Consider the following 144179-nt stretch of genomic DNA (forward strand, 5'->3'; position numbering starts at 1 on the left):
CTGGTCATTTGGGTTGTTCTCTTTGTGAATTATGAATTATCGGCTTGAGAGTTTTTGCCTATTTTTCTTTTGGATTGTCTGTCTTGTAAATAAATTTGTACAAGTTTGTTTAAAAAATAGATTCTGAATGGCCATTATTATTTTTTAGAATAAAATAACAGAGAATACATGAATAAGTCTGATGAGAATATTTTGAGGTAATATTAAGAAATTTTAAAACTAAGAGGTGATTTTAAAAAGTACATAGGATTAAAAAAACAAATGGAGAAATTAGAAGTTGAAAAATATTCTGAAGTTATGGTGGTCCTGGTAATTTAGGGTCTTAGGTATGTGAAGATTGGATATAGCTGTATTCTTAGAATCCTGTGACAATAAGCATTAATTTTCAATGTGTTTGAGGCACTATGCTAAGTGCTTCAAATTCATCTTATTTAATTATTTCAATCCTGTAGGAACACTTTTATTAAGTCCATTCTAAAGGAGGAAATTGAGGCAAATTTGCCCATGGTCAGACAATGTGACTAAAGACTGTTGACTCGATAATCTGACTCATTAAAATCACATGATAGAAAAAGACCAACTGATCTTCCATTCACACAGACCTGGTGAACAAGAGAGATTTGAGAGAGAGAAAAATAGGTCCTAAAAGAAAACATTAAATAAAATTAGTGTTTCTCATCTCGAAGAAGAAAGTTTTGTCTAAATGCCTTTCAGTGCAAAAAGAGTTTTTTGGGAATAAAATATCTTTGAAAACTATAATAAGATATGAAAATGGACGCATATTGAAGTATGGAAAATTTAAATTATTAACAATAATAATTTCCTTGGTAATTGTTGCCAGCAATTCAAAAATTACTGAGCATAACATTGAAAGTCCAATCTCATTACTTTTTTATTTAATATTCCTTTCAGCCTCTTGCTGGCCCAACAAATTGCTGGTCCCCAAATACACCTTTGTGCTCTTTGACCTCTATATACACAGAATGTCTTATATCACCTTCTTTATTTTACAAGTCTTATTCTGCTGCACTATCTTATTTAAATATCATCTCCTCTGTGAAACTCTCCCCAGTTTTCCCTCTGTATCCAGGAAAAAGTCTCATATCTCTCCAAACGTGCTTTAATTGAAACACATGTATGCTGTAGCTGAATTAATGATGTATGTATTTCTCTCTCCTACAGGACTGAGAGCTTTGATGGGGGGAACAAGGGTTTTTCCATCATTATCTGTAGCTGGTATACAGTAAGTCATTAATAAACATTATTGAAGAAATGTCAGTGCTACAAATTTTCAAGAATTTGGTTATACTGGAAGACAAAAAAAGCATGATAGTACCATGATATATGGTAGCTGACACTTGGCTCAATGCCAAGGAACAAAGAGGTGATGAAGACTCTGATGAAAGAGAACATTCACCCAGGTTAACATGGAACCCATTCCCATGTTCTGGTGAATTGTTGCTAAGCTAGAATGCAGATTCCCTTATTAATAAACATTTACATTTAATCAAAAGACGCTGAAATCCAAATCCAAATCCATCCATCCATCCCCCTTCCCTAAATCCATTCATCCATATATGTATGTGTGCATGTGTGAAACTCCAGATGTTTATATCCTGCTGATTGATATTTAAAGATCACTCTGCTAGCCAAATAACAACAATAATAACAACAACAATAATATATTTTTAGGTCAGATTTTCCTGGTATGTCTCTGATTTGTAATTCCTGGCACAAAAATATTTCTGAGTATCTAGCAATAAAATATTCCACTATCTCTGTTTCCCTCAAGCTTAGGAAAACATTTGGAAGACTCCACTAAAAACAAGGAAACTACAGCCTGGAATGGCCAGGAGAGGGCTCCTTGTCAATCACTCTTGGAGAATCTGGTCATTAGCTGTAAGTCATCTTGAGAGACATGATCTTGTAGGATCCCACTTTGGGACCTGACAGTAATTCATGTAGGAAAGAATTCAACTAGGAAACTATGGCCCTACATTTGCACCTTCAGTTTTATAAAGCATATCAGAGTCTCCACAGGCCTTACATAAGCGCTGCATGTTCACAGGAGACTTTTGGAGGGGCTGGGGGTTGATACAGCATGAAAGTGAAGTCGCTTACTGAGTACACAGTAGGTTTTGCCAGACAAAACAAACAGCAAACTAACAAATAACAGCAATCAAACAATGTCCTTCTTGTGAGCCTCTCTCATGACTGCTGATCAGGAACTTAGTTCAACTAAGCTGTCAGTGACTGAAGCAAAGAGTTTCCATCTTCTGCCTAAATATGTCAATAAAACAAAAACAAAGAGACCAACTCTCGTCATCAGAGTAAACCTATAATTTGTAATGTCACAAGATTCGTTCATTAGCTAGCTTTTACAAAAACCAGGAGTTTTATGAAGATCAAATGGGATTTCTATAAAGAAAGAACATTTCACCTGAGAACAGGGTATTGACTTAACTATTGCTGATACCTTTTGCTATTAGTCAAGATAGTCAGACATGGAAACATATTAATGTTTTAAACATAAATGGTTATTATATATTTATTTTAAAGGATGATTGTGGCAAGTTTCTTATGCCAAAGTGGATAGAACACCATTTGAGGGTGGTCAATTAGGAGCCAGCAGAAATAAGAGAGTGGGTGCCAGGGAGGGGCAGGTGCACCTGGAGCTGAGGTGCACCAGCAAAGGTAAGTCCAGTCCTTCTCACACCACACATCACAGTATCACACTGACCTCCACTTCCATTTGCTTTCTCTACTTTTAAGAACCCTGGTGATTACATTGAGTCCACTTAAATAACCCATGGAAAACTCCTTATCACCTGAGTAGCATTCTAACTCTATATGTACTGTTCCCAGAAGTATTACAATACCAGGTCAATGCGTGGAGGTGATGGAGCAAGCTCCTATTCCACCTCCCAACTCCAAAAATCCATTTAATATATTGTCCTTGAATAAGGGATGTATTAGATATTGAACTGATAAGAACAGATAGTACATTTTATCTTGGCCAAAAGGCCAAAAAGTGATCATCATAGCTTTTCCTAGTCTAGCTCTAATATTTTGTACTTATTGCTTGGCTTCTCCCATTTAATTTAATGAGAGAAAACACTTGACATTACACATTTCTAAAATAAAGCAACAAAGGAGAAGAAATAATAATAAAATATTAAGTTTAAGCCAAGTAGTCTTTCATGGGAAGATTATTTCATTTTAAAAAATTGTCAAAGGAAAAGTAACATTTTTGACATGGAATTTGTGCCCAAAACAACTGTTCAGGAGAACAACAACCTAGAACACTGAGTAATACTTCAACTGATTTCTTCTTTTACCAATTCATGGACTTCTCCACATGTTCACTTCTTTGAGACAACAGTAGTAACAACAATTAGCTGAGTGCCTGCATTGTGCCAAGCTCAATTGTGTTTTAATGCATGATTCACTGAAGCTTGCCTAGCAATTGGAAGAGGTGATACTGTCTTCTTACAGGACCACAGAATAGAGGCTTAGATTGACTTGTTTGCCATGATGAGAGACAGGGTGGGCATTTGAAATGAAGTCGAAAAGACTGAGAGGTTTAAATGACTTTCTGTGGGGATTCCAGAAAGACAGTAGCAGAAACACCTGTGGAATTCTCAAATCTCAAATTCAATCCAGTCATTTTGTCATTAACCAGGCAAAAGTCAAGATTATGGTAATTAGGCTTTTTTTTTTAAAGACATCTTCTGCCTGGGAGAACCTTCCTTCTTTAGAAACAAGCAGTTTGGGAAAAGCCAATTTCCAGTGCTCATGTTTACTATGATCTTTATTTGGGGAGAGCATCCAGGAATATTTTTGCCATCAATAACCTCACTTCAACCTAAAGAGTTACAGAGGATTATCTTAGATGACTGCAGAGCATGAGTGACAAGCCAAGAAGCCATTCATTACTCTCACTGATGATTAGACACAAAATGCTGACTCCGGAAGATCATGCTCCAACAATGCAATTACTGGCCAGAAATCTTAATAAAATGCACATTTATTCCCTTCATGCTTCTCAGAGGCAAACCACTTTAATAATCCTAACCAAAGACAAATGCACAGGTTCAGAATGCTTGAGGTTTTGGTTACATACCTCCTCTCTGATCTTATGCTGAAAAGATGAATATAAACAATGCTGTCAGGGCCAAAACACTGCTAAATGTGACACCATAAATCATCTCCATTAGTAAATGTAGTGTCAGGTATATTTCAGACTATTTTAAACCCACACTCCATTATTTCACGACATGCCTGAATGAATCCTGGTGCCTTGATATGGCAAGTGAGCCAGCCATCAAATCAACTTTGTCTTGCCTGGCTGACTCCTAGAGGGTCCTGTAGGCTAGACTCCCAGTTTCAGATGGCATCACCTTGCCCGTTTCCCTAGATGCTGGGCTGATTGTATCCCCTCTCTTCTCTTCTCTTCCTTTTTTAAAAATTCTCACCTGAGGATGTGTTTGTTGATATAAGAAAGAGGGGAAGGAAAGGAAGGAGATATATCTATATCTATATCTATATCTATATCTATATCTATATCTATATCTATATCTATATCTATATCTATATCTATATCTATATCTATATCTATATCTATATCTATATCTAATCTATATCTAATCTATATCTATATCTCTATATCTATCCATCCATCTATCTATCTATCTATCTATCTATCTATCTATCTATCTATCTATAGAGAGAGAGAGAGAGAGAGAGAAACACTGATCAGTTCTCTTCCTACTCATCCCAACCAGGGATTGAACCCACAACCTAGGTGTGTGCTGACCTGGGACCAAACCCACAGCCTTTTGGTGTACAGGACAATGCTCCAACCAACTGAGCAACCTAGCCAGGGCCTTCTCTTCCTTATATCTTTTCTTCCACTGAAGGATGTGAGGAAAGGCTAAGTACATGTTTACATAATTGGTTCTACCACTGAGGTAAGGGCTGGGTGTTCATCTCTTTTCCTAAACTAGAATGACAGATGACCTTCTACTCTAAAAGTCTATTCCTTCTTTAAAAACCTTGATTTTCAAAGCCAAGCTTCCTTGCCTTTCATACTTAAAGGCTGAGATCTATCAGGGGATCTTAAACATAAGCAGTTTTGCAGGTCATAAATCCCTAGAAATTGCATGCCAAATTTTATGTGTATAAGGGGAAAATATGCATTTTTCAGGGAGAAGAATTCATCAGATTTAAAACAAACAAGAAGGTCCCATGCATGACCCATAATATTTTAAACATTCTAGAAAAGAGGATTGATAAAGGGTTTTCATCTAAAATAAAAATGCTAATTATCAATGTGCTGATGTTGCAGTTCTGATCTGACAGGCATGATGGGTACTGATGCTTATCTCATGTCAGAGAGGACTTAGAACAGGGCTACATAGAAGTAAATACACAAATAAATTAACAGAAGAGCAAACAAGTGGATAACTTAGATGCTTGCGATAGACAGTTAAAGGAAAGAATCCTCTAATTCACAAAGAGGGTTAAAAGGAGAGCTGTGCAACCAGCCTGATGGGCCTTCTGTGCTTTCAGAAGTGATGGAAAAACACTACCCCCAAAGTTTACTGTGCTTAATCATGGCAGATTTCCTTCCTCTCTATTATTCCCTGTCATGAATGAATATCATTGAAAATACGGTAAGATGGGAGCTACCATGAGGCACAGAGTGCTCCAAGCAACGATGAGGAGCACCTGACCCAGCTTCTTAGAGGAGTTGAAATCTACATTAAATATTCAACTGTAAGGCGAGAATGAGCTAGGTGCAGACCTGATGTTAGAGCTATGGAGAAAGAGCATTCCTTGGCAGAAAGAATAGGATATTGGGTTTTTAACATGTTCTTATTGACAAACTGAAAGAAGTTCCAAGGGATTGGAAACTCGAATGGGAGGTTTCAAGCCTTCTATGGTTATACTATCCAAGTCACCTGCACTCAGTCACTAGTGGATTTCCATATGTCAGACTCTGCAATAGTACATATTACCATCAGAAATTATCTTAATTTGGTCATTCATTAAACAAGCATTGATGGAGCCCCTTTGGTTATGAATATTCCAGTCTTCTTGTTAGGGGTACAGCAGGGAACAAAACACATCATACTCCTGCTCCCATAGAGCTTAGTTAGCACCTACTTCAGTCAATCACTTATTTACCTTTTATCTATTTTCCCCACAGCCTCTGAAATGTCCTTTCCACAAAGACAGAAACCTTGTGTATATTACACATTACTTCTCATGCCTCATGTTTAGAACACTGCTATTTTAAGGAAGAATATAATATGATTAGACCTTTGCTTAAAGGAGCGTTCTGGCTATATTCTAAAAAATGGGTTGGTGTGGGAAGACTGAAGACAGAATAACTGCAGTTTCATGAGGCCATCAGAGAAACTGATGCTGGAGAAACACTGTCCTAATATGAAGCTCTCTCAGAAAAAGATGTTTTTCCAAGTTCTTTAGAAGAGGATTCTCTAATGTTCATAATACTTTTTTATTCACTCAAATCACTACAGGTAGATAGGTGCCATCACTCACACCAGCAGGCCAAGGATGCCACTGAGAATCACAGCCAGGGACTCTGCAAGTCCACGTGGTTTGGATGGTAGGGGGCGAGCAGGAGACTTATTCCATTGCCAAGGACCCAAGCTCATCTTTATGAATTTGTAGCAGAATACTTTCAAAACATATATATAGCCAGAGTGGTAAACCTAAGAGTAGAGTATAAAAAGAAGAAATTTAAAAGTTGCTAATAGTGTAAAATGAAGAAATTTAAAAGTTGCTAATAGTGAGCCTTTACTTTGTGTCTGGCGCTATTGTAATTGTGTGTGTGTTTGTGCTAGTATATATGTAACGATTCACACCTGACTACACCCCTAAGAGGCTGGTATTATTATCACTGGTAGCCTTACAGAGATCATAATTTTCATAGAATCCATCAAGGGGGGAAAGGAATGAAGAGTTAAAAGAAAAACACTACATTATATGACTTTTGGACAAATAGTTTAGAATGCAAAAAAGGCCTAACTATAAATACAGTAGAACCCAAACCACAAAACTTCCTTAAAAGAAAGGGAATTTGTCTTACAGTTGAATGGATTTAGAGGTAGAAATTGCTGAGTGAGTTCTGATTACCTTGCTGATTGATGCCAGAAATTGGCAACAATCATGCCGATTACAGGCCATTTAAGTAACCTCAATTAAATTAGCAGTAATTCTAAACTATGTCTTGCATCAAGATTGCTTTAATTTTTATGTAAATTTAAATTCTGGTTGTGCAACTAATTGTCTCACAGCATACTAAGCTAGATTATTTTCATTTATCTTTGTGGAAATCTCAAAGCTGCATTCAAAACACAGGTAGTTGTACGCAGAGACCAAACTCACCCTGCAAGGTAGTCTTGCACAAAGGACTCAAAGGTCAGGCCCATTTTGCTGGCTTTACTCAGTCTATATAGGTGGACTCAGGTATGAAATAAGGATAAAATGACAGATTGAAGATCACCAGGGTTTAAGAACAGGATAGTGGAGAGAATACCCTGGACCAGAGGTCTAAATCCCTGACTTAATTCTGATTCTGTGATCTACTTTGTATCCACAATTGTGTGAAGACTTACCGAGAAGGTGTCCATCAGTTTGCTGCTATTACTGTGTGATAAAAAACCACACACTTTCGATGGATTAAGATAAGCATTTATGTCTTAAGAACCTGCACATGCACATTGGTTCAGGTTTTGGCTGACCTTGGTTGACCTCACTCAGGCTAGGCTCCAAGCTTCTATGTGAGTCTGGGTCTTCTACACACGTCTCTCATCCCCCTCAGGCCAGCACTGCCTAAGGCACATTCTGTGTCCCAAAACAGGAATGCTGAAGGGCAAGCTCCTGTCAAGTGCTGGTGTCATGTCTGTCTACCAAATAACTGGCCAAAGCAAAACATGAGCCACTTCTAAATGGAAGGGGGAGGAAAAGCCCGCTTTGTCCCCGTAAGGCCATGACATGGATGTGGACGACCATTAATTTCAAGTTATCCTACTCTACCCTTTCTTTTTAGCTTCCGTAGCCATAAACCAAGGTGGGTAGATTGCATAACTATCAGGACACTTTCAGTTCTTACATCATTCTGCAGATGTAGGAGAAATTCCATGCAATTCTATAGCACTATTTATAAACTATTGCCCTGCAGGCAGGATTTAATCATGTTTCAGTTTGTCCGTAGAGAATTTTAAAATAACCTTAATTAGTTGAAAATATTTTTAAATGGAGAGTGTTTCACACAAGAATCCAGAACTGAGATTTTTCTGGAAGGCTCAGAGTATTTATTTGGCCATGATGATTTTGACAAGTAGGGTATAGCATTCAGACACCATAGCTCCCCACCCACACCCAGCCTACTTCACTTACTTACATTACTCACCTAAGCCCTGTGGGCACTTTTTGGGTTCCATCCTAGGATTTCAGGCTTCAGCTCCTGCTCTTCTGTCACCAGCTACTTACATGCCTAGCTAAGTCATTTAACATAACTGGGTTATACTTTCCTCATTTGCTAATGGAGAAGGGGAAGCCTGGAAGTCATTAAGGGGCATTCTTGCTCTTCTATCCCATAATTCCAGAGATGTTAGATCAGAGAGCATGATAGGTTTCAAGACATCTCATGGAGAAGGGGAAGTGGTTTATTTCAAGAGATGACAGATGATTCTTCAGACTGACATCTGGGGAAGATGAAGACTTGCAGACTTAGCGCTGGGGACCGAATGCCAGCAGGATAGTTGTGAGTGGCACTCGCTCTGTGGGTCCCAATGGAGCCCAAGACAGAGGAGGAGCAATTAGAGGAGAAGAGAAATTGTTGAGTTAGGCTGAGTATCAGCAAACTTTTTCTAATAGGCAAGTCTTTAAACTAGAATGCTTTCCCAAGAGAAGTGGCCAACAGTTATTTAAAATAGGGCCGAGCAAAGCAATTCAATAACCTGCTATAAACAGAATTCTCACTTAAATCAGGGCTATAGACTCAAGGATAAGTTGTTGGTCTTCATTTTAGAAGTTGATTTAGGCTCCAATTCAATAAATATTGGGGAAGATCAAATCCTGGGTTTGGGGCCAGGAGACAGGCAAATCCCTGCTACACATTTGCATTCTTCAGGCCCATTAATTTCAAGCAGATATTAAAGGTAGCTCAGAAATGATGATCTATTTTGCACCTGCCATCGGGGTTCAATAAGCACATACAAAGCATGAATGTGGATACATTGTTTGGCACATTGTCTAAGTGTGAAGTTGCAGACTGTCACCCAGTTTGCCCCACAGGAGGCAAAGATTTTTGTTTTCCTCCTTCTCTGCTGCACATCTTTTTGGGGAAATATTTTGGGATAATAGTGCTTGTTATTCAATTATTTAAGACAGAGTGTTTGCTGACAACTTGGTATTCTATTTTTTCCTCTTTTCATGTTGAGTAGCACAGTGCAAAATGGGTAAAGGAAAAAAATTGGCTTGGCTTGGGAATGGAGGGGGCAAAAAACAAACTAACAGCAAGCAAGCAAAGCCCCGCCCACCCCATTTCATCAGCCAAAGCATTAAGGATGACCAAGGAAAAGCTTACCAAAACACTTTGAAGTGCCACATCAAATACACAATCTCCTGGAGGATTAACATAATGAAAGCAAGCAAGCCCTTGGAATCAACTCATTGGCATAAAGGGCAAATTTGATTAGAGGCATACAAGAATGTGAACTGATTACATTTGTCATAATCTCTTATCCAAAGCTCTACCGTGTTCATTTATTGAACAAACATTTACTGTGAGAGTTATTTTAGAAATTGAAAGGATAGCAAAGGTTGTTTCCTATATACTCCCATTCTCTTGTTCTGTTCCTAGCCCCCATCCCCGACTTCAGTAACTCCTTCTTTGGCATTGAAAGTCATCTGGTAAGCATGTTAAGGATTTAACAAATTCTACCTTGTGAATTTGGAGAAGGAACTGGTTAAAAACAAGAACATGAATCATCAATAAGGACCACAGTGGGGAAGATGGAGGTGGGAGCAAGGGGAATATTTCAGAGGAGGAGAGCATTTCAAAAAATAGAATTCTCCTCTTCCACAGAAAGGCTGTCAAAGAATCAGTTCAGGGAATAAATAAAAAAGGAGACACAAATTACCAAAAAGTATAAGAAAACAAGTACACCTCACAGTTCCCCAAGAAAGTATTGAGACAACATAATAACAAAATACAATGTTAATGTATTAAACTGGAGACAACATTATGAAGCATAAGAAGAGTTGGGAGGAAAGTGGTTCTTCCACATGTGTGAGGAAGACTGCAAGTTAGTTCAAGTGCCTTGGAGAGCAATTTGGTCACATCTGCTGAACGGTGAAGTGCCTATCCCCCATGATCCGACAGTTTCACATCACAGAATCTGCCCCGAGACACTCATTGGTCTTCATAGAAGGCACTTTCAGTGTGGAGATGGCCAGCGAGAAGGAGGAAATGGGGATGTCTATAATGGTGTCAACAATAAAAATAAATAAAATAAAATAAAAAATTAAAAAAGGACAAACCTAAATATCCATCAATAATGAAATAGCTCAGGAATCCTCTGATTTAAAATATTGGAAACTAATCTAGATTTATAAAAACAAATAAACAAGCATGTATACAATAAGCAAATTACCGTACAGAACAAAGAACATGTGGCTGTAGGAAAAATTCAGCCCAAGGGCCCTCAATACACAGCCTCTGTTTCAATAATCTTTCAGATCCTCTATATGCTTTAATTTAAAATAGAACTTTTTAAAGTGAATAATACTAATGATTAACTGTACATTTTTAAAATATCTACTGGGAGTCAGTTACTATTGCTAGTGTTTTGCATATATTTTTCCTTGTCCTTGCAAGCACCATGCTCAATGTTACAGGTGGGGACTGTTTGGAAATTTCCATCCCTGGGGGACAGGCTGCCTTTGTCACAAGTCCAATCTTGAAAGAGAGTCTGAGCCAGAGTGGAGTTGCATTTATGTTGCCAGAGAATGGGGTCTAGTTTCAATACCTTTATTACTGTGAGAATCCATAAAGATACTAGAGCCATTTTTTTGTGGCCACTTGAGCGGAGCACACAGACAGTGGTTGGAGAGCACGTTTTGGACTGTGTGACCTATACACCTTTAACATCTCCTTTGGCTCTGCTAAACACAGACAGGCTTTGTCTTGACTCTAGGCTCTGACCCCTTTTTCTTAAAACATTTTCTTTAGGAAACTTGTAATTATAAGTTCTTACTCTCTTCCTCCAAGATACAAATCTTAAAAGCCCCTGGCCCCTTAGGACTGTCTTTTTCAAGGAACTGGGGGTCTGGAAAGGGAACCATTAAGGGAAATAGAACCCCTATCTCCTAGTCTCTAAGGAAGAGTAGGGAGCCTAACTTTGGTGGTCCTTTGATCCAACTTGAAAAACCACCTCCTGTCACAGAGCTACAAAAAGGTATACTTTTCCTCTGGTAAGGCCAATTAGCAAAACAGAGGGCCTCTGACCACCCCCTTCCCCTTCCCAGATCTTGAACACTCTCCTTTTTGTGTCTTCAGCTGACTTGATTTCAGTCTCAGTTTTGGCCTCTACTCTATTGCCATCACCTAGAATAAACCTTCTGTTACCTGTTGAATGGTGGTGCAAATTTTGCTTTGATATAATCTCCCTTACAATTTTCAGGTGATCAGGGGTCAGCTGGGGGAATCAAGGGAAATTGATGGGAAAGGATAGGGAGTTCCATTAACATGTAGAAAGCAGTGGCCCAGTCATATCACTGTTAAGAAAAGACAAAAACTCTCAAACTCATATATTTAAAGTCTAGTCTGGCAGGTATATAAAGGGTCATCTTACAATTGTTTAGCAGTTAGTATTATTTAAGTATTTTTGATATCTTCCTTAATCTTTGTCCAAATATCATCCATCTTTTAAAACTTCTCTTCCCATCAACACTTGTTTTTTGAGTGTCAGAAGAGCTCACTTGAATGGCCTTAAATATCAAAGTAATTTATTGCACCCATAGTTTAAAAGTTCAGGGGCACTTAGGCAAGCTGGGATCTTACTGCTCAGCAATGTCCTCAATGGTTGTTCTCTGCCTTTAGCCCCAAACTCTCCTTTCCTGCTTCCATGTTTAAGGTGGAGGTCTTCTGAGGCCATCAAGTACAACAGTTGCCAACTCCAGGGTTATGGTGTATCCACTGGAAAATGAGTGCTTCTCACAAACAGTTTCATCCGAAGATCTGGCTTATGAGTAAACAAATGTGTATCCTATGATGTCTCAGTTTGTCGCAAGGCATGGAGATATTTGAAACAGCCAGCCCTGAGTTAGATGCTATCTCACTAAAGGCACGAGGGTTGATCATGAGTGAGCAAGTGGGTTCCTCCAGAGAAAAGCAGGGTATGTGACCCAACACATAGACATAGAACTATCCCCATCAGGCTACAACAACAAATAAATGTTTTCATGCCACTCCATGGACAAACAGTACATTCTGCACCCATTCAACACCTTCAGTATTTAGCTACACTTCCTTCAAGGCATGTGGATCCTTTGTCTTCATGTTACAATTCATTGTGGTTTTTCTTTTTAGACTTCTTTCCTTCATTTTATTTTATATCATTGTGGTTTCTTCAAAGCCAAGGAAGGTTTATCTTTGGATCCCCACCCCTTACAACATGTTTGCAGTAGGCAAAGGGTGAATGAACCTAGTACATTAGTTAATCAATCTTCTTATGCTCCAAATTTTTATATTCCCTGACCTGAGAACAATCACATTCATTCTATTCAAACATTCATTCATTCATTCAAAAGTTATGACTTCTAATAACTAAAACCACAACCATGGCAACACTAGCAACTAGCATTTATTAAGTTCTTACTATGTGTCTGTCAGGATATTGAGTACCTTCTGCCTCCCCTCCATTTTATTGCTTATAATTTCCCTCTTGCTTATTGGACTCTGGCCACCCTGCCTTCCCTTCTGCCCCCAGGCACCCAGAGCTCATTTCTATGCCCAAGGCTCACTGAACCCTCTGAGGACAATGGCCTTCCCTCAGTGACTGACTGACTAGTTCCTTTAATGCCACTCAAATCTCAGTTGAATGTTAGATCTACAGAGAAATCCTCCTTGAACAGTGTCCACTATCCACATATAAACTTCACATATGAACCCTTTTCTTCTTTCTCCCACTCCTCTTTTTCTTCTCTTAATTTTATGTATTACTTCTTAACATATTGTGGGTTTTGGGTGTTTTGGTTTTTTTCCCCTCTGTTGACTCTTCCCTTGGAATATAAATCTGAGAGCAAGGACTCATCTGTCTCGTTTACTGCCATATCCCTAGTACCTAAGCATATGCTTGGCACAGAGATGTCAACACTGTGTTTATAAATGCATCTATTTCAACCCTCATAATGATCCTATAAGGTAGATTCTATTAACTGTCCCAACATTACAGATAAGAAAACCAATGCTAGAAAAGCTAATTGCCTTGTACAAAGTCACACAGCTGGGAATTGGCACAGCCCAGATCTGAACTAAGGAATTCTGACTTTGGTGCTCAGCTTTAAGCCCAGGACACTAAGCTTCTATGGCTAGATTCTGTGCAGAGTGCTTAGCACAGAGAGGTGAACACAATAGACATTGCCTCATCATTCATGAGCTTATAGTCCGAAGGCAGCAGGACTTCAATAAGTAATCAAAGAAATAACTGTAGAATTACATTTGTACAATAAATGATAGAAGGAACAAGCACAGAATGCTATGAGAAATGCATAAAACCAAGACCTAACTTATGAAGCAGTCAGCAAATTTAAGACTTTAAGGATGTGTGGCTTTTATCCAAGGGAAGGAGAGGGGGCAGGGAGACTACAGATGAATGGACTGACACTGGCAAATCCCTGAGACATTTACCTAGTGTCAGGCACTCCAAACAAGTGTATGAAGTATGGTATTAAAAGGGAACTTTAAAAGGCTCTTCCATTTTAAAATATCAAAGAGGCTATAAATAAATTTGGAAGTGGAGAAATAACACAATTAATTAGGTTGATTTATAGCTAGATATTGAATTTCTCTACCTTACAAACTGAGACTAGACCCTCTTTTAAGGATCCATGAACATTTGCAAAACTGCCTTATATTGTTCTAGAAGCATAATTTCAATCAACAATCAAGAAAAGTAATGTTACGGTTCACTATCTCCATAGTCAATGCCATAAAGCTACAAATTAATAACACCAGCAAAAGCAAATCAATTAAAAACAACTTGGAAATTAGAATAATAATAGCTAACACTTACTGGATTTTACTACATACTTTCAGCGTGCTAAGATTTTTGTCTTAATTGGCTCATTGAATCCCCGCAAAGTCTTTAAGTAGATTCTGTTATTATTACCATTTTGCAGGTTGATAAGTTTATGACAAGAGAGAGATTATGCTTATAAGATGTGCCCAGTTACTCAGATAATAACTTATAGATGTGATTTTATACCAAGCAGTCTAATTACTGTGTGTGGGTTTAACCACTTTGTTATTGTGCCTCTCCTAAGTAGTTCTGGGGTCAAAGAAGTAATCAAGAGCATAATAGCATTTAGAGGAGAAAATGATAATACAAACAAACCTGAAAGGCAAGAGTTAGCCCTGGCTGGTGTGGCACAGTGGATTTGCTGGCTTGCACACCAAAAAGTTGCTGGTTTGATTCCCAATCAAGGCATATTTCTTGGGTTGCAGACCAGGTCCCCAGTTGTGAGAGGCAACTAATTGATGTTTTTCTCAAACATTGATGTTTCTCTTCCTCTTTTTTTCTCTCCCTTCCTCTCTCTCTAAAATTAAATAAATAAAATCTTTAGGAAAAAAGCAAGAATTATGAGCAAAACATGTTGATAATTGTTAAAGTATATAATTGGTACATGAGGGTTTATTGTACCATTTGTCTGTTTATGTGCATGTCTGAAGTTTTCCATGATGTACAGTTATAAATAACATAAAAACAGAAGTTGATGAATCAAAAATAGTTGCTCTGAGCTCCAACACCATTTCAAGCACACCTTTCTTGCAGGGCTCACTCTTCTCTCCTTTCATACTGTAATATTTATATATAAGTCTCTGGTGTAAATGGTTACCCTTTACTAAATATTTACTATTAATAATTCCATATATTATTGTATTGAATTCTCACAACAATACTATGCAATAAACACTATTATTTTCATTTCACAGATGATGAAAGGGAGTTTTAAAAGTTTCAGTAAGTTGCCCCAAAGGCCTCAGTTGGAAAAACAGAAATTTGAGATTGAATCTTTTTTATTATGAAGTCCTTACCTGTATACCAACCACATCACATGGCAACCATTGTATAATTACAAACCTTTTGGTGGCAGGGTACTTTTAAGCTCATCTTTAAAAAACATATCCTCGGGCACCTGCCACAGAGCTGGCTCTTACTAATGACTTTGTGGAAACAGTGAGGACGAGAGTAAATGAAATGAAGACCAGTAGTCTCTTACTTTATCTTCACATACACATATCAGTGGGAACTTAATCTTTTTAAAAAAACTATTAATTGACTCACCCAAGACCGAACAGTGTCTTTGTGATGGTTCTTGAAATGTGGTCTAGCTATTTCAAGTTTGCTGCCCTTCCCTGGAGGGGGGCTGTTTCTTTCACTGAGTGTGACCACAAAATGAGGCTGGCCATGACAGAACTCTGCAAGAGTTCGAGTTTACGATTTTTAAAATTTCTATTAATGTTTCACATCGCTCTGAAAAACATTTGCCTTTCTGTGCCCACTTGTACTCCCTAGCGTTTCCTACTTGTACTCCTCTGTGTTTTCCTGGTCATCTGGAAAACAGAGTTCATCTTCAGCTTCATCCCAATGACTGGTGAAGACTTTTGCTTATTTTTTTTTGGCTGATTTCTCTGTCAACTGTGTTGATGAAATTCATATCATTTTCAAGATTAGAAAGGGAGCTTAAAGATTAGACTGTTAATAAGCTATGACTTGTGACTTGTCTGCAATGGACCCCACAGCAGGCACTGCTTTTCTTGGCATGCATAGACCTAGGAGTGAATAAGCTGATTGGGACTTCTTGTGTGTGATCAGATTCAGGCTTGTTGGTTTGTAGTTTTTGAAATCAATTTTAAAAATGCATTTTACTATTAGTGAGAATTAATGAAAAACAAAGCCATTTATCAAAATGGAATTCAGTTTTAGTTGCAACTCTCTCATACCATATTCTTCTTATGAGTATTATCAAGACTGGCTAGCATTGCTTTTTTACCTTAAACCTCCCAAAATATATTCCTTGAGTGCCTCTTCTCCTCCATTCGCTGGAATGTCGACTTCATCTGATGGTAAATGTCATCTGAAATAACTTCATTTTTATCTCATTTTGACACATTTATCTCTTTCAAGATATGTCCTGCAAATATGTGCTTAAACTTTTCCTGTGGTGTGAGCAAATAACACTCTGGCCTTTAAAACATGTACTAGCATTTAAGTGGCTTTAAAATGTTAAAAAATGCTATCTTGTTTATTATTAATATAAAAAGATTTATAATATCAATCCAGCTAAAAACCCTTTATTAATTTTGTGACAAGATTTGAAAAAATTGGCAACTGATCTCTAGCATGTACCTTTTATTTTTTATCATAATTTGCAATTGCTACAACTTTGAAACAATCTTAATGTCCAATGCCATGTTTAAAATGATAATTTGTTAAATTAATGGAAGACTATATAGAATTTAAGAATAATGTGTAGCTCTATGTGATGACATAGAGAAATCTTTAGGCCATATTGTTGAGCCAGACCGAATCAGCTGTAGAAGAGTACATAGTATATATTTACATAATTATACATATTTGTGAATATACATTTAAATCAGTTTGAAAGAATGAACCCAAATCTTGGAGATGCAAAATTATGAGAGAGGTTTACTTTTTGTCATCTAAACTTATTGAAAAGAAAGCTGAGTGTTAGTGGACAAAGGAATGAAGCCTCCATAGCAGTTATCCTCCAAACTCTCCATGTTCATTCATCTTTTCGTAGCTGAATATACTTCTAACTAGGCCACTTGGAGGATTTCTTCAACCAGTCTCTATTTTAACTCATCATTTTTGGGATATAGTCAATTAAATAGCTAAAGGATATTTACAAAGAGACCAATAAAGTTTGGCTTTGAAGCTAACTGGTGGATGGGGACTCCGGTTACACAAAGAATGGTATATTGTGCTAACAAAGATACTAAATATTTCAAAGAGAAAAACCAAAAGCAACCCGTTACAAGAGTTTACCATTCTGATGGAAAGCATTATAGGATAGTGAATTTCTCATTTCTCAGTCTGCTGACAGCCTTTAGAAGAGTAGAAAGGAATGTGGTTTTCAGGAAATATGCAGGGGGTTGGGTTTATTTTTTGGGGGGGGCTACCCTGTGTCTCATGATAATCATAAGAAGAATAGGGTATTAGAGACTTGCAAGTAAAAATGAATTCCACTTTGATAAAAGGTTTTGTTTTCTTTTAATGCTTATAAATACTGAAATACATTTCAGAGTACATGAGAAATCTTATAAAACAGACAAGTTATCAAATAAATATTGTGCCATTTTTAAATTGATTTAAAAAACTGCAAATTGACAGGCCGGATTCCACTCACAAAAAAATAGTCCCAAGAAGTTGTTTTTATTCCTAGGCTTGTGAGTGCACAGTAAGTGGTGCTCACATTCAGAATTACATTTTTGAGAGTTTTAACATGAAGATTTTTCCTGTACTAGACAACTAACTATGAATGCAGGTATGAAAAGTATTTGTATTTTGTTTTTTAGCATCTGAGACTTGCTTATTTCTGCAGGCAAGGGTTGGCTTTGATATATACATGACATTCCCTGAATCCCATGAAGAGCTAGTAATAAAGAAATGACCCTCTCTGTTTATCATCCTACCCTCTAAAACAGGGTGTTACACTCCTTTTCACTGGGGGCCACATTAGACTCACAGTTGCCTTCAAAGGGCTGGATGTAATTTTAGGACTGTATAAATGTAACTACTCCCTAACAGTTAAGCAAGAGCTCGGCCAGGTAGAAACAAGATGCCAAGCTGGATAAAACAAGGTGGAAGGTGGGATTCAGCCCTCAGGCCTTGTGTTTACCACCTGTGCTCTGAGACAAGTGAAAATTAAGGCAACTAGAGGTGGATGATTTGGCCAGTCATCAGACTTCCACCACAGATGGCTCACCACTCAGGTGAGTTATATATTAGTAAGATGACCCAGACCTGTGTTTGGTTCTGGCTGGGGCAGTAAAGAGGGTAGCACTTTGATGAGCCATCAAATTGAAGTGCTTAAAGGCCTTCTCTCTACATCTTCGCATTTTCTCAGAGGAAAATTCTCAGCTTCCAGCTGTCAACCACGAAATTACTTGCCACTTCCAGTCCTCCGCTTCCAGAACTCCCTCCCATCAATGCCTCTGTGGCCCCTGAGGTCTGAGCTGGTCTCCTGACCCGACTGTGGGAAGAAAGAGTCAAGGTCAGGTCTGTTAGTGTCTTAAAAGACTTCCAGAGGAAGAGACTTTTCAAAGAGAAGTTTCCAGACAGAAAACTTACAAAAGAAGCCTTTTCCATCTTGCACATAAGATTTCTCTGCATGCTCTGTGTTCATTTCCTTTGAACTTTGAGGATGAATATATCTGTTTAACAGCAGGAAGACATTTAGTGCCGACTGCATGCTAGGCATTTAGAGAACATTTACTGGGTGGTTCTGGTTATGTACTGCGACATAACAAACCACCCTAAATGGGGTGTCTTGAGCCAACAATTCATTACCACCTCTCAGACCTGAGGGTCAACTAAGTTCCACCGGGCAGCTCTCACCCAGGGCAGCTCGGGCTGGAGTCACTGGGTCGCTCAGTGAGTCTGGGATCCAAGACACCTTCTCCTCTCCACACCCAGCTCCCAGGGCTCCTCGTCATCCTCTTTGCTTGTATGTACATGCTGTCTCATCTTCCATGAGACTCTCTACATGGCTTGATCTTCTGACAGCATGGTGGTCTCAGGAGAGTCATACTTCTCTACATGGTGATTGGCTTTCAGGAGAAAGAATACATACAAACTGTTGGGCCCATTGTAGGCTATTCTCAAAACTGGCACAGTGTCACTTGGGCTGTATTCCATGGTTCAAAGCCTTCACAAGACCCCCTCAGATTTGACGGCGGGGGTAATGGGCTCATCTCCTGACGGAGGATTGATAGAACCACATTGCAGAAGAGCATTGGACAGGAGATGTCACTGCAGCTGTGTCTGGAAAATGCAGCATGTGACACGTGCTGCCTCAGGCACAGAGAGCAGCAGGGCTTCTCTCTGCCTATATTCCTCGCTGTGTTTTAAAATCCTTGAGTGTGGGGGTGACTTTGCCCTCAAGTCCCTCCCCATCTGCCACAGATGAAAGTAATCACTACCAAGACAGGATCTGCTTGGGGAGGAGAGGTGGCCAGTTTCTCAGAGGAAAAAGGCCTGGAGCCCCTTCCTCCAGGGGCTTTTATTGGGTTGTAACACACAGGAATACAGGGTGGCAAGGATCAAACAGTAGATAACATTTCAAAGAACTCTGAGGGCTTAGTCTGAGTCAGAGTCTGTCAGGTAAGGGGTTTGCAGAAACTTTGGGAGACATACTCATTTCCTGCTCAGACCCTTGACATATGAATGAAAGCACTCTTAGCAAAGCAGGTTTTACAGGACTTTTAGGAATTCTTTCTTATGCCAGATTTACCTGGATCCATTCTAGCAAGACAAGGAGCTGCACTGCCTCCCCATCACAGGTTTTCAAGCTTAAGTGGATTAAAGCCAGAAAGTGCTTCTCCCAGAGGACATGGGGACTCAGGCTATGTCACACAGCCAAGGGGTGAGGGTCTCTTGTTCCCTCCTTGTTGCAGCCCCCTGAGTCCTTCCATGATGGCCTCCCAAGTGATCAAGTCTGGCTTAGGTTGCTCCTCTGTCTGTGAGGAGTTTTACCCATCATTAACTTTTGACCGTGCTTTGGGGGCAGTGAGAGGAAACTGAAGCAGCATTCACTACCAGAGACAAGCTTTGTCTCCTGTGGATCCCATTCCAGAGGTCACTCACTCATCTTTAGCAATGGGGGGCAGTTACAATTCCTGAAACAAGGCAGAGCAGTCCCCAACAATTGAGTTCACTGGCAATCGTGTTTCTTCCCTGTCTCTGCCTTTCCCCTTCCTTATTTCCCTTCCATAAAAATTTACTGCATTTCCCACAAAGGGAAAACCTCCATGTTACACATCATTGAATTCAGGGAATGGTCTTAGTGATAGGTTATTTGTACTAAAAAAAATTCTCTTATCATGTATCCCTACTCTCTTTTTTTAAGTCAAAAGTTTGTGGTTAAGATGGTTGAGAAAAAAATAACACAGAAATAATCCTGTCATGTTAAGGAGCAAATTCCTGTCCCTGGTAATGTTGGCCACCCATTAAGAAGCATCATTCACCTATTTATTAACTCATGGCTCTGACATTGCTTAGCACTGGGGACAGGGATAAAGTGGACATGGTCCCTGGTGTGGGTTGGGTTGTATCCCCAAATTTGTATGTTGAAGTCCTAATTCCTAGTACAACAAAATGTGACTTTATTTGAAAATAGGGTCATTAAATATGAAATTAATTAAGATGAGGTCACTAGAGTGGGCATTAATCCAATATGACTGATGCCACAAAAAAGAGAAATTTGGACACAGTGACAGAGATGCATAGAGAGAAGGTGATGTGAAATGACAAAAGGAGCAGGTGGATCTACACACCTAGCAGAGAGGTGAGGCACAGATCCTTCCTCACGGCCCTCAGGAAAAACACCCCTGCCGGCACACTGAGTTCCAATTCCTAGGCTCCAGAACTGTGAGACAAAAGTTTTCTGTTGTCTAGGGTACTCGTTTTTGTGGTACATTGTCACAGCACCCCTAGTTAAATACTATAGTCCCCATTCTTATAGATCCTATCAACCAGGCATTAATCAAACAATTCCAAATAATGGGTATAATTGCAAATTTGAGCTAAGTCACATGGAGAAAAGAAATACAATTCTATAAGAGTAGAGAACAGAGGAGACCTTCCCTCAGCTCAGAGAAAGTTTCCATAAGGAAGTGATGTTTGATGTGAGAGCAAGAATAACAAGGTACAATAACTAACCATGTTCCAGGTGGCAGTGAGGTTGGGAGGGAGCTGCAAAGTCCTCTGTCAGGTGACAGTCTGATGCAATTGGGAAGCCAAAGCAAGGGTAGTGTGGTTTTAGCACAATAAATTGTTGGGAACTGCCCTGCCTGGTTTCAGAAATTGTAACTGCCCCCCATGGCTAAGTGAGCGACCTCCGGAATGCAGGCCACAGGAGACAAAGCTTATCCTGGCAGCAAGCGCTGCTTCTGATTCTTCCCCTGCCCCCAGGGCATGGTCAATGTCCATGGCAGGTATGACCCCTCAGAGAGGGGCAACCTAGGCCAGAAACGATCACTTGGGAGGCCATCATGGAAGGACTCGGGGGGCTGCAACAAAGAGGGAGAGATGGACCCTCGTCCCCCCCTGGCTATTGTGACATAGCCTGAGTCCCCATTTCTGTCTGGGAGAAGCACTTTCTGGCTTTAATCTATTTAAGCCTGAAAACCTATGATGGGGAAGGCAGTGTAGCCCTGTGCTGGAAAGGGTGGGTATCAGGGTAAATCAGGCATAAGAAAGAATAGGTAAAATCCTTTGAAACCTGCTTTGTTTAGAATGCTCTCATTTAAATGATAAGGATCCAAGCAAAAAGTTTGTTTCTCAAAGTTTTATGACTCATTAGCTATCTGACCCTGACTGAGAATAAGCCCTCATAGTTCTTTGAATGCTATCTATTGTTTGATCCTTACCTGTATTCTTGGCAAGTGAACCCAATAAAAGCCCCATTGAGCAGGGAGCTCTGGGCCCTTCCCCTTTGAGGGATCAGCCACCTTTCCTCCCCAAGCAGATCATGTCTTGGTAGTGTTTACTTTCATCTGTGCCAGACTTTGCGGACAAAGTTGCCCCCACAATGAATGAGAGGGGGAGAGATGCAAAACAGGCAGAAAACCATGCCCTCTTAGGCCTTGTTAAAGAGAGTTTTCAGTTTCCTAGATAATGAGAACCCTTTTTTAAAAAAATATTTATTTATTTATTTATTTATAGAGAGAGGGGGAGGGAAAAAGAGAGGGAGAGAAACATCAATGTGCCAGAGATATATCAATCACTTACCTCTTGCGTGACCCTAACTGGAAACCTGGCCTACAACCCAGGCATGTGCCCTGACTGAGAATGGAAATGGCAGCCCTGTGGTTTGCAGGCTGGCACTCAGTCCACTGAGCTAAACCAGCCAGGATGAGAACCCCTTTTAATGGGTTTTCAGTTGAGAGTGACACAAGCATATTGGAGTTGTAAAAAAGGCTACTCCCACCATTCGTGGGAGAACATGTTGGAAAGGCCTGGGGATGGGTGTGGGAGGAAGACCTGTATTCAAGGAAATAAAATTGTAGGTAGAAGGCTCCTGTAGGTGGAGGGAAGGCTGCTGTAATCCACAAAGGGGCCAGGGAAATAAAAATGAAAACCTTTGAGACACGTTTAGGGGAAGAAAAGAATAAGATGCGTTGATGGGGGAGGTCAGAAATGACTGACTATTTCTTTCTGCCTTCACTTGGGAAACTAGAAAAAGACCCACTTTTAGAAAAAAGCTCATGGCTTTCAGACAGTTTGTGTTGTATGGCTGCACATTGAGAAGTCAGGAAGGCAGCTTGATATACACGGAGCTCAAAAACGAAGTTCTGGCCCTGGCTGGTGTAGCTCAGTAGATTGAACGCAGGCCTGTGAACCATGTGATCAAGGTTTGATTCCCAGTCAGGGCACATGCCTGGGTTGCAGGCCAGTTCCCAGTGGGGGACACATGAGAGGTGGCCACACATTGATGTTTCTCTCCCTCTCTTTCTCCTTCCCTTCCCCTCTCTCTGTAAATAAATAAATAACATATTTTTAAAAAAAAACCCAAAGTTCTGCTTTGGAGAAATGAATCAAAGGGCCATTATCAAATAGATGGTGACTGGAGCTTAGCAAGCTAGTTGAGACTGCTAAGAAAGAGTAAAAGTAGGAAGAGAAAGGCCTAGAATGGAGAGATAAGTTGCTCCAACATTTGATTTTTCTCTTAGTTTGCCTTTATCTTACAAGGAAATGAGAGTACATATTCTATCCAATGATTGATGTCAGATCACTTCTAAAAAAATTGAAGCCTCTTAAACAAACCTACTATCTCCAACTTACAGTACAACCTTGGGCAATTGTTAATTGTTGTGTTTTTATTTTTATTTTTTAAAGCCATGTAGTTGTTTTTTTACACTTTGGATTATAGGAGGGGAAGCTGCTTTCATAAGTATTTTAGATAAAAATAAAACAAGAGTTTATTTTGTTTTTCATAGCTCAAAAAAAAAAAAGGTATCTTTAAAAACACCCTACTGCCCGCAGGGAGAAAGAAGCCTTATCTGATTGAAATGGTGATTGGATTTTTTGGTATGTACTGACTTTTGGGGCAGGTCCTATCTTTGAATCATTTCATTTCTAGCAACACTATGACATTGTTTGTAAGAGTTTTATTGCCTCTGTTAAACTAGAAGGACACAGACATGGCAAACCTGCTGGAGTTCTGTGTAACTTAAAAACCTCAAAAGCTCTTAAATTATGTTCTTGTTAGTATGAAAATTTGGAACTATAAGCTGGCTTACATCACCAAACCAGGAGAAGGGCTCTGACCAAGCCTGTAGATGTTCACAGCTGTTCAGTCTAGCTGTGAGACAGGCATAGCTGGGAACAAAACAGGGGAGTAGAGGAGGCAATGAACTCCATCCTTAGGATAGGCTGGTCATATGACTGGGTGAAATGTGTGCTGGGTCCACTTCATTCTTTTTAAATAATGATAACTGGGGACAGTGAGAGTAGAAGTGCTGATTCTCTTCATCTTTCATAATATGTTGCTCTATTTAAAAACTTGTGTATCATTTGACCCAGCAATTTTACTTCTAGAACTTTAAGAGGTTTATCATGAAATTCTGAAAGGTGTAATCTACAAGAATGTTCATCTCTATTTAGCTCTTAGAAGCCAGAATTTAGGAACAATGACCTCTCCAGCCATACAACATGGATTAAAATGGTAAGGTCCGGCTCTGACTTGTAGCTCTTAAAATTATGAGGTGGAAATATAATGAAATGGAAATAGTAAATATGTAAGAGCAGTTTACAAGTAAGTATATGGAAGTTCATTTTTGTGCATGTGTGTGAAGTGGCTATTTATAAAGAAAGGTTTGAAAATGTATGAACTATGTTTTTGATCACTCACATCTGAATGTTAAATTATATAGGTGACATATTTTTATTTTCATGTTTTTTGGGGGGTTGGGATATTCCAAATTTTTCTCAATGAATGTGACTTTTAGATAGATGTAGCAAACAAATTATTTTAAAATATGATTACCTTGTCCAAAAAGATGCATATCTCCTCATCTACTTGCTAATGTCTGACAACCTAAAACTAGAGATTTGTTTTTCATTCCTATAAAAACCCATTTCCTTGAGAAGAGGATTTATAAATCTGTATCAGTCACTTACACCTCAGTTTGAATACATTCATTAGCTCCTTCCAGAAAGCAAAGTGTGATGGGTCCAAAGGAGGATGAGGAATAGGACAACAGGACACTTGAAAGGATGCTGAAGCTCACTCATGAAGGTCCACTTTGTCCATGGCAATCTCTGACATTTTTATATTTCCCCAACCTAGGACAAAACTGACAGCAATTTAGTAACCTAAGAACTCTGCTTGAGGTCTTTGTATTGAATCATCTCATCACTGGATAAAAATGTTTGAAATTTATTTTATTTTTATTTTTTTAATATTAAATTTTATTTAGTTACTTTTCAAGTACATTTTTTTTAATCTATTTCTCCCATCCCACCCGCCCCCCACCCGGTCTCCCTGCTCTCTCCCATCCCCCCCCCCAGTCCTCATCTCTGTGTCTTTCATACTTGTTCTTCAAAATCCGTCCCCCTTTTTCCCCTTAAGTTCCCTTCCCTCTCCCCTCTGGTCACTGCCCACTTGTTCTCTATTTCAGTGTCTTTGTTTTTATTCTGTTTGCTTGTTTGTTTTATTCTTTAGCTTCCTGTCAAAGGTGAGATCATATGGTATTTGTCCTTCAATGCCTGGCCTATTTCACTCAGCATAATGCTTTCCAGTTCCATCCATGTTGTTGCAAAAGGTAGTAGCTCCTTCTTTCTCTCTGCTGCATAGAATTCCATTGTGTATATGTACCACAATTTTTTATCCATTCATTTACTGATGAGCACCTAGGTTGCTTCCAACTCTTGGCTATTGTAAATTGTGCTGCTATGAACATTGTGGTGCATAGGTTCTTTGAAATTGATGTTTTAGGATTCTTGGGGTATAATACTAGCAGTGGAATTGCTGGGTCAAAAGGCAGGTCAATTTTTATTTTTCTGAGAAAATTCCATACTGTTTTCCATAATGGTTGTACCAGTCTGCAATCCCACCAACAGTGAACTAAGGACCCCTTTTCTCCACACCCTCTCCAACATTTGTTGTTTGTTATGTTGTCTATTATAGCCATCCTGACTGGTGTAAAGTGGTATCTAATTGTGGTTTTAATTTGCATCTCTCTGATGGCTAACGATATTGAGCATCTCTTCATGTGTCTCTGGATATTCTGTATGTCCTCTTTAGAGAAGTGTCTGTTCAAGTCCTTTTCCCATTTTTTAATTGGGTTCAATGTCTTCCTAGAGTGGAGTCATGTAAGTTCTTTGTATATTTTGGAGATTAAACCTTTGTCTGAGGTATCATTGGCAAATATGTTTTCCCATACAGTTGGTTGTCTTTTTAATTTAATACTGTTTTCTTTAGCCATGCAGAAGCTTTTTATTTTGATGAGATCCCATTTGTTTATTCTTTCCTTTATATTCCTTGCTCTAGGGGACATATCCGTAAAAATGTTGCTGCGTGGAATATCTGAGATTTTCTTGCCAATGTTCTCCTCTAGGACTTTAATGGTGTCATGGCTTATATTTAAGTCTTTTATCCACCTTGAATTTATTTTGGTGTATGGTGTAAGTTGGTGCTCAAGTTTCATTTTTTTGCACGTAGCTGTCCAGTTCTCCCAACACCATTTGCTGAAGAGGCTATCTTTACTCCATTTTATGTTATTGCCCCCTTTGTCGAATATTAATTGACTGTAGAGGTTTGGGTTGATTTCTGGGCTCTCTGTTCTGTTCCATTGGTCTATGTGCCTGTTTTTATGCCAGTACCAGGCTGTTTTGATTACAGTGGCTTTGTAATACAGTTTGATATCAGGTATTGTGATCCCTCCTACTTTGTTCTTCTTTCTCAAAAGAGCAGCTGCTATTCGGGCTCGTTTATGATTCCATATAAATTTTTGAAGTATTTGTTCTATGTCTGTGAAATATGCCGTTGGTACTTTAATAGGTATTGCATTGAATCTGTATATTGCTTTGGGTAGTATGGACATTTTGATGATGTTAATTCTTCCAATCCATGAACACTGTATATGTTTCCATTTGTTTGTGTCTTCCCTGATTTCTTTCTTCAGTGCTGTGTAGTTTTCTGCATACAGGTCTTTTACCTCTTTGGTTAGGTTTATTCCCAGATATTTTATTTCTGTTTTTGCTATATCGAATGGGATTTTTTCCTTGATTTCTGCTTCTGCTGATTCATTGTTTGTATACAAAAATGCCTTTGATTTCTGGATATTTTCTTTGTATCCTGCTGTTTTGCTAATTTATTAATTAGTTTGAGCAGTTTTAGGGTAGAGTCTATAGGATTTTCCATGTACACTATCATGTCATCTGCAAACAGTGACAGTTTTGTTTCCTCCTTTCCTATTTGGATGCCTTTTATTTCCTTTTCCTGCCTGATCGCTGTGGCCAAAACTTCTAATACTATATTGAATAGAAGTGGTGAAAGTGGACATCCTTGTCTTGTTCCTGATCTTAGTGGAAAAGCTTTTAGTTTTTTCCCGTTGAGTATGATATTGGCTGTAGGTCTCTCATAAATGGCCTTTATTATATTGAGTAATGTTCCCTCTATTCCCATTTTGCTGTTTTTATCATAAATGGGAGTTGTACCTTATCGAAAGCGTTTTCTGCGTCTATTGATATGATCATGTGGTTTTTGTATTTGCTTTTGTTTATGTGATGAATTACATTTACTGTTTTGCGAATGTTGAACCATCCTTGCATCCCTGGGATGAATCCCACTTGGTCATGGTGTATAATCTTTTGGATATATTGTTGGATGCGATTTGCCAATATTTTGTTGAGGATTTTAGCGTCTATGTTCATCAGCGATATTGGCCTGAAGTTTTCTTTCTTTGTTGTATCTCTATCTGGTTTTGGAATTAGGATGATGCTGGCTTCATAAAAGGAGTTTGGGAGTTTTCCATCCTTTTGGATTTTTTGGAATAGTCTGTGAAGAATGGGGGTTAGCTCTTCCTTAAATGCTTTGTAGAATTCTCCTGTGAATCCATCTGGTCTGGGGCTTTTGTGTGATGGGAGTTTTTTGATTACTGCTTCAATTTCTTTTGCTGTTATTGGTCTACTCAGGTGTTCTACTTCTTTTTCATTGAGTTTTTGGAGATTATATTTTTCTAGAAATGTGTCCATTTCCCCTAGGTTTTCAAATTTCTTGGCATACAGTTCTTCATAGTAATTTCTTACAATCCTTTCTATTTCTGTGGTATCAGTTGTAATCTCTCCTCTTTCATTTCTGATTGTGTTTAATTGTGTCCGTTCCCTTCTTTTCTTGATGAGCCTACTTAAAGGCTTGTCTATTTTGTTTATTTTTTCAAAGAACCATCTCCTGGATTCATTGATCTTTAGAATTGTACTTTTAGTTTCTATGTCATTTAGTTCTGCTCTGATCTTAGTTATTTCCTTCCTTCTACTTGCTTTGGGCTGTTTTTGTTGTTGTTCCTCGAGTTCTTGCAGGCGTAGAGTAAGGTCATTTGTTTGAAATGCTTCTGTTTTTTTTTAGGTAGGCCTGTTTTGCTATAAACTTTCCTCTCAGGACTGCCTTGGCTGTATCCCATAATTTTGGGTTGTTGTGAGATCATTTTCATTTGTTTCCAGAAACTTTTTGATTTCTTCCCTAATTTCATTCTTGACCCATTCATTGTTTAATAGCACACCATTCCGTCTCCATGATTTGGGGTGCTTTGGGTTTTTTCCTTTAGGGTTGGTTTCCAGTTTCAGTCCCTTATGGTCAGAGAAAATGCTTGGTATGATTTCAATATTCTTGAATTTGTTGAGGCTTGTTTTGTGCCCTATCATGTGGTCTATCTTTGAGAATGTTCCATGTGCATTTGAAAAGAATGTGTATTTAGCCTCTTTGGGGTGAAGAGCTCTGTATATATCAGTTAGGTCCATTTCATCAAGGGTGTTGTTTAATGCCGCAATGTCTTTGTTGATATTTTGTTTGGAAGATCTGTCCATTTTTGATAGTGGGGTGTTAAAATCCCCCACTATAATTGTGTTGCTGTCTATATCTTTCTTGAATTCCTCTAAGATTTTCCTTATATATTTTTGTGCTCCTATGTTGGGTGAGTATATATTTATGATGTTAATGTCTTCTTGGTGGATTCTTCTTTTGAGTATTATGAAGTGACCTTCTGGGTCACTCTTTATGGCTCTTTTTTTGAAGTCTATTTTGTCTGATATGAGAATTGCTACCCCAGCTTTTTTTTTTCTTGTCCATTTGCTTGGAAAATTTGTTTCCAGCCTTTCACTTTTAGTCTGTGATGGTCTTTTGTCCTGAGGTGGGTCTCTTGTAGGCAGCATATGTGTGGGTCATACTTTCTTATCCATGACGCTATTCTGTGTCTTTTGATTGGAGCATTTAATCCATTTACATTTAAGGTTATTATTGATAGGTACTTATTGATTGCCATTTTTGTACCTGTGTTCCTCTCTGTCTGTCTCTTTTCCTTCCTTTCCTTAAAGCAGCCCTTTTAGTATTTCTTGTAGAGCTGGCTTGGTGGTAGCAAATTCTTTTAGACTTCTTTTGTCTTGGAAGCTCTTTATTTGGCCTTCTATCTTGATTGAGAGCCTTGCTGGGTAAATTAACCTTGTTTGTAGGCCTTTGTTTCTCATTACTTGGAATATTTCTTGCCAATCTCTTCTTGCTTGGAGTGTTTCCATTGAGAAGTCAGTGGCTAACCTTATTGGGACGCCCTTTTATGTTATTTCTTTTTTGTCCCTTGCTGCCTTTAAGATTCTCTCTTTGTCTTGGAATTTTGCCATTTTAATGATGATGTGTCTTGAAGTGGGCCTCTTTGGGTTCCTCTTGAATGGGACTCCGTGTGATTCCTGGATTTGTGTGACTTTTTCTTTTGTCAAATTAGAGAAATTTTCTCTCATTACTCTTTCAAATATGTTTTCTATCCCTTGTTCTTCTTCTTCTCCTTCTGGTATTCCTATTATTCGGATATTATTACGTTTCATATTGTCTTGCATTTCTCTTAATCTCTCTTCATTCTTTCTGAGCCTCTTTTCCCTTTCCTGTTCTTTCTGTGAGATGCTTTCTACTTTGTCCTCCAATTCACTAATCCGATCTTCTGTTTCATCCACCCTGTTTTTAATGCTTTCCACTGTGTTTTTTAATTCAGAAATTGTATTCTTCATTTCCTCTTGTCCCTTGCTAATAATTTCCATTTCCTTTTTCATGTTGATATAGTTCACAGTGAGATTATTGTAGCTTCCCTGTAGGTTCTGGTAGCTGATTGTGAGCTCTTTGAACTTCCTGATCATCAGTGCTTTGAATTCAGTATCTGATAGTTGACTTGCCTCTGTTTCATCTAACATTCTTTCTGAGGATTCCTCCTTTCCTTTCATTTGGGGATTGTTTCTTTGTCTTCCCATTGTTTGTGAGACTCTTCTTGTTAGCCTCAGCTTCTTAGATTAATCTGTTTTGACACCCTGGGTTTATGGTATGAACTTTTGTGGTGGAATGCCTGTGAATTTCAATGGTGCAGCCTCTTTTGGTTATCCTGTTGTTCTCTGCTTCCACCTACTCAAATATGCAGCAACTTGTGGCTTCTCTCCTACTACAATGTGCAATTTGTCTCTCTGACTCTACTATTGGGAGGCCTCTTCTATGGGTCCAGCTCTGGTCTTTTCATATTTTCAAGTTGATTGTGACTCTTGTGGGTAAAAGAAAGAAATGATAAGGAAAGAAATAAAAGGAAGAAAGAAAAAAATGGTAGGGGAATGAAAGAAAGAGCAATAAGTTTACAAAGAAAAGAAAAAGAAAAAAAAACAGAAAATCCGGGAAAAGAGGACAAAAGTATGGAAAGATGAAACAGTAATAAAGTTTAAAAGAAATAACAGATTACTTTAAAAAAGCAAAAAGATAAAGAAAAGGAATGGAGAAGGAAGAAAGGTAAATAAAAAAAAGAAAGAATAAAAATAAAATAAAGTAAAAAAACAAAGAACAAAAAACGCACAAACAAAAATAATCTCTCAAAAGCAACCTCAGAAAAGGAAATGTCACTTGTTGGCTTCAAACTAGCCGAACTGGTTTTTCTGGTTGCAGTTGGCTGAGGGTCGATTGTTGTGATTTTTTCAGCCAGCCCCTCTCAGGATCCAGACACTTGGCGCCTCTCCCCCAGCTCCCTACAATGGGGAACTAGGACTTTCTCACAGCGCTCCCCTCCCAGGGGTTACTGCCATAGTCTGGTTTACTGTGTTTGCAGGCACCTGCACCGGCCTAGTTGCCTGGTTCCCTCGGGATTGAGCTCAGGCCTGCCCCTGTTCCGTTGGGAAGCCCCAGACCCTCTGCCCAATCCTGGGTTTGCTGCCAAGCTGGGTGTGAAGCAGACCAGGCTGCCATGTCTACTGGATTCAGAGCCCCAGGCTGCACCTCTGAGCTCTCCTGGGCTGGCAACCACAGAGTCTTTGGTTGGGGCCCTTTGTCCTCCGCACCCTCTCTGTAAACTCTATCAAACAAGTCTCTCCTGGCCCCCCACCTTGCTTGGCCAGAAAGGGAGGGCGTTGAGGGTCTCAGCTCTTTTCCCAGGACCCCTCAGCGCCCTGGGCTTCCAGATAGTCTGAGAGGGGTAGACTGGAAGCTGGGAGCCGATCTGAGGACTGGGCGCCGACCTAGAAACTCTGTGTGCTTGTCATGGCACGCTGCATGGTGTGTATCCCTTCTGCTCCTGTGTTTGTCTGGGTCCCCTGGCCAACCTCTGCCCCCCAAAAAAACCCTAGGGATGTAGCAGCACCGCGCCGGGTGCTGGACCCAGAACTGTGTGCAAGCTGAAATCTCCTCTGCTCCCCTCTGGTTGGGTCTCTTGGCCGGTCCGGGCCCAAAAATCTTAGGGAGGGAGCTTTCCAGGCGCTGAACCTTGGCCTAGGCGCCCTCAGGCACTTGCCCAGACACACTGCGTGTGGAACGACTAGTTCCCCAACTTGCGCGCAGGCTGAAATTTCTTCCACACCTCTTTGCCTGGGCCACTCGGCCTGCCCTGCAGAAAAATCCCAGGGAGGGAGCCGTCCGGGTGCTGAAGGCTGCCCCAGGAGCCGTTTGGCTCTGGCCACAGGGCGCTGGTTCCCCTACCCTGCACCGGCTGTTTCTCCCTGCTCTGTCCCAGAGACTACTGTACCACTGCTGTCTCCCTACTGTCTGGTTCCTCTGTGACCGATGAGGTTTCTGGTCTCTTATTTTCATATATGCTTGGCAACTGCTGGCTTGCTGGCCTCACCTCCTCTGATCGGATAGGTTTCTGTCTCTTTTGTACTAGGAACTGGTATCTGCTCCGTCCTAGTCCACCGCCATCTTGAAACCCTCCTGAAATTTATTATTTGTTTTTATGTGGATTCAGATGGGGACCCCCCACCTCCTATTGCCCCAGTGTGCAGTAATAAATACAGATCTGAGACACGGGTAGATAATGCAGAGGCTCCAGGATGCCAATCTGTTGGTCTCCACGTGGTTAAAGCAACCCAGACTGTCCTGAATCTCTTCCTTGTCTCAAGACATTTTCATCAGTTATTCATTCCCATTGGGAAAATGCATTTTTGAGTAGGATAGAATTCAAACAACCCAAATATTAAGTTTACGCAGCAGATTAACGTAATATTAGGCTACATCTAAAAAGAAAAAACCCTACTACTGCTAACATTTTCATTGCCACTAACACTATTATGAAGGAGAAAGCACTTATTGATCATCTATGACTCAGGTACTTTCTATAATGAAATTACTTATATATTTACATATAATTTATATATACATATAGAAATTAATTTAATTATATAAGCAACCCTTAGAGGTTGGTAATTTATTCTTGTTGTACAAATGAGAAGAATGAAATTTAGAGATTCCAAACAACTTGCCCATCTTCACATAGTGAAGAAGTACCAAACTGGATTCAAACCTTGGTCTTCCTCAACTCCATGGTCCCACTGTTGTGTGGAGTGCTCCACTATCTATCTAGATTTTTATAAGAAAAAAACAGAGTGACCTTACCACACCACTACTAACATTGGAGTTACCACTGCTATTACCACCAATTAGAATGTGTTGTTTAGGGCCATTTTCAATCATACAATGCATCAATGTAGCCAAGCAAACTTATGGCCCCTCTCGATACTTTTTAATGACAGCAACTTGAAGTCAATCATAGAGTGTCCCATTCCTAGGTGACCTGAGCTTTCTAAAGCACTCAACCCCAAAGGCACTCAGAATTCTCTGACATTCATCTCCATTTTGCTTGATATAGCTGTCACTTCACACATGAGTTTATTTCCATCACTATCCTCAGAATCTTTGTGATCAAGCTATTTTAGACAACTGATGATAAAGGAGCACTCGAGTCATCATTTTGGATGATTTGAGGCCCTATTTTATCTCTTGGTAGCCTTTACAGTATTCCGTAATCTTTTACATATCAATGACAGCCTAGGTTGAGTATATTTCTACTGCACTTGACGAGCTCACTGGACTGAAAGACCTCTAGCCCAGATGGGAATGCACATGCTGAAATGTCAAAATTACTTAAACATATATCCTCTCAATCAGAAATGTGGTTCTTACCAGGCTTGTTGAATGCAATTGGTCATTTTAGTGAAGGCCTCTTGGAAAGAAAGAGAAAATAACATTTTAAAGAACAGACGAATAATCTCATTGATATCTGATCTCAAGCACTTTCTGTTGTAGATGTGGTTACAACTGGGGGAGAAAAAATAGGAAGACTGAGGGACATCCAAAGAGAAAATATACTCACATTTTATATATGTATATTGTAAGTTAAATACATACTTATGTGTACAACATCCAAAGAGAAAATATACTCACATTTTATATATGTATATTGTATGTTAAATATGTACATGTGTGATGTGTTTATGTGTATGCTCACATGTGGGAATTTGGGAAATAACTTAGTGACTCTTAAAATAGCAATGATATCACACTACTTAAGGAATATTTAAAAATACAATTCAAGTACAAGATATATACAAGCACTTTATCAATTACAACAATAGCTAACATTCATTTAGCACTTCCTCTGTACACACAGGCCCACACAATTGTCAATGATAGAGTGACAATCATAGAATCACAGGCTCACAATTGTGTGTGTGAACCTGCATGTGCCTGTAAGACACATAATTCTCTCAACAGCTCAGTGAGTTCTCTTTTACAGGTAAGATAACTGAGACTCAGAGAATCTGAATAATGAATTCACTCCGATGTCCCTGATTAGCAAGTGGCAAAGCAAAATTATAAACACAGGTGTCTGGGCTTCTCAGGGGGATACAAATCTGTATGTTCTGTGTCCTCTGTAATGGTACCCTGCCAGGTACCAGAATTTCCCAAGTTATAACCTGATGCCATCCACATCAGATTTGCCTGGGGTACATGTTAAAGTACAATTTCTACATTCTATCACTGACTTTCCAAATTAGAGTATCTGGGAGCCAGGCCCTGAGGATTTACTTTTTAAATTTGCACCTCAGGTGACTTTTAACATGAATATTTGTGAGCCAGAGTGGCTAACAAGTAGGCCCACGACTATGAGAGTAATAGAGTGGCAAGACCATGGTATCAGAAATCAGGTGACATGGCTTTTAATCCCATCCTGCTAGTAACTAGTGCTATGACTTTGGGCACATCACTTCATCTCTCTGGGACTGCACTATCCCATTTGTAAAGGGATGATGTTAGATTGTATGCCTACTCTAACATTTTGCAAATATTTTCAATAAATTCTCACCATATGAGAAATACTAGTTCTGCCACTCTCCATAGTGGTCAGTATACTCACAAGTCCTGTTTGCATGGACAGCCACTGTATTTCAGAGACTTTCAGTGTCTTGAGTGGAGTCCAGGCTGCCAGGACCACAGCCAGGGCAAAACTGTGACCTGGGAGCATGTGGCTTCTTCCCTGGCATCCAATACCCTTCTAGGTGTAATTAGAGAAAGATGAGTGAGAGCTGCCCTTCCAAATGGGCCAGGGTTGATGCACAGAGGCAGTTTTCTCTGACCAGCAGCATATTTTCACAGGGAGAAAAAGCAATATTTTCTGTTTGAGAAAGCAGGGAATTTTACAACCCACAGCAACAGTTCTCTGATCTATTTCAGCCAAGAGAAATCATGTCCAGTCTCTGAAACTATCCCAGCAAATCCAACAGCATGCATTTCATTTGTGGCCCACCCAACTATACTGGCCAACTATACTGGCCTTTGCAAAGGAAGGAAATATGTCCTCAATGGCTGTTTTGTGTTTGCAATTAACTGATCTGTTGGCAGAATCTGGCATTGGCCTATGCAAATGCAGGTTCAGTAGTACACTGCAGAATGTAGGATTCAGGGACTACACATAGGTAGCGGATATATTTTGGGGGCCTGGAAGAAAAATGTGGGCTTGTCTGGTGTTTTCCATACCAACATGTTTACTAAATAAGTGTTTGATATTTAGGTCCCAAAATAAATAGCTAATGAATATTCATTGCTGTCAAATGCAGTTGGGGCAGAAAAAGCCAAGAATAGAACTCAGAGTGCATACTCCCACTCCCCATCTGTAACCATTAGAATAATAGGACTACATTGCCAGTAGCTAGGCATGGAGTCATTCATTCAACAAACATCTCTTCATTGCACAATATGCATTTTTTAAAATTTCAAGGAGCAGAAATTACCTGAAAGTACAGAATAATAGTTCAAAGTATTCATTCAACATGCCTTTAGTTCATACTTCATGTGAAACACTGATTATAGGCACTGGAGCTTCAACTAATAAATTTTTTTAAAAGTGATAAAAATCATTTTCCCTACAGGGTTTATATTTAGTCTGAGGACAATAGACAAAGAATAAATGAATAAAAATTATACAATATGACAGATGGTGGTATGTACTATGCAAAAATAAACAAACAAAATAAAGAGGAGACTAGGGGGAACTGGTGAAAGGAGATTGATTTAAATAAGGAACTCAGGGAAGTCTTACCAAGAAGATAAAATCTGAATTCACGTTTGATGGAGATAAGCCATGGAAGTATCAGTAGGAAGAATGTTCTAGAGAGAGAAAATTCTAAGTGCCATGTGGCTGAAGGAGGTGAGTGCCCAGTAAGTTGGAAAAACACAAGGGTGTGGATAATATAGAAAGAATACATTTTGTGAAAGAAGTCAGAGAGATAGGAGGATGTTAGATCATGTAAGGCTTTGTAAGCTATAAAAAGTCTTTCACTTGGACTCTGAATAAGATAAGCAGTCACTGGGATTTCAGCAAAGTAATAATATGATTGAACTTTTATTTTAAATAATGACATTAGCATATGAGCTGAAAGACTATACAGTGCTTGGGCAGAAGGAAGTCCACTGGGGTAGATTTGCTATTAACAAGTTATTGAATCATGGAGGCTTGAATTGGGGTAGGAATGGTTCAGGTGGTGGGAAGTGACTGCATTTTTGATATTTTAAATGTCGAGCTAATATAAGCCATCTAACTTTTTGTGTTGAAACATAATACACATGCAGAAAAATTTACAAGATTATGTAAAGCAAACACCATGTGTCTGCCACCCAAATTCAGAAACCACTGTCAACCCTCTAGATGCTCCATATACTCCACACACTGTGAAAGGAAATTGAATATGGTAAGTAGAGCCATGAGAGATGTAAGAGATACCCAAAGCAAACTTAGAGAGATGAGGATGACCCTATCCTTAATTTAAAAATTCACTAAAGAGGGTGAACAGAAGAGACATGGAATTTGAGAACAATGGATGAGTGAACTTTCCAAGACGATGTCTTTAATGAATAGGATGGAACTACATTCTTGAAAAATACAATGAACATCTCCCAAGAGAAGTAAATGTTGTTCCTGAGAGCTCCAGCATTCCCCAAGGAAGTGTGTTCTTCACAGTACAAAGCTCAGGTTCCCCACATTACTGGCTTACTGATTGGACTGAAACTATTATTGTTCAGTCCTGGTCTCCAGTCACAGTTGCCACAAGTTCTAGAGGGCAGAAGTAAGTATTGGCTAAATATTTATTAGAAACTTCCAACTACTTATGGAAACTTCCAACTTCCAATCTATGGTATACAAGTTACATGATTTTGGCTACAGAGACTCTGCCTCTCTTTCCAGAGTGTCTTCTCATTTGGTTAACTTCAAAGAAATAGACACAACAGAAGGAATTGCTTTGGTTAAAAAGTACTACAGAACAAAAATGCTGTGACAGGCTATTCTGTCCAGTGGTGGAATACAGCATCATAACAACTCGAGGGAAAGACCATTAAAAAAACTGCTTTTGAATACACAGTAACAGCATCAGGGCCAGCCCCTGTTGTCAGGGATAGTTATAGCATTTATAACATATATGAGAAAATGGGTAAAGATCTATGACATTTAACTGTCATATCTAACTGTATCTAATTGTACAGAGGCACCACTAATGATTTGACCTGATTGTTGAAGTTCTTAACACTGTATGAAAGTTTGGGGATATTTTAGGTAAGAAGTTCCCTGTGACTGATAATAAAAAGGCCCACAAGTTGCTGCTCTCTCCTCTTAGGGTTACTTGAGAGGATGGTATAGACATGATACCTTACAAAAGATTGCAGAAGGGGGGAAATAAAAAACAATAATGGAATAATAAGAATGCTTCCTTCCGTCTGGGTGTACCCTTGCTCCAAAAGTTAATCAGCTAGTTCTTCAATTTCTTCTTCAAGTGTCATTATGTTGTTAACTAATGATTTTGGGATTAACATCTTCAAGGACCCAGTTGCTGATACCAACAAAAGAACCAAAAAGAGGTGACTATCAGGACGCCAGTAGGAAATTGTGTTGCACTTGAGGAGACAAAGGGATATCTTGAAGAATTTGGGCATGGTCTTCTCCAAACTATCTTCAAACATGGGAAGATGGCAAAGCTATTCATTCGATGGTATAAGAAAAAGGGCAAAGCTGAGCACTGAACTGGAAGCTACACCTCATTAGACTTTGTTTTGTGTGTGTGTGTATGTGTACATGTATACCCACCTGTGTGACTGCACAATACATAATGTTTATTGTACAGATATACAGGGTTTGTGTTTTATGATACAGTTCAGCCAAATCAATTTTTGGCTCATAAACATTCTGCCTATTCATTTTTCTTTGTTTTGCAATGTTGAAGTGATTTCCAATTAGGAAGTGCATATAACCATGTGAAAGATAAATGCCAAATTAAGCTTTTTAGGGCCCCGTGCCAATAGATAGTAATTTTATCTGGTATTGATCTTTTTACAAATAACAGAACTGAGAAACTTTTACATATAATGGAAGCTTAGACAAAACCAATTTGAATAAAATCATCATGATTCTTTATGTTTATATTTAACTTGTATTTCTATACAAACAAGACTGTGTAGGGTATACTAAAGTTTCAGTGATTTCTGAGTCTTTCCAACTTTCTATGAGTTTCAGAAGTGCAAGTTTTTAAGAAAATACTTGAAAATAAATTACATTGCCTTTTCTTTATTGACCAGCAAATAAAATACAGCCTTAACAAAATTGTTTGTATTATTTGAAAATGATCTTGGAGTATGCACTATAGATCCAATGTAAGGTATGCATTAATCATTCTACATTAAACAAAATGATGGTCCTTGTAGTGCAATGCAAGTAGTGGAATGCTTAGGCACTACACAGTGATTATATATACCTTGGTCATTGTATTGCACCAGTGAAATGCCAAATTTGAAAGGCCTGAACTGCAATTTTATATGTCATATATTACTTATGGCTCTAATATGTACCTCAGAGTTTAAAGAGATAATAGTTTTAGAGAAAATTTCTGCTTCCATTATAAAATATATACATAAATTTAAAAATTGACAAAAGTGGATATACTGAGTGTATTTATTTGAAATATTTTGGTCCTGTTATATTTTTCTTTAGATATTTAAAATAAGTTGGATAATAAAACATAAAAGAGATTTGTGAATTTGAAGATATAGCAATAGACATTATTCAGAATAAAAGAGAGAAAAAAATGAAAAGTAACAGTGATCTGTGGGACAGTTTCACATGCCTTAATATTTAAGCATTTGGGACTATTTTTCCAAAGGAGAAAAGAGAAGGCAAAAAGAAACATATATTTGAAAAAAAGGCTGAAAAATTTGCAAAGCTGATGACAAGTACAAACATACAGATCAAAAAACTCACCAAAACCCAAGCACAAGAAATATGAAAGAATCTATGTTCCTCTATGTAATTTTTGTATTTATTTGCATTGGCCAATTTTAAGATTTCTTCACTGGTTTCAAGCAATTTGATTACAAAGTGACTTGCTTTAGGTTCTTTCATGTTTCTTATTTGTTATGAGTATTCACCATTAATTTTTATAGTGGTGACTATAGGTTGAATTTTGTCTCCCCCAAATAGATTATGTTAAAGTCCTAGGCTCCCAGTAACTCAGAAGGTGACCTCTTTGGACATGAGGTCTTTACAGAGGTAATCAAGCTCAAATGATGTCAGCAGAGTGGGTCCTACTCCAATATGACTGATCCTTATAAGAAAGAGAAATATGAACCCAGAGATGGATACACACAGAGAAAAGGCAAAATAAGAGCACATGGAGAGAACACCATGTGAATACAGAGGATTAGAATGATGCATGCACAAGTCAAGGAATGGCAGAGATTGCCAGGAACCACCAGAAGGTAAGAAGAGGCCAGGAAGGATTCTCCCACCTCTTTCAGGGGTCATATGGCCTGATGAAAACTCTATTCTTAATACCTCCAGGCATTTGGAGTATCCCAGGTCTTGTCCATGCTCAGAGACAGTGGAGACTGAAGCTGGTTCCTCGGGCAGCCCTCACGCAAGTCAGATCACTGACCAGTCTGTCCACCTCTTCCTGGTGCAGGGAGAGGCTGGGAGCCAGGGTTTTTAATGCCCTCACTCTGCTCTGAACCAGGCAGAAGGGCATGAAGATTGCCCACCTAAGGCACCATCTTTGTTTCCCCCTGTGCAGCAATAACATTCCAGGTCCAATAAGCTCTAGGTGACTCACAGAATAGAAGCTCATCCTTCATCAAGGTTCTGGAAATGTTGGGGCCTTGGACATGCTGTGCAACTCTTCCCTCAGTGAAAAGACAGGAGCTGGAGAGTTTCCTCCTAATTGCTGGCACTGTGCCAGAGGTGAGGATCCTGGCAGGAAGGCATCTTGACTTTTCCTACTGGCATCCATGGCCTACCTGGCCACAGTGCAGCAGCCTCTCAACTAGCTTCTGGATTTCTCATTGAGAGAATTTTTGTGTACTGTCAAATCGGTGTGTTTGTGGGTGGAAGGAGAGTCCAGGACTTATTCTGTCATCTTGCTGTCACCCTCTAGGAGCCGCCAAGTACCTGAGCAGGTCAAAGTCACCACATAGGACACCGTGTAATGTCCTAAGGAAGCATTAACAAGACTCTGGGAGTCTGGATCATTATTGACAGTTGATTCCATTTCCTATCCTGTGGGAGCTGGGATAAAGTCAGCTTCCAAACATGAGGGAAATGTTGGGAAAGGGATTTTTTTCTTTTTTTAAAAAAATTTATTTACTTATTTTTCAAGTACAGTTTTCTGTCTATTTCTCCCATCCCAGCCCACCCTGCCCTGTGCTCCCCACCTCCCTCCCATTTCCAACCCCCCTTAGTTCTTGTCTCTGTGTCCTTTGTACTTGTTCCTACAAATCCCTCCCCTTTTTTTCCCCTTAAATTCCCTTCCTTCTCCCCTCTGGTCACTGTCCTCTTGTTCTCCATTTCAGTGTCTTTGTTTTTATTCTGCTTGCTTGTTTGTTTTGTTGTTTAGCTTCCTGTTAAAGGTGAGATCATATGGTATTTGTTTTTCAACACCTGACCTATTTCATATTACTCGGGAAAGGTATTAACAGGGCCAACTCACTGATTAAGTTCTAGTTATGTAACATTTTTTAAAAGTTTTTTGTTTTCTTTTAAAGGTTTTGCTTATTTATTTTTAGACAGAGGGGAAGTGTAGGAGAAAGAGAAGGAAAGGAACATGAATGCGTGGTTGCCTCTCATGTGCCCCCTACTGGGGACCTGCCTGCAACCCAGGCATGTGCCCTGACTGAGAATGGAACCAGTGACCTTTTGATTCACAGGCCAGCTCTCAATCCACTGAGCCACATTAGCCAGGGCTGTAGAATTTTTTAAAGTACTCTAGTTGGCAAATATTTTTTACAAAAAGGGATTTCTTCTCCCAAAGGAGGAGCAAGGGCTATGGTGGGACCAGCTACACCAATTCCCCAGAACCGTCTGTGAATATCTTTTCCCAACTACTCTTTCAGTGACATTACATTGACAACTTGAAATCAGCCATGATGGAAGCACTATACCATGGAAACATGCTTTCTACAGATGGGGACTTTTTCCTGCCATTGGAAAAACTGGTTATTAAACACTTACCAGTACAACCTTTGGAGGACTCTGCACCCCGGAGACTATGCATTATGGTTACTGAGACAGAAGACATCTTCGGTCTGCCTCCCAGGGAGACAGATCCTGAAAGGAAAACTTCTGTGTAGGAAGTGGTATTAACCATGTCTTTTATTTCTTATATGTGCATGGTTTGACATAAGGAGCCTTGCTGCCACTGGACAGCCCAATTCCTAGAGACCCTGAACAACCTGCCCACAAGGGTACTTTCCAAATGCAAACCAAACAATGCAGAATCCATGCCCAACCACCCATCCTAACAACACAAAGTCAAGGTACCAGACCATAAGAGCAGCCCCTCTGCTCCCAGAGTCCCTTGAAGTGATCATTAACCAGCCATATCCTGAACACACACATGTACATTTGACCCTTTTTGGAAATTATGCTCAGGGCTCCTGCTCTCAGTGCCTTCCTCCCCATCCTATTTCCAACCATGGTGCTTCCCAGCCTTGCCCTAGAGTGTGGTGTGCTCCCTGCTCTTAAGAACTGTAACTATTTCTCCACTGGCAACTCTCTCCTGGTTGCTGACTTTACTATACCTAACTATTAGTAAAACCTGCATTGAAACAGAAGTTCTTTAAAAAATGCTCTCAATATGTACATATCTGAGGAAAAACATGAAAATAGGGTTGGTAAGAAAGAGTATTTTCTTGTGAATTTGTCTCAAGAAAGGCCTGAGAAATGTCAATCTCCCAGAAACAGGGTGGAATTTCCAAGTGGTTCCCTTTGAGGCAAGGGGCTCAGCTTTCACAACCCTGTGTTGATCAGGGTAGGATGTGTCCTGACCCTAGATGGAGACTTGATCTTAGGCCTTGAAGAAGCTCTTTGGCTGAAAGCATTGCCCAAATGGGCTCTGCGAAAGTGCTCAGAGCCACCGGTGTTTTCACATTCTCAGCAGTGCAGGGGAGCTCCTCAGTTTTTGACGAGGGCTGAGAGGGTCCCCTCTGGGTGTCCTGAGTGGCAGGAAGATAAAATCAACTGCCAAGTATTGTCCAGTGCATATGACTCGTGGGCTTTCTGATGCAGTCCACATCGCTAACAAGTGCAAATGCTGTAGTGAAAAGGTATTAAAAGTTCATGCCAAAGACACTCAGACAGTCTCCTCAACCCTGGCAGGAAAATAAATGTAAAATAAATGAGCCATTTAAAACTTTGCAAAACCCAACATACTGTGAAGATTTGTCAGCTGGACCATGAAAAAAAAATGACTCTCTTTGACAAAGCAATTAAAAATAAAAATTGGTACAACTGAAGCCCAAATAAAATAAGCTTCAAGATTAGAAGAAAAAAAAGGGAAAAGGAGTTTGTTGGATTTCTCTCTCTTCTTTATTTGCCTTTAGAATTTTATGTCATTTTGTTAAGGTGGAATTGGTTGAATAGGATAGGGCAACTGACAAAGGCTGATTAAGCTCTTCCTAATACAAGTAACAGTGAGCACAGGGCATGTAGCCACATGTGTTGTGAATAGTAGCAGGGTGATTCTAAGAAATTTGGTTTGTTCCTAGATGTTTTCTTTCCTGTAATGAGAGAATAAAGGCTGTGTAACCTACACTTACCATTCTTTCATTATTCTAATAAGCCATGATAAAAATGAAGTAAAAAAATGTAAAGATATGGTTGAACCACAAAGTCCCATGGATTATTCTGCCATATGGATGGGAAATAAAAGAGAATGGATTTTATTCAAAGAAAGTTAGCAAGTTTATACAGGAAAAGCAAATACCCAGAGATGTGCTAAAAATGTAAAGAAACACTGTTGAGGAAAAGAGGGAACACTCAAGGGAGCAGCAAGAAATAAACACCTCCTCACGGCTTTTTGTATTTCCTGGACCTATATTCTACAAATTGGTAAGTCTCCCTAGTTTTGGGTCTCAGCTAAAATGAACCTTCCTCTTCTAGATCAGGTATCCCTGCCACAATCAATCATTGTAGCCTACACTTTTTTTTCCAGAGGCCATATCATAGTTTGTGCTTTGACATACACATAGATGTAATTGTTTTTTTTTAATTTTTTTATTTAATTATTTTTCAAGTACAGTTTTCTGTCTATTTCTCCCATCCCAGCCCACCCTGCCCCGTGCTCCCCACCTCCCTCCCATTTCCACCCCCCTTAGTTATTGTCACTGTGTCCTTTATACTTGTTCCTCTAAGTCCCTCCCCTAGCCCCTCTGGTCGCTGTCCCCCTGTAATTGTTTAATGCCTTGCATATCCCACTAAAGTATGCTTATCAAGGGTGGGAACTTTATCACTGGGTCTCCAATGCCTAGCACAGTGCTGGACATGTACTAGACCTTAAGTAAATGGTTTGTTTTTCAATGAAATGATTACACATTCTTTATTTGGACCTCTAGGAAGTGGCTGGATTCAGAGCCATGTGAATATGAACTAGGGCTTTGATAGCAATTGAGGGAGTTCTTTTACATACACACTGAGCATGCAGTGTCATCTTTTGTGTATTTCTACTTGCATCCTCATTTCTGACTTGCAGAGCTCTGGAAGGGGCTGTTGGGGTGGAATGGTACAGCTACCAACCCCTGAGCCCTGCTTTTGGCCATTGTTTTATGAACCTCACATGTGTGCTCAAGGTAAATTAATTATTCTTCTCCTGTCTCTCCAAGTGCTTTTGAGAAACAACAGCTGCAAAGCCTGATGAGTTCTGGAAGATCAAAAGCAGCCTGGACACTGTGGTGGGCTTGCCAGGCCCCACTGCCTGGCTCCCTAAGTGTTGGAAGCCTTAGCATTTGCTAAGTCTCTGCACAGCCCCAAGGAGCCATCATCTTACCTGTCCTTTCAAAAACAAATTCTTTTTCAATGAGACTTGCTAAATGAAGCCCCTCTCTTTCTCTTCTTCCATGTATGTGAATAAACCCATTCAGACTGCAGTCAGCCCACCCTTCACTGTCTTGATCAAATTGCACAATTCATTCCATTGAGAATTACTCTTAAATGCTGTTACTGACAGGCAAGTGAGAAGAGAAACTGCCCCTTTTCCTCTTCTTTCCTCTGGAGCAATAAATCATATACTCATCCTAGGTGATTTCTACAGACAGTCCGCTTAAAGCAGAATATCATGATTTAACAGTTGGAAAGTTTCTTCAACAGACCATTCCTAACCATTCTCCCTGTGTTCAATGGGCAACCAATTTTTTTTCATTTTCAACTTACCTAAGGGCTAAGTGAGTAAAGTTCTTAGGGAATATGATCTATGATTTCACATTGTGGCTATTTCCCTCACCTCCTATTTCCAGGAAGACTATTTCTTTTTTTTTTAAAGAATTAAAGAGAATATATTTCTTGATTTTAGAGAGAGAGGAAGGGAGAAAGGGAGAAACATCGATGTGAGAGAGAAACTTTGATTGGTTGCCTCCTATACACACCCCAACCCAGGACTGAACCTGCACCTTTTGGTGTACAGGATGATGCTCCAGCCACCTGAGCACACTGGCCAGGGCCAGAAAGAGTATTTCTTTAGGAATAAAATAACAATATTGGATTGTAACAGAGACTGTTGACAGAGCTGCAATCTGCCCAACCAGACAACCTGTTGTTTTAAAATAAAATGGTGGCCACTTCGATGTGTTTACCTTGTAATGTTCACAATATCTATCAAGTGAAATTTGATTAAGATTAAAAGAGGCCTAAATGCACTTGTCCTTGAATCTCAGCTATTTTTTAAACATCTTACTGGATCCACTGACTTTAAGGAAAAGTAATTTCTGCAGTTTTGCATAGAGGACTTTGCTTTTGCTTTTCTAACAAATTTTACATACAGTTTAAAGGACACTTAGGAAGGTTTTACTTGAAGAGTATACTCAATATACATGCAGAGTAAAATGGGTTTTTTTTTTTTTGCACTTTGCCTAGTCTGGTTTTATGTTAAAGCCCTTAATTTAATTTTTCCATTAATATCCAAAGCTTGACTGTGCACAAAATGACACCATATTAAGGGTGGCTTTTATGATATTTAAATGTCATTTCCCTTCCTCTGTTATCCATTCATATTAGGGGAGAGTTTTCAAACCAAGTAAAATGCAACGTTTCCACATAAATGAGACATGGAGACTCACACCAAAGCAGTGTTATTTGCTACCAAGAGTCCCATATTCTGTTAACAAACTGTAATTTCTCTTCCCTGCTTTTGGGGATGAGAGAATTAAAACCTGCAAAGGAAACTGGTGTCCTATGTGCCAAAGAGGACTTCTTCCAATGTATCACATTTATGCTGGGCACCCCTTATGCACTAAATCTTAAATCTCACTCTCTGAACTAAAAAATCTTCACCATCATGAAGGCCATCAATTTTACTTAAATGGAAATCTTTTTTTAATATACGTGTAAGAAAACAAGTATTAGTCACAATAATGTTCATTAAATAAATAGAGCAAGTTAAAATGTATAATGCATTTTCTAGATGGACCTAACATGGTCTCATCAAAAACATACTAGTTGACTAGGAGAGAAGTGTCTCGGTGGGTTATAGTAAAAAACATAAAAAAAGAGTCTGTTTGCTGAGCTGGTGTCTATAGTTGATTTTACTCCAACATTCTATTATGCTTCCATTATTATAGCAGGGAGGCAAGGGTAGCATTAACTTTATGGGCTTTGGATAACATAATTTATTATAATCACAAACCTATATTTGTATAGCTTTTGGCAGCTTACAAAGTACTTTTATACATGCCACCTCTTTCTGAATGATTCATTAGAAATGGTACATGCTTTAAAAAGAAATATTCTGGATCACGATTCTCTCTCTACCACTTATCAGCTCTCACTTCAGAAAAACAACTCTAACTTTCTGAGCTTCAGTTGTCTCATATTTAAAGTGGATACGAAATTTCAACCCTGCAGGAATGGCAAGAGACTGAAGTAAAATAATATGTGGAAAAGGGTATGTACAGGCTTGGCACATGTAAGTGCATAAATCTATCTGATAAAACTATTTTCTGTAACCAATTTTCCAGGGCTGCTGAACCATAAAAGTCTGAGGTCACTCAGTCAATTATTTGGATATCCGGTGTTGAAATTTGTGTTTATTCCTCATACTAGTACATTCTGCCTCCTCCTCATTCTGCACTACTCTTGGATACATACACAAGAAGAACTATTTGACAAATAGGATCTTATAACTAACCAAACCCTTCAAATCTTTCTCAGTTTGCAGAAAATTAGCAGTACTACCAGAAACATTAAACAAGCTTAATGAACATGTTATTTTACCATGAAAACAACAAAAGTACTCACTTATAGTTTAACATTTGTAAAACACTTGACAGTAACAGGAAAATAGAGAAGACTGCAGAGTTATATGAAACTTCTCTTTTCTGGCTAATTTTTCTGAAAGTGAAAAAAGTCAAGATTTGAAAGTAGTCACGTAACCAAGACTAAGGGAAAACTCTGTTTCCGGGTCTATACTATGGTAAAGCAGTTTTTTGTACTCCACCTCTTCTTCTCAACCATTTTACATGATTATTGTGCTAAATTAATACAAGGTAAAAATGCAACCAAGAAAGTAAATGCTAGAATGGTGGGACACATTTGGTCAACTCTTCTTTCTCTCCTTCTTCCCCCCTTCTCCCTTCCTTCCTTTTTTATTCATCAGGAGGAACTAATGTCCATAAAGGGTCCAGGGGCATTTCTGGTTCAGTCTCCTCTCCCAGGGCTTTATGTAGACTATCTTTAATGCTTGTTCCTGAAAGTTTTTTCTTACTTTCTGCTCTTTTCCTAGGTTTTACCACTTAAGACCTTGGCTTTATCCCTAAGGACACTTCTCCCCTTCTCTGGGTTGCAGCTATCAAACTTCCTATCCAACATTATTACTGTATATCAAACAGCTTTTTCCCATTCCTCACATCCTGACCTCACTATCTTACCTCACGAATTGGTCTTCCTTCTTTTCTACCTTATGAATACTGTTACTGAATGAGAAGCCCGAGGGAGGGGGGCAATACAATATTTGGCCCACCTAGGGATGCCAAATATTGCTACACAACAGGGGCCCCTCCCAAGGACAGTATACTAATATCTACTGGGCTCTTCTGTCCGCCACCAATTGGAAAGACATCTCTCAATGCCAAAGATTTGTGAAAAGGAAATAAAATGTTTATTTAATGCTATTTAGGCTTAATGTCTCCACTAAAATATCAAAGTCCTTTAGGGTATACACCTACACCCACACAGTTCCCTTCTCCCACTGTCCCAACTCCAGGTACCATAAATCAGGAAAAGAGCACACATCCATTTTTCAGGCTGCTGGCGCCATCAGTTGTGTCACCGTGCAGGATCTTGAGTTAATCCAAAGTACTGTGGTACCCTCTCATGGTCCACTGGCAAGAGTTGTTTGTACCCAGTTCCAGTCAAAGTCTCTCCTGCTTTTCCAGGCCACGCGGCCAAAGGGGCACCCCAAAGCTGCGTGGGCCTCTTCTACCAAAGCGGCAGGGGTTCACGCTCCACCAAAAGCACGTTGGCTTTCTTCTTCACCTGGCTGCAGGGACCACCAATTTGGCAAAACTGTGTGATTTCCCTTTCACCTGGGCAGTTATCCCCTCATGTCCTGGAGCCCATCTTTTCCAAGCTCTAACACAGGCGCTCTTCTCAGGGGCACAGGTGCTCTTCTCAGGGGCGCAGCCCCTAGTTACATCTTGGATCCCAGCTACTCCCTTCTCCCTGGCTCAAAACTTGGTATTGAGCTATTTAACATATCTATGAAACCAGTTAAAGGTTATAGATATGTTAAATAATCATTCCAGAGGTTAGCTGCAAAACTGTTGCTATGCAAAACAGCTCTCAAAGGCCCTGCTCTATTGGTCCCTTCCCCCTGGAGGGGTGAGGACATCTTATATGTCTCTCCAATATTCCTATACACTTTGAATTCTGGACACCATTCCAAATCTTTTTTTTTTTGCCCCCCCCCCCCCCGGCTGCACCCTGTATCAATACTACTCCATATTAAAAAAAAAAAAAAAAACCCTGCTCTCCATTTGTAGCAACAATAGTTATAGACACCAGAAACCATGTGCTGTTTAGTTTGGGGCCGGGATATATTTCTCAGTAGCTACTGGGGTCAGTATCTGACAATGTTTGAAGGCAGGGACTTTGGGATCTGACTGCCTGAATTCAAATCCCCACTGCTTCTTATCAGGTCTATGAGATGAGGCAACTACTTTACCTTTGAGATTCCAGTTTTAAGAATATAACACTGAGAAAGTCGTGTTGATACAGGGTGCAGCCAAGGAGGGCCCCCAAAAAAAGATTTGAAATGGTATCCAGAATTCAAAGTGTATAGGAATATTGGAGAGACATATAAGATACCCTCACCCCTTCCCCCACAGGTGTGAGTTGGGGGAAGGGACACATAAAGCAGGAACATGCAGGGCTGTTTTGTACAGCCCCAATTTTGCAGCTAACCTCTGGAATGGTCATTTAACATATCCCTAACCTTTACCTGGTTTCACAGATATGTTAAATAGCTGTGGCCAGGCTTGGAGCTAGGGGGATGAAGTCACTTCTTCCAAGATGTAACTGGGGGCAGGTGCCCCAAGTTACGGTGCCTGCGTGAGAGCTTGGAGTTGATTGGCTCCATGCCATGGGACGATAACTGCCCAGAAAAATGATGGCAGCCCAGTAAAGCTGGGAAGGTATGAGACGTCTGGCAGGTATAGCTGATTGTAGGAGGAGTCGGAAATGGGGCCACAAAGGAGGATGGGTGTCATTTAAACCCAGATGTGGCAGCCATTGGAGAGAGAACCATGCAGTTTTGGCCAGAGTTCAGACCCCTGCAGCCAGGTGAAAGAGAGAGCCACAGGGTTTCAGCAGAGTGCAGACCCCTCTTTCCCAGGTGAAAGGGAAAACCACGCAGCTTTCCCAGAATGGAGATTCCTGCAGCCAGGTGAAGAAGAAAGACACATGCTTTTAGTGGAGTGCGGACCCCTGCAACTTTGGTAGAAGAGGCCCATGTAGCTTTGGGGTGCCCCCTTTGGCTGCATGGCCTGGAAAGCAGGAGAGTCTTTGACTGGAACTGGGTACAGAGAACTCTTGCCAGTGGACCGCGAGAGGGTACCACATAACTTTGGATTAACTAGAGAGAGATCCTACCTGCACAGTGATACAGCTGACAATGCCAGCGGCCTGAAAAAACAGACATGTGTTCCTTTCCTAATTTATGGTACCCGGAGTTGGGAGGGTGGGAGAAGCGAGACCTGTGCGGGTGTAGGTGTATACCCTAAAAGACTTTGATATTTTAGTGGAGGCATTAAGCCTAAATAGCATTAAATAAACATTTTGTTTCCTTTTCACAAATCTCTGGCATTGAGAGATGTCTTTCCAATTGGTAGTGGACAGAAGAGCCCAGTAGATATTAGTATTCTGTCCTTGGGAGGGGCCCCTGTTCTGTGGCAGTTTTTGGCATCCCTAGGTGAGCCAAATATTGCCCCCCCTTGAACCTGTTGTTCTGTAACAATGTCAGTTTTCTGAAGATCTCATGGTGAGAGCTAAGTTAATTCATACAAAGCATCTTACCTCTGTTGGTATGTTGCTTATCATTACTAATTTTAGAAAGATGTGGGGTTGGGTCTGGCTTCTTCATTTATAACCAGTTAGACTTAGAGAATGTGGCTTAATTACTTTTTATGCTTTTAAAGTAGAATTTAAAAATAAATTCATTATCATGGTTGTCATGATGACTAAATGATATTAGGTTTGAACATGACCTAGTTTACTTCTGCACACAGTAGTATGGTCTCCCACATCTCCCTGCCTAAACAGCCCAGTTTGTATATTTAGGGAAAGGAATTAAAATGGTACTAATGAAAGAGTAATGATATTCACAAGTTCAGAGGCTATGATCTGTTTTACAAAACATTTAAGGGATTTTGGAGATAAGACAAAAATTGGATGGTGAAAATAAATCAGTTACAATGTCATATTAATTAGTGTTGAAGATGGAAGAAGAACTGTCATTGTTTGCAGATGACATGATAGTATACATAGAAAATCCTATAGATGACATCAGAAAACTACTCGACCTAATAAATGAATTTGGTAAAACAGTAGGATACAAGGTCAATATTCAGAAATCAAAGGCATTTTTGTACACTAACAATGAATTATCAGAAACAGAAATGAGGAAAAAATCTCATTTGATATAGCAACAAGAAAAATAAAGTACACAGGAATAAACCTAACCAAGGAGGTAAAAGATCTGTATTCAGAGAACTACATAACACTGAAAAAATAAATTTAAAAAGATACAAACATATGGAAGCATGTACCATGTTCATGGATTAAAAGAATTAACATCATCAAAATAGCCATACTACCCAAAGTGATTTATAGATTTAATGCAATCCCTGTTAAAGTACCAGTGACATATTTTACAGCTATAAAACAAACATTTCAGAAATTTATATGGAACAATAAATGACCTCAAATACCTGCAGCAATTTTGGGAAAGAAGAATAAAGTAGAATCACAATACCCAACACCAAACTGTATTATAAGGCCACTGTAATGAAAACAGCCTTGTAGTGGCATCAGAACAGACAATAGATCAATGGAACAGAACAGAGAACCCAAAAATAAACCCAAGTCTGTACAGTCAATTAGTATTTGACAAAGGAAGAAGAAGCATAAAATGGAATAAAAATAACCTCTTCAACAAATGATGTTAGGAGATCTTGACAGATACATGCAAAGAAAAAAAAGAAACTTGATCACCAACTTACACCATACACGAAAATAAATTTAAGGTGGATTAGAAACTTAAATATAAGTCATGACATCATAAAAGCCCTAGAGGAAAATATGAGCAGGAAAATCTTAGACATTCCACTCAGCAACATCTTCACTGATATGTCCCCTAAAGCAAGGGACATAGAGGAAAGAATAAACAAATAGGACCTCATCAAATTAAAAAGCTTCTGTATGGCTAGAGAACACAGCATTAAAATGAAAAGAGAACCAACTATATGGAAACACATATTTGCCAATAATACCTTGGACAAAGGTTTGATCTCCAAAATATATAAAGAACTCACATGACTCCACTCCAGGAAGACAAAAAAATTTTTTTAATGGGCAAAAGACTTGAACAAACACTTCTCCAAGGGGGATACACAGAGGACCCACAGACATATGAAAAGATGCTCAGCATCACTAGCCACCAGAGAGATAGAAATCAAAACCACAATGAGATACTACTTCACACTGGTCAGAATGGCCATCATAAACAAATCAACAAACAAGTGTTGGAGACGTTATATAGAAGAGGGAACCCTAGTGTACTGTTGGTGGGAATGCAGACTGGTACAGTCACTGTGGAAAACAGTATGGAATTTCCTCAGAAAACTAAAAATAGAACTACCTTTTGACCCAGCAATTCCACTGCTGGGATTATATCCTAAGAGCCCTGAAACACCATAGGTTCCAAAATAACATATGCACCCCAATGTTCATAGCAGCACAATTTACAATAGCCAAGTGCTGGAAGCAACCTAATTGCCCATCAGTAAATGAGTGGATCAAATAACCATGGTTCATTTACAAAATGGAATACAACACAGCAGAGAGAAAGAGGGAGCTCCTACCCTTTATGATAGCATGGATGGAACTGGAGAGCATTATGCTAAGTGAAATAAGCCAGGGGGTAAAAGACAAATACCATATGATCTCACCTTTAACTGGAACATAATCAACAAAAGAAAAGAGCAAACAAAATATAACCAGAGGCATTGAAATTAAGAACAATCTAACAATAGCCAGAGGGGAGGGGGAGGGGATAGTGGGGGGGGAGGCGCTTAGGGACTACTATAAAGAACACATGGATGAAACCAAAGGGAAGGGTGGAAGCAAGGGAGAGAGGTGGGATGGCTGGGGTTGGGGGGAATGCTGAGGGAAAATGCAGACAACTATAACTGGACAACAATGAAATAACTTTTAAAAAGATGGAAGAGGAAATATTTTTTAAATTAATATTCAGGCATAACTAATTTATTCATTAAATTTTAGTTGAGATCATAATTATAGAGTGGGGCTAAGGTAGGTTTACAGTTGTTCACATGGAAAATAATACAATAATTAATACACAATAATACAGCATAAACTGTGTCTTGTTTACTCACATTTATAAGCCTATTTTTATCCCACTCTATTTTTTTTACTATTACTAAAGCTACTAAACCCTCTGCCTGAAGATTTTGCTAAGTACATTTTAGGTTCATAAGCTGGAGTTAAAAGGGACTGAGATTCATTCAGTGTCTTGGTTTGTAGATCATTTTATACATCTCCTACATGTGTAAACTCTAGGCTGGACTCTACCTGTTAGGTCTGTTTGGAGTAAGCTAATATGAACTGTGATGTAAATGCCACAAAGCAGGACATTTTATGTTTCTTTACTGCTGCATTCTCAGTGTCTAGAACTCTGTCACACAGTAGGTACTTCACAAATAAATGTTAAATGAATGAATTTATAGTGTGTAATCTGCTTCCCAGATCTTTAGAGCCTATGATCACAACCTACCATTATAAGGGATTATTACATACACACACACACGCACACACATGCACGCACACACACATTGTAAAACCATCAAAAGCAGAACAGCCAATGTAGGCTTTTCTACTTTGCTTTATAAAGAAGTAACCTTCCTGTTCCCCAGCCCCCTATAATTCCTTTTCTCTGCTGAGCAGTGTCTTGTGCAAAGTTGATGTTCAAAAAACACTTGCTATAAAATTAAATAAATTATATCCAAAGAAAGCCAAAATACTAATTCAAAAGATCATAAGCACCCCTATGTTCATTTCAGTGTTATTTACAATCATTGAGATGTGGAAACAGCCCAAGTGTCCATCAGTACATACGTGGATAAAACAACTATGGAATATTTACATAGTGAAACTCCTTGGCCATAAAAAAAAGAAGAATTTTTTACCATTTGTAAAATGATAAAATTTTACAAATGGTAAAATTTGTATGAATGGACCTGGAGAACATTATGCTAAATAAAATAAGTCAGAGAAAGACAAATACCATATGATTTCAACCATATGTGGAATCTAATGCATAAAATGAACTAACAAGCAAAATAGAGACAGACTCATAGATGCAGGGCAGGCTGACGGGTCTGGGCAGGGGGGACCTTAGGGGATAGAAGAATAAATAAAAAGGAAAAAAGGATTCATGGACATGGACAACAGTGTGGGGATAGTGGAAAAGGAAGAGGAGTATAAGGGGGACAAATGATAACGGAAAAAATATAATTAAGAATAAAAATAATAAATTCAGGGGGAAAAAAACTAGGAATCAAAACTTGCTAGAAACAAAAGCATTATTAGCCAAGGGCAGATATGTGAGAGGACATTCATTAGGAAATATCTAAAACAGTTCAAACCCCCTCCAATAGGATTTATAAATTAAAATTTCCACAAGGAAAAATGGAGAAATAACAGTACATGCACCTCAGGTTGGCTTTAAGAATTAATCACTATTTAATCACTTGTGCCTTCATTGCTGGATGGAAATAGCAATACTAACAAACTTCACAGAACTGAAATAAATGCTAAGACACAAAGAAGGTTAAAATAAAACATTGTATATAAATAAGCTTTTAAAAAGAGCTATTTTCCTCTTATTTAGGAGAATTTTCATCTATATTTTAAGTAATGCATTACAACCATTAAATAAGTGAGGGTTTTGTTTTTCTACCTGATTATGCTATTCAGCACGCAGAGGACATTAATCTCCCATAATTCTAAGGAGGTCAGTGTTTTGGGGACCTGTGGGTGGGAAGTTGCTGGGTTAACAACTTATTTAGTAGCAGGATTTGGCCCACCTGGTTTAGAAGGAAGCTAGAGAAACCACTAATTTCTCCTCAGCATGACACCATACACACAACCTAAATAAAATAAATTGTGCTAAATGGACAGACATCATAAACCAGGTTTACGATTAGAGTTAGTCCCTGCTCCTTCCACACGGCTGTGTTCTCCCACTGAGTTCAACATTCAAATCACCAAACTGGCCTCTGCTCTGGTGTGCATTCCAGTGTCCATGACTACTGCCCAGCCCCCTTATAGGCAGGCAGTAAATAATGAAATCCATGTGATGACACAATTCAGTTTTCACTGCTAGGTTTCATCCACGTAAACTTTTCAGTTTTTCAAAATGTACATGGGTATATGCATGTGTATAAGTGGGCATACTGACAGTTTAAATTGTTTTTTAAATAAGGAAAATAGAAATTAAGAGTTATTTCAGAGTTTGTCCCTTCCTTTCCTTCTTTTGTTTCTACAATGGCAAAACAGAAACAGAAAGGACTATAACTAAGTTTACTTAATCAATTTTGGCTAAATCATTGTTTGCACCTGAAATAAAACCAGTGGTCTTGTTTCTCTTATCAGTAGTTGCTTTGAGATTATAAAGACACCACTTACCTGTTGGTGAGAAGCAGCACAGTCTATTGCCTTGAGAAACAGATAGAAAATTACACTTTAAATATATAGCTTGAGCATCTTGAGTAGCTCACTTTTATGTCAGAGGTTTTCTTGATTACAGTATCTCTCCTGGAAGATAAAAAACCTCTTGTAACCTTTGCTGAATATCACATTATAAGAAAATTTTGATTTTACTCCTCTTCCAGGGGAAAATCCTCATTGATTTACAAAGAAAGAATGGGCATCCCACACGATTGATCAGAAATTTATGCACAGGCAGGGCCAAAGAGTAGAAGGGTCTTCTGGTCTACAAAGAATTTTTGCTTTACATAAAAAGTCATATTATTTGGCTTATCTCCTTTGGTATACATGTTACTAGAAATGATGTTTCCTGTTCTAATAACATCATTTTAATAATGTGACAGTCTAAAAATTATACATACACTATCATTACCATAATAAGTGACAGTCTAAAAACTATACATACATTAATTCACTTAGTCCTCACAAACCTCCACAAGATGAGATTAGTCTTATGTTAAAGATGAACAAAATTAGTCTAAGATGTGTTTTTTTTAAAGATGATTCAGTGAATCTCCTGCTAGCTAAGGAGTATCAGAATCATGATTCAAATCTGGACTGTCTGACTCCATAGTCCACACATCTTAAATATCATGGTCAGGGAAGACCATATTGAGAAGCTGACATTTGAACAAAGACCTAAATGTGAAAAAATGAGGCATGGCACTCTCTGAGAAAATGGCAGTCCAGGCAGAGGGAGCAAGTACAAAGCCACTGAGAGAACAGCACACTTAAGTGAGAGACAGAGTGGGTGGCATGACTTCCAGCATTTTTGCCTAGAAGTGAAGATTTGAGTGATCCAGGTTTGGTGGCATAATCAGGAGTTCAGTTTGAACAGACATTTGGGGTTCAGTAGGTCTGATTGAAAAAATCTATTAGATATTTAAGAGGAGCTGTCAAGTAGGCAGTTAGAATCCCAGACCGGGGCCACCAGCTTTATGGATGCACTTACAGCCATGAGGCTGGTAAAGAGCACTAACAAAAACTATCAAGTACAGGAAGATGGGAAAGTGGGCCAAGAAAAAAAATGCTCCAACATTTAGAAACAGAAGATGAGGAGTCACCTGGAAAAGAAACTGAGATGGAGCAGTGCGTGAGGTGGGAGGAAGACCAGGTGATTGTGGAGTCCTGGATGCCAGGTGAAAAAAGCATCCAGAGAAGGAGGTCATCAGATTTGTCAAATGTCACTGGTAAGGCAAGGAGAGGACTGGAAATTGAGCAATGAATATAGAGATGTGGATTATTCCATCAGTGACCCTGATGAGAGAATTTTCATTATAAAGATCAAGCAAAAATCTAATTAACGCAGACTTAGAAATGATCAAGAATTTTCCCCAAACCATACAACAAAGATCTGTCAAAAACCAAGCCCTTATCCTTATTGATTGCATGAAATGGTGTGTCATACTCTGGAAATTATTTTTTAAATGATGCATAATTTCTGGACATAATATAGAATTCAGTAAACTAATAATTTAAAATGTGCAAAGAAATATTAAGAAGAAGGATTTAACAGAGAAGAACATCTTGAAAGAATGGAATGGATACAAGAATGTGATTGGGTCAAAGGCTTATGCTTGGAAGTGCCAATCACTCAATCCAACCTGACTTAGGAAAAATTGGGGGAGATTTGTTGGCCCACATAACTGAGAAAGTTCAGGCACAGCTGAGTGAAGGTGCTCCTTGCCATTGTCTGAACTCAGTGATACCTCATCTCTGCTCCTCTTTGTGTTGGCTTCACTTTCAGGCAAGCTCCCCAGTCATGCTGGCCACCAATGGCTGGCTCCAGGCTTACCTTTCACTGTCTAGCAATCCTTGTGGGAGGGGCTTTTCTTCCTCAGCATACCTGTGAGCTCTATGTATTGGCTCTGATCAGCAAGACTATTGTGCTATATATAGCTAAATAACAATTTGCTGTGATCCTTGAAGCATGGATTAGATTTAAATCTTATCCCCACCTTTTGGAGGTGGCATAGTGAAGTCAGCTCTTTCCAAACCACAGGTCTTAGTGATTATGTACAGTTACCCATTAAAAAGTAAGGTTCTAATCCTATAAAAAAATAGGAGAATGAATATTTGGTGCATGAAAAAGATGTCCATTAGCAAAGAGAAGGAAAGATATTTGAAAGAAAAAGGAATGGAGACAAGTAATTGTGCAGCCTTGACTATTTACTTCACCTGGACTTATTTACATTCCCTCATTCGACCCATAACAACCCAAAGAGGTAAGTGCTAATGTTGGGGAAAGCTTTGAAATGAGAGAGATCTCAAATATTTGCTTAGGACAAAACTTGCCACTAGTACAAAATTATAAACTAATGTTTTAAACCTTAGGATATTTGTATTCATAGCCATACAGTGAAAAAAATAATATGTATGGCTCATCTGTTTAGCATTATAATCAATAGCCATGGAAACAAATCAATATATACAAATAAGTATTACTGAAAATTGTAGTCTTACAGTCTGGCACAAGTCTCAAGGTTCTCTGGTTCAATTTCCCCATCAAGTGAAGCTCTTAGCTTCTCAGGATGAGCAAAGAGGAGTTGGTGGGTGTGAGAAGGGGTGGATGGGCCCCAGTGTGAGGTGGAGTAGGGGAGTAACTACCTCTTACAAGGTTTTTCAAACAGTCCTCTCAATTCAGGCTCACCTCTTTCCAGTTCCTTAAGAATTACACAATACCTCCAAAGACTGAACCTCTCTGAGGTTCTGAGGCAAACAGTGGCCTGTTGCAAACTGGCTCTTCACATCAGTACTAGATTTCAGCTTCATTTTTTTCCTTTGTATACTGTTGACATCTCTCATCTAGGGTCTTCTCCTCTGTCACTTTCTCTTTTTTTTGTAGACTTTTTTCCCCCACTGGTGTTTTGAGAGTCACAAACATAAAACACACATGTTCATTGAAGCTACCTCATCGACCAGAGGTTCTTTCATCTGTTTCTCCATCATCATTTACAAGTGTAATGACTGATGTTAAGCATGCTATTATAATTCCTCTGGGTAGCCTAAAGCCCCACCTTGTGATTTTAATAAATCTTTCATTCCCAAGAGGTATATATACCAACCTCTAAACCCTACCCACATTCATATATTTGAACATATTTTTTTTTGCCTAAGCCCTACCCTCATATTTATTTGATCACCCTATTTTTAGATTGGTCCCCAAACTGAGGTATCACTAGATTTCAAACAGAATTTGCCTTCTAATCATGCTGTAGTTAAGTTGTCAGAAAACAAATGGCAACATTAGATTAGTGTTTTGAACTGTGGTCACCTATGTTTCCACGCACCTAGATAACAACTGATCCAAAAGGAAGTTTTCATTCTAACTGGAGTTTTCTAACCTACTGTGGCAGAGGTACACCCACAATTGCCACATCTAAATTTGTAAAGCACAAATTTAGATGTAATATAAACTCATGAAGCCTGGTGGAGATTGTGAGTCTCTCCATGAGGCTTTGCTATCCCAGAAAGCATACATGTCTGGGAGAAAAGGACGCTGAAAATGCTGCTTGAAGCAGTCCATTTCTTTTAGCTGTCAGTGACTTTTGGTTGTTGGTTTCTTTGTTTTATAGCTTTCTTTGGCTCTATAAAGTATCTTGACATACTGCCTGAGACCTCTGGCTTGTTCTTCATTCCATTTTTTTTTAAGTAAGTGAGATGCCACTGTAAAAGGCATTGAGGCATCACCATTAAATTACTTCCACTGCATGTGCAGACAGCCATGTAGAGCTCACTCCCACCTCTTCAGCACACTTTATTTTAGCTTCGGGGAGCAGAGGTGATCACAGTGATAGGACAGACTTGATGCTTAGCTATGGGAACATCATTCCTTATTAGGTCTAATTGTTACTCCATATTTAATAGGGTGACAGTTTTTTTCTGGGAATTTGGGTATTCTATTTAAATGAAGAATATGTTAAAACTTGGAATGTAGATTAATATTTAGCCCACTGTCTGACGTACACTTATTCAATACCTTTCACTTACTCTACCTCATTGAACACTCATTGCCAGCGCCCACACTGAGGCCTTTGTCCTGTCTGTTCCACTTCCCTAAACACACTTGTTCCAGATCTTAGGATGGATAGTGATTCCTCATCTCTCCAGCTTTGACCTAAATATGACTTTTTCAGAGAAATTGCCTCTGATATTTCACAATACCCACTTTATTTTATTTTTTATACTCATCTGGGCTTGATATTTTCTTGATTTTTAACTTGCTAATACAACAGAGAGAGTAATTGTATTTTTTCTTTATTTCCACTGCCTGGAATATGGTAGGCATACCCACGTCTTCATATTACTTAGAGAAAGGGTCCTTGTCTGGTGTATTCACTGTGGTAGCTCTAACACCTTGTATAGGATGTGGACTTCATATGTGTGCAATTAATTAATGAAAGACTTTCCTCTGTAGATTAATGCCTGATTGGACTTTTAAAAGTAAAATATCTCATTCTAGATATTTTCCCAAGGCATATGAAAACTTACATTTACACACACACACACACACACACACACACACACACACACACAAATAATGTCTTTAGAGGCTTTACTCATAACTGTTGAATACTGGAAAAATCACAAATTCTTGTGAATGAAAAAAGAAACTGGTATATCTATTCAACAGTTCATAATTTAGCAATGAAAAGGACCAAACTACCAAAACACACAAAATGGATAAAATCTTGAATGCATAATGCTAAATGAAAGAAGTTAGACTCAAAAGGCTACGTACTCTATGACTCCACTGATATGATTTTTTGAAAAGGGCAGCACTACAAGACAGGAAACAGACTAGTGGTCACTAGGCCATGGGAATGAGTGGAGGTGGTTACTGTGAAGGGCAGTATAATGAAATTTGGGAGTGATGGAACTGTTTTATATTGTTATTGTAGTAGGGTGGGGGTTACATGATTGTACGTGCTTGTCCAAACTCACAAACTGCAAAGACCATGAATACTATTTTATACAAATTATACCTCAATAAAAAGTAAGAGAGCTGAAATATTATAATCCACTAAACTTCAGAGAACTGCTCAGCTGTTCTACAACTGCCTATTTTCCAGATTGACACTATGAAAACATGTCAGATCATTTTACTCCTCCAGCATTCTCCCAGCTCAGTTCTTATAATGGCCTACAAAGGCTGACCTGAACTGCTAACCCACTGCTTCACTGACAGCATCATCTATAACCTTCTATCACTTCCACTCTACTCCAGCCAGAGTAGCCATCTTACTGACCTTCACACACATCAAGCACCATGAGGTCTCTGCAGTTGCTGTTCTTTGCCAGATCTACCTCACTATTATATCCACATGGCTTGTTCCTTTACTTCCTACGGCTCTCTGCAAATGTCCTCTGACCAGAGAAGTTTCCTTGACCAGCCTATGTGACAAATACCTCTGTCCTTGTATACAGCTTTTCTTTTCTCGACAGGAAATTTTATTTTATTTTTTAAAAATATGCATGCTCTCTTAAGAGTACAAGGATCATAAAGTTTAAGATTGTATCTTATCTCCATATTTTAGAATGGTTCCCAGTTTTAGTAAGCAATAAAATGCATACATGTGTGATGAAATAAATGAACTAATTAATGTATATGTTTTGACAGAGACCAATAAGATGCTCATAAAACCCATTTTCTCATCCTCAGCACACAGCTTATTCTTATTTCCCAACCTACCCTGTATACAGGGGTAATCTGACTAGTTCTCATCAATGGAATGTAGACGGAAGAGATATTTTATTGTTTGGTCTAAGCAGCTATAATCAGTTTGCCTTTCCTTTGATCTCTTCTCTCCCTTTTTCCTCACTCTGCCAAATGGATGACACCTATATGATGTCAGATTCTCAAAGCTGTTTGTTAAGCTGGAAGAAGCACATGGCATGTAAAGTGTTTAGGTCCCTGAAGACTCATCTGTCAGAACCCTGCCCACCCCTCCACCCACAGGGACTCTGTAACATTCATGAGAAATAAACATTTATTGTGTGAGGCTTCCACACTTTTGAGTTATTTGTTACAGCAGCTAGTGTTACTTACTCCAACTAAAACACACAGATTTGGAACCAAAAGATGCTTCTAATCTGAGGTTGGCCACATGTGGCCATAATTTAGGTTACAAAACTATTTTCAGATTTTCTACACTGGGGATAGTAAATGCTTAGCACTCCATAGGAAGAAAGTAATCTGCAAATCAAAAAAGACACATAAAAATGTATTTTTAAAAATAATTTCATAAATGCAAGTTTTAAAGTACAACTTCTCTTACTTTGTTGATTCAGGTTCTTTTCCCCCCAAATACTCCTTCACTGATTTCTTGTTCACTCTCTTGATATTTAACATTTACTCAGTTAGTATATTCTCTGTGCCAAGCACTGTGTCTTGGAAGAGAGTGGAGAAAATAGTAACAAAACAGTTCATCATGATGTGAAAGTGCCTTCAGATAGGGGGAGGTCTACAGAGCTCTAGGAGAGCACAGAATAAGGAACCTGCCCAATACTTGATGTCGCAGAGGAAGTACCATTAAATGGATGCATCAATGCGTACATTTAGAAAGCTAACTGGATGGTGATATTTGAAATAAAGTGTTCTTTAGAGTGCTTGGAACTATCAAGGAACTTAAAGAAGTTACAGTGAATAGAGGGTAACATGCTTGTAGGAGTGGCAAGAGTATGAGTTGAGTGTGAAAACAAGACCAAATTCTGAAGAGTCCTAAAAGTGATGGAGTATGTTTGGTCTTTATTTAAAAGAAAGAGGAGACTACTAAAGGGTTTAAAATAAAATAATATGATTACATTTGTTTTTAGAAAGAGTAATTCAGTTGAATTATAGAAAACAGAAAATTGCCCTGGCTGGTGTAGCTCAGTGGATTGAGCACAGGCTGTGAACCAAGGAGTCGCCAGTTCGATTCCCAATCAGGACACATGACTGGGTTGCAGGCCAGGTCCCTGGTACAGAGCACACAAGAGGCAACCACACACTGATGATCCTCTCCCTCTGATTCTCCTCTTCATCTCTAAGAATGAATAAATAAAATCATAAAAAAAAAGAAAACAGAAAATGGACAAGGTATATAGGAACCCAGGAATGGCATTATACTGTAGGCTGTGGCTGCAATTCTCAAGGTAAAAAAAGATGAAAATTTCAACTAAATAGATTGTTGTGGGGATGGAGGAAAGTCAAAATATTAGGAAATTTTTTTTAAATGATATTTCAGGCTATCACTATTATAATTAGTTAGGTAGCTGAAAAAAGAGGAAGAAGCAAATTGTTAAATTTCCTAGTTCATTCAAATTCTGCAACTATAGGAATTCTTCAAAGTCTCCTTGGTCGTCACTTTGTCTCTAAATTTCTACCTGTAACCTCAATGACTATTTCTAAGTGAGTCAATCCTACATCACCAATAATCAACTCTATATTCAGCCATAACTACAATCCTCTCTCACTATCTATACATATATCAGATAGATAGATAGGTAGATAAATACAGATAGATAAAATTTGACATTTGTCTTATGATGTTGTCTGGGACATCTAATAAAGTTTAGATGAAAGTAGTTAGTACTAGCACCTTGCTTGTTTTTACCATTAAGCAAAATATTAATTTTTTTTGTGTTGTCAATTGAGGAAGTGTTTTCTATTCTTAATTTTTCAGATATTTTTCATAATAAAGGGTATGGAATTTTATCAAGTACTTTTCCTCAGTTTTTCCCTGAATATGGTCAATAGCATTGACTGAGTTTTGTGTGTTAAACCAACCTTGCATTCTTGGGATAATTTTTATTGGCCATGGTGTAATATCCACTGCACATACTGATGACCTTGATTTACTAATATTTTGTTAACTATTTCTGCATCTATACTTATGAGGGGTATTGATCTTAAGCTTTTTTATTCATCACTATAAACAACTAGAAAAAATGAACATATATGAAATAAGTGTTCTAAAAATCAGGGATTCCTTTAAAAAATCAAAAACACATAAAGTAAGCCCTTAGAGCACCACAGATTTCTGCTTTGAGCACTTGCTTGACACTTGTGTAGAGAAGGGAGTCCTAAGTACAGTGGGGACAGCTTGCTGAATTAAGGACAAAGAAGTAAATTTTTAGAGAGGCTAAGGCTCCAAGGAGAAGGTAGCTACACAAGGAAAGAGTTTGATAATTCTATATAGGAATACTCTCCTCTGTTCTACTGAATACTAAGACATGCAAGTCTCAAGTCCTGCTGAAATTGTTTTTTAGATATACTTTGCATCCTTCTCTGTTTAATGAAATCTCTGGCAGAATGGTGGTTCAGCCATGAGTTGTGGCTACTTGACCCAACTGATGAGTTGAAAATTATAAAATTTACTCAATTTGTTGATTGTTTTCCTATGTTTAGCAGTTTGTTTTCCCACTGAATTGATGGTTTCCTGTGTTGTGGAAGAAACAGAAGAAATATCTTGCTTTAGCAAATGAATAGATGAATTGATTAGGCATGGTAGGATTCTTCTCTGTTTTTAATTTCAGTGACGACTGCTGGTGGAAGGCAAAAAATACATAGCCTTCATCTCAGCTGTGGTCACATGTTGCAGTTAAGGAAATGCACTCGTAGTCAACCTGGGTGAAAATGATTGATCAAAGTGTCAAATGATTTACTTCCAGTGTAAACTATAATTCCATGCCCAAAATATGATGACTTATTTAATAAAAAGAGGATATCATTAAAGCCCAGACATGTATCATTTACTCATTATGCTCTCTTTAGGTGCCACTTGGTTAGAGAGCTAGGAGAGTTAGGAGGTGGAACAGAGTTAAATGAACTAGTCCATGTGGGAATTGACCCCTTGTTTTTGGTATGATTTATATTGTACTGTAATCAGCAGATAAACATGAGCACCAAATAAAGCTTATTTAAAATAAAAAAAAACAAAAAACAAATGGTGATCTAATGGAATATGAATGGTGTAATTATTCTCCAATAGGTAAACACAATCAGTGGCTTCTCCACACTCATCCTTATTATAAATAGTGCTTCCAATTAAAGTTATGTAAATGCTGTGCAAAGGCTTGTGTAAAGATGCAATATAAAGCAATGTAATATAATTTTTATACTCAGTGTAATACATACAAGCCAGGAAAAGAAGGGGTTTGTGGCAGAGCAGTAGAGATGCAGAGGGTAAATCACCTTGAACATTATATAATCAAATTAGGTCAATAGAAGAGTTATAATCTGGAGGCAAGTCATACTAATCATCATTATTGTCCATCAATACTTTATATTAAGCAACAATAAACCATGACCCCAAATCACTAGTTAATTTGGTTTGGAATCAATCCCAAGATGCGAAATGTCCTTGATTGTAGAAAAATAACAATTATATAGGAATGACCACAGTGTGCTCCTCATATCGGCATTGTGTTTGATATTCTTTTCAAAAGGCATTTGATGTCTAGTATACCACTTTAGCTTCATATTCACAGTATAATATTTAATACTGTTTAAAAGCTTAGGCTCTCAGGCCAGAATACTTTGACTTCCATTGCTCTCTAAGCCTCAATTCTCTCAGCTGTAAAGTGCGGGCTCATCAAAGGCCCTACTTCTTAGGAATGTGGACATTTAAACAACTAGATAAAGTTCTTGGATATGGCTGATGATGTAATCGAGGTGCAAAACATAACAGTCAGCTTTTAAAGTCTGCATTTAGACCACCATGCATACTGCCTTCCCCATTTCAGGGATTTGTGACAACTTAGAAAATTCATACATGTTGGGATGTGGGGCACTTAGCTCACTGGTTGGTGTGCAGCATTCAGTGACCAGTAGCTAAAAGGAGGAGGTAGAGGAGTTAGAAGAAAAGGAGGCAGAAGAGATTGGCCAGTATAACTAGACTATAGCATGGGGTTGCAATTTTTTACTGTAAAGGATCAGAGAGTAAATATTTTAGGCTTGGCACAGTATACATCCTATCTCAACTACTGAAGTTTACCATTGCAGTTAGAGAGCAGTCACACAAAATAAGTAAGTGGGTATGTTCCAATAAAATTTTATTTACAAAATGCTTTGAGCTGGATTTTGCTCTTAGAGCACAGCTTGGTATCTGGGTCAGAGAATGAGGCCTTGAATTCAGTATCTCTCTCTCTCTTTTCCCAGGTATAATTGACAAATATCAATGGAGTCTAAGTTTTCTTTTCACTTTCTCCCAGCTGCCTCCCTTTGGATGACTGCAACAGTGGGAACATTGAGGGAATGAGACCATCGTGACCTCCAGGCTGTTTGCAGAAGTGCTGGTCTAAGATTATACAGTGTGTTATCTGAGGATGATTTAGCAACTGTCAACCAGGAAAAAATTTAAATAATTAAATGCTAATTCCAGGCATGGTGGACATGGTGAAAACCACGCCTGTGACTCCGCATTCTCTGCTCAAGTCAGCATTATGACTTTGTTCAATGGGCAGATACATATTTGTATCTGAAACCCTTCACACTTTCCAGTCACTGAGTGCCAGGTGATATTTGAAGATATGGAAAACAGATGTCCTTGTTCACCTGTGGAAGTTCTGGCACATGCCTGCTGTGCCTACTTAATTATTATTATCATCCTCTTTCAATGTTCTAAAAATGTCTCAGTTCAGATGAAAAAGTACATGGTCATCCTATTAATAGGAGATAGACCCCAAATTCTATGGATTTCCACTTCCTTTGGAAGCCACCCCCAAAGGGATAGAAAGCAATTCTCATATAATATTCCCTCTATTTTAGCAAACACTCACTGAGTACCTAATATATGCCATGAACTGTGAAAGATACTGAAGATAAAACATTCACTCAGAAATTTTCATTTTACTTGGAGACAGGTTGTCTGTGAAGGTTTATATGAATACATTCTCTGACTGAAATTTTCTAATTCCACAGGCATAGGCTGCCTTCTTAGAAATTCCCTCCACTCTTGTGTGTTCTACATGAGCCAAAGGTGCATGAGAGCAGAGAGAGGTACACAGCTTCTCCTCCATCACTGGCATCTAGTAATCCTTGCTGTGTACTGAGTGAGTCCTAAGTAAATAATCAGTATCAGTCAAAGGTTTCCCCATTAAGCAATAATTTTTTGTTCCCACTTTGCATTGAGAAAGGGAAGTGAGTTATTATAAAGAATTTAAGATGCCTGTATGAGTGGCTGCTGGTACTTATCTTCATACTTTATACTTATTATTTATTTAGAGCTTACTATATGCCTGGCCCTAAATTAAAATTTTATGTATTGTATAGCACTTAATTCTCACAATCACCCTATGAGGTAGGAGCTATTGTTTTCTCCATTTTGTAGATAATAAAGCTCTAAGAATTAAGGAAACTGACATAAGGCAACATAGCTAGTAAGCATTAAAAACAGTACTCCATCCCACACTTGATTCCCATGAAGACTGAATTATTTGGAAAGCTGTGAGGAAAAGCACAGCTCAGATGTACACACTCAATGACAGCCTTGACCAAGGTGCTTCATTTAATACTACTAGTATCGCTACTACAAACATTGCAGGGGCCATGTTTATATCACAACATTATTTGTTGTTTATCTGAAATTCAAATGTAACTGACTATGCTGTACTTTTATTTGCCAAACCTGGCAACATCATCAGTTACTCCGGCTGCGGAGATTTGTACTTAAAAGAGCACAAATTCCTAATGCAGTTCTCACCTGAGTTCTACATGCCATTCCTAAGTTCATGATCCTGAGTATATGTGAACATAGATAATATTCATAGTGCAGTTATGAAGTACAGGAAGGCATTCATTTTTTAGCTTTCACCCCAGCTCTCATGGTGTGCATTGTCTGATACCAGGCAGAAGCCATAGGAACCCAAATGCCCCTAAGCCACCCACATTATATTGAGCCTGTTCCACCACTGCACAAATTAATCTGCAGAGTAAGTCATTGAGCTCTCCTTTCATGGTGATGAGAGGCAGAGTAGAGTTCAGATGTTCAAGTGAACTTCTATTATAAATCACAGTGGTGACCAAAAGCAGGCAGGATGGGATCCAGCTGGGAGCCTGGTAGGTATGTTGGCTACTGTAAAACCTACAAAGAAAGCTGAAGACCAATTTTTCACTTGAAGGTCCTGCCATCTCCTTGCAGAGAAATTGCTGACACCTTGAAATGATGGATACAATTATGTACAAACCTACTGACACAGAGAATGGATATTAAGTTTTGGGCCCCTAGGTTGCTAACACTAACTTCCTAAATGTACCCCAGAATGTACTTCCTAAATTTTCTTTGTAGAGTCACCCATTCCCATTTTATACCACATTTGTTTAAATCAATGGTTGTAAAACTTTCTACACCATGAAGCTAAATGATTTGCCGATAAAAGACACAGACCTGATTCTAGTGAAATGAGAGACATCTATTACTAGAGAGAAAGGCATCTTTCCTGCCCTACAGAAGCAATCCTAAGAAACCTTCCTTCTTCCTGTGAATGTGTGGATGTGTGGTTTCATTTTATTGCTATGAGGAGAGAAAGCTGCTGGAAACTCATCAGAGAGCAGAGAGCAGAGAAGAGGGACTTACAAAATAGCCAGGTTTGGGGTGGTATAATTTGAACTTCTGGATCAAGCTTCAGCCAAAGCCTCTAGATTCTTTTGTCTATATGAGTCAACACATTCTTTGTTGCTTAAGCCAAATTAGGGTGGGTTATATGTTGCTACCTGCAATGCAAAGGTTTCTAAAAGATCTATTCACTTGCTTTTTAATTTGCAACCTCCCCAGGAAAAAAATTCATGAGGCGTATTAAAACATAAAGAATAAGGACTTCCGCCAAGATGGAAGTGTACGTGGAAACACTTTGCATCCTCGCACAACCAAACCTAAAAATAATAAAGTTTTAACAACAATAAACACAACCAAACCACACAGAAAATCGACAATACGGAGTCTGAAAATAATGAACTGCTCAGCTAAACTGGTGAGAGGGGCAAAGCCAGCAGCGGAGTGGGTTGGGCAGGGAAGATCCCCTACCCGGGTGGTGTGCAGGCAGCTGAGGGCACGGATCCCAGGTGCCGGCTAGCTACGGGCGGGCACAGGGAAGAGGTGGCCTGGCTGTCTGTGGTCGGTTGAGCATTTGTGCACAGATAAACCAGTGAAGAGGTGAGCATTGGGACCGCGCAGCACAGGGCAGCAGTCTTGCACATTTGCGCTCAGATAAACAGGCAGGGGGTGAGTGGTGAGGCAGACTGGGTGAGTGGAGAGGACCGCCATTGCTCCCTCTCTGACCCCACCCCCACATACAGCATCACAAACCAGCCACGGGGTGGCCCCGCCCTGGCGAACATCTAAGGCACCTTTCCTCATACGCAACAGGCACAAACAGATCAAAACATGGCTCAAGAACAACTCAGAGCCCTGGAGTCAATAAATCTAAGCGATTAAGAAATAGCCAAACTATCAGATGCACAGTTCAAAACACTGGTGATCAGGATGCTCACAGAACTGGTTGATTTTAGTCACAAATTAGAGGAACATATGAAGGCTAAACTAATTGAAATGAATGGTAATGCACAGGGAACCAATAGTGATGGAAAGAAAACTGGGACTCAAATCAAAGGAGTGGGCCAGAAGGAGAATAAAAATAGAAGGAGAAAAGAATGAAGAAACAAGAATTCCAAAAAATGAGGAGAGACTTAGGAACCTCCAGGACATCTTTAAATGCTCCAACATTCGAATTATAGGGGTACCAGAAGGGGGAAAGGAACAGCCATGAGTGGAAAACTTATTTGAACAAATAATAAAGGAGAACTTCCCCATTCTGGCAAAGGAAATAGACTTCCAGGAAATCCAGGAAGCTGAGAGAGTCCCAAAGAAGTTGGACCCAAGAAGGAACACACCAAGGCACATCATAATTACATTAGCCAAGATTAAAATGAAGGAGAGAATTCTAGAAGCAGCAAGAGATAAGGGGACAGTCACCTACAAAGGAGTCCCCATCAGACTGTCAGCGGATTTCTCAAAAGAGACCTTACAGGCAAGAAGGGGCTGGAAAGAAGTATTCCAAGTCATGAAAACCAAAGAGCTACAACCAAGGTTGCTCTATCCAGCAAAGTTTTCATTTAGAATGGAAGGACAGATAAAGTGCTTCTCAGGTAAGATCAAATTCAAGGAGTTCATCATCACCAAGTCCTTATTATATAAAATGTTAAGGGGACTTACCTAAGAAAAAGAAGATAAAAAAGATGAACAGTGAAAGGACAGCAAACTCACAGTCATCAACAACCACACCTAAAACAAAAGCAAATTAAGAGGACAGCTAGACAAGGAGTGAACCATAGAAATGAAGATCATGTGGAGGGTTAGCAACAGGGGAGTGGGAGATGGAGAAGGGGGGAGAAGGTACAGAAAATAAGTAGCATACACAGTAGATAGTAAATAGATGGGGGGAGGGTAAGAATAGTAGGGGAAATATAGAATCTAAAGAACTTGAGACACATGTTCATGAACTAAAGGGGGGGAATGGTGGGAGAGGGGTGTGCAGGGTGGAGGGGAACAGAGGGGGGAATAGAACAAATGTAATGGCATAATCAATAAAATAAAAATATATATGAAAAATACATACATAAAGAATACAAAAGTGAACTATATAGATTAAAACTGTGTGATAAAGTATAGGTACGTCTGTCAGGGAAAACATTTTGATGTGTAACAGAACCAGCAATGAGGCTCAGATAAAAATGCTTTCTGTGGAGTCACTCTTGCTGTTCATAGCCCAGAGACTGTGATAGGCTTCCTAGCATGTGATTCCAAGGAAACAGCTCGTTCAGGTACTCAACTTATAGTGACCTCCAACTAAATTTCAAGGAATTGCTCAGAAGAACCACAAATTATAAAAATCTAAAAGTGAAAGCTAATAGGAGAATGATCACTTTAGGGTGGAGCAGTTAAGCATCCTACAAGAGGTCAGACTTAAGCTGAGCCAGGAGAGATGGGGTAAAATGTGTGGGGAGGAGAACCAACATTCCAGAAAGTGGGAGCAGCATGAGCAAGCTTGTACTTGAAGTGAACTTGTGTAGACAGATGTGAGGAGCTGGGCATGGGTAAAGTTGAGAGAAATTATATCAAGAAGGAATCAATAATTATTTTAAAACAGAGTCAACATGTGGAGCAGTGTGGCAAACAAACAAACAAACAAACAACCTTCTAAGAGTGTATAGAGTGGAAGTTCTCAAGCTTATTAAGTACTTACATTTCCTAAATTGTAAATATAGCCATGGCAGTAATTATGCTTTGATGAAAAGTGGAAACAGTCTACAAATAAATCTTGACAAAAAAATAAAACCGAGAATAAACAAACTCCCTTGCAAAAAAAAATAAACAACATATTGAGCTTCATTCTCCTGTTGTGTAAATTAGTCCTTAGGAGTGATTTAGGTAACTTGTATTCCCTAACCCAGCAATGTAAATCTTGAATAAAATAATTCTCATTAACACCCTGTCAAGATTATATAGCAGATGTTTTAATATTGTTTTTTTAATCTGGTAGGATGGAGAGTGAAAAAAATAACATTCCATACCTATATAATAAACTCTTAGGGTCATCATTCTCATGGGAGGGAGTGCTCTATGAACTAGCCCTGTCATAGTGTCAAATCAAAACACTCAGAAATCATGAACTATCAGTAGACCATTTGTAAAAAAGCACCTGCTGAATAGTTGTGGATTTCAATTATATCTCGACATAATTACCATACTAGCTCTGAGATCTTGAATAAGTGAATTAATCTCTCTGAGCCTTGCATCTCTCATTTGCACAATGGGTACAATAATAATTACCTATTAAGGTTTATGAGGATGAAGTGTGAAAACACATAGTAAGTGCCCAGTAGGAGTAACTATCATTTGAGTGATTACTATGGGCCAAAGTCCAAAGATTGTTACATGAATTAGTTACTTTAATTCTCATTAAAACTTAACAGGGGGCTTCCCCTCTTTATGGTTGAATAAACTCAGACACAGGGAGGTTTACCAACTTACCCAATATATCATTAAGTAAAATAATGAATATAATATATAGTACTGCCCAATTTAGGAGAGCACTTTATTACCACCAGAATGCCAAATTAATAAAACTTATTTTACTACTATTTCCAAGGAACCAGAAAAATGTACTTTAAAATGAAATTATTCCTCCTCAGAGAAGCTCTTTGAGATAACTGAAGTCACATATTATTGTCTTTATTTTATAGACATGTATAAGAAATTACAATGAAATGTAACATATGAAATCAATGGTTTACTATGGGAGAAATTAGCTTTATTTAATTACCATCTGTTTCAATGGTTCTCAAACTTTGGTATTTCTAAGACTCACTTAGGGAACTTGTTAAAAATACAGACTGCTGGGTCTGATCATCAGGGATTCTGCACTGGGGAGAGTTCCAGATCTATTTTAACAGGCATTATTGGAAACTTGATTATAAGTTGTCCACTAGCTTCATTTTATGAAAAACTGATTTGGAGTTCAGTTACCCCTTGAGGTCAGGGGCTACACATGCATGGAATGACAAAAGGACTGACACAAAAGGACTGACAGAGAATAATAAAGAGAAAGAAAGAAAAGAGAAAGAGGCAGAGTGTCTGTCTCCTTAATGCTTGCCTCCACACAACAGCATGACATTTTCTAGTGGGCATTCAGCATTCCTTCACTATCAGTTTGCGGTTCTAGGTGGCACCCGGCCTACCTCCCAAAGTGATCACGTGATTTAAGTAAGCCCCAGCCAATCAGCACACAAGATTACTCCTGCATGCCATGATTGGTTCAAGCTGGCCAAAGCAGGTCCAAACAGAGAAAAACAGAGACTATGAGAGCTACCAGAAGAGAAACACCTGTCTCCTTCTGCAGTGAGAGTCTTAAGAGTATTGAGGTATTACAGGCATCTTGCTGCATCTTGGAGGCTGAGAAGAAAATGAATGTGGCAAAATTCACCCTGAAGTTATTATTTTGAGTTCTGAAGCCAGCCATGCCTGAAGCCAATCTACCTCAGGACTTCTCAGTCTTGTGAGCTAGTAAATTACATTTTTGACTTGAGACAGTTCCACTTGCAACCCACAGAGACAGATGATTTTCATCAAAACTTAGGGGCAGGACAGACAAAAATTCACTGGGTGGCAGGTTTTAAAGAGAGGACCCCTAAAATTGCTTTTAAACAGTCTTCCTATGTCTTACAGTGTGCTAATAGTAATTTCAGGAAAAATATTTAATAAGTTACTGAACATAATAACTTACTGAACACTTATATGCTGCTAGATGTTATGCTAAGCATGATACCCTTTAATCCTAAAACCCACCTTCTGTTGGTACTTAAGAGAAAAATGAGGCTTAGAAACATTAAGAAACTTGCTTAAGATCATGCAGCTTGTAAATGGCAGAGTCAAAATTCAATCCCTAGCTGCCTGAGCCCAAGGACTGATACCTTACCCACTGTCATACATCATATCTAAAATATTTGCCTGTACTGAACTACTGTAATTAGGCTTGCTCAGAAAACAAATTACTTTGGGGAATTCACTTTTCCTGGACTTAAACTTCAACTTAACTCCTTTATTGGGGGCAAGTGGATTTATAGTGCATTGAGCCACCTTTCAATCACTCGTGGATGGCAGGCAGGTCACTATTCATCTGTTTCCTCCTGTTTTCTAGTGGTTTAACATGTTTCATGAGGAACCTGGGGTTTCTTTTGGATCGTGTTGCCTGCAGAGTAGAGGGGATGCAAGGGAGTGGTTGTGGGGAAAGGGATACAGAATTCACAGGTTTCAAATGGCACCACTCCTTCAGTTTCTATCTGCTGATTAAATGGTTGCTGTTCTTCCTCCTTTTGTTCAATTCACTGATTTGAACAAAATCAAGTATTTTGTATTTGGCTGAATCAAGTCAGCCAAATACACACATGGATGTAAGTTGAATGTAAGGTTCCATTCAACTAGACAGCAAACTTGCAAAGCCTACAGATTTGGTGACTGGGCAGGCTGACTGATAGAGAGGGACATTGCTGGCTGATGGTCTGGACGACAAACACAGCATCTGTTTGTGATACTGCTTCCTGCCTCTTGCTGCACAACAATTTGCTGCTGCATTCTGCCAGTTCTAACCTGCATTTAGGTTGTTAAAATACAAATTTGTTTTTTTCTTACCTGGGCATTGTTTGGACTAGTCAACATTCTTGAGGTCCTTTTCAAATATGACAGAATTTTAAAATTTCAAAGTTAAAGTGTTTTCAATCATAAATGAGGATAAATCCTTTCAATGCCAATTTTTTGCTTATGTATTTTACATGTGTTATCTCATTCATAACAGACCAAGGGGAAAGAGACCATGATCGCTCCCATTTGATGACTCAGGAAATAAAGTAGTTCAGTAAACTGCCAATATTCATGAAGCTAGTGAGTTGTGAAGCTTGGGTCAAATCCCTATCTGTTTGACTCAGACACTCTTAATCATTATATTTGACTATTTAGTCTAGTGGTTCTGAAAGTTTAGTGCATATCAGGATCACCTGGAGGGCTATTTGAAATAGAAATTGCTTGGGCTCCCCCACCAGAGTTTCTGATTCAGTAGATATGGGGTGCTCCATAATAATCTGCATTTCAAATGAGTTCCCAGGTAGTTCTGAGATTGCTTTTGTGAGATTTACACTTTGAGAACTACCAATCCACTCAACTGTCTCACTGCAATACTCGGAGAAAGGTAAAACCAGGACTTAGAGAAGGAAAGAACCTATCCAATATCACAATGTGGATGGATGGCCAAGAGAAAATTTGAATCTAGGACTTTTGGTGCTCAAGCAGATGGTTTCTTAAGTATGAGGAAGTGCCTCTTCCCTCTCCTCTTTACATTAACAATAAAGAATATAATACTTGGCTAAAGTCTCAAATGATAATTTCTCTCATGTATCCTGATTCACCGAAATGACAGATATTCATGAATGAGAGTTGATTAACCTTCTCAGATTTTAAACTCCTGTAAATTTGTAGCAACCAATTTCTACTTTGCAGCTCTGTCATAAAGATTCAATATGATTGAAATTTTCCCCACTGAATATAATCTTCATGACTCAATACTTTGCTTAGATTTACTCCATGATGCATTTCTACATTCAAGAACACTGGATATAGGAATTCATCCTCATACATATTAGATATTTATAAATAATTTTTGAATGATTAAAATAGATAGTTGGTACTTTGAGTAGGAATAAATGTGGCTTTATTGCTACTTTAATATTAACACCAGAGGGAAATAAGGGGATAAATAAATGGAAGGGTCTAAGCAATGGACAGGTATAAATGATGCATGGACATGGACAACAGGGTGGGAATTGACTTTGGGGGTGTAGGGGGCAGGGCAGAGGAGAGTAATGGGAGAAAACTGGGACTACTCTAACAGAACAATTAAAAACATAATGTAACATTCTGAGGAAGTATTTAAAAAAGTATCAACACCACCACCACTACCACCACCATCACCAACCATCATTGTCATCATCGTCATCATCACAATCATCAATTTAGAGAATTTCCTGATTCATTTCTCATCCTACTGTCTCCCTTTCAGATTCTTCTATACCCTCTGCACCTGCTAAGTGCCATTGTGTTTTCTGGTAATGATGTTTCTGTTTTATGGGTTCAGGAAAACAGGCCAGATGTTGAGTTTTCATTTGTTTGTTTGTTATTCTTTCAGCAAATATATACTACAGCCATTGATATCTTGTTTTCAAATGGGGAGCTCTAAATTATGACAAGCATTCTGCTTTGCCTGCCTTTTAAACATGTGCAGCTGTCAGCTTTGAAGGGAAAATGGCCATTCATCATCCGGGACATATTTTAACCCTTTGGATAACTGTGAGACCTCTCTCCCCCTGCAGTGTGAATGTGGGTCCCCACACAGAGCTCTCTCACCTCAGGAAACAGACAAACAGGGAAGAGACTGCTGAATTTATTATGTAGTTCAATCTTTGAACCTAAGATGGCCTGGCATGAAGTAGTCAAGCTACCTGTGAAAGGTAGCATCATGAGTACTGATATAAGACAACCTTAAACAGTAAAAAATTTCTGGAGGAAAACAGTGACAAAGAAGGAAAACTGTCTCACTAGCTATAGACCCAGGGTTCACAACCCTCATTGCATTGCAGATTCATTGGGAAAGCATTTAAAAAATCCTGAGGCACAAACATCATTCACAATTAATTCGACAGTTTCTTTGAGTGGTGAGTTCAAGGCAGATACGTGTAGTTCTAAAAAGCTCTCTGTTTGCCCAATGTTCTTCAAGGATGAATGCAGAGCGTTTCAGAAATTTTTCATGGATCCTCAACATGGTGAGAAAAATGATGTCTAAGTAACAGGATCTTTATAATGTAAACATGGTCCTTTAATAAAGGTTGTCTTTTATTGTGAGAGCACCTGTCTTTCCTAGTATTGCTTGAAGAAATCATTAACCACCACTAAATAAATAAAATGCCACTATAGCTCAGCTTGGAGCAGACTGCAAATCCAGAGAAGCAGCAAGATTGTAATCAAAGCCTGTAATTTAGAACATCTGCCCTTCTGGCTTCAATCTGGAGCTCACATCTGAAATCAGCGCTATCTTCTTTGTTTGTATGGGGCATGTGACAATCTGAGTATGTGCTGCCTGCGTCTCCCTGTCAGCCATCAGGAGGGCAACTCCTCCAGGCTCAGATTCAGATGCTCTAAAGGAAGGATGGCTATTGCTTTTGGGGGACCACCTGAGGGTTCCCAATGGGAATTTCCTGTATGACACTCAGCCTACACTTTAAATCAGATTGTCTGAAACATGTACTCTAAATATTCTTAAAATCCATATGATAACTTCAGTAAAACACATTGAGAGACATACAAAGACCAACTTAATTTTATTAATATATATTATATTCTTTCTGCTTGCTGTGGTTTCAAACTATTCTTTTAAAAATGACACCTGTAGTTATTGTTGCTTCAGAAATTATACATTTATGTGATAAAATAAAAAATGTTGGGTCTTGGCTAGTGTAGCTCAGTGGATTGAGCACGGGCCTGTGAACCAGAAGATCACGGTTTGATTCCCAGTCAGGGCACATGACTGGGTTGCAGGCCAGTTCCCAGCAGGGGACACATGAGAGGCAACCACACATTGATGTTTCTCTCCCACTCTTTCTCCTTCCCTTCCCCTTTCTCTAAAAATAATTAAATAAAATATTTTTTTAAATGTTGGTAACACTCTTTGCAGAAGACTTATTAATCAATCAATTTATTTTTAGTTGTACTAGCTTGTGTAATCCAGAAGTCTGGGGATACCACGATCTGTGATAGAAAGTATCCAGAACACAGCATCTCTTCATCCTTATCATTTTGCCAGTAATCAGTGATGACTATTTACTATTCAAATGAGCTTTTAGGAGAAGGTTCTAATTTTCTCTTGGGCCACCAGAAACTCAGAGACAACCACCGCTTATGTGCCCAGGTTTCATTTCACACAATTCTGAGAACTCAAACCAGTTCTATTATAACTGAGTTCAGGCAGCAAATAATGACAGAAAATTATGTGCTTTGTGAGAAGGACACTCTTGCTACAGCCTTGAATCTCTCCTTAAAATGATATCTTTCCCTTCTGTACCTTCCCCAAGCCCCTGATCAGTCCTTGTGACTGACATTTATCATTACTTTCTTGACTGACACATAATTGTATATAAGCAGATCCTTGGTATCCTTGTGAACATAACATGTCCAGCTCCATCTCCTCATAAGTGACCCTGAAGAGTTCATAATTCATATAGTTTGTCATATTGTTGTGGTATGAATTTAAACCATGCTCACTTTGAGCTGTGTAAGAAAAAAATGAATGACTGAGCCAGTGTACCAATCACCCAGCACCTCCCCACAGTATAGCTCTAGCATCCTGTTTTGCCATTTCTAAGAAATAAAAATTTTGTATTTTTGTTGGAACGATTAAAAATATCATAGTGAAAGTTGAAATAGCAGTTAATTGGTGGTGTGAGGCTGTTAGTGGAAAATGATAGGAATGAGATTCAGACGAAGCAATAACAAGAGTTAACACTGAGTGCTTCTGTGTTTCTGGCACCACACAGACAGCTTTCCATTCATGATCTCACTGGGTCCTCACCACCCCACAGTTGAATTGTATGAGGAAATCCCTCCTGTGAAAGGGGAAAAATGAAAACTAGAGGGTTTGGTTTAAAGTCACATAGCCAAAGCCAAGATATGAAAAAAGTTATCTCTGAATCCCAAATGTACTTTTCCCCTTAAAAAATTAGATATTGTTGTCATAAAACATCATATGAGTTGCAGGTGTATAAAATAATATTTTGACACTTGTATATATTGCAAAAGCATTGCCACAGTAAGTTTAGTTGACATTCATCACTCCACCTAGTTACAAAATTGTTTTTATGCAATGAGAACTTTTAAGATCTTTCAGCAATTTCCAAGTACATAAAACAGTAGCATTAACTATAATCACCATGCTGCATATTGTACCCCCGTAACTTATTAATTTTGTAACTGGAAGCTTGTACTTAAACCCCCTTCACCTAGTTTGCCTTCCCTCTCGCAATCTCTGGCAACCACCAATAACCTATTCTCTTTCTCCATGATCCATGACTTCATTTTTAAAAACTGAGTTGTGATTGACATATGTGGGGGAAACTTTGTCCACAAAGTCCCCCCGTCCACCACGGATGAAAGTGAAACTACCAAGGCATGATATTCTTGGGGAGGAGAGGTGGTCAGTCTCTCAGAGGAGAAAGATCAAGAGCCCCTTTCTCAACAGCTTTTATTGGGTTGTAATACACAGGAATACAGGTAAAGCTCATCAGTCAATGTCAGGCAGCAAGGATAAAACAATAGATAGCATTTCAAAAAGATCTGAGGGCTTAGTCTGAGTCAGTGTCTGTTGGGTAAGAGGGCTGTAAAAACTTTGGGAGACATACTGATTTCTTGCTCGTATCATATTCCCTTATCATATGAATGAAAGCTCTCTTAGCAAAGCAGGCTTCACATGACTTTTAGGAATTCTTTCTTATGCCCAATTACCCCGGATCTCACTCTAGCCAGCCAGGGGCTGCACCACCTCCCTCATCATAGGTTTTTAGGCTTAAGCGGATTAGAGCCAGGAAGCACTTCTCCCAGAGGACATGGGGACTCTGGCTATGTCAGAATAGCTGGGGGGAAAGGGTTCATCACTCCCTCTTTGTTGCAGCCCCCCAAGTCCTTCCATGATGGCCTCCCAAGTGATTGTGTCTGGCTTAGGTTGCCCCCCAGCTGAGGGGTCTTACCCATCATAGACTAACTGACCAAGCATTGGGGGCAGGGGATGAAGCAGGACAAGCTTTGTCTCTTTAGTGGCTCTCATTCCAGAGGCTGCTCACTCAGCCTTAGCCATGGGGGCCAGTTACAACTCCTGAATGGTTCCCAACAGACATACAATGTTATGTTACTTGCAGATGTACCACATAATTATCTAATATTGTATCTATTGAGAAATGATCACCACAATAAGCCTAGTTAACATCCATCACCAGACACAGCAAGTACTTTTTTCTTAAGGTGAGAACATATAATGTGTACTTTTAAGTTTCTATTGCTTCTATTTCACCCACCTTCTCCCCATCACCCTACTTATTTTTCATATTCCTTATAAGTTCTTTTTGATCATGAGTTTAACTTCATTTGGATATTCCTTGCAGTACTTAGAACTTTTGCTATACCAGGATTTGTTGAATGTGGAGGAATGGGTAAATGAATATAGGAATGAATGATCCATTGTGTAAATGTACCACAGCTTTTTTATCCACTCATCTACTGATAGAATACTTTCGGCCATAAAAAAAGAAGGGAATCTTACCTCTTCCATCAGTATGGACAGACCTGGAGAGCATTATGCTAAATGAAATAAGCCAGTCAGAGAAAGACAAGTATCATATAATGTCACTTACATGTGGAATGTAATGAACAAAATCAACTAACAAACAAAATAGAAACAGACTCATAGATACAGAGAACAGACTGACAGCTGTCAGAGGGGAGAGGAGTTGGGTGAAGAAAGGGTAACATAGATCCAGACAACAGTATGGTGATTACAAGAGGGAAAGGGGGGTGAGGAGAGGTAGAAGAGGGTAAAGGCGGGTAGGTGATGATGGAAGGAAATATCACTTGTGGTGATGAACACATAGTACAATATACAGGTGATGTATTATAGAATCGTACCCCTGAAACCTATACAATTTTATTAATCAATGTGACCACAATAAATTCAATAAAAATTTTAAAAGAATTTTCACATACCTTAATATTTGCTTTATCAGCAAAAAATCATGAGAGAACAAATACACTTTCATATGTATTGATTTCAGTAATGCTATGGAAAGTCTAAATGTTGAATAACATTCAGAGTTATTTCTCAGAGAGACTTCTCAAAAAGAGATTTCTCTGTATGGAAGGGGCTCCAAGATCAAACAAAAAAAATTTCTTTTATTAAAAACCTTCCACACTATGAGTCAACCTTTATAACTCGTCTGATCATGTCCCCATGTCATTTATGGATATTCAAGGGAATTCGACCTTGACCAGAAAGTAGCAGGGGGGTCCTGCTACTTCACATTCAGAAAAAGGGAACAATACATCTCATTCTTTCATGATAAAATTGGAAGATATAAAACAATACATAGTTAATCTCTCCATATGTATATCAGTCAAGGGTCTCCAGAGAAACAGAAACAGATATATATATATCTCCTATTGGATCTATTATTATTAATAATAATGACTATATTATTATTATTATAGGGATCAGCTCACCTGTTTTTGGAGGATGAGTAGTCAGTCCCTGTGATCTGCTGTCTGCAAGCTGAAGAACCAGGAAGGCTGGTGGTATTAATTCATTTTGGGTCTGAACCTTGATATCCAAGGGAGCTGATGGTGTAAGTACAAGTCAAGAGAGCCAATCGCCTTCAGTACTGATGTATAAGGGCAGGAAAAGATGGATGTCTCAGTTTAAGCAGAGAAAGCAAACTCACTCCTCCTCTGACTTTGTTCTGTTCAGGCTTTCAGCAGATTGAATGATGCCCACCCATGTTGGTGAGGGTGACCATCTTTACTCAGTTTACTAATTCCAATGCTGATCTCTTCCAGAGACACACACACACATATATAATGTCTTACCACCTTAGTGGGCATCCTTTAGCCTGGTCAAGTTGAAACATAAAATGAACCATCACGATTGTCATATAGTGCCATGAAATTAATAGTTATTTGTTTTTGATGATCATAAATGGCAAGAAGGAGAAAGACAGGGGACTATGAGGGCACATAGCAGTCAGCCATACTTTGTTTGAAGGGACAGGGTCTGGGATGATTTCCCTTCAGAAATGATATATGATCCAGAACTAAAACAGGAGGCAGATAGATAAATTAGAAAATATACCTAATATGCACTGGAGTTGAGTTTTTGAAACAGGGAAAATTGCCCACAGCAAGTGGAACAGTGTACGTGAGGGTTTAAAGCAGAAAGGATCAGGAAGCTCTTAAAGAACTAAATAAAAATAATGTGGGTGAATTTTGGTGATTAAAATCCTGAAAAAATTGAATTTAAGAGCTGCAGTTAGCTAATAATGTACCCATGTCCATTTTCTGGTTTAGATACAGCAGTATAGCTCTGGGAGATGTTATTATTAGAGAAATTTTGGGGAAGGGTTCATGGGGGCTTTCTGTACTAGTTTTTCAACTTCTGAGTCTAAAATAATTTTTTAAAAAAGAACATTTGGAAAATGACCTCTGGGTTTCCACCTGAAATTGGGACTTCATGGGTATCAATAAAATTATACATATGCCATGACACTTCTAAGTTTATCCACTGCATTCTTTTGACACGTGGAGTGCTATATTGTCTTAATTTATTAGCGATGATTCCTATCTGACATCTCTCCCCCAGGCATGGGTGATAGTATTCATTCAAGCAACTATCATCAGAATTCTGGGAGGAAAAGGTGAGAATTAGCTGTCTACTTCTCTTCAAATGTCAGCACTCTGCTCTGAAATATATGGTAAGTAGGCATCTGAGATTCCCTATATTAGCTGAGAACTGCGGCTCAAGGAAAGTCTAATTGAATCGTACTGCGTGACAATGTAAGTAGAATGTGTTCATGGAAGGTCAAAAGAAGTAACACCTACAATCCTGTGTGATAGCCAGAATGACAGTCACATGCTTATATCTAGACAAGACTTTCATCAGTCTGGTGTTGCTTACAGCATATATGGCCTGGAACCAGGAAATGCAGGACAGCAAGCCTCACAGCTCACAGGGGCCGAGTGAGGACTGAATTCCTGTCAACAGCACAAATGCCCTTCCTCTGAAATAAATGTGGCATGGAGCACTCACTTCTAATTATGTCATTTCTCTACTCTAAATTCCACAGCTGTTCCCCATTGCTAGCTGGATTAAATATAAATTCCTTTGAAAGATGGTCAGGCCCTCTATCAGTCGGCCCCTGACTAGGTGTCTAACCTCATTGATTTTTATTTCATTCTAATATTACAAATTATTTTATTGATCTTTAAATACACTAGGCTCTTTATGCTTCTGAGCAATTGATTGTGATTTCTTAACCTTATTAACGCAAACCCTACTGTGTCTGTGAAATCCTCTTTTAGCTTGTCCAAACCTGAGGGCGTCTTCCTTATATTCTCACCCACCCTATACGTAGCTATATTATGGCAATGGTCATTTTGTATCATCCTGTGTTTCTTCACAAGTCTGTCCCTCCACTAAGCTTCAGGCTCCTTGAGGACAAAGTCCATCCTTTCTGTTGTCCTCAACACCTATAAGACTGTCTGATATAATTATTAATAGTAAGTTATTAATAGTTATAATTATTAATATAACTTTATAATTATTAATAGTAGTTATTAATAAAAAATGGATGAATAAAAATAAAATTGTTTAATTTTGCCTTAATTAAAAGAAAAACATTGAAATGATTTACAATAAGGATCATCAACAGTAGTGCAAAGGAGTTTTGGACCATGACTCTGAAGCACCAAGGAGAGAGTGGACTGTGGGTACTCCAAATGGATTTGCTCACCACCATGTCCCAGGCCTGCTGCTTGGGGAGAGCACAGGGTAAAAACATTTCTCTATTTGAAAACACCGAAAACATAATCAGAACTTTTATGATACCTATATTACACAAATCATTTTGTTTCCCATTTTAATCAAGCTATTTTTTGTTTTTTTTTCTTTTTATTGTGTATTGGGGTGAAGCTATTTTTGAAGATAATTTTTTCATAACCTGAAAGGGCAATGACTCTGGTTCAGCAATTTTCAACAAGTGCACAAGAAGAATTTTTAAAACATGAAGTATCTGACTGTAGGCAAGGGCACTAACCTCTTTTTCCTTAGATTGTCAAATAAAAAATGACAACAGTTAACGCAATAATACCCAACTGATGTCAATGAATCCAAATTATACCTATTTTTGGTCAGATTGGCAAATATATCTATTTTTTGGTGTGCCACAGAATTTTAATAATTAATTTATGTGTGTCATGAGATGAAAAAAGTTGAAAATTGCTGCTGCATTTTAAAATATTGATGCTTAAAATTCTTTTAGGGAAACTCTTGGGCAAATGGATAAATGTATTTCATTTTCAGGCCAAAACTACAATATATTACAATTTTAGAAAGAGACTGAATAAGAACAAACACATGAAGGTGGCATATAAAAAAAGCTATAATCTTGTATGATCTGAGGTTTGCAGAATTATTTCAAGTATTCCAAATAAATATGTTTCCCAAACATTTCAAAGTATTCCAAAATATTCCGTGGGGAAAAACCAAGGGCAAAGGGAGATTAAGCTGAACACCGAGGCTACTGCAGGGTTACACCAAATTCTTTGACAAACATTTTTGATATAAGATAGAATTTAATTTTTTTTGAAATTTGTAGTCCATTTTAGTTAAATAGGCATCTGTATTAACCACACAGCAGACACTGTACCAACCTGTGTCACACCGTGATCAGTAAAACACAAGCCCCGCCTCTGAGGGGCTCACAGCCTGGGAGGCGGCAGAGCAGCGAAGGGAATTCTGTGGTCTTTGATCTGCATGCCAAGGCTTCCAGTTATTAGCTGTGGGATGGGGCTAATTAATCTCTCTAGATTGTAATTTGTTTGCCTGCAGAGCAGATAATAGTCACAAGGTTGCTGGGAAGATTCTAATGAAAATTCCTATAATGTGCTTGGGAATGCCTGGCTGGGAGTAAAAATAAATATATTTTAGCTGAGAAAGTAAATTTTTGATTTATATTTGTGTAGGTCCTAAATCTACAAGGAGTAATAAGAATCCACAGTAATTTATGAAATTATAAGAGAATGTGGCCTCGATTTAAAAAAATAAGTGCTTTTTAAAAATCACTGAAAAATTACAACTCATTTCTGAAGAAGAAAGGGTGAAGTAAAGAGTGTATATGCTTCCTGTGAGAGGTGGACACAAATAGCTTTCAGCTCAATTTCAGGAGAATGTCACATTCATCGGAATTGTCTATCCAAAATGGAAATGTCTATCAAATTTATCAAATGCCATGAAGAATAATGTGAGATTGTAGAGAGATTAAGGTAGGTAATAATTTACAAATGACCAGTAATAAGCAGATGCTCTAACCAGATGCTGTGAAGAGCCAACAACACTGAACCCACTGCCTGACTCACCATGTATTTTGCCTCAGAGAGCAGGCTGTCACTTTAGCAACCAAACTGACTGTGTGCTGGCTGATTATGAGCTACTTTTAGAGCAACTGACAAACTGTGCTGTGAAACAATTGATTTTTCAATGACTGGCCATCATTTTGCTTTTCTGGCCCCCCAAAATGGAATCAATGAAATTGAAATTGTTACAAATCACTGTTAAAAAGCCTGTGCAGTATCATTCCATTGTGGTTTTTTTCTTTTTACTTGTTTTCATATGTTCTCAAAGCTCTGAAAACAATGTGCTTTTTCTCATTACTGAAGACACGCATATTTTGTACTTTCGCCAAATAAAACAGTTGGTTGAAAGGATCAACACTGATTACGCCTGAAGCTCTCATGTGGTACTGAAGGTGAAGGAGTCTGAAATGGGACAGACTAAGACTTGCGCTCCTTCCAGCTTCATTCAGGCAGTGAGATGTTAGGAAGAGGTAACCAGCCTCTGCCGTAGCTTCCTTACAAACTAAAATACCTACTGCACAAAAAATTCATGGGTTTAAAAAGAGATAATGTTTCACCATACCCAGTGATATTTAACATACTTAATATTAAATACTAAAAAAGAATAAATTTTCTTTTATTAATGTATCTCCTTATTTCCACATCTTGATGTTTTCTACCATCTACTAAGCCTTATTGACTATAAAGAGCACTGGAGATGCAGAAATCAGAGCTGAGATAAGTTAAGAAGTGGTTTACTTCTTCTCTCATTTTACAGAGGACCAAGCAAGGCCCAAGGCTCCATAGCTAATTGAGGGAAGAGCTAAGTGAGGGGAAGGAGACATTCTCTACCTCCTGCTTCCCATTCCAGCGTTCCATGTACAACAAATGCCATCTCTGGTAATGTTGCAGGTTTGAAAGAGACACTTGTGTTTGAAAAAAATTAAGCACAGCATAAAGGTGTAGAAAGAACAGCAGCTTTGGAGTAAGAGCATTGTGGACTTGACTCAGGGTTGCCATGTGATGGTTGGGTGCCTTGAAAAACACACAATGTTTCTGACCTTCATTTTATCACCTAAATCTATGGATGATGAGATGGACCTCACAGAGCTTTTGGGAGATTTTAAAATAAAGAATGTAACATCCTTAGAACAGTATTTGCTTCATTAAGAATCCTTGCCACATATTACTAAATAATATTTTTTTTAAATAATAGTAAGAGGTTTAAGTATCATAACAGTCTCAAAGAGGAGGTAGGGGATAGGAAGTCCTTTCTGGTCCTGCCAACCCTCCGTCAGTGTGGTGGTTGCTCTTTTTTTTTTAATTAATTAATTATTTATCTTTAGAGGGGAAGGAGAGAGGGAGAGAAACATCAATGTATGGTTGCCTCTAGTGCATCCCCTGCTGGGAACTGGCCTGCAGGGAACCGGCCTGCAACCCAGGCATATGACCTGACTGGGAATTGAACTGCAATCCTCTGGTTCGCAGGCCTGAGCTCAATCCACTGAGCTACACCAGCCAGGGCAGGAATTACATTATATAACAGAAAAATACCAGTGTGTTATGCTCTCCTCCTCCTCCAGGAAAAAACACGAACAGTTTTTTAACCTATCTTCTCAGCTTTTCCAAGTTCTGGTTCTTTTTCCACTCCTAATAAATATTTTCCTCAGAGAACACCCACGTTGTGCCTGCAACGTGCTCAGTTTCTGGCCTGACTGCTTTGGAGGTGCATGGATACCTCTGAGCGCCATGCACCCAGGGCTGAGGCATCTATCAAAATCTTTTTTCAGTCACTGTCACTGTCTCCAAGGTCTGCTCACTGTTCTGGTGAATTAATTTACACCCACAGCTAAGCCTAATCCTGCCAAGTTCTTCAAGGAATTCAGAGCACCATGCATTTAGCTGTCTAATCTCTCCTCCCTGTAATGCTGTGTGCAACCAGACACCTTGTGCTGTGCCATTCCATCCAATTGCTTCTTCTTCAGTTGATTTACCATCCTCCACGTCCATAAAGATGCTCAGATCCATGGTTATAGTTCATTCATGCACTCCCTTGTTGGCTATATATTTCTAGTGGATAAGCTGGCTAGAGAGAGATTTCTTTATAGAACAAAAATTTTTGAGTTTTGTGATACATGCGAAGATATATTTCCGCGAGGATTAAAACAATATACCCACCCCAAAAAGAAGTTAAATTTTTCAGTCTGGGCATTAAAAACAACTAATTTATTTGTATTGTTCTGATATCACTATCCTTGCCAAGACTCTTTATAACCATTTTAGGAATTTCGTTAACTCTGGTGGCTATGGTCTTGCTACGTTCTCGGTCATCCTTCCTTCAGTTATGAATTGTCTAGTTTTACGTTTCTTTTTCTTCCATTGATACAGACTGAAATATGTAGATACTTAATATACAAGGCCATGGTGAAGAGTTCTATTTTTCATTCACAGATCTGGTATGAATTCCTGTTCCTTAGCTATTCTAAAATACCAACCACTCCACCCTCAACAGTTCATATTCCAATTCCTTTCTTGGTTTTTCTCCTTAACTTTCTCCACTTTTTTACAAGTGTTGTATTTTATTTACTACTTTTTAAATTATCAGTGCCCTTCAGTAAGCTCTGTGAAGGTGAGAATATTTGTCTTTTTTATTTATTGCTGACCCCTAGCTCAGAGAATAAAATATTTGTGAATGAACAACTGAGTGATTAAATGACATAATCCATTCCAAGCCCTTAGAACATGGAATTCATACTTTCTTGGCTTAGACAAAATGGAAGAGAAGTAGAACAACTCTTTCCTTACTCCATAGCTCCAGAGATCCATGCCCCACAATATATTAAAAGTATGCTTTCCAAAGTAGACTATAGCTGAAACCTAACCTGCTAAACTTTCTTTCTAAAACCTGTTTTGGAAAGGCATGTCATTCAGAGTATCATGGGAGATCTTTTGTCCAAAGCCAAGTGCTTAATACCTCATTTTTCTTTCCAGTGTGAAATGAAAACTAAAATAAATCAAAGTAGCAACCTAACAGTCCAGAACGTCCCTGGAATAAAAGTGTAAATAAATGTGCTCAGTGATGAAAGAAAAAAAATCAAGTAGAGAAACATATTTCAATTCCTGGTTCCTGGGGATTTTGTGTAAGCAAAACCAAAGCAAGTTTTGTGCAAAACTTACTTCAGGGTGCTCCTTTATTTATTGCTCATAACTGCCAAAAACTTAAATAAGCATTTACCAATATTGTAAGCCCAAAGAATCAACTATGTATTTATTTATTTTCATTCAATAACTTGTCAAAAAAAGACATGAGCAATGAAGAAGTTTAGATATAGAGCAATTTAGCACAAAGTGGGGGTTTTAAAATTTTTTTCTTGACTAGAACCAGAAACAGATGATAAACAAGGACCTTCATCTTTGCCAGATATAATGGAGTTTGAGTAAATCAACAAAAGCTTCCACGTACTATTCTACAAGTCCCATTTCATTTTCTTATATGCATCACAAGAGATAGGTGCAAAGATTGGCACTTTGCATAGACATGGATATTGGGATGATTGTTTCCATATCAAGATACAGTTGCCACCAAGCTGCAGAATGTTCAGTTTCTACTTTATGAAACCTTATCACTGCCCTTATGCACCCTACATCTGCTAAAATGCATGGGGGAAGTCAAATCAAATTGCAAATTCCCTGGGTTGTTAACTCTAGTGGAAATCTGTTGCATCTTTTCTCTCATCTTCCATTATGCCTTCTGCAAATGTACTTTAATACTCTCCTGGGAAATGTTCTCTCTCCTTCAGTGACAGTTTCATTACTCACAATGGCACAATTGACCACTTGGACTTCACCTTCCAGGGCTTCAAATATTACATATAATAATACCACTGAATACTTTTGAGTGTATACTGGCCTTGATCTAAGCCCTTTGGTGTCCCTCAACAACCCAATTAAGTAGACACTATTATTATTCCAACCTGACAATTGAAGTAAATTTGAGACCAGGAAGCCAGAAGTTAAGTGGCGACACAGAATTCACAACCAGTTCAGTTGAAGTGAGAGCAGATAATCTCCCCATTAGGCTACACTGCTCCTCAGAGTACAGGGACCCAAGAACCAAATGCCAGTTACAGGTGATTCTCTAGAGGTGAAAAGAATGAACCATTTCACTTCAGCAGCTGCTTCCTGGTGAAATGGTTTGTTTTTTCCTGCTGCCTAGATTTTCATCTTTCTTCAGATAGCCTTCATGTGTATGACTGCCCCATGACCTTCTTAATAAATGGACTTCCCCCCTTTTTTATTTAGGCATAGTTGGCATATAACATAATTGACACAACCACTATGAAAAAACAGTATGGAGATTCCTCGAAAAGTTTGCTTTCACTTCTAAGTATTTACTTGAAGAAAACAAAAACAGCCACTTGGCAAGATATATGTTCCTCACAGCATTATTTACAAAAGCCAAGCTATGGAAGCAACATTAGTGTCTTGTCCACTGACACATGAATGGATAAAAATGTGGTACACACACACACACACACACACACACACACACATATATATGTATATATATATATATATGCATACACAAGGAATATTGCTCAGCAATAAAAAAAGAGCAAAATCTTGCCACTGCAACAACATGGATGGACCTAGATTAGGGGTGGCAAACACAAGGCCCTCCACTTTGTTTTAATCAGCTGAGCACCTTGTTTCTACGTAGCTGCAGTGCCAAGCTCTTGCTTAACTGTTAAGGAGTAGTTACATTTCAACAGTCCTAAAATTTAATTTGGCCCTTTGAAGGTAACCACGAGACTGATGTGGCTCCCAGTGAAAATGAGTTTGACACCCTGACCTAGATGATATTGTTCTAAGTGGAAAAAGTCAGAGAAAGACAAATGCCATATGGCTTCATTTATGTGTGGAATCTAAAAACAAAAATGAATGAAGAAAATGAAACAAAACAAAACAGACTCATAGAAACAGAGATCAAACTAATGGCTGCTAGAGGGAAGGGGTGTTGGAGGAAGGTGGACAAGGTGAAGGGTAATATAGTCAATAATACTGTGGTAACTTTACATGGTAACAGATGATTACTAGACTTCATGTAGTGATCACATTGTAAAACTTATAAATCTTGAATCACTATTTTGTACATATGAAAGTTGACTATTAAGTTGACTTTTTGATGAAGATATATGAAATCAGTGTTTGTTTTTTTCTTTTCTTCCCCCATAAGTTGCCACTTCTATTTTTTAATTTTTCTTTCCTATTTTTTTAATTGTTGTTTGAGTACAGTTGTCTCCATTTCCCCCAACTTCCCTCCCTCGATACTACTTCCCTTTGGCTTTGTCCATGTGTCCTTTATACTGTTAGTTTGTTCTTTATTTCAATGTCTCTGGTTATATTTTGCTTGCTGGTTTTTTATGTCAACGAATCTTAACAATGTTATTCAGAGTCCCCATCTGCATTGGACTCTTTCAAAAGGGTGCTGCTGTTAAGAACTAAACACATTTTGTTTGTTTTTTAAAAATCTATTTTAAAGGCTGTTTCAGGTTGTGCTGATCTCTTACTGTGTATGTTATTGGGTGAGTCACTTTACATTCCTAGTGTGTAAAGTCCTGCTATTCAAGGACAAGGTCAGAGCTCAGCTACCTTGTGCTAAAGGAGTTGATACTTTGGTTCTCCCCATGAATCCCTTTCTGGGTCAAAGGGATTGTCTGATTTTCCTAACTTCAAAACCATAAAGTATTTCAGCTTTGACCTCCTTACAAAACCCCAGCCGAATTCCATGTGTCATCCATTCAGAAGCTGCTGTCAGCATACTCTGATATCCCAACTGGAATAAGACAGTTCAGGAGTGGCCCACCTGACTGAGGAATGCATGTTTACAAATGCCATCAGCAAAGAGACATTGTTTTCTCTCTCGATATCTATGCCTATAAGAATATAGTGAAACTTCAGTATCGTTATTTTTATTTCCCCCTTTTTAAATACCACCTCCTCTAGTCCATGTGCTGTTGACAAGGAGGATGTCAATTCATGTCCTAATTCTCAGCTGCAGGGATGGGCACCAAATCCAGACTGGCCAATTGGTGCATCCAATCTAGGACAGTTAGCAAAAATGAATTATATGTTTCAAACAGGAGCCATTGGTATTCTCTTTGAAATAATTGAAGCAACCACTGAGAAAAAGAGGGTTCTTGAGATTTTGACATGTAAAAATGTAACTCTGGAGCAGTTTATAACATCTGTGCAACAGAGAAAAGAGATCTGAAAATAGAATAATCCTGGGGAATGAGGAGAGGGAGTGAAGGGGAAACTGATGGCATCCTTTGAATCTTCATATCCTATGCTGCCTAAAGCCAGAACTGCCCCAGGATGGCTCCTTTATCCTTTTTTCATGAAGATGTTTGAGTCAGGCTTTTTAAAAAAATTTTATTGACTTATTTTTCAAGTACAGTTTTCTGTCTAATTCTCCCATCCCAGCCCCCTCCTGCCCCGTGCTCCCCACCTCCCTCCATTCCCACCCCCCTTAGTTATTGTCCTTGTGTCCTTCCTATTTGTTCCTCCAAATTTCTCCTCCTTTTTCCCCTTAAATTCCCTTCCCTCTCCCCTCTGGTCACTGTCCCCTTGTTCTCTATTTCAGTGTCATTGTTTTTATTTTGCTTGCTTGTTTGTTTTGTTATTTAGCTTCCTGTTAAAGGTGAGATCATATGGTATTTGTCTTTCAACACCTGGCATATTTCACTCAGCATAATGCTTTCCAGTTCCATCCATGTTGTTACAAAGGGTAGTAGCTCCTTCTTTCTCTCTGCTGCATAGAATTCCATTGTGTATATGTACCACTAGATTTTTTTGATCCACTCATTTACTGATGGGCAACTAGGTTGCTTCCAACTCTTGGCTATTGTAAATTGTGCTGCTATGAACATTGTGGTGCATAGGTTCTTTGATATTGATGTTTTGGGATTCTTAGGATATAATCCTAGCAGTGGAATTGTTGGGTCAAAAATTCCATACTGTTTTCCATAATGGTTGTACCAGTCTGCAATCCCACCAACAGTGAACTAAGGACCCCTTTTCCCCACAACCTCTCCAACATTTGTTGTTGGCTGCTTTGTTTATGATAGCCATCCTGACTGGTGTAAAGTGGTATCTCATTGTGGTTTTAATTTGCATCTCTCTGATAGCTAACGATATTGAGCATCTCTTCATGTGTCTTTGGATCTTCTGTGTGTCCTCCTTGGTGAAGTGTCTGTTCAAGTCCTTTTCCCATTTTTTAATCGGATTGGTTGTCTTCTTAGAGTGGAGTTGTGTAAGTTCTTTGTATATTTTGGAGATTAAACCTTTGTCTGAGGTATCATTGGCAAATATGTTTTCCCATACAGTTGGTTGTCTTGCTAATTTAATACTGTTTTCTTTAGCCATGCAGAAGCTTTATATTTTGATGAGATCCCATTTATTTATTATTTCCTTTATATTCTTTGCTCTAGGGGACATATCAGTAAAAATGTTGCTGCGTGAAATATCTGAGATTTTCTTGCCAATGTTCTCCTCTAGGACTTTAATGGTGTCACAGCTTATATTTAAGTCTTTTATCCATCTTGAATTTATTTTGGTATATGGTGTAAGTTGGTGCTCAAGTTTCATATTTTTGCACGTAGCTGTCCAGTTCTCCCAGCACCATTTGTTGAAGAGACTATCTTGACTCCATTTTATGTTACTGCCCCCTTTGTCGAATATTAATTGACTATAGAGAGTTGGATTTATTTCTGGGCTCTCCATTTTAATGCATTGGTCTATGTGCCTGTTTTTATGCCAGTACCAGGCTGTTTTGATTACAGTGGCCTTGTAATACAATTTGATATCAGGTATTGTGATCCCTCCTACTTTGTTCTTCTTTCTCAAAATATCAGCTGCTATTCGGGGCTGTTTATGGTTCCATATAAATTTTTGAAGTGTTTGTTCTATGTCTGTGAAATATGCCATTGGTACTTTAATAGGGATTGCATTGAATCTGTATATTGCTTTGGGTAGTATGGACATTTTGATGATGTTAATTCTTCCAATCCATGAACAAGGTATATGTTTCCATTTGTTTGTGTCTTCCCTGATTTCTTTTTTCAGTGCTGTGTAGTTTTCTGCATACAGGTCTTTTACCTCCTTGGTTAGGTTTATTCCCAGATATTTTATTTTTGTTTTTGCTATATCGAGTGGGATTTTTTTCCTTGATTTCTGCTTCTGCTGATTCATTGTTGGTATACAAAAATGCCTTTGATTTCTAGATATTGACTTTGTAACCAGCTGTTTTGCCAAATTCATTAATTAGTTCGAGCAGTTTTTGGGATAGAGTCTATAGGATTTTCCATGTACACTATCATATCATCTGCAAACGTTTTTTGCTTCCTCCTTTCCTATTTGGATGCCTTTTGTTTCCTTTTCTTGCCTGATCACTGTGGCTAAAACTTCCAATATTATATTGAATAAAAGTGGTGAAAGTGGACATCCTTGTCTTGTTCCTGATCTTAGTGGAAAAGCTTTTAGTTTTTGCCCATTGAGTATGATGTTGGCCGTAGGTCTCTCATATATGGCCTTTATTATATTGAGGAATGCTCCCTCTATTCCCACTTTGCTGAGCGTTTTTATCGTAAATGGGTGTTGTACCTTATCAAAAGCTTTTTCTGCGTCTATTGATATGATCATGTGTTTTTTGTCTTTGCTTTTGTTTATGTGATGTATTACATTTACTGATTTGTGAATATTGAACCATCCTTGCATCCCTGGGATAAATCCCACTTGGTCATGGTGTATGATCTTTTTGATAGATTGTTGGATGCAATTTGCCAATATTTTGTTGAGGATTTTTGCATCTATGTTCATCAGCAATATTGGCCTGAAGTTTTTTTTCTTTGTTGTGTCTCTATCTGGTTTTGGAATTAGAATGATGCTGGCTTCATAAAAAGAGTTTGGGAGTTTTCCATCCTTTTAGATTTTTTGGAATAGTCTGTGAAGAATAGGAGTTAGCTCTTCCTTAAATGCTTTGTAGAATTCTCCTGGGAAACCATCTGGTCCAGGGCTTTTGTGTGATGGGAGTTTTTTGATTACTGCTTCAATTTCATTTGCTGTTATTGGTCTATTCAGGTTTTCTGCTTTTTTTTCATTGAGTTTTGGAAGATTGTATTTTCTAGAAATATGTCCATTTCCCCTAGTTCTCAAATTTCTTGGCATACAGTTCTTCGTAGTAATTTCTTACAATCCCTTCTATTTCTGTGGTATCAGTCGTAATCTCTCCTCTTTCATTTTCGATTGTGTTTATTTGTGTCCTCTCCTTTTCTTGATGAGCCTACTTAAAGGCTCGTCTATTTTGTTTATCTTTTCAAAGAACCAACTCTTGGATTCATTGATCCTTAAAATTGTGCTTTTAGTTTTTATGTCATTTAGTTCTGCTCTGATCTTGGTTATTTCCTTCCTTCTGCTTGCTCTGGGCTGTCTTTTTTGTTGTTCCTCGAGTTCTTGCAGGCGTAGGGTTAGGTTGTTTGTTTGAAATGTTTCTATCTTCTTTAGGTAGGCCTGTATTGCTATAAACTTCCCTCTCAGGACTGCCTTCACTGTGTCCCATAAATTTTGGGTTGTTATAAGTTCGTTTTCATTTTTTTCCAGGAACGTTTTGATTTCTTCCCTAATTTCATTCTTGTCCCATTCATTGTTTAATAGCATGCCATTTGGTCTCCATGATTTTGGGTGCTTTGGGTTTTTTTTTTGGGGGGGTTGGTTTCCAATTTCAGTCCCTTGTGGTCAGAGAAGATGTTTGGTATGATTTTGATTTTCTTGAATTTGTTGAGGCTCGTTTTGTGTCCTATCATGTGGTCTATCTTTGAAAATGTTCCATGTGCACTTGAAAAAGAATGTGTATTTTGATATTTTGGGATGAAGGGCTCTGTATATATCAGCTAGGTCCATTTCATCAAGGGTGTTGTTTAATGCTGCAATATTTTTGTTGATATTTTGTTTGGAAGATCTGTTCATTTTTGACAGTGGGGTGTTAAAATCCCCTACTATAATTGTGTTGCTGTCAAAATCTTTCTTGAAGTCCTCTAAGATTTTCTTGATATATTTGGGTGCTCCTATGTTGGGTGCATATATATTTACAATATTAATGTCTTCTTGGTGGATTCTTCCCTTGAGTATTATGAAGTGACCTTCTGAGTCTCTCCTTATGGCCCTTTTTTTGAAGTGTATTTTGTCTGATATGAGAATTGCTACCCCAGCTTTTTTTTCTTGTTCGTTTGCTTGAAAAATTTGTTTCCAGCCTTTGACTTTTAGTCTGTGGTGATCTTTTATCCTGAGTTTGGTCTCTTGTAAGCAGCAAATGTGTGGGTGAGTCAGGCTTTTGTCACTTGTAGCTAAAGTCCTGGTTAACCTTGGTGTGCCTATAAAGTAAAATATGTATTTAGGATATTTAGCATATTATTGTTTTATTTTTTATAATATTGTGCAGTTTATAATATCTACCCATTTATTTATCTAACTACAGGGGTGCACATACACACAGCATTGTTTTCTGAGACACTAAATATATGAAAAATAAAAAATAAATCCCCACCAATTTATTTATTTATTTTTTAACATTTTATTTCTTTATCTTTAAAGGGGAAGGGGAGGAAAGAGGGTGAGAAATATCAATGTATGGTTTGCCTCTCATGCATCCTCTGCTGGGAACTGGCCTGCAATCCAGGCATGTGCCCTGACTGGGAATCGAACTGCAGTAGTTTTCTTTGCAGGCCTGCACTCAATCCACTGAGCTACACTAGCCAGGACAATCCCAAGCCATTTAGAAGCATGTTGTATACCATCTGTCTTTTGCTGTCATATGTTTCAAACGTGTTCCTTAATAATTAGAAGTTTATGTCTTTCAGATTCCTATCATGAAAGACTTCAGTATCCTGTCTTACATAGTTGTCTCATCTCTTTATCACTCCTTTACTCTCATACCGACATTTGAGATTATTATTTTTTCCATGATCAAAATTAGTTTTTCTAAGAATTTGATGAGAACAAATTTTTAATTAATTTTGGATCTCTCCTCTCTTCTAAGACTTAGAAGAAGATAGTCTTAACAGTAAATGATGCTTGCCTCCCTCTACTCACTCAACAGGGGCAGGTTATTAAGACAATTCGCAATACGAATGCCTTCTTTTAATTCTATCATAGACATTCTTTAGATGCTGTCATATACGTTACCTCATTTGTTTTTCAATGTGCATAAATATGCTGAAATTCCCACCTGTACTACACAAGAAATGAATACGAGAAAGAAGGTGGTCTGCCCTAATTTGATAGCCTGCCCAGCTATCAAGAATATGGATTCAAATCCAAGTCTTCTGGCTCTAAACCCAGTGATATCTCTACTCAGAGCACTGACTCTTTTCTCTGATCCATACGCAGAGGTTCTGGCTGCACTTTTTATAAAAATAGTTTCTGTTGTATTAGTCATGTTGAAAATAACTGCAAAATCACCTAACTTCATTTCTTTCAAACTTGAAAAGACAGTGTTAGGATGATGGCCTACAGACTGAAATCATGAAAGGCACATTTCTTGTCTGAGATTCAACTTAGAAAAAAATGTAAGTCTGGGTATGAATTCTTGGGAATTGTCAGAAGAGAAAAAGATTCTCTCTTTTCCAGCACAAGGCAGTGGGTACAGCTCTTCTTTGTGTCTTCTATCACGACCGCTGAAGCTTTCCCTGTGTAGCTCTGCTCAGTTCGGTCATTCATGCTGCCCTTTATATTAGATGCCACTTTGATTCCCAGCCATGTCTCTTCACAAGGTTGGATGTTAAGAAATATGTGGATTAGCTCAGAAACTAAAAATACATTCTTCTTCTGCCTGGTTAAATCCATTGAACTCTAGCCTTGATCTAACTCTATCTTTTATTATTTATTAATATCTGTATCTGTGATCTCAAGTCACCCCCACAGCCCATGTATTCAGGTGACAAGCAGAGTTTGGGGCCAGAACAGAGCTCCCCAGGTAGTCTGTGCCCTGATAATAGCTTCGAAGTCTTATGTCTCTCAGTGAAAAGAGAGAAAATTCATCACAGGTTACATTCTTTTCTGGTGAACAGGATACAAAAACTTTCCTGTCATTTATCATCTCCAGCCTTCTCCATGTTGCACAATAAATAAATCTGTTTTCATGTCTCTGGCTTGTGACTGGCCATCATCTGTTATGGAACTACATGCTTTGGGGGGGAGTTTGGCTGAATTTATGTCAGGAAGAGGTCATGTTAATCTCAGGGGGGAATGTCCCTGATCTGACCCTGTTCAAAAGATTCAGAAATAATAAGTCACAATCCATAGTAAATTGCCATGTATTTATTACTTAAGGGCATTTATCATAAATCATAAAGTTTTGATTTTGAATTTGAATTTTACATGTAGGATTTTTGCATTGGGTTCCTTCCTACCTTGTAGGGCAAAGTAAAAACAAGGATAATGCAGGTGGGGTGAAAGTAAGGTTACAGAAGTATGTGAAACACAGAGCTTATTCTTGTGTTATTATTTAATAATTATGGTAATATTGTCCATATGAACAACTGTAAATCTGCTTTACCCCACCCTATATAAGCATCTGGTTTTGCATTATATCAGAGGTGAAAATGATTTCTATTCTTGCCATTATCATATCAAAACACTATCTTAATTTTTCTTTTTACATCATGCTAGAGAGAAAAATTTAAGAATGTGTGTAATCGTCCTATATATTTTGCCAATCCATTATCTATTAGTTTTTAAGCTAATAACACCCACATTATCATTTTGGGGACCACCACTTCTCCAGCGTGCATCCATGTGGTTTGGTGCAGGCTGACTCTATCTCCTATTCTGAGAAGAGAAGCAGGATTCAGGTGTAGCCTATCACACCCACACCGACCCCATGACTAGCCCTGGGAAGGGCAGGTGACCGAGGCAGGCCAATGGCATTCAATCCCAGGGCTTTTTAAGGAACTTTAAGTGAAGCTGACTTTCCACTGGGGTTACTGAGATGGTGGGGTGTAAATCTGGAAATTGTGCTATTTATTTTACCATCCCAAAGGCAAAGGCTACTAGGTAATTAGCTAATATGAAAGAAAGCAGAACTGAGAGATTGAGAGACTCTCTCAGTATCATGAGGCCCAAAATGCTGCTCCCCCAGCCATAAGAGCCAGGGGCCTAAGGGGCAGGCCCTGTGTGAACTGTGTGAGCCTTTGGCATTAGCTGTGCAGTGAGGTAACTCAAGGGTGAGAGGAACCCACCACCTTCAGCAGGACCATGCAAAGCAGATGCTCAAGCTCTTATGCCCATTTAGATAAGCAAGTATAAGGACGACAACTATTGGGTCTCTAAAATTGTGGTCTTGATGTTTTCCTCTGTGAAAGTGTTGCCATAAAGAGTATTAATATTCTCTGGAATGGTGCTGTTATCAGAACCAACACAATGAATAGCCATATTCCTTTCAATTTCCTTCATTAAGAGTATAGTCTCATATTGAACAAGCCATTCATGCATTACTTATACTGTGCTAATGTGAGGGAAGCATGCTTGACTTTGTCACCAATATGCACTTGAATATTTCATCAGTATTCATCTTCTATCATAACTCTGTAAGTATTCAAGAAATTAACCTCTGCTATAGTCCTGTAACATGCCTAGTTAAGAAAACTCTTATCATTTTTCCTAGTAATATTTCAAAGCTCACGTCAAATTTTGTGACCCAGGGACTTTTGGAACTATTCTCCAACATGAAAATTTTATCCTGAACCTGCAAATTTGTTCATTACTTCTACATTATTACCTATTTTACATAATTTTATGTGTGTATTGTACACATTTTGACTATCTTAATAACTCTTGTGACATGTCATATATAAAATATGACTGCCCTGAAAATAGCAATTTAAAAGTTAGACTTATAAAGTGTCAATTTAAATTTGTATTAGGAATCAGATTTCTAATACATTTAATACTTGCTTTCATGGCAGTAAACAAAACTACTGTGAAGTTACAGCTTACCCATAAAGTCCTAAAGTAGAATAGGTATTTAATACAACTGCACTTTACCAGTTAAAAAATTAGGCTTACCAGGGACTTCTGCCAAGATGGAGGCATAGGTGGATATCCGTGCCTTCTCACACAACCAAGTTTAGAGACAACTAAATATTAGCAACAGAAAACACAGCCAGAACACAGAAAATTGAACTTTTCGGAAGTCTGTTAACAACAAATTCTTCAGTCTGACCGCGTCATAACCCAGCGACTCTGAGTGGCCCGGCCCTGGTGAACTACCTAAGGCTCTGCCCCTACCCAGCAGTGCAAAACAGCAGAGGGTGCCACCATTTCCTCGCTCTGACCACACCCCCACATACAGCATCACAACCCAGCGACCTGGGAGTCCAAGGCTCCCTTCCTCACACTTAAAGGGCATGAACAGACCAAAAATGGCTCGAGAAGATCTCAAAGCCCCAGAACCTATAAGTCTAAGCGATGAAGAAATAGCAAAACTCTCAGACGCACAGTTTAAAACACTGGTGATCAGGATCCTCACAGAACTGGTTGATTATAGCCATAAATTAGACAAATATATGAAGGTGAAGCTAATTGAAATGAATGGAATTGCACAGGAAACCAATAGTAATGAAAAGGAAACTGGGACTCAAATCAATGGAGTGGACCAGAAGAAAGCCAATAATGGCCAAACAGAAAAGTGTCAAGAAGCAAGAATTCAAAGAAATGAGGAGAGTCTTAGGAACCTCCAGGACATCTTTAAACGCTCCAACATCTGAATTATGAGGGTACCAGAAGGGAGAAAGGAACAGCCACCAGTGAAAAACTTATTTGAACAAATAATAAAGGAGAATTTCCCCAATCTGGCAAAGGAAACAGACTTCCAGGAAATCCAGGAAGCTCAGAGAGTACCAAAGAAGTTGGACCCAAGAAGGAACACACCAAGGCACATCATAATTACATTAGCCAAAATTAAAATGAAGGAGAGAATCCTAGAAGCAGAAAGAGCTAAGGGGACAGTCACCTACAAAGAAGTTCCCATCAGACTGTCAGTGGATTTCTCAAAAGAGACCTTCCAGGCAAGAAGGGGCTGGAAAGAGGTATTCCAAATCATGAAATCCAAAGACCTACAACCAAGATTGCTCTATCCAGCAAAACTTTCATTTAGAATGGAAGGACAGATAAAGTGCTTCTCAGATAAGATCAAATTCAAGGAGTTCATCATCACCAAGCCCTTATTATATGAAATGTTAAAGGGATTTATCTAAGAAAAAGAAGTTAAAGAAACATGAACAGTGAAAGGACAGCAAACTCACAGTTATTAACAACCACACCTAAAACAAAAGCAAACTAAAAGGACAGCTAGATCAGGAGTGGAAACACAGAAATGAAGATCTCAAGGAGGGTTAGCAACAGGGGAGTGGGAGGAGGAGAAGGGGGGAGAAGGTTCAGAAAATAAGTAGCATAGACAGTAGATAGAAAATAGATGGGGGGCAAGAATAGCATGGGAAATATAGAATCTAAAGAACTTGAGACACATGGTCATAAACTAAAGGGGGGGTAATGGTGGGGACGGGGAGTAGGGTGGAGGGGAATGAAGGGGGGAATAGAACAACTGTAACACCATAATCAATAAAAAAATTTAAAAATTTTAGGCTTACCTATTATTAAAACATTTATCTATTTATTCCTTTAACATTTGTAGCAAAAATACACTTGTAACAAAGTTTTAGATGAAGAAAATTAATCAGTATGGCCATTGTCAATAATTAAAACTATTTTATTCTGTCACTTGAACTACTGAAGTAGCACATACTTGGGTTAGAACTAAAACAGTTGTTTGAAAAGTTAGTATAGTAGTGATGTAGGGCAGTTTTCTGATCAAGGCTGTGAAATTTTTGATGGCCATGACTATGCCATATTTGCTTTTAAACTTTTAACATACAATAAATTAGTAAGAAAGTTTTTTTAACTACTTGTTATCTATAAAAGACAACTTTATTTTTTCTTTTTTATAATCATTTGTATTGTTATTCTGTTACAATTGTCCCAATTTTCCCCCTTTGCCCTCTTCCACCCATCCCACTCCCCACAGTCAATTCCAACACTGTTGTCCATGTCCATTGGTCATTTTCACATGTACTTTGTCTAGTCCCTTCCCCTTCTTGCTACTATTATCCTCTTTCCCCCTCCCCTCTGGTCACTCTCAGTCTGTTTCATGTTTCCATGCCAGTGGTTCTATTTTGTTCATTAGTATATTTTGTACATTACATTCCACTTATACACCAGGAAGACAAACAATCCAATTAAAAATGGGCAAAGGACCTGAATACACGCTTCTCCAAGGAAGACCCACAGATGGCCCATAGATATATAAAAAGATGCTTACATCACTAGCCATCAGAAAGACGCAAATTAAAACCATAATGAGATATTACCCCACATCAGTCAAAACAGCCATCATTAAGAAATCAAAAAATAACAAGTGCTGGTGAGGGTGTAGAGAAAAGGGAACCCTCATGCACTGTTGGTGGGAATGCAGACTGGTGCTGCCACTGTAGAAAACAGTGTGGAATTTTCTCAAAAAACTAAAAATGGAACTGCCTTTTGACCCAACAATTCTGCTACTGGGATCATACCCTAAGAATCCCAAATCACCAATTCAAAAAACATATGCACCCCTATGTTCAGAGCAGTACAATTTACAACAGCCAAGTGCTAGAAACAGCCTAAGTGCCCATCAGTAAATGAGTGGATCAAAAAACTATGGTACATTTACATAATGGAATACTACACAGCAGAAAGAGAGAAGGAACTCCTACCTTTTGTGACAGCATAGATGGAACTGGAGAGTATTATGCTAAGTGAAATAAGCCAATTGGTAGTAAGAAAGTTTTTTTTTTAAGATTTTATTTATTTATCTTTTAGAGGGAAAGGGAAGGAGAGAGGGAGAGAAACATCAATGTATGGTTGCTTTTCGTGCGTCCCCTGCTGGGAATTGGCCTGCAGGGAACTGGCCTGCAACCCAGGAATGTACCACGACTGGGAATCGAACTGCAATTGTCTGGTTCGCAGGCCCGTGCTCAATCCACTGAGCTACACCAGCCAGGGCTAGAAAGTTTTTTTTTTTTATTTTAGTCCAGCAGTTGAATAAACAGTACTGTTATGTTCCCATCTACTCTGTAGCTACTGGATGTAGCTCAAAACCATAGACATCCCTGTCCCTTCTCAATAGTGACATGCTACTTACTAGCTGCAAAATGGAAGGCTTACCCCCTCTCTTTGGGTACACTGACAAGAAACTTTATACGCACATCATTAAAGGTATTACAACTTTTTGTGTTTGGAAACAATGGGCTTACTGCTTTATTTCAGGGAGCAGATGTCTTCTTTCTCCACAAATATGTAAGTTCCCCAATGGCAAAGACTCTGTCTTGTCTGTTGCTGTATCTTCATTGCTCGGCCAGTAACATGGGACATAATAGGTTTTTGAACAAATGATTGATGTGGTGTCTCTCTGGTAAAATTCTCACTCTTAAGCACTGTTGGGGGAAATTGATAGCTATTTTAAGACAAACACAGTGACTAAAGAGTGATTTGTTTTTGCAGCCCAGTTGTTTTTGCAGTCTGGTGGCTTGTTTTGGCCCAAAGAAGCCAAAAGCCTCTTTTGGCATCTCTGGACTACTTATCATCTACATGCCAAAGATAACGCTCTGCTTTCTCCTTCTGTAATTGCCTTCTGCTTTCACACCAGAAGTAAGGGTCCAAATGATAGGCCCTCCCTTGCTCTATAAAAATAACTGCTCCTCCACTGCCCAGTGCCCAGAATTTGGAGACTGACTCCTCTGGGTCCACATATGTAAAATAAACTTCCACTCTGTACACCTGAAAGTGGCTGAGTTGTTTTCTGTAACAGCACAACAACAAACAACAACAATTAATAAGTTTTTAAGATTTGTTCATAAGAAAGCCAGTAATAGGACTTTGAAAATGGACACGACTGGTGTAGTTATCTTGATTCAAATAAAGTTCAATAAAGAGCTCAAAAATTCTACAAAACAAACAATCTATTGGGCTCTTAATCCATAAATTTACTGAGATCATTTTGGGTAACTAAAATGCTTCTAAAACAAACACCATTCAAAATATATATACTATCATGCCCTGGCTGGTGTGGCACAGTGGATTGAGTGCTGGCTGTGAAGTAAAGGGTCATCAGTTCGATTCTCATTCAGGGCACATGCCTGGGTTGTGGTCCAGGCTCCCAGTAGGGGGTGCATTAGAGGCAACCACATATTAATGTTTCCCTGCTTCTTTCCCTCCTTTCACCTCTGTCTAAAAATAAGTCAATAAAATCTTTAAAAAAATAAAAATACATATTGTCAGGACTTTTGCAGGACATGAGAATCCTGAAACCATGGATTGCCTATATATGCTTTAAGTCTTGCTTTCCATACTTTTATCTGGAAGTCCTGCAAGTACCCTAAGCATCAAACAGACTTTTGGCCAGTGATGGTGGAGTCTACATACAAATGTGCTTTGTGGTGTTCTGGGAAAAGACTTTCAACTTGTTGGCTATGCTATTCAGTGTGGCTGCGTTGCTCACTGTGCTTTTGAATACACTGGCAGTATTGTTATGCATTCTGGACCATTAGTGGAGGCTAATTCAAAATTCAGATACCGCCTTTGAAGAAAACCTTAGTTGACACTTTTATGGCATCTAAAGAGGTGACACTGTTTTTGCAAAAAGCCCAAGTGACCCCAAATCAAATATTTGTAAAATAGTAATTGATTTGGGAGGGACCAAATCTTCACCAGATTTCTTTAAAATCCATAGTTATGTGCCAAGGGGTTATGTTTGGTTAGAAGGTGATTATTTAGAGAATTATCCATATTCCAGGTATGGGGGCAACTTCTCCACAAGTCCCCCTGTTTGCCACGGACATGAGTGAATATGGGGGAGACATGACGTGATCTGCTTGGGGATGAGAAGTGAGCTGTGGCCAGTTTCTCAGGGGAAAAAGGCCAGTAGTGGCCAGTTTCTCCAAGGAGAAAAAGGCCTTGAGCCCCCTGCTCCATAGCCTTTTATTGGGTTCTAATACACAGGAATACAGGGTGGCAAGGATCAAGCAGTACATAACATTTCAAAGAAATCTGAGGGTTTCAGAGTCTGTCAGGAACAGAGTTTTAGGGTTTTCTGCTCAAACCCTTAACTTATGAATCAAAGCACTCTCAGCAGAGCAGATTTTGCAGGTTTATCAGGAAGTCTTTGTGATGCCAGATTTTTCCCCAGGACACCCTCTAGCAGGGTAAGGAGATGCACTCCTCCCCAACAAGTATTCAGGCTTAAGGGGATTAGAGCCAGGAAGCACTTCTCCCAGAGGACATGGGGACTCAGGCTATCTCAAAGCCAGGGGGCAAGAGTCCATTGCTCTTTGTTGCAGCCCCATGAGTCCTTCCATGAAGGCCTCCTAAGTGATCGAATATGGCTTAGGTTGCCCCCTGCTGTGAGGGGTCTTACCTGTCATTGACTTCCAACCAAGCTTTGGGGGCAGGGAGAGGAAACTGAGGCAGCGCTTGCTACCAGAGACAAGCTTTGTCTCCTGTGGCTGGCACTCCCAAAGGACGTCCCTGGCCCTTAGCCACGAGGGGTCAAGATACAATTCCTAAAACCAGGCAGAGTGGTCTACAACATCCAGGTACGATGGACCTATTCAATATGGACTAATAAGAAGATGTATCTTCTTTAAGATTTAGCCTCTGAGTGATTTTGGATTTCTACATCATAGCCCCAATGGCCATAGATCTTCTGATGATTATCCAGCAGTTATTCTTTTGATTTTATTATTTCTTCTATTCAAGTGAATTTATTATTGCTACTGAAACCATTTACTTAACAAATGAACTATTTGCTAGTATTTTAGCTATTTTTAATTATTAAATATAAAAGTAACACAATCTGTAAGCTATATTAATTCAAAATATATGGATAAAAGTAATCTAAAAATTATCTAATTAAATATATATATATATATATATATATATATATATATATATATATATACATATTCTCCAAGATTTATAACTATGGATACAATAAAATCACTTTATCCAGAGACTATGGAGAGTACAAATGTAAGATGATAAGTAAGATGATAAGCAAGATGCGTAGTAACGTGTCATGTCATAAAATGTTTAAACCTCTGCATGGTGCAGGGATGGTACAGGGATTTAGCTGATGGCAGAACTGAATTCATGCCATTGGCAAGCATTATTGGAAGATGACTGCAACTACAAAATAGGTATTAATGATGACAAAAACTTAATGTGTTTCAGCCTAGGGTGAAAATAAAATCAAGGAAATATTGTAACATGACATAGCTTTGAACACCCAAGGGGAAAAGCACACTTTGGTAAAGCATGGCAGACTAAAAGCATTACATGTAGCTAGAATCTGGCAAAGTTTGGACATAACTAGTTGTCTTGTCCTAAGGTCTCAGCTACTGTGAACTGAATAATAGTCCTTTGCACTTTCTCTTTCTTTTTTCCCTTTTTTATTGCTTTTCTATGACACTTGTCCCCATTTCCCCCTATTACACCATCCTACCCGACCCACCCTCACCTCCCACATTCAATCCCCCAATTCTCTTTCTATTAATATTCATAACATTATTTAATTCTGGCCTACATAACTTCTTCTTATTCTTATTTTTTAAGGTAAAGTAGATTTTAATAAACATGCAAGTTTTTAAAAATTATTTATTTATTTGTATTGATTATGCCATTACAGTTGTTCTATTCCCCCCTTCATTCCCCTCCACCCTACCTTAAGAACCCTTATTGAAATTAAGGGTCCATCTATCATGGCCATGATTTTATACAAGCCTTATCTGACCTACAGAGTTTCAATGCAAATCTGAGCAACCAAATACAGAATGGTTCTGCTTTCTCTGATACAGGACCTGTGTGATTAGGATGATGGGGAGATTGAGAGCCTGCTTACCTTTTAGACAGTGTCTTCAGTGTCTCTCAACTTTGATGAAATATGACTTGGGGAATGCAGACCGTAGAATTCTGAATGAACACCATATACCCCCCTCCCAACATGTAAACACATACACACACATCTTCTATAAATCTCTGGTCTATTTTTCCAACTGCGTAAGATGTCCTTTTCATAGAATAAAAACATAGTCTACACAGTACAACCTTTGGTTGAGAGTTATAAAAGTCAACTGGTCATTTCTTGTCCCAATGCCAAGCAACTGGTTTCATTGATTTTTTTTTCACTACACAAACCCCAAATAGTATTTCATTTAAAAATCAAGCAGAGTTAAGTCCAAACCAATTGCCACTTATATCATCACATTCAACAGAAACGTTTTAGTTGGACTTTCACCATTATTTTGTTCCAGGCAGACCTCTATGTAAAAGCACTGCTGGACTAAATGGCTGAATCAAACCCCAGTAGGAAAAATCGGCATGAATAATCATCTCTATGTGTAGTGCCATTGTGGGACACAACAAGCAGCAACTCTTAGGAAGAAAAGAAATAAAGGGATCCCTTGTGTCCTGAGACAATGTCTTCACAGTGAACAGAGACACCATTCCATTATTCTGTCATTACCATGTATGTGTAAGGCAGCAGGATGACATCCAAGAAAGAGCATAAAACTAGCATACAGGAGAACTTAATGATTAAAAAACACTGGGCTTTGGAGTCAACCAGACAGATTTGTATCCAGATTCTTCCAGTTTATCTCTGGGCCCACTTAGGCCCTGGGGCTCTACTTCTGTGTCTATAAATTGGATAATGATAGTATCTAACTGCCAACTTGTGAGTATTAAAAGAGGTAATATATAAAAAGATGTAATTTCACACAGCACATGACATATAACAAGTACTCATAAATGATAGCTCTTACTCTGAGGAGAATTAACTATATCATTAACCAGCAATGTAATATAGTTGCTGATTGATAACAATAACTGATTAATGAATTCTTATTTTGGGCTGATGACTATACTAAACATTTTATCTGAACCAAATTAACACAAAATTAAAAATTCAATATAAAAACAACTTCTCTCCTTAATGTTTAGATGATGAAAGCCATGACTCAAAGAGGTTAAATTGACCATAGATGTCGGATCAAGTTTGACTGACATCAAAAGTTGAATCAGGCTATAGACAGGCCAGACCCACACATTTACCCCAACATTCCCCACTTATCAAAAAATAGAGAATGCAAAAGAAGGCAGAAGAAAGTAATTTATACCTATAAGACCAAAGAAAAAGAAGGGAACTGAAATTTCTTGAATGTCTATTGTACATGAATTTAATACCACGTTAGTCCACTTAATTATCATTCAAATTCTTATTGCACCTTTGTTAAATTATAAGATGGCATTCAATCTATAGGAAAATTAAGAATAAGTTTTAAAAACACTCACATCAAGAAAGAACATACTGAAAACAGAATTAAGATTTGCCGAAACTCCATTAATGTACTCTTTTCACTGCATAGCCATAAGTAACTAATGTTCATAATTCAGTATTTCCATTACTTTTAAATACTTTTACTATCTGTATTTATCTTAAGCAATAGAAATCAATGTTTATTATATTTCAACTTCCATATAAAGCACTACACTTTATGTATTTTTTCAAAAAAGTTTTTTACTCAAACACGAGACTATGATATTTACCATTTTGATATACATAGCTGTGATTCCTTCAGTTTCAAGACTGTATATTATTCAATTTCCATAAAATATCACCTTTTATTTATGTATGTAATTTTAAGAAAACATTGTGCTTTATTTAACAATTTCTTTCCCTGTTGAGGCTCCCCCACCCAGTATTGGTGTAATGTTTCTCTTCACATTGGCTGCATGTTACTCACTGCCCACATGCCAGTGCGCAGGGCTTTCTCAGAACATGTCCTTAGGAACTGGGAGGCACAGAGACAATGAGGGTTTTTAACTAATGCTTATACTTAACGCTTCTTCAACTTCACTCGGTATTGCCACTTTGTTCCTCCTTTAGTATACTAATGCATAAGGGTTTCTTTTATTCCACATATTCTTAAACAATTGACATTATCAAACTTTGACATTTTTGCAAATGTTATGGGTACATATTAGAATTTAATTGTGTTGAAATTCCATCTCATTACTGCTGAGGTGGAGGACATTTTTTTCCATGTTTATTTGGTATTCAAGTGATTTCCTCTACATTTCTGTTTTTACATTTGTCATTCTTGTAAACAGACTGCCATGTTTTTCTTATTAATATGTTGGGTTGTTTTATTATGAATATTGATCTTTTGTTAGCTATTTATATTGTTAATATCTTCTTTCAGTCTTTGGAATTTTTTTCCTTTTGAAAATATTTTTGATAAACTTTAAAAATTTTTTATTTAGTTATTTTTTAAGTACAGTTTTTTGTCTATTTCTCCTATCCCAGCCCCCCATGCCCCGAGCTCCCCACCTCCCTCCCATTTCTACCCCCCTTAAAGAACCTATGCACCACAATGTTCATAGCAGCACAATTTACAATAGCCAAGAGTTGGAAGCAACCTAGGTGCCCATCAGTAAATGAATGTATCAAAAAATTGTGGTACATATACACAATGGAATTCTATGCAGCAGAGAGAAAGAAGGAGCTACTACCCTTTGCAACAACATGGATGGAACTAGAAAGCATTATGCTGAGTGAAATAGGCCAGGTGTTGAAAGACAAATACCATATGATCTCACCTTTAACAGGAAGCTAAACAACAAAATAAACAAGCAAGCAGAATAAAAACAAAGACATTGAAATAGAGAACAGGGGGACAGTGACCAGAGGGTAGAGGGAGGGGAATTTAAGGGGAAAAAAGGGAGTGATTTGATAAACTTCTTAATAATAATACTCAAGGTTTAACCCTTTTTGGTTTGTGTTTATGGTGTCTATTTTAAAGTCATTTTCTGTCTAGAGGTCTTAAAGATTGTTTCCCATATTTTTTCTTAAAAATGCTAAAGCTTAATTTTATACTTAGGTCTTTAATTCACATAGAAAACTTCTGAGGATATAATACAGATTAGTAATCCTATATTATTTGTTTTTCCATGTTTTAAATTATTGCACTGCCAGTTTGCACACTACTGCCATCAAAGCAAATTTTTGAGGCAGATGCTAATATAACTCCAAATCAATCTACTGAAAAACAAACTTAGAGGTTCAGAGTGGTCTGACCAACGTCGAACAGCTGCTGAATTGTGAGGCAAGAGTGAAAACCAAGGGAGTCTTACTCCTGGGCACGGGCACAATGGAGTGGCACATCTGGGTCATGATTTTTACAGTAAAGGAAACAGAGGCTAAGTTCCAGCTGCACATCAAAAGGTGAACACCTGCCTCACAACAGAGCTTCATGCAACACTGTCCTTGGGTGCCTTTTGCCCTATCCTCTGGATGAGTGTTTTGTGTTTGGTAAGACCAGAGTGTTAGAAGCAATGAATTCAGTTAATTAAATTGGCCAGTTTATTTACTTATTTATTATCTATAAGAAGTTTTGTATTAAATAATTAAATTAATCAATTGATTCAATTAAAGACAAATTAACAATTTAATCTTGATGATGTCTGAAAGTATCAGGCTGTTGTTTATACTACTGGACTTATAATTTAGTATAGATCTAAGGGGATAAATATGGTACAATGTATCAGATGTAAAGAATAGTAAGTACACGGAGACCAATAATAAATACTCTAGATGCTGTGAATCACAGAAAGTAGGAGGATAGTGGAAGAATTTTCAAAAAAGTTCTTGAAGTTTAATGAGCTATGATTAGGTATTGAGGAAAAAATCAACAGGTGGATAGCAGAGTAATTCCAGGTTAGGAAATAGCAATAGCAACAACATACAGATTATAATTAGCAGAAAGCATTTCTGGAACATCACCAGCCTTTCAATGTTGCTGAATTGCTACATCCAGATGGGGTCCAAGGTGAGACCAAGGCAGTAAAAAAGAGCAAGATATAGGAGAACGGCATATTTATAATGGCAATGAGATTATAGTTTATACCAAAAGCAATGAAATACATCACTGAACGATGCAAACAGATGAGTGGTTTTTATTAGAGGGACAGCAGAGGGAGTAATTGGAAGGCCACTGCAGTAGTGCAGGTGACAGACATCTAACAGGAATTGGCCCGCCTGAGGCTGGGATGCAAAAATTATTAATTTCACTGCCACTGCCTCTGTCTCTGCTGGGGGCTGTGGTCCACAAGGCCTCTCTGCAGTCCCAATTTGGAGTCTTTGAGCACATTTTGGAAATATTTATATGTATACCTGTCTCTTCCCCCAAAGAAGTGAGTATCCAGAGGACCAAAAATTTCTACACTATCTCTGGACATAGTTTATAACACTAAACTTCCCTCTCCATTTACCTCCATTTATTTTCCCTGTCCAGGCAGGAAAAAGAACACAAGGAGGTACTCTGAGGAATCCAGTGTGGATCCTAGTACAGGGTACATATAAGGAAACCACAATAATAGTGCAGTACCTCAGGGTGAGCAACATGGGTGGCAACTACCACTTCTAGATCTAAAGGAGTGGGAAGAGGAAGTGAAATGTAACTCAAAGAAAGTGGGAAAGTTGAGCAGAGAGTTTGTCTTTCAGGAGATTTTATTTTGGTCAAGAGATGAGCAAGCCAGTCCTGGCCTGTGTGGCTCAGTTTGTTGGAGCATCATCTCATAACTGAGGGGTTGAGGAGCTGTGGATTCAATTCCTGGTCAGGGCGCATGCCTAGGCTACAGGTTCCATGCCCAGGCTGTGTGCATATGATCCACAACCAGTCAATGTTTCTCTCTCTCCCTCCCTTCCTCTACCCCTAAAAGCAATTTACAAATGACCTCAAGTGAAGATAAAAAAAAATTAAGAAATTTAAAAAAAAAGAGAGATGAATAAGCCTGAGGGGCTCTGTAAGAAGGGATCTATAGGAAGAATACCTCAATTTTACTTTTCTCTTTCCCTCTAAAGTATGGCCAGGGCCCACTGTTGCCAAACAGAATGCAAGAGAGCTTGTTGGTGACATCTGTATAGATCAGCCTTGGTCTTGAAGGCATGAGGCATGGCAAAGGAGAATGAGAAGAAACCTGGAGGTGCCCTGAGGTACGCCCTTCACAAACTTTTTAATGTACGGAAAAAGTGTGTTTATAATGTAAGTGCAACTCAAAATCACATGCTTCCAGGAGGACATTCTCTGGCCACCTGTCCAGGTGCAGCGCTATTGGTAGTTCTAACATTCAAAACAAAGCTTTCACCAAAACATTCAATTGGTTTAGTTTTATATTACAGTGACATAAAAATATAATTTGCATTCTTTCTTCTTACTGCATTCTTCTCTTTGCAGTTTTTCTTCTTATCTAATCTTCTTAGCAACTTACCCCCTTAAATAATTTTTATTTATATTGGGCAGATGTGGAAACTGTAACAGAGAAGGGTTATAAGAAACCAAAGAGCACCTGAGTGAGTTGGGCAGGCCCCTCATCCTGACCTTGGGGCCTGACACCTTCTCTAGGTCCTCAGAACTCAAATGAACAATGGTCTCTGCACCATGAGCGACAGTTTCAGAGTAGCTGCCTTATTGAGGAAGGGCACTATCCTGGGGTCTGTATGATCTGGCTAACCCTGACTGTTTTTACTATTTTTTAAATTTTATTTTTCAATTATAATTTACATTCAATATTATTCAATATTAGTTTCAGGTGCATAGCACGGTAGTGAAACAATCACAAATTTCACGAAGTGCTCTCCATCACCCACCCCCTGATATTTCCATGATTTAACTCTCACTCTTAAGTAGACCACAAACCACCCTACTCCACTACAGACATACTGATACCCAGCAGGGAGCTACTTGTCTTTTTTTAAATTCTTACTTAATATCTTTACTGATTTTAGAGAGAAAAAAAGGGAGAGAGAGCAATATCTATCAATTGCCTCCCATATGTGTACCAACATATTTGCCCTGAGCTGGAATCGAACCCTCAACCTTTTGGTGTATGGGACGACATTCCAAACACCTGTGCCACTGGACCAGGGCACCATGAAGCTACCTTTGAAAGCAGAATGAATAAATGTCTTTACATTGAAAAACTAGATGTTTTGGGAGAAAAATGGTAAATAAAGATGAAGAGGTCGTGTTCATTAAATTCTGAAAAAAACATTAAATTTTCCTTAACCTGCATCAATAACAGGCATTTTTATTTTATTTATTACAAAAGGCCTGTCATCCAAACAAATAGTAGATGACAATGATGTGGCACTTTCAAGATTCCTTTCTTATGTTTGAAACATTAGGTTTAGCATAGATGACAAATATTACAAATACCACATTTTGCCATGTATAATGTGCACTTTTCCTCCAAATTTTTGATGAAAAAACAAAGATGTGCATTATACATGGGTAGTACTAATTCTGTATCTATATAAATGTTTTTAATTTTTAATATATGCTTATGAGTTAAAATCATAACTCTAGAAAGCAGTAATGATACCTTTATGCAAAATAATAGCCTGGAATATGATAATCAGTTTTGTTTCTAAATGTAAATAAATAAAAATTGAATTCAAATATTAAAATAAATTGTTTTCCCTGAAAGTTGGGGCCAAAAACTTGAGTGCACATTATACACAGAAGCATGTTATATATGGCAAAATATGTTAAGTATAGAAAAGAAAAGATGAGTGTTAAGATGTAAAATTAAGAAAATTAAAACTCCATATTAAGGAAAATAAAACACTGGAGTCTCTTTCCTCCAAAGTAAAGTAATTGTGTTAACATGAAAATTGGAGCAGGTTATAATGCATAATTAGGAAATAAGAGGAAAACAACTAATTCTGTGTATGTGTGCATGTGTTGGTGGGGTGGACAAATAAAATTAAGGCTTATAGACAAAACAGTTAATTATAAATAATTATCTGCAGGTTAAAGTAATTTTTAAAAACACTACAAAAAATTACCATACCACAATAGTAAGGTGTTTTAGCAACAGTTCTACTAAGGAATAATCTGAAACTAAAGAAACCAGGAAGCTTAGTAACAAGTATATCAAAGAGATAAGGTTAACGGAGGTTCCAGCCCTGGCTTAAAGGCAAACGTGTGCATTTTGTGTTTCTGTATTATGGGTAGAGTTTCTGTTGGGATAGGGTGAAAGCATCAGCAACATGCTCACAATGCCCTTCACTGCTAGGTGTTTATTTCAGGACAGATTTTGCTTCCCAGAACCCTTGTTTTCATTATCCTTTGTTAAACACAGCCACTAAATAAATTTTCTCTATTTTTCCTGCTTGCTTAATCCCTGTGTTTCCATACAGATAAATCTCATATAATTAGCTCGAGCTTTTGAAAACGGTGGTGCCTCCTGAACATGAAATGACATTCCAGGCCTGGGCAGAGGGTGTCACAGCCTGTTGTGGGAGCAGACATGATTTACTGGGAGTACCTTGCACATGGCTGGGTATGAATTGAAGAGCAAAGAGAGAAAATTATTCTGGTCTGAAAATCCATCTTTAACCCAAAAGCAGTTTTTAAAGGTGGAATATTTTCCTTTCATTCACTCTGATATCTTACACCTAAAATGATTTTGGCTATCTTCTAAGTATGTCAGTAAAACTGATTAGAGGAAAAAATGTAAACAAATCAGACAAAACATGCAATTCAGCTAGAGCTCCTCACACAAGGCCTGGCACTGGCAGATAACTGTTTTATGAGAAATGAAAGACAATGGTATCAACTCTCTTAGAGTGCCCTGTGATAATACTTCTGTCTTTGCTTCTATCTCAATAGTTTTTTTCATCCTCCTTACAGAATTGGTCAGCTGCTTGGATTTATTGTCCCCATGGCGCAAAAATAATTTCTGAGGAGCAGAATAACAACTGCAAAATATTAGCTAACAATAACCCTGACAGTGAACTTGAGTGGCCACAGGGTGTCTAGATGAAACATCATTTCTGTACACATCTGTGAGACTGTTACCAGATGAAATTAGCATTTGAATCAGTGCATTTAGCAAAGTAGAGGGCCTGTCCCATAGTGGGTGGGTACCCTTCAGTCCACTGAGGGCCTGAGCAGAACAGAAGTTGGGGGAAAGAAGAATTTGCTCCTCTTTTCTGTCTGTCTGCTGGCTTGAGCTGGGACATAAATCTTCTCCTGCCCTTAGAGTGGGATTTGCACAATCAACTTTCCTGGTTCTCAGACCTTCAGGCTTGAACTAGAATGACCCCACTCACCTTCCCGGGTCTCCAGCTTGTAGATGGCTGGAGATCCTGGAACTTAGCTTCCATAATTGTGTAAGCTAATTCTGTATGATAAATCTCTCTCTATATTTCATATATACAAACATAAAATACATATACATTATATACACATGTATAAAATATGGAGATATTATATATCTATAATATAATCTAAAACAGATATAATATATAAACATAATATCTATAATAGAGATTATAGAGATATTAGCACATACAAACTATATATGTATAGTCATACAATACAGAATCTATAACTATATAGAAAATAAGTAAATTATGTATATATAATATATAATCATATCTATATTGATATAGCATATAAGTGGATATATTCGATATATAGAATCTATATATAGATAAAGAAAGTATATTTTAATTATATTCCATATAATTATATATTCTATATATAATATACTTTCTCTGTATAGGCTATATTCTATATATATTAGCATATATATTTTATATATGTGCTATTAATTCTGTTTTTCTGAAGAACCCTGATTAATAAAGTAACAACACACACACAACAAAACAACAGGCACCTGACTCAATCACTAAGCTCTTCCAAATTATGTAGAAAAAATATTAATGACAGGCTGGACTGTTTACTTTTCCATTATCTGAAAAACTGGTATTAAGGAGATGCACAACATGAGGGAAAAACAGAAAATAAATGGTGGGCAAAAACCAGAACCTTTGCCTCGGTAACTTGATTACCAATGTTCTTTGGTTTATGTTATCTAGACCAGTCACTCTCAAAGTGTGTTACTGCCCTCCACTGCATGCTCCCCACCCCCAAAGCATCAGTATCACCTGGGAACCTGTCAGAAAAGCAAATTCTTGGACTCTGTCAGACTCCTGAATGAGAAACTGGGCACAGCCCAGCAATCTGAGCATCACTGTCTTCCTTGTGATTCTAATGTGGGCCCAGTTTGTGAACATTTCATCTACATTGTCTATCAAATGCTTGGTCTGTGTTACAAGTGCAGACTGTTATTTAATGAAGCTTCCCATATTTTAAAACACAGGGAATAAAATACTGACAGAGGGAATGCCTCACGGGATAAAAAGGTGAGGTAAAAGTACTGATACTTCACCTACTGGATTATTTTTACATTTTGAACTGTGGTACAGATACAACTGGCATATGTGTGCTGCTCCATCTTCTCTCAACTATCCGAGGTTAAAAAAAAAAAAAAGGGCCGAGGGTTCAGGGCAAATGATTTAAGCCAGACCAATAAGAGTCCCCACCCAAGATTTTTCTAATGAAAACTTGGATTGAGACACTCTCACTCCTCACTGAATTCCTGAGCTAAATGGATGTAAGTTAAGAACTTCTCTTAGCCATGTTCCTCATGATGTTTTTATTTATAATACTGATGCTCTGAAATCTGTGTCCAATGCAGACTTCTTCACTGATGGCTGAAGACCACTTATCCTCTTCCTCTTTCTGATTGATGGACATCTTGAACCTAATGCATCTAAAATGGGATTCTTGATTCCTCTTGATGATAGCCCTCAAACCTGCCCTTCCCTCAGTTTTTCCCTTACCACTAAATGGCACAACTAACCACCCTTCTAACCAACCACCTACATAGAAAAAGATCATGTGAATTGCACAGCTTATTTCCCTCTGAGCTCCCACATCCAATCCAATAGCAAATCCTTTTAACTCTACTTTTAAACATATCCCAAATGGAGTAATTTCTCACCAGTTTAGTCCAAAACATTTTAAACCCACTTTCACTTTAGTCCAAATCACTGTAACTTTTCATGAGGATTGTAGGGTGTACCTTCTGATGGATTCTCTGCTTTGACTCTTGATCTCTCACAGTCTGTTCTCCACTAGAAATAAGTTTTTAAAGACAAAATCTGATTCTTTCAGTTTTGGCTAAAAATCTTCCAATGGCTTCCTACTAAAGCAAAAATAAAATATCTACTCCTTACCATGGATTATTATTAGGCCTTAGATAATAGGTCCTTGTATCTACCTACTTTCTCCATAGATCTCTTTGTACCACCCTGCCCTTTACACACTCTCCAATCACTTTTATTTCAGAGTCTTTACATTTGTTGAGCCTTGTTCCAGGAATTATCTTGCTCCAGAATTCTGAATGACTGCTTCTATTTCATCCCTCAGGGCTCAGTTTCAATATCACTATTCAGAAGTCTCCCTGACCACCCAATATAAAGTAAACCACTCTCTTCCCCCAGTTATAAACCATTACTTTATCTTGCATTAATTCATTTTTAGAATACATTACTATTTGAAATTGATTATATGTGCATTTATTTTTAATTTAAATTCTGCCTTTATGACTAGCTACATACTCATATACAGAATTGACCTGACTTAATTCAGCACTGTTCTATGCCCAGAGCTTACCACAACCTGTTACGCATATATAGGTATTCATTAAATTTTCATGAGATTAAAGAAAATAATGTGGGTCAAACTCAAATGCAACAGAAAGACAAGTCTACACGCAGGCAGAGAGTAAGAGAGGGAACTGACAGTGTTCAGGCTCTTGGGTCTTACACAAAATGTTCTCTATTCTTGCATTTTCATACTTTGGCCATGTAAACCAGTAGAAAAGCAAATATACAAAAAAAGATATGATTCAGTTTGGATTGGTCTCATACATCTTATAACAGAAAGAGGTAAGTCTGAAATACTTGCTTATCTGTATAAAAAATTTAGGGAGGAAGGTACCCTAATTTGTTCCTTCTTACCTGGGAAGTTCTTTGGGGTTCTTACATATTTTGGACAGTGATTAATAAAAGTATTATTGTATGTGATTACAAAGGACTTAACCAAAGTAGTATAGAAATGCCCAGGCATGAGTCTCTTCTGCACAATGAGAAATAAAAGACTCGCCGTAGTCTGCTCATCTGGACCAATAGCTACAAGCTAAATTCAGCTTATTGCACAGCAACTGGTCGAGACTACCAGACAGCATTTCCAAAAACAATTAGAGTCAATGCATATTAATTTCAGTGACCACGCCTTGTCAGGGTCTTGGTGGCCTTTTCAAAACTAATACATGTTGTTCTGTCAAAAAATATTGTAGTTGTTTAATTAGCAGTAATTTTTTTTCTAAATAAAATTATAGGAGCAAAGTAATATGCAAGTTATTTTATATTAGTTCCTTTCACAGTCATACCCTCTACTGTAAAAAAAACAAGCCACTGCCCATTATTCCTTAACTTGCCTCTAAACACATTGGTTTAGCTGTTCTAGAACAGCACAGTTGGCTGAAATCTCTGACCCTCTGACCTCACTTTTTTTCATGGATGTTTTCTGCACATCTTGAGCTCTGGTAGTGGCTTGGATACCACCTCTTTGGAAAGAACTTTCATATTCACCCTAACTAGGGCTCCCTGTTATTGTGTGCTTCAGCTGCCTCCTTCTTTTCTTCATAGATTTTGTTACAATTTATCATATTTATTACTCCTTCATGATCTCTCACTTTCTACTAGATGGGAAGCTCATTCAGTAGTACAGAGACTGTCTGTATTTTATTCATTGTTCTACCTCCAATACTTGTCTTATAACAGGCATTCCAGAAATATGCAGTAGATAAAAACAAAACACAGCAAGCAAATAATACAAGGAACAGTTACCTGTTAGAAGATAAACTGAGGAGAAAGTTTCAATAGCTGAAATGGTCAGTGATCACAGAAGAAGAGACTAAAGAAGTAGAGACACAAGAAAGAGGGAGAGGGACTGAGCCAGGGCAGGAGGAACAAGGAAAAACAGGGTGTGAGGGAATGGGAAGCATGGGAGGGAAAATGTCTGTAGATGACAAGGAGGAATTTAAAGTAAGATAACCTCATACCAAATGAGGGATCTAAATTGGGATCTAAATTGAGTGCAAAGGCGCAAGTCATCCAAGGTCAATTTTATCTATAAAAATTTCTAAAACTTCTCCATAAATGCATATAGAAGATTGACTATATTCAAACCTGTAGAATCACATGTACGTACAATATGTAGGTTAACATATAAAATATACCCATGTGCACATATGAAAATATTTTATATTTTCATACCATGAGACAGGCCAGAGAATGGATGGCTTCATATATGTTAAATGTTTGTATGATGAGACTCTACTTATTTACAGCATATCTTCTGAAAACTCAAAGTACTTAATATTTGACATAATCTCATTTGAAAATGCTCATGTCCCCTGAAATATATTTCTTGTTAGGGGAGACAACTATTTGCTTAAAATGTGCTTCACTGCTGACTCACTTGGTAGTAGGAGTTTTGCCACCTGTTACAAAATTCAAGTCGTGGTCAGGCCTCCATCTTGGGGAATGTGATGAATGTATTGATGCAAAAAAAGAAGTAATAATGTCCATTGTTAGCCCTGGATGTCAAAGAGTTTGAATCCAGAATTATTAAATCCTGAGGTTTGTAAACTTTGACACTAATATTGTTCAGCACTCAAAGTATATACTCAATTTCAAAAAATACATACTACTAAAGTATTATTTGATTTTTTTCCCAGCCTCTTTCAATATCAGCATGTTTATTGAAAATTCCTGGGAGATACCAAGTGCCATCTGTTTCCTTATTAAATTTTGCCCCCACAATCACAGGCAAATATTGTTGCTTTTTGTATTTGTGAGGTTGCTTAGGAACGACATGGCTGCATTCACGGGTTGGGCTGTGACTGAGTCTCTGATGATGGGCCTGGTAAAAGCATTAAAAAAGTTGCCTGAGTTCTCAAAACATTCTGAAAATCAACTTCCAATCCAGAAACACATTCATGAGCAAATGCCCCACCCCCCACCCCGGCATCATCTCACACACACACATTAAGGACGACGTCTTCTCTGGAATCCATCATCAACAGCAATGTGACCCGATGGGGCATTTTTATGTCAGCTGGAAAATTTAGCAGTGGGACCTTTTTGCAGATGACTAAAAAAAATGTTAGCTGTATACGGTGTGCTCCTTCAGCCTCAGAAGATTGAGATGACTACACAGAGTCCCCCCAAAATAGATTTCTTGAGTCAAATATGGTCTGAGCATCATTCTGCCAACCCACCAGTGGGGAGAGTCAATATTCCAGTTCTATTAGTGTCAGTGGAAATGCAGGGAGATGTGAACATATAGGGCAGAGAGTGGCGGAACATATCCTGAGAGAAGGGTAGTCTCTCTGGGAAGAAGTAAAAGCAGGAAAAAAAAAGAGAGAAAAATCAACAAAATACTGTGACTCTGGCAGCTGTGTTTATTCAGAGAAAAATACCAGTTTGAAAAAAAAAAAGTAAACCAAATCAACCCAATGGCTTTCCTGTCAACCTCATTGTCAACCTCATTTTTATGAGTCAACCTCATTTATTTTATCAAATTGTTGATCAGACCAAACTAGTTCATTTTAAATGGCCAAGCAAATCTCTTACATCTCCCAAGAGAGAAAATAGTTCACTCGTAGTTTCAAAAGTGTTATGCTGGACTCCTATTGACTCGGACACTATTCTAAATATCTGGCACAAAACTGAAGTATCAGTGATTAGCAAATACTTCAATTTATTCTGAACAACTGGATATTTTAGGTTGTGGGGTAAAAGTCTGACTCGGAGTTACTTATATCCTGCTAACAAGTTATGCCCTTTAAAACATCAACTCAATCTAGTTCAGGCATGCTTCCTCACTCCCCAAACCTTTGGCAATATCTGGTTTTCTACCTAAATTCAATTCATTTTCAGAGCCGCTCCAAACACCTACTCTTTACCAGGCACTATTCGTGACACTCCACGTAAGTTGGATCTTCCTGATGGCTCTACAACATGGTTCGCATTCTCTTTTCCTAATTGTAGCTGAGGAAACTGACGCTCTGGAGCATAATAGTTTTCTTCACATTTGTTTGACTACAAAATAGATGTTTTTTTCTCCACATTACAGAACAAGCCTTTTATCAAGATCTTTAGTAGCAAATAAAATGTAGTCCCATGCCCTATGCCTTTTCAAGTGTGAATCTAGGAGCTTCCAGTTGAGTAATATGAACAGTGAGTCAAAGTGGAAGACAGCTCAAGGATAAAGTGCACACCCTCAGCGACTACACCGTGGGACTATCCTAGACATGGGGCCAGTTGCCAAGTGAGGCTGAAACTGGATCATTAGACTCCCTGGTGACTAGCAGGGAGAAACAGCAGCAGGGCCTTTGGTACCAGCCTACACTTGAGTGGCTCTAGTTGATGCTGTATTACTTCTGCCCATACTATCTACAGGCCATCAAATGAAAAGAAGGAGAGCCTATGGGTTAGCTTTCACATACCAAAAATATGTATTTGTACCCAGAATTATTTAGTGTTCATCTTAAAGCTGCCTATAAAGACAGAGTGCCAGCATACATTGTTAGGAATTCTAGAAAAGGAGTGAATACAACTTAATGTTAGGATGCTATTTAAAATGCTGACAAAGTAGCTGATCTCAACTGCACTGTTGTGATTTATTTTTTCTTTACATGTTCTTGATCGGCACCGATGGCAAGTTTCAGGAACCATGGTGTGATATACCATCATTCAAGTGGCCCTTTAGTTTTAATGTTTTAATTGTCTTGTTAGGCCAAGGAACCAAACATGTTTTGTTTTCCCAAAAGAATTTCAAATGAGAGGCATGATCAAAACATCTCATAGCTTTCTTTATGCCAAGCAAGTCCCAGGGGCTATTAGCAATCAAACAAACAGGCTGCTTTTTTATCTATGTGTAAGCAAGAATTTCTGACTATTCCCTTCCATTGTCACAAATCCCCCACAAAAATATCATGCCCTTTGAAACCCTGTTATTTTAGCCTATAATGTCTGAAAGAATCTGGAAAAAAAAGAATCCCTACCATAAAGAGCCTAATTAAATCATTCTTATCCTTATTAAGCACACAGTCTGTGTCCCTCGAGAGTTACAGAAAAGGTGACTGTACTGAATCATGTGTTAGTTAGTGTAGGCAAAGTTCAAATTTCATGACATATGGTTGAACCCCCCCCACCTTGGTCTTTCCTTCAACCTCATTTATTGGGAAGTAGGAGTTTTGCCACCTGTTATGCAATTCAAGTTGTGGTCAGGCCTCCAACTTGGGGAAGGTGATGAAGTATCAATGCAAAAGAAAAGTAATGTTCATTGTGAGTTTTATCTCCATCTTCCTACTGGCCCTTGTGTTTGAGTCTCAAATTCCCATTAACTTTGAACCCTTCCATTCTTCAGAGTGTAGCTTCTCCAAGACACCCAAGTTTCTCCCTTGCTGGAAATGATTGCTTTTTTTAACTATTAATAAATCACTCCTTTATAAAAGGGAGAAAGGTAAAGTATTAAGGAGGACTAGACACAGAGATTTCTGTCCTACCTCATTTGTCCTAACCCTTGAGGTCACATTGTTACAGAGCAAAAGGGCACACATATAGGGTCAAGGGGAGTCATAAAGTACTATTACCAAAAGAACCCCCTACTGGGCTCAATTGCCCATTGCCAGATAGGAAAGATGTCTCTCAATGCCAGAGATTTGTGAAAAGGAAAGGAAATGTTTATTTAATACTATACAGACTTAAAGTAGTGACCCAATGTCTTCATTAAAATATCAAAGTCCTTTAGAATACCCATAGATGCCCACAGTGCTTCCTTCTTTACTTGCCCTAATTTAGGGTACCCTAACTCCAGACAAGGAAGCAAACATCTGTGTTTCAGGCCACCGGCACCATCAGCTGTGTCGCCGTCCAGGCAGGTTCTCTAAAGCATTATGCTGAGTGAAATAGGCCAGGTGTTGAAAGACAAATACCATATGATCTCACCTTTAACAGGAAGCTAAACAACAAAACAAACAAGCAAGCAAAATAAAAGCAAAGACACTAAAATAGAGAACAAGGGGACAGTGACCAGAGGGGAGAGGGGAGGGAATTTAAGGGGAAAAAATAGGAGGGAGTTAGAGGAACAAGTATAAAGGACACAGGGACAATGACTAAGGGGGGTGGAAATGGGAGGGAGGTGAGGAGCATGGGGCAGTGTGGGCTGGGGTGGGATAAATAGACAGAAAACCGTATTTGAAAAAATAATTAAATTAAAAAAAAAATAAAGCCATGTGGCAGCCATGTGGTAATGGCCTACCAGCAAGAATTCTTTGACCCTTCTTCCAGGCAAAGTCTCTCCTGCTTCCTAGGCCACATGGCCAAAAGAAGCACCCCCAAAAGCATTGTCCTCTTTTACCAAAGCTGCAGGAATCCACACTCTGGCCAAAACCGCATGGTCCTCTTCTCTCCACCAGAGCTGCGGGGGTCCTCACTCTGGCCAAACCATGTGGATCTCTCCTCTTCTTCAAAGCTGCAGTGAGGGCGGTGTCACCACTCTACCAAAGCTGAGTGGAGGTTCTCTGCTAAAGCCGCATGGTGATTCTCTCTACCCAGCTGTGGGGGTTCCCACTCTGGCCAGAAGCATGTGGCTCTCCCTCCAGTGGCTGCTGTGTCTGAGTTTAAATCCCTGCGCCAGTCTTCCTCTATACCCCCACTTCCAACTCCTCCTACAGTCAATTATACCTGCCAGCATTCCTGTATTATTCCAAGTTTACTGGGCTGCCATCATGAGTGTGGCCAGGTGTGGCCCCATCTCAAGGAGCCAATCTTCTCCAAGCTCTCATGCAGGCACTGTCACCTGGGGGACCTACCCACAGTTACATCTTGTGGGGGAATCCCTTTCCATCGCCCTGGCTCAGAGCATTGCCACAGCTATTTAATATATCTAAGGGACCCACCAAAAATTATAGATATGTTAAATGACCATGCCATGGATTAGGTGCAAAGCTGTCACTGTACAAAACAGCTCTGCATGTTCCTGCTCCATGTGTCCCTTCCCCCAACTCATGCCTGTTGGGGGGAAGGAGTGAGGACATCTTATATGTCTTTCTAATATTTCCTGTACACCCTGAGTTCTGGACCCCATTCCAAATCCCCTTTTCTGCTCCCCTATTGACCGCACCCTGTATCAATGTTACTGTGAAGAGTATGATGTTGGGGGGTTAGTGGATCTCCCCAGCCAGTGATTCAGTCAAGGAGACTGTGGATGCAAGGAATCCATGTGTGTCCCCTAGAGGCTGTGAGCTACAATGAATTGCACAGCAGCAAAGGAAGTCAAGGTTCACAGGTAATTGTTCTCTTATGCATTCATTTATTCATTCCCTTGTAGACTCATTCAACAGAGATTCATCAAGTACCTGCAGTCTGCAAGACAATGAGCCAAGTGCAAGACACATGAAAATGAATAGGATGGAAGAGGGGAGGGAATTTAAGGGGTAAAAGGGAAGGGACTTAGAGGAACAAGTATAAAGGACACAGGGACAATAACTAAGGGGGGTGGAGGTGGGAGGAAAGTGGGGAGCACAGGGCAGGGTGGGCTGGGATGGGAGAAATAGACAAAAAAACTGTACTTGAAAAATAATTTTAAAAAATAGACACATTAAAAAAAAGAAAATGAATAGGAGCAAACAAGAAGTAAAAAGCTAAACACTCTAAAAAATCAATGACTTTTCTTAGACCCGTCAGAAAAGTGAAGTCACAGGAAAATCACTGTCCTAAAAATTGAAGAGACAGGTAGATAAAGAGAATCACAAACAACCAGAGCAGAAGACCAGGGGCAGAAACCTTTGTGGAACTGATAAAGGACTCAAGACTTGGAAAATTTTAGCTTAAGGTAAGAAGTTATAAGTCTAGCAAGTAATGTGTAAGTTAAATCTTTTGCTTCAGAAACTACAGATAAGGCCCATCCTACCTCCTGGGAAAACAGCTGGCCCCTGGGGCACTGATAGAAAATTACCTCCTGGGGACACCTGTACCTTTTGTGTTCCAGGGAGAGCAGACGACCACCCTCCCCTGGAAACAGCTAACTGCCCAGAATAGGAATGCTGACCCAGGCCCACTGCTGTGAGTTTTATCTCAGGGAGCACTACCAGGTCCTGAAATGGTTGGAGAAAAATCTCCCCTCCCCACTGCTTCCACAAAGGGAAGGAAAAGGAACTATTTTAAAATACAACAAAGCACTCTGTTCTTCTGAACAGGAGGAACTGTTCTGTGAGACCTTAATCTTCAATTTTATCAGAGCCCAATGTACCTGGGGGAATGGAAATATTCAACTCCAGTTTCCTCCAGCTGCCCTGTTTCACCTAAAAAAGAGAAAACAAACAAACAAACAAAAAAAACAAGCTTTGGTGAAGTTCACAATCTAGGGTCCCAGGCTCACCAAAAGACAGCTCTAATCATAGGATCATAAAATACTTCCCCTTAGCCCTCACATTACCATTACATTCCTATTTTTATCTAGCGCACCACGACCACCTTTCAACAACAAAAAAAAATGCAAAACAAAAACACAGTACAAGCTACTGAATGATCATCAGAAGCAGATATTTCAGGGATGTTGGAATGCCCAGATGAGGAATTTAAAAATTGATTAAGGTGGACTTCCACCAAGATGGAGGCATAGGTGGAGATGCCTTGCTTTCTCACACAACCAAGTTGAGAGACAACTAAATATTAGAAACAGAAAACACAGCCAGAACACAGAAAATTGAACTTTTCGGAAGTCTGATAACAACAAATTCTTCAGCCTGACCGGTAAGAGGGCGAAACCAGCAGGTGGAGGAGCAGGGTTGCACAAGAAAACTGGGTCAGACAGACTCAGGCGCAAGAACCCCAGGCGCAGGGTTGCAACGGGTGGACCTAGTGAGCGACCCAGCAAGTGACCGCGGGGAACCAGCAAGGGAGCAGGGCCAAGATTTGACTGTGGTTGCGCATTCATGTGCAGATAGACCAGCGAGGGAGTAGGTGGTTAGATGGGACCCAGCAGGCCCCAGCAGTGAGTGGCAGCACTGCTCTGACCCCGCCTCCACATACAACGTCATAATCCAGCAACCTGGGAGTCCAAGGCTCCGCTCCTTATACTTAAAGGGAGCGAACAAACCAAAAATGGCTCGAGATCTCAAAGCCCCAGAGCCGATAAATCTAAGCAATGAAGAAATAGCAAAACTCTCAGATGCATAGTTTAAAACACTGGTGATCAGGATGCTCACAGATCGGGTTGATTATAGCCACAAATTAGAGGAACATATGAAGGCTAAACTAATTGAAATGAAGGAACTTGCACAGGAAACCAATAGTAATGGAAAGGAAACTGGGACTCAAATCAATGGAGTGGACCAGAAGAAAGCAAATAATGGCCAAACAGAAAAGAGTCAAGAAGCAAGAATTCAAAAAAATGAGGAGAGTCTTAAAAACCTCCAGGACATCTTTAAATGCTCCAACATCTGAATTATAGGGGTACCAGAAGGGGGAAAGGCACAGCCACCAGTGGAAAACTTATTTGAACAAATAATAAAGGAGAATTTCCCCAATCTGGCAAAGGAAATAGACTTCCAGGAAATCCAGGAAGCTCAGAGAGTACCAAAGAAGTTGGACCCAACAAGAAACACACCAAGGCACATCATAATTACATTAGCCAAAATTAAAATGAAGGAGAGAATCCTAGAAGCAGCAAGAGCTAAGGGGACAGTCACCTACAAAGGAGTCCCCATCAGACTGTCAGTGGATTTCTCAAAAGAGACCTTCCAGGCAAGAAGGGGCTAGAAAGAGGTATTCCAAGTCATGAAATCCAAAGACCTACAACCAAGATTGCTCTATCCAGCAAAACTTTCATTTAGAATGGAAGGACAGATAAAGTGCTTCTCAGATAAGATCAAATTCAAGGAGTTCATCATCACCAAGCCCTTATTATATGAAATGTTAAAGGGACTTATCTAAGAAAAAGAAGTTAAAAAAAAAAACATGAACAGTGAAAGAACAGCAAACTCACAGTTATTAACAACCACACCTAAAACAAAAGCAAACTAAAAGGACAGCTAGATCAGGAGTGGAAACATAGAAATGAAGATCTTAAGTTTATGGTCATAAACTAAATCTTGGCTAATGGTGGGGACAGGGGGGTAGGGTGGAGGGGAATAGAGCAACTTTAATGGCATAATCAATTAAAAAACAAAGAAAAACAAGAAAAAATTGATTAATATGCCTGTAACAGGGTGCAGCCAGGGGGGCGGGGGTGGGCAGCAAATGGAGATTTGTAATGGGTTCCAGAACTCAGGGTGTCCAGAAAACTATATATATATATATATATATATATATATATATATATATATATATATATAGTATATATATATATATATATATATATATATATATATATAATGCCCTATATAATGCCATAATGTTCTCACCCCCACAAATCTGAGCTGGGGGATGGGATGCATGGAGCAGGGCCATTGAGAGTTTCAAATAGCAACAGTTTTGCAAATAACCTCTAGAACAGCCATTTAACATATCTATAACCTTTAATTGGTTTCATAGATATGATAAGTAGCCGTGCTTTGAGCCAGGGGAATGGGAGTTGAACCCCTGGTGCAACTGGGAGGCAAATCCTCTGGGTTACAGTTCTGGGGCCACACCTGCCTAGACTTACTGTGGCAGCCCAGTAAAGCTGGAAGAATGCTGGTAGGTGTAACTGATTGTGGGAGGAGTTGGAAATGGTGCTGCAGAGGAAGATTGGCACTGGGATTTAAAACCAGGCTAGCAGCCATGTGGGGGCTTTTGGGGACCACGTGACTTTGGCGAAAGTTGGGACCCTTCAGCTTTAGGGTGTGCCCTTTTCACCACATGGAAGCAGGAGAGACTTTGCCTGGAAGAAAAGGGGTGAAAGGATTCTTGCTGGTGGGCCATGAGAAGGTGCTACATGATTTTGGATTGATTGGAGATCATGGTGATGACACAGCTAATGGTGCTGGAATCGAGGGGCTGCCTGAACCATGGACTTCTGCTTCTTTTCCTGAGATGTAGTACCCAAACTGGGCAAAGGGGAGAAGGAAGGACTGTGCATTTGTGGGTATTCTAAAGGACTTTAGTATTTTTAATGAAGACATTAAGTCATTACTTTAAGTCTGTGCAACTCTTTAAATAATTAATCCCTTTCCTTTTCAACGATCTCTGGCATTGAAAGATGCCTTTTTCTGGTGGTGGGCAAGGTGAACATAGTATAGAGAGGGGGGCCCCCAGAGAACAAGGATGGGCCCATTTGGTAATAGTATATCATTCACCCTCCTCACCCCTGGGTCTGTTCTGTAACATGCTAAGGACTTTAAAGGAAAAAGTAGACAACGTGCAAGAACAGAAAGATAATGTAAGTAGATAGATTCTAAGAAAAAATCAAAGAAATGCTAGAGATTAAAACATTATCAGAAAAGAAGAATCTCTTTGATGGGCTCTTTAATGAGCCCAGATGAGAAAAAAACTGTACCCAGATGAGAAAAAAATCTGAGCTTGAAAATATAACAATAGAAACTTCCTAAATTGAAAAACAAAGAAAGACAGAAGGAACAGAACAGAAACAAAACAATCCTATGTCATAAATTTGATACTTAGATTAAGTGGACTAATTTCTTCAGAGATACAATTTGCCAAAACCCACACAGAAAGACATAGATAATCTGAATAGGCCCACATCTATTAAAAAAAGCTGAATAAATAATTAATAATATTTCAAATTAATAATATTTCATAATATATCTGAGCCTGGAAGTACCAGGCTCAGATAGGTTCTCTGGTGAATTCTACCTAACATTAATAAATTATATCAGTTCTCTACAATCTCTTTTGGGGGTCCAGGAAAGGGATAGAAGCAGAAGTAACACTGATGTGGACACTGGCCTGCAGTACCCACATCATTATGAATGAAATGAGACATTCACTCGGACTACCAAGTCCGGTGGAGGAAAAGGGACAGCATGGCTTTTCTCTCAAGGAGAGCAAAAGCCATGGCCCTTGCCGTGACTGGCCTTTATTGGGTTTCTTGGCACATTACATGATGGTTCTCATTTACTGTGCACAGGTTTGCTTTTTAGGTAGTTACCTTTCACAGACAACAAAGGAGCCAATGCCACTAATTACATCACAGAAGAGGGATATTTGCAAATGAAAGGGAAAAGTGGTTGGACCAGTTACACTGGTCCTAAGAAGGTTTGGCATAGATTTTAGGAAGTTATTTTACAGTAAACATTTGCCACAAATCCAGGTGAGGGAGTTTTTAGCAAAAAACAAGACTCAAAGTGGCCTAGGCACATTGCAGGCCTGATTCCCCATGGGAGAAACTGTCTGTGGGTATGGGTCCTATGCATCTCCAAGTGGGAGCTGGACTCACGCCACGCAGGACAGTCTCCTACCAACACTAATTCCATGAAGCCAGCATTATTCTAATATCAAAGCCAGACAAATACATTGCAAGAAGAGAAAACAGACCCACACCTAAAATATAGATGTAAAATACTCAAAAAATATTAGCAAATTTAATCCGTCAATATATAAAAGAAATTAAATATCACATCCAAGTGGGATGTATTCCAGGTATGTAAGGCTGGCTCAACATTCAAGAATCAATTTATGTAATCCATCATAACACTAAGCTAAAGAAAAAAAATCATCTGACCTATCAATAAATGTAGAAAAATTACTGATAATATTCAATATCCATTCATGCAAAAATTCTCAGAAAATTAGAAATAGAGGAGAACTTTCTCAACTTGTAACTAACATCATACTTAATAGTGAGAAGCTGGAAACATTTCCATTAAGATAAGGAACAAGGCAAAGATATCTCCTCTCTATACTCCTGTTCAACATTGTACTAATAACGTTGAGTACAATGTTGAGTAGGAGTATAGAAAAGGAAAGGAAATCAAATGTATATACATTAGAAAGGAAAGAAAGAAAACTGTCTTTATTCACAGATCACATTATTATCTATGTAGAAAACCCAAAGAATCAAAAAACCAAACCAAACCCTGAATCTAATAAGTGATTGTGGTAAGGTTGCAGAATAGCAAGTGAATGTACAAAGGTCAATCTCTTTTCTATATTTCATTACTGAATAAATGAAATAAAAAATAAAAAATACCATTTACATTGCCTTCCAAAAAATTAAATACATCTAACAAAGTATGTACAAGATCTATATGAGGAAAACTACAAAACTGGTGAAATAAGTAAATAAATGGAGAGATATTCTGAGTTTATAGATAGGAAAACTCAATGTTGCAAATATGTCAGTTCTTCTGAACTTGCTCTACAGATTCAGTCCAATCCCTACCAAAATATCATATAATTATTTTGTGAAAATTGTCAAACTGATTCTAAATTTATACAGAGAGTCATAAGACCCAAAATAATTGACTCAATATTGCAAGATAAGGACAAAATTACAGGACTGACACTACTCAACTTCCAGTCTTACTATAAAGCTACAGCAATCAAGACAATGTGATATTGATAAAAGAATTAAAAATTAGATCAATGGAACAGAATAGAGAGGCCATAAATATACCCTCATTACTATAATCAATTGATTTTTGACAAAGGAGCAAAGGCAATAAAATGGAGCAAAGATTATCTCTTTAACAAATGGTGCTGGAACAATAAAATATCCACATGCAAAAAAGGAGAGGAAAGGAGGAAAAAAAGAAAGGGAGAAAGGAAAGAAAGACACAGATCTTATAGTTTTCAGAAAAATTAACTCAAAGTGGATCATAGACCTACATATAAAATGGAAAACCTTGAAACACCCATTGAATAACACTGAAGAAAATCTATATGACCTTGGATGATATAGTGACTTTGTATATGTAATACCATAAGTATAATTCATGAAAGAAATAACTGATAAGCTGGACTTCATTAAAATTAAAAACTTCTGTGAGGGGCAATGTCAAGGTAATAAGAAGACAAACTACAAACAGGGAGAAGACATTTTTAAATGAGAGATCTAATATAGGACTATCCAAACTATACAAAGAACTTTTAACTAAAACTCGACAATAAGAAATTAAATAACTGGTTAAAAATAGGCAGAAGACCTAGATACCTCATTAAAGAAGATATACAGATAACACGTAAGTATATCAAAAGATGCTTGCTCTGCATCATATACCATTAGGGAATTGCAAATTAAAACCACGTGGAAATATTACTACAATCCTATTAGAATGGCCAGATTCCAAAACATGAACTGCACCAAATGCTAGAGGAAATGGGGAGTTGTGGCCAAGGTTTGGTTATGATGACTCTGCTGGTTCTGCAGACATACCTGATGACCATCTCCCAGGTCTCAGAACACATAATTGAATTTAACACAATTTGCAGGTGGTACAAACTCCACATTGGGACCTTGGTTTGAGGGGTAAGACTTATCATCATGTGGAGAAGGCCAAGTAGAAGCCTTGAAACAACCATCTTTGGCCAAAATAAAAAACATTATCACATCTTGATAGCTCATTAGATAGCAAAAATTAGTGCCAACCCAATCTCAAGAATCTGCAGGTTTGTAGGTTTCTATCATAGTACACAAGGGTATCCACAAGTATAGCCCCACAGAACCTGGGTGGTCTGGAAGATGACAGCACATTACTACAAGTGTTATGGGTTGAATTGTGTCCCCCCCAAAAAAGATATCTCAAGTCCTAATGTCTAAGATCTCCAAATATGATCTAATTTGGAAATAGGCTCCTTGAGGAAGTAATTGGTTAAATTAAGATGAAGTGATTGGAGCAGGGTAGACCCTTAATCCACTATGACTGATGTTCTTATACAAAAATGGTCTTGTACATGGAAGATGGCCATGTGAAAACACAGGGACATATGGGGAAAGAATTCCACATGATCATTGAGGTAGAGCACAAACAGCTGACTCTGAGCCAAGGCATATCAGTGATTGCTGGCAAACCCCCAGAGTTTTGGAATAGGCAAGGCAGGACTCTCCCCTCCAGATTACAGGAAAACTGGCCCTGGTGACAACTGGATTTCTGACTCCCATCACTCAAAACTGTCTCATTGGCTTCCTTCTGTTATCCCTTTAGAAAGTTACTCAGAAAAGGAATAAAATGGAACTACTTATATTTGCACAAATACACAAATTCACTCACTTTGAAAAGGCCATTGAAAGAAAGGTATGACTGAGAGAAAGAGGGTCGGTCACCATAACCAGAATTCACTCAGGATTTTGCATTCACTTTGGCTTTATCTGCTCATAAAAAAAAGAAACTAGATAAGTTTAATTTATCAGATATACTCCAATCTCATTTTCACAAATTATTGCTTAAGTGACAAAGCAAAGATTGCCAAAAAAATAAAAATAAAAATACATAAAGGCCATGGCCTGATGGGGTTCATTGTTTGTATATTTTGTATACCAGCCCGCTGTCTGAAATGAGCCACATCTAGAAATATGGGGACTAAAATAGACACCAGTGGTAAATTATATATATGGATCAGTAGTTTTATCCATGAAGAGGCAGTAACACAAATAAAACTAATCTCTTCCTATTTTTCCACCATTCAACTCTCTGCTTCCATGAGTTTGATTATTTTGGATTCCACATAAGTGAGATAAAGCAACATTCGTTTTCTGCATCTGGTTTATTTCACTTAGCATAATGCCCTCTGGTTTCATCCATGTTGTCACAAAAGACAGGATTTTTTCTTTCTCTTGGCTGAATGCACATATACCACATTTTCAATATGGGACATAAGCTTTAGTACAGTTTGTATTTTAATATGAAACCAAAATGACTTTAAAAAAAATTTCAACTACCATCTTCATAATGCTGTGCAATGTGTTGCCCCTTTTTTCCTAGTTTTTTCAAATAATCATTGGAAGCCTTATCAATATTCATTAGTATCTCAGAAATAGAACTTCATGGTATTGAGTCAACTGCAATGCAAGACATGAGAGTTTAAAATAAAACTCTCATAAGGAGGGTTTTGAGCTTGAAGTTCCCAGACTAGACACATATGACATACACCCATATGTGCATGCTCGAGACTGGTGTCAATCCCTGCTGATATGTAAGGATTAAATTAGCTTCAATGTAGCTTCACCAAGGAATGAAATCATATGATTTCAGACCTATTTTCTTCTTTTAGTCTCCTTTTCTTAGCAAGACTTCCTGCTTTCTCAGATTTTCTTTCTCTCTCACTTACCCCACCCATTCCCCCCACCCCCCGGGCACCACAACACTTCTCAGCAACATGTTCTCAGAATTAGCTCCTTACTAATTCTGAGGGAGGCTCTTTCCCTACCATCTCAAGACAGTTCTCAGCATAGCAGAACCACACTTCCTTGTCCATGTCTTACTTGGGGAAGAAACAATCTGCTTTCTCATAGTTTAACTAAACAGCTTTAATTGAGTTTCACTGACTTTTATCAACCTACTTTTGGTCTTTTGCTTATGTCTGAGTTCTATTGCTGTGGCCAGGAAGAAAACAGATGCTGATTGACTTAAGAAAATTGGGCACAAATCATGGAACTGGAAGTGAGATCAGTTCTACTCATCTGCATGGCTGGGGAATTTGGAGTCCTGCTAGGAAGAGAGAAAGGGAAAATGAATATTAAAGAGGTAAACATTAAATACCCACTAAAATGTTAATGCAGAAGTTTAAGCCAAATATGTGGAAATAAGAACTATCACCTTGGGCCAACCCATACTGAAGAAAACAAGGATTTTTGTCTCTGAAGATAGCATAAGGGATAGAATTGGGACAAGTAGCTGATAGTCAATTGTCACCTTAACAGATCAAGAGTCTTCACTTTAATCAACTTTTCACCAGTTGTTAAACTTTTGAATGACTTCAACTGTATGTAATTTCTTACTAGCAAGCTAATTTGAAATAAAATATAACATCCCTGTTTCTAGAATCTTTGCTAGACTCTATGGTTAGAGGCCTAGTGGTCAGACAAAAATGCACTCATTTTGGATCAGGTTGAATTGCTGGCACCAGATTACCATGTGGGAAAAAAACCTGTCTGATTTAACACTGGCATTGATCTGGTTTGTGTGCCTCAATGTTAAGTGAAGAGAAAAATCAGATAACTAACATTTGGACATAAAAATACCCTTTGTATGACACATATGTACATAAGAATTCCTTCTGTCAACTCACCCCCTTAGAATCTGAAGGAACAGGTAGATTTCCTTACCTGCAGTATTTGAAGCAAAATGTAAGCATGTTTAGAAAATGGTTTTGAAACTAACAGAACCAAATATATAACTTCTATAGGAAAACCTCTTGTAACTTAGGCAGATACTGTATAGAACTACTGTCTTGTTGATTGAAAAATATGCAGACCAATGTGTCTATCTGGACAAGAGTCTCAAAATTTTTCCATCTTTAGCTTCTTTATTTACTTACTTCTTAGGTAATTCCAACACTGTTTCTGAGTGCTACCTTGTTCTGGGTATTGGGAATATAGAGATGAAACTGAAATGAGACCTATCTTCCAATGAAGCTGAAGGACTATCTTTTTAAATGCCTCTGACTTATTAGGCACTAATATTTTTCAAAACAATGGTACCCATACACCCAATTCAATTTTCTGCTAAAACTAATTTATGGTAGAATCATTCATGCTAAGTTTATGGAGCCTGGACTCAGACTGTTTGATGTTACAGTTCTCATCCCACTTACTACCTGAGACTCTGTATAAATTTCTTAATCATCCCAACCATCAATTTGCTCTTTTGAAAAAATAACCAAAAAAACATAATTAAAATATTTTTGGTAAAATTTAAATAAGATATAATGTAGGTAGAGAGCTGAGTAGAGTTTATGGTATAGATAAGTGTTCAATAAATGTTAGGTATTATTATAATTTTATTTTATACATTATTTTCTATAATTACCCAGCCACATAGGATAGCTATACTTTAGGTACGTGTTCTCTTATCACTAAATACAATATTAAGCTTATAGTATTAAAACATTAAGCTTATGTATTAAAGACTATATTCTAAGAAATTTTCATATAAGGCTACTTGAAGTACATTCAATTTGTTGATTCTTCCATTATTTTTTAATCTACCAGGGTTATTTTGATTAGTTGCACTAGATATAATTCCCTCTACTTTTACTCAGGATCAGTGTGAGGCATAACAATAATATGAGATATAACAATGGTGATAAATCTTATTACATGCCCCTTTAGAATGTTTTCAGATATGATGTTCATTATACTGCAGTGGCCACTTTACAATGATTGGCAGGGAAGATTCCACGTCATTGACTTCCAAGAAAAAATGTGCTTCCCCCTAAACAATATGTATCTTTTAATATTTTGGAGCCTGCCTTTTGTGTAACGGATCACTTTTCTCTCTTTTGTCAAAAGTTTAGATCCAAATTTTCCATTCACCCATAAACAAGTACATAGATCCTGAGTTCAAATTGTGGACAAATCACCCTTTCTGTCTCAGAAACCAGTGGTGTTTCCGTTGCAGACACCACTGTTCAGACATAGCACTGCTGCCCATGAAATGTGGACTCAGAATCCTTCCCAACATAGCTCCTCAGATAACTCAATGATGAGAGGCAGAACAAAGGAAGAAACCCATTAGATATTCTTAGAATAAATCACATAGTTTTCACTTTAAGCCTCATTTCTGGCAATAGTTTATGTTTTTTCTGTTTCCTTCTCTTTAGGTATATCACTATGCTTTGGACTTCTACTATGTGTCATATATTCACACTTACATATCACTTTAAATTTCTTTTACATTAATATTGTACAAATCAATTGAAATACACCTACCATATTCTACACCTTCAAGAAGCTCTCACTATTTGGGAGACTGAGATATGTAAACAGAAAAATTACTTAAAGTATGAAAATTACCATGATAAAATAGAGCATCAGCTAATTATATGAAAGTTAGAAAAGGCACAGAACCCTTTTTAATTTGATGGAGTGGCATTAGAGAATGCTTAGTGATGTCTTGTGAATGCTGTGAACCTAGATGGACAAGCTGATATTAAAAACGTTGGCACAGAGAACTTCGCTACCAGTGGTAGGTTGAGTAGCCTACTACAGGTCTAAACACTGCATTATGATGTTATGCCTCGGCTTCACAGCAGTTGTGACATCTGTACAACAGTGAGGTGATTTTAGAAGTCACTGTTAAGAATATTTTAATTTCAAATGGCCAAAATAACCAGACTCATAATGGAGAAAACAGATAAAGAGAATGAATGGATCTCACTTCTGGTAAGTCCAGTTCTAGTCAGGCTTTCTATAGATGGATTAGTAATTTCTTTTTCTGAGTGTGCTGACTGATATCTTCAGGCTAAGTTCAGGGCAGGATTGTACTGATAAAGTGGATCAAGGAAAACAAGAATCTATAGAGAATGGCATGGTGGAAAAGACAAGGGATTCATGGGTTCCCCATTCAGATATACTCCCTGACTCACTCTCTTCTTACTCCCTCCAAAACTCCAGGACGTATTCTCCCCTTATCTATGGTTTTGATTACTCATAGTCAACCATGGTCTGAGAATATATTCACAGGAAATTCCAGAAATAAATTTTTATTATTTTCAACTACACACCATTCCAAGTAGCATGAAGAAATCTTCCATCATCCTGTCCCTCCCACCCATGACCTGAATCATCCTTTGTCCAGTGTGTCCACATTGTATGTGCTCCCCACCCAGTCACTTAGTAGCTGTCTCAGTTATCAGATCAGCTGTTGTGGTATATCAATGCTCGTATTTAAGTCACCTTTATTTCACTTAATAAAGTCTCATGTGGTATAATCACATAGGCATTGAGTCAGCTCACATCTTCACAAGAAGGGTGAGTACAGCACAGTAAGACATTTTGTGAGGGAGAGACCACATTCATCTAACTTTCATAATAGTATATTATTATTATAATTGTTCTACTTTATTATTAGTTATTATGTTAATCTCTTGCTGAGCCTAATTTATAAATTAAAGTTTATTGTAGGTATATATGTATAGAAAAAAAAAGTACCCAAGGTTTTAAGCATTCACTGGCAGTCTTGGAAGGTATCCCTCACAGATAAGAGGGGACTATTATTTTGAGTTGCTGTGCCCTTAAAATAAAAAAAAGAAAAAACAGCCTCTAATTCAGATTTTATTTGACCTTTTGAGTTGTAAGACATCATTCAGGATGGATCAAAAATATACCCTAGGTAGAGCTTACAATATTGCCCAAGCTGCCACTAAAATGTTGTTCCTTCTCTGTAACATTCAGAGATGGTAGAGTTTGATGAGATAGTCAGGTCCCCAATGTCCAACTGTCAATCATTCCAAAGTCCAAAGCCAGGAAATTTCTGCAATTTCTACGGTTAGATCTAGCAAGTTCTTATTTTCTAATTTCTATGGATTTCTATGCAATACAAAGGAAAAAGTGCTCTTGTGAAGCATAACTGAGTGGTTCTCACTACCTGTGTGTAGAGCTTCAGTTTACTTTCTGCCACCTTGAGTTTCCAGTGTAAATCTCAAAGGGAGGACTTGGCCTGAATAATAAACAATTGTATCCCTCTTTTTAGAATGAGACCCGGCAGATGATATCAACGGCAAAAGCATCTAATAATAACTATGAATCAGTTAGGTGATTTTGCTTGTAAATAATTGAAAACTCAGCCAAGAATGGTTTCAAACCTGTGTAAACTGACCACTTCAAAATTGGCTCTGGCAATGCCTTCTTCTGTCCATTAGCAAGACAAAGGATGATGCCCAGAAGGAAAGTGTGCCATTCCTTACAACTGGTCCACAAATACTTGTGGTTTCTTCTTTGGCCCAAGCAGATTTGCCTATTCTTACTTTCTTGATGTTAGATGTGGTCACATAACTCAATTTTGATCACAAAATGTGACTGGGAGCTATATAAGTTACTTTTGGTCATGGGCTCTGCTGCAGTGATGAAAACATCATGGATAGTTGCTGCTCCACCAGCCCACATCCTGGGGAGCAAATACTTGTGATAGAAATTAATGTGAAAAGTATAAAAACCTTTACTAATGTAACCTTACTGATAGCCCAAACCTATCCAGGCCAGTACAAATAGAAAGCCATTCATAAATGATCTCCTAGAAAAAAAGAAAGAAAATCTTAATATGAATCTCCCCAAATCCTGTGAATTCCCATTAAGGAGTCAATCACTGTCAAGGGAGGTCACTGCTACAAGACCAGGTAAGCCTAGATCTTGGATCCTGAGTTCAGATTCCCTTGAGTCTCATAGGATGCATGGGGGAGATGAGATCTTGAGTAAAACAGAATTTTTTCAGTTAAAACCAAGGAACTTTCCTTCCACTAGTCAATATAATCCCCCCCCCCTTCTCTGAGTTTAAAAGTGGGTTTAGTAGGGTGATCTTCTTAAGCACAACTGGTATAAATCTCTTTTTGGACATTTCCCATAACCTCAGCTGGACTATTAAGAGTAGAAAATCACCACCACAAAGTGTTTATATGATCTTACCTCCCTCTTTTGGAATAAGAGATAGAGACAATAGAGGAATAATGCTAGATTCACTTTTTCTCCATATGCTTTTGTCTAACTCATGTTTTATCTATATAAAGAAAGGCATAGGTAAGAAATATCCAAATAATTAACTCCAAGTACCCAAGAAAGTCCAATTATCCTTGTTATATTCACTAGTAGTGGCCTGAGAGCAGAATACCAGCAAGTGATGGGGGCAGTCTTGGCAATTATGTTTACATGTTTTTAAATTATAACTTCTCTCATATGCTCATCCTCCCAGACATTTCCTAACAACCGAAGCAGAACAGATTCCTTATACACAAAAGATCACTTACCAATCAAAAACTTTCTCCAGAATAAAACATATAATAAAATCATTTGGTGTTATGAGCATCATATGTGAGTTAACTCACCCCAAGTCTCAACATTAGAATGAGTTACAGGGAGCACAGATAACCGTGTACTTGATTCTAGAAATCTTATCCTGAAATATTTCTCAAATTGGTTAATAACCTCTGAATTTATTGTTCTCAAGCCCCAAAGGAAGCAATTCATTGAAAAATATGCTAAATACATCTTAAAGATATAAATACTTTTTAATTAAAATTATGTAGTATGATATTGCTAGAAATAAAGTTACCCTAATTCACCTTACTTTGAATCTGATTTAGGGGAAGTCGCACCTCCAGTATGTATGGTGAATTTGAAATTACTGAAAAGGCACAAGATTAACAAAACAAAACAAAAACTCTAAATACCACTGGCAATTCGGAGACTGCTAAACTTTTGTTCCTTATGTCTCCCTATTAGGTTATGGAAGATCTTGCAAAATTGTCTGTTATATCAACCATGAATATCCAATATATTTGCTCATTTATCCATATGTGAATGCATTTAGAGAAATGGAAGAAGAGAAGAGAGTATCTCGGTTGCATATGTAGCTAACTGCATAAACAGCACTGCACTCAAATGTGTATAATAAGGCCTCCATGAAAATGTTATATCCTGGACTATGTCTTTGAGTAATGTTGGTCATTTTATTTCTCCAGGATGTTTTGAAAATGAAGCAGAAATTTCAACATATGTAACCCAATTCAAATGTATAATTCAATTTCAACATATGTAACCTGCACCCAAGAAAATAATCCTTATGGTAGGCATTAGAGTCTATAAAAATTCAGAGCAGCACACAAACAATTCATTTCCTAACTCATTTGGTTGCATGTCCTATAATATAAAATACAGAGACTTCACATCTGAAATAACTTACCCTCTATGCCTAGAAAGAAAGAGTAGAAATGTTTAAAAAATTTGAGACATCACAGCAACCTGAAATTGTATTAGAACCTTGGTTAACCAAAATTTAAGTAAACAGAACTTTAAAATAAGCCAAGAACCAGAAGAAACTTGAGGGGTCATTTCATCTAACTTCCTAGCAATACATCCTTTTAGTAGTGGTCATCTTACCACTGCAAGTATATTTCCAAGAATAGGGACTGACTTCTGTAGACTGTCTCTTCTATTCTTGAGGTTAGAATTGTTAGATCATTGTTTATTAAGACTGAAGTGAAATCTTTTTTTCCTTTCACATGCTTATAGGTTTTCATTCTAAATAACAAAGAGTAAGTCTCATCTTCCTTAAATGAATATGTCACTCTATTCTTAATTAATTAGTTAACTAATTTTGATTTTGAGAGTATGTTCATTAAAGCTGGGGACAGCTTTCTATTTAATTATGTAAAATATATAAAATTACATATTTTATATGTAAAATAAGGAAGGGCTTAGGATAGAAGAGGCAGCAACAATATAGAGTCTGGCAGAGACTGCTTTGGCTCTCTAAGAACATTTGGGAAAGAAGTGAGCCTAAGCATGGCTGCTGTTAGCTCTCTGGAAAGGAGCCTTGGAGACAGGTTGAGGGGGTTAACCTGGGATGAGCTGCACTCCCATTGCTCCCCTGGTTGCAAGTCTCATGGAGACCTTTAGAATTTGGGAGGTGAATGCCTGAGAGGAAGGAAGCATGTGGGCATGCTCCCAAGAGGAAGTGTGAGCCTATGGCACTATATTTTAGATTGAGGTGAAGAAGTAAGGAAACATGGAACCATAAAAAGAAGCAGAAATCAATTTTTTAAGTAATCAGCATTCTTAGGTATTGTCTGTGCTACATCCATACTTCCCCTTAAATCCTCACCCTTGCAAATCTGCAGCAAAAATGATAAACACAAATTCATTTGTGTCACTCTTCTGCTTAAAATACTTGAAAGGATTTTATGTTATTTTAGGGTACTGTCTATACTTCTTTACATGTAGGGTCTTCTTTATAAGGTCCTATATGCTCTGGTCCCATGCTCCCTTAGCCTTCTCCATTCTTATGCCCATTGGGAAATCAAACATCCATTCATACTACACTCTCTCTCTTTTGTTGCTTTCACCTCCTGAGATTGTTATTGTTCTCTCTGTCAAAAACATTCTTCCATGCCTCTTGCTCTGCATAACTGATTCTGGTCTCATATCAGGCATCTCTCAGAAAGCCTTCCCTAATCATCCAAATTTGAATTTGATGTCTCTCCTGCAAGATTTCATGGCTTCCTATAGTCTCATTAATGTGCTCTTCATATATGGTGAGTTACTCACTAGAACTGTAAGCTACAAGGAGAGCAGCAGCTGTATATAATTCATTCACTATTTCAGCTCTTGTCTCTATTATAATGCCTGAAAAACAGTTGATGCTCAATGAATATTTGTTGGTTTATGAATTAATAAATGATCAAATAGGAATAATAAACATAAGTCAGTTCAAGGTCACTTATCCAAGAACAATAAAATTATTTTCAATATATTTCATCTATTAAAGCTGAAAGTATTTCAAAAAATTTCCAAAATCCAAACATGATAACAGAAATATTTCTAGATAATTAAGCTGTGAGATTCTTGTGGTTAAGGTCTATGTGTTATAGTTAGTTTTGACATTCCTTGGTTTGCACAGTGGTGGTTGTGTAATTATACCTCTGCTGGTGGATTTCTTTAAGTCTAGGTTTATAATGAAATTATGAGACATGTATTTATAAAGCAGCACAGTTCTATGACAATTCTTTTCTTTAACAACAGTTTTAAAAGATCCACACAAACCAACCATTATTTTCAACACTAGAAGGCTGTAATGACCCAAATGGATGCTATTATTCCTTTAGGAATGAATGAATTGGATTGATTTCAACTCCTGTAAGTAGGGTGTACCACTAAGTCACTACATGTTACCTGCTATAAGATAAGGTCATAGAAAAGGAATTGAAAAAAGGAGTAAATCAATGACCAAGAGACGGACAATTTGCCTAGTAAGTCTTAAGCACATACCCAGCTTTCTTTATTACTTAGTCAGTTTGGACCTATAAAACAGTGAGCCAGAAAAGGAAGCTTAGAGCTACACTTTATGCAATCAGTGCCATAAGTTACTACCTGATCCCTTTGCACAAGGGCTGTTTCAACCTTGAATGTGGCCTTTTGGTTGAATGTATCACCATATGTTCTCAAATTGCTGTGCAAAGACTAATTGTTCCACACTCTCTTGTTAATAATTTTCCTGGGCATAGTGATCACTTTATCAAAATTGTTCCAAACTGCCAAGCAATTTTTAAAATAATTGTTAAATTTTGCAAGTATTACCTGCTATTATGTCACTGAACCACATAGTTGAAATATGTGAAGATATGAAGATATACATGACAGTTGTCACTTTCAACTGAAGGAGTTGGGACTGGGATCCAGGAAGACTTCAAATGTATTTTTTTCTTTCCATTGCCCTTCAGAATCAGCTTATTAGTTTTAAAATATCAGTAACACAGTTGAATGGTCTTTCAGGGAATTTAAATCACTTGAACAATATCATTCCAGAGTCTCTAGAAAGGGGAGCATATGTCCCTAGTAAAATCCTCAATATTAATGGATTTAGTTCCTTCTTTGTTTTCTTCAAGGACACAATCAGTGTGACTCCAGAGCTCAAAGGATGGAGAGAGACTCAGCTGCAGAATAAGACTTCACCCCCTCCTCCTCACACCAGCCTGCCTGTTCCTCTTCATTCTTGTCTTGTCTAAAAAGTAGGAGACAGTAACCTACAACAAATGTGATCTAGGAAGACCATTGAACAGCATACTATTAGAGGCAACAATAGGAAAAAGCTTGCTCTCTCTCTTTCTCACACACACACTCACACAAACACAATGCAATCCTAATTACAATGTCTTATTGGAAAAATATAAGAACAGGGCACAAATTGGACGAAAAAATGGTACACTTCTCTATCATGGTGCTGAAAGTACTTTTTCCTTATCAGGCTCCCTCCATAGACTCCCTCAGGGAATAGGAAGTTTTGCTGTTATTCATGTTTCTAGTGGTTCCTGGGGACTGAAAGGCACAGGGATCAGAAACTGAATGTTGGAGTCTGGATCTGAACCCTGGCTATCCTTCTTAGTGGTGAGGTGATTGCAACTTTCCCCATTTTTCAAAAGGGAAAAATAACTGCCTATTTCTTAGGGGTGATCTGAGGTTCAAGTGACATTTTACATATAAAATATGTAACCCTGCACCTGACTCATAGTTATTGCTCAATAAAATGTTAGCTGTGATGATGAGAATGAAGGTAATGATAGTGAGCTACTTTGACACATAAACATTGGTTTACGGCTATAGGATATTTTCATATTTTCTCTATTCTAAATTTTAAAAGTTACACTCAGCAGATGGGTAATAGACTTATTCAGGTTATCATTTAGCAAGTTATATAATGTCTAACCAGTATGTTGTACACCTGAGACTAATATAATACTGTGTGTCAACTGAAATTTAAAAAGAAATTTAAAAGATTTAAGAGACAATGCAAAAAAGTTACATACTCAGCCTATGTGCAAACTGAGACTTGGAGATTTTTAATATATTACCCCAAATCAGACACATAATAAGTGATAGAGCTTAGATTTAAAGCAAGATCTGTCTCCTTTTGCAGCCATTGTCTTGACTGATTATCCCTATTCACACCATGCCCGACACCCTGGGAAAATGAGTGGCTCTCTCATAATTATGATAACAAGCCCCCATTCTGTCTTTGCTGCCTGTCCTGGTCCCTTTGCTTGGGGTAAACATATGTCATTGTCAAATGCTAACCCTGTGAACTTGAGTGCATTTAACCTTTGCTTCTTCAGAGGTAAAACAGGCATGATAATAACACTAATAACTGCTCTATAGAATTAAGAAAATTAGAAAGGTCAGTAAGTGTAAAGTCCTTGAACCCTTGTCTGTCATATAGCTAGCAAACACTATATGCATTAATTTATTATTAGTGTTAATATTATTATTATCACTACTGTTACTTAAAGTATATAGCAAGTAACAGATCCAACTGGAAGTGGCTTAAGCAAATAGTGACTTTGTTTTGCCTTATGGAACGAGAGGCCTGGGTATGGGGCAGCTCGTGGCCTTGGTTCTGTGGCCCAGTGATATTCACAAAGAGCAAAGTGCTTTGTTTTTACTCCACTATGCTCAGCATGTTGCTTTGTCATTCTCACAGCATCAGAATAGCTGCCATGATCCAGCATTCACACTTACATTCAATTCAGGAAAGGAGAGGAGGAGGCCAAAGAGATCATGCAAGCAATGACAATCCCTTTCATCAGAAAAGGAAATTTTTTCTCAAAGGCCATTCTTCTACTCTCACAAGACCTTCACCTCTATTTCCTTAACAAAATCATATCACATGGCCTCCGACACAGGCTGGGAGGATGCCTTTTTAGCTTTTTCAGATTCTGTGTTAGAGATGGTCAAGAGAAATGGATTTGGTAATGGATGTCAGGTTAGGCAACCAAACCTGCCTGTTGTTTTTGCACAGAGAAATTTATAAGTCCTGAAATATAAAATAAGTTGATGGTGCAAGTGTCATCGACATTCATTCAACTTTAAGTTTTTATTTCAAAAGCATTGAATAAAATAATAGCAATTTTGTTTCACTGAGAGAAAGGCAGTGTTCTGATTTATAGCTCCATGTTCATGATAACAGTGAACGATTCACTGCTCCAGCGTCAGGGGATTTATCTGCACAAATAGGAACCAAAGCCAGCTTTGGAAGCCATGATTACAATATGTAAAGTCCTGCACACTGGTTACCTTTGACACATGGACCCTGTCAGTGGGAAAGTGACCATAGAACCCTGAGAGGTCATAATACAAAAATGAATCTAGAAAGAATATCACTTGATTTGTTTCCAAAACAATGTAACTTGCTATACCAACAATAAATTAATAAATAAAAGCAAACATTACAATTGGTTTTGGTTGATAAATGAGATTTAAATTGAGTGTTTGTGTGATCATTTCCACTGGGAGTATTCTTTGATTTATGAATTTGAGGGCTTCTATTGTTTTTTGTCTAACTTAAAATAACATATCAAGTTGTGTCTTAGGCAAACATACTTTTAAAGGCCTAAGTCTAATAGCAAGTCACTTTCAAGATTTACTAAGTATATATTTAACACCAAATTTTAACAACAAAAGCAAATTCACAGTATTTTGAAAAGACATGTCTTGAGCGACCAAAATTACAGGGGAGATAAAATATTTTGGATAAAGAGATGCTGGGAAGATGGCAACGGAGTAGGATGGAGCGGATTCTAGCTCCTGTACTCATGGGTGAAACTACTGGCAGATCTATAGAGAAACAGCACAATAAACCATCAGTTACCCAGCATTTATGAAATTAAAAGACCAGAGATTGCGAACGACGCTGAAACACGAGACAGTGGCAGAGACAGCCACGGGAGCTGGGACACACGCGGCCCCTGTGCCACCACCATAGCAACAGTCCTGGGAGCCAGGGACTCAGGTACGGGAGCCAGACACTCCAAGCCCCTGTGATGGTCCTAGGCGACAGAGGAGTCAGGTACTGGAGCTGCGACATTCTCGGCCCCTGTGCCGCTGCAATAGTTATGGGCCTGGGCAACAGAAGAGTCAGTTACAGGAGCTGGGACACTGGATGCCCCTGTGCCACCCCCACAGAGATGGGACTAGACATCGGGGAGTCAGCTACGGGAGCCAGACACTCCAAACCCCTGTGACGAGCCTGGGTGACAGAGGAGTCAGCTATGGGACCTGGGACACTCTCGGCCCCTGTGCTGCTGCTGTAGTAACGGGCCTGGGCGCTGGAGGAGTTGGCTACTGGAGCCAGGACACTCAGCAGTGGTAGGAACCAGCTCGAGGACCAGTGTGAGAGTAAGTGGAGATGGAGAACACCAAGATACTTGAAGGAGTCTGCAGCACTGAACTTCACAAGGATCATACCACAGAAGTTCACACCATAAACCCAGGGTGTCAGAAGAGATCAATTTTAGAAGCTGAGACTACCAAGAAGAGTCTCAAACAATGGGGAGACAAAGAAACAATCCCTAAATGAAAAAAAAAAAGCAAAAACTTCAGAAAGAATGTTAGATGAAATAGAGGCTAATCAACTATCAGATAGTGAATTCAAAGCACTGGTTATTACGAAGTTAAAAGAGCTCACAATGAGCTATCAGAAACTACAGGGAAACTACAATGATCTCTCTGCAAACTACATCAACATGAAAAAGGAAATAGAAAACATCGGCAAGGGACAAGAGGAAATAAAGAATACAATTTAAGAGCTGAAGAATACAGTAGAAGGAAAAAAAAGCAGGATTAATGAAGCAAAAGATTGAATCTGTGAGTTGGAGAACAAAGTAAAAAAGAAACTCCCAGAAAGAGCAAGAGAAGGAAAAGAGGTTCAGAAAGAATGAAGAGGGATTAAGAGAAATGCAAGACAATATGAAACGTAATAATATCTGAATAACCAGAATAATATCAGGAATACCAGAAGAAGAAGAAGAACAAGGGATAGAATACCTATTTGAAAGAGTAATGATGGAAAATTACCCTAAGTTGATGAGAGAAAAACTCACGCAAATCCAGGAATCACAGAGAGTCCCACTGAAGAGGAACCCAAAGAGGCCCACTTCAAGACACATCATCATTAAAATGGCAAAATTTCAAGACAAAGAGAATCTGAAAGGCAGCAAGGGAGAAAAAGGAAGTAACATACAAGGGAGCCCAAATAAGGTTAGCTACTCACTTCTCAATGGAAGCACTCTAAGCAAGAAGAGA

The 144179-nt window shown here is 38.4% G+C and overlaps 1 non-coding gene and 2 pseudogenes across 1 annotated transcript; 2 read left to right on the plus strand and 1 right to left on the minus strand.

The window, feature by feature from the left end:
* Positions 1-2845: 2845 nt before the first annotated feature.
* On the minus strand, positions 2846-3036 carry LOC119055816 (U2 spliceosomal RNA). Its single transcript, XR_005083748.2, has one exon. It is a non-coding gene; the product is annotated as a U2 spliceosomal RNA (small nuclear RNA).
* Positions 3037-36397: 33361 nt separating this feature from the next.
* Positions 36398-37603, plus strand: LOC119055802 (nicotinamide phosphoribosyltransferase-like; annotated as a pseudogene).
* A 1676-nt stretch (positions 37604-39279) lies between these two features.
* On the plus strand, positions 39280-103224 carry LOC119055803 (mitochondrial inner membrane protease subunit 1-like; annotated as a pseudogene).
* Positions 103225-144179: the final 40955 nt, after the last annotated feature.

The sequence above is a fragment of the Artibeus jamaicensis genome, unplaced genomic scaffold (genome assembly GCF_021234435.1).
Source record: "Artibeus jamaicensis isolate MK-2021 breed Jamaican fruit bat unplaced genomic scaffold, CSHL_Jam_final contig_456, whole genome shotgun sequence".
In the NCBI taxonomy this organism is placed as follows: domain Eukaryota; kingdom Metazoa; phylum Chordata; class Mammalia; order Chiroptera; family Phyllostomidae; genus Artibeus; species Artibeus jamaicensis.